At 39.1% G+C, this 144,179-nt stretch overlaps 2 protein-coding genes across 3 annotated transcripts; one reads left to right on the top strand and one right to left on the bottom strand.

Moving 5' to 3' along the window:
• Nucleotides 1–26,180: 26,180 nt before the first annotated feature.
• Nucleotides 26,181–45,733, bottom strand: TGDS (TDP-glucose 4,6-dehydratase). The gene is made up of 12 exons (XM_084876730.1): nt 45,556–45,733; nt 43,208–43,274; nt 40,687–40,755; nt 38,881–38,971; nt 37,018–37,160; nt 35,823–35,921; nt 34,519–34,578; nt 32,252–32,295; nt 31,104–31,269; nt 29,622–29,680; nt 28,662–28,759; nt 26,181–28,191 (listed from the first exon to the last, which is right to left on the bottom strand). The coding sequence occupies exons 1-12, from the start codon at nt 45,639–45,641 to the stop codon at nt 28,106–28,108; spliced, it is 1,068 nt and encodes a 355-aa protein (XP_084732856.1). The 5' UTR covers nt 45,642–45,733; the 3' UTR covers nt 26,181–28,105.
• Nucleotides 45,734–47,470: 1,737 nt separating this feature from the next.
• GPR180 (G protein-coupled receptor 180) lies at nt 47,471–79,975 on the top strand. Of its 2 annotated transcripts, XM_084876728.1 has the most exons (9): nt 47,471–47,744; nt 50,831–50,989; nt 60,968–61,168; nt 68,575–68,755; nt 68,897–68,946; nt 71,685–71,842; nt 74,896–75,087; nt 77,416–77,493; nt 78,777–79,975. In XM_084876728.1, exons 1-9 carry the CDS (start codon nt 47,597–47,599, stop codon nt 78,933–78,935), a joined length of 1,326 nt encoding a protein of 441 aa, XP_084732854.1. In that variant the 5' UTR covers nt 47,471–47,596; the 3' UTR covers nt 78,936–79,975. The 2 variants fall into 2 exon arrangements, with proteins under 2 accessions (XP_084732854.1, XP_084732855.1); XM_084876729.1 differs by lacking the exon at nt 60,968–61,168 and having other exon boundaries at nt 47,498–47,744.
• Nucleotides 79,976–144,179: the final 64,204 nt, after the last annotated feature.

Raw genomic sequence — 144,179 nt, 5'->3', positions numbered from 1 at the left:
GTGCTCTGAACCACAATGCTAGATTACATCTGGCAAGCAGAATTAATAGCATTATTTTAGGTAGCAATCATCCCTGCCACCTAGGAGTCCAGCCCAGTGTCTGGGAAATGGTATGATGGCACACTTTCACTCACCCACAGTGGGTTATTTCATGCCACAGAACTATGAGAACTGGGAGTCCTGGGTATGGTTGTTCTAAAGCTGTGTGTATGCCTCGCTGCTCCCTACCAAGTGTCTCTGTTAGCCAGGCATCATTCTCAACCTGTGCACTTTTTTGTATAGCAGCCTCTTGGATGTCTTTTTTTTTTTCTTCCAGAACCTTCAAGCTTTGAATGGCCCCCTTTAGAAATGGGAAGACCCAACTTCTAAGATACTCTGGAATTATGGTGCCACAAATCCATCTACCAGGGAGCTTGTGTCTGCTCAGATGACCCTGAAAATGTTTCCTTTGCCTTTGTAAACTTATCATCTATGTAACTACTCTGAGTTGAGCCTACAGACCCTGATGCTTATAGCTATGAGAGGTTAAGCTCAGATTTGTTCTAAGTAAAATCTCATGTGGGCACTAAATTCTGGCCATATATGCTGTCTTCAAGGCTTGTGACTCACGAAGAGTGATTATTTCTTCACAACTTAACTAAACTATGGTGCATATGGCTTTGGGGTCCCAGCTGTGAGTACTGTCACGGCAAGAACTAAATTGGGCACACACTCCGTGCCCACACATTTAGTTAACACAAGTTTACTGAGGAAGTATGTGAGTCAGGCACTGTGGGAGGCCCTGGGAATGAAATGATGAATAACACACAATTCCTGGCCTCAAGGAATTGAAAATCCAAGTAAAGGACATTAAAAGTCAATTACAAAGAATTTTCTTAAGTGTGTCTGATATATTCAAAAGGCAATTCTTGAAAAGGGGCCTCCATAGCAAATTAAGTATTGAAAATGATAAACATGATGGCCCATCTCCCCAAACTCTTTTTCTTTTTCCCAATTATAACGCAAAAGGATATGAAAATGTAGCAGTAAAAAATAAACAAACAAAAAAGTATTTTATTTGTTTAACCCACTATTCCTTACATTACTAGATTATGAAATTACCTTTCATCAAAGTAAGTTTACTAGCATCTTACCTAAAATATTTATGGGGAATTTTTTTTAAATCTCAGGTGCAGGCAGCATTATAGGATGGGCTAAGTAGGCAGCATCGTGCCAATCCCTTGAGGCAGGCCAAACACCACAGGACAGGTAACCAGCTAGAACAAACTGTAATTACTGGATCTTATAGGAGAATATCCTAGTTGAAAGACATGAAGTAGATAGATGCTCTCTTAATGATTGAACTGGAGCTGTCAGTAGGCCTGGTAATTGAAAAAGTTGGTTAAAGCAGTGAATCATGAAAAAAGGATATTGGCACCTTAAACACTTTATTTTACCTCAAAACATTTAACAGTTCATCATTCACAAATCTTTTGATGCATGTATGCCTTGTTTGAGTGTAAGCTGGCTAATTAACAGCATTACATTTATTATATCATGATGCGTGTTCCATGATTTCCACTAGAGCAAAGTCATAATAATTCTTATGAAACAAGTTGAACATACCTCTTTATACATTCACAATTCCCCCCTATATTTTCATTTATCCCTCTTCATCAATTACCCAATCATGTCTAATCCTCCAACAAAGACAAAATAATCAAATAAATTTCCCTTCAAAGCTGGTATCACCTCAAGGGAAGAACTGTTAAGTTCTCAGGTCATGCTAAGTGGAAAGTACAACAGGTCAATGGCCTGAGCCCCCCTTACAGGCATATAATATCTATAGCTGGCAACTCTATTTTATTATCTTTCAAAATAATCCAATTTCATTTTCCTAGAAACTCCAGTTATTTCTTTGTCTTTTGCTTTTCACACTTATACAATAACTAGAGGCCTGATGCACAAAATTCATGCAAGGGGCTCGGCCATGGTGGCCGCCTCTGCAGCCTCATCTGCCTCAGCCCTTATAGCCCCAGCTTCATCCGGAAGTTCATCCAGAAGGCCGTCCGGTCTAATTAGCATATTATGCTTTTATTATATAGAATAAGTACAACTGGCATGAATATGTTTGGAAACAAGAACAATAAAATGACTTTGGCATGGATACAACTCAACTGCTGGGAGCAGAGAGTGCTGGGAGAGCAGAGAGTGGCCAACTGGCAATGAGCTTTCTGTGAGTCCTGATCATCAGGTGATTTGTCTCAAAGCAATAGAAAGCATAGGCTAACTGGTCAAGTGGAAGTCTGTCAGGATGGTTTCTACTGCATTGCAATAGCTGCTCTGGGTTGGGGGAGTGAGCTCTTCAAAAGACATTCTCAAACAACATCTGAAAGTTGCTGAAGTACCTTCTAAGCAGGGTGAGTAGAGGTCATTTAAACACTCTCAGTTGAGTGAAGTAGGAAAATCTGAAGGCAGTAGATCATCTGTCAACATCAAAGCTGAGAGTTGCCACTTGCTATCACATCCTTCACCCTTCAACTGTGCCATCCAAATAAAGGTTGAATCAGTATTTTAAAACAGCATTTTTAAGGACCCACAACCTTCTCACATGATTAGACTGCCTGAAATGTCCAAATATCTAATTCTACTTGAAGGATTTGGTTTCAGCTTGTCGATATATACAAATGCATTCTATGTACCCATTTTTATGCAGACAATTTTAGTTATATCTATTACTGAGGTTTAGGATGTTTGATTGAATGGTGTAACAGACCCAAGACAAGTCATTTCCATGAGATGAACTCCAAAGATACTTTAGGTTTTTGGCTTAAATAAGGATGAAGCATTATAGCTATGATGTCATGGAAATATAGGGAACGAAATGGAAATGGTGCCTGTCACTCCATTAAGCCCAATGGAAAGGAACTTGCAGAAATTGAAGGAGATCTGTCATAAAGATCTATCAGACAAGGGTTTTTCCAGACCTACCAGCAGCTCTTTTATGCAGGACGCAGTAGCACTCAGCCCTGGAAGACGCTAATGTATCTATGTCAGTGCCCCTGAGGCCAAGTAGGAAATGAAAGAAACCTGGTAGACCAGAAGTCCGATGGTGGTGCCTAGCAATCTGAGATTTGTTTGTGAAAATATATGAATTAACCTCAACAGGTATAGGTGACAGTCTTTCTGGTTGCTGAGGTCTTGAGTAAAGACTTGGGACAAAAAAGTCAGAAAACTCGAGTTTTACCAATACCAAGACCCCATCTGTACCCTCAAGTTGGTAGGCCATGGGGAATTGCAAATACACACTAATAATCAGTACTTTGAGATAGTATAGCCCAGCATTGGATGCCCTCTTAAAAGAAAAACACTTCCTGTCACCCCATAGAGGCTCCATGGAAACTGGTAAACCCCGCTCCTCCTCAGGCATTCAAAGAGGTGTTAGCTGGAGATAGTATAAACCTGAACTCCAGGGGAAAATTGGGCTATGCTTCTAAAATGGTCTAGAGAACAACCCAGAAGCTAGTGAGTGACACAAAACCCTTTCACATCGAGAGAAAGTTAGCGTTTATTTAAGGGCTAGCGGACCCAACTATGTGCACACATGTGTGGCAGCTACCAAGAGCCAGTGGCAGATACATCCTAGGATGCAGGGTTGACAGGTCCAACCCTTAAGAATGCCATGCACCAAAAGGCATGGACCTGATGATTTAACATTCCAATTGGACAGCACAATGTTTCATGATGTCCAGCAGCGGCTCTTCAAAGGGGATCTCCCAGGCACACCTCCTGAAGATCCACAAATAATGGCCTGATAATTGATTACTAGTAATTAAGTAAAACGTTTGCACTAGTAAGACATGCTTCTGTTTGTGTAGGACTGTTTGTTTTCTTTATCTCCCTTTGAACACAAAACCTTTATTTAGCTTTTAATCTCTGTTACATCTGAAAGGTTTTTTTTAAACCTTGCATTTAAAAATAGCAGAGCAGCTGAAACTGGTTTGGCTCAGTGGATAGAGCATCGGCCTGTGGACTGAAGGGTCCCAGACTAGATTCCGGTCAAGGGCATGTGCCTTGGTTGCGGGCACATCCCTGGTAGAGAGTGTGCAAGAGGCAGCTGATCGATGATTCTCTCTCATGGATGTTTCTAACTCTCTATCCCTCTCTCTTCCTCTCTGTAAAAAAATCAATAAAATATATATTTTTAAAAAATAAATAAAAATAGCAGAGCATTTTAAGTAACTTGAAAGATGGAGAGAAGGTTTTGATTGTTGTTATTAAGACCTTTATTGAATCTCGACATGTGTGACTATGATCCTAGCTCGTGGGTTTATGACCCAAATTCACCTGGGCTCGTGCTCTGGCAGGTTCCGATTCCCCAAATGGCTCAACTATTAAGACAAACCCATGCTCTTTTTGGAGCCAGAAGGAAGAGATCCGACTTTCTGCTGTCCTGTCCTGCTGTGTTGAAGAAGGTTCAGAGCCCTCTTTTTTTCCCTCCCTTTTAAATTATGCAAATAAGAAAAATTTGTAAATACAGATTAACCCACACACACACAAAAAAAACAACAACACTGAAAGTCATCCACAATCATAAATTAACCACACTGCCTCTTTAGTCCTTCTAAAAGAGTCAAATCGATAGATGTCAACAAGATTTCCTGAGAACCTAACAAATTTCTGGCACAGGGCTATGTGGTATAAGGCATAGAAAGGAATTAAATCTCTTGCTAGGGAATATAATAAAAATAAGTGCAGCCAGAGGCTGTGACATGGTGGTGAGCAACCATTGACAGAGTGAAAGGGGAGAAGATGTGTTAATAGGCCTTCAGCACCAGACTTTGTGCCCTCTTCTATGCATTTGAATTGTGATCTTAAGCAGATCATAGCAGAAAAGACTAGTGCAATGCAATAAGATACTAGCTAGATGGAGATGTGAGTGAAGTGTGGGAGGCACAGAGTAGAACAACGAAGCTTTCCTGGGGAGCCACAAGGAGCTGGAACTTAAACTGCTTCCGAAGGAAGAGAGCAGTGTGCAGGGCGAGCCTCCCGAGCACACACGACGCTACTTGCTGGGCATGTTGCATAGATCCTCTCACTCAATTCTCCCAATAGCCCTGTACAATAGGTGTTTCTCCTTTTCTCTCTTTTACAGTGGGGAAAGAGAAACTGGGAAGGTTTAGAGAAATTAGGAACATTACCCAGCCAATAGGTGGAGTCAGAGCTCAGCTCCAGCAGACCTGCCTTCAGGGCTGTGCCTTTGGCCACTCCCCATTCGACTGCACAGGGCTGTGGCACCTTGGCTTCAGCCTTCTCTGCCTCCTGGGGGACTGCGTTTCATCCTCTGCATCCACTGCAGCCCAAAAAGCACATGGATTTGGTGCACCACCTACCTCTCCTCTCCCCCCCACCCCCACCCCCTTCCCCCAATGTGAGAGTTCAAAGCTATAAGCTATTCTTCACCTCCTATTCTTCAGTCAGGCTGGCTGAGGGGGACAGGCTCTCCATGCCTATCATGAATTTTTAAGTCTTTATTGTTGAGAACAGTAACATTTCTCCCCCCATGTCCCCTCTGCACCCAGTTCCCACCCTGCCCCAAACCTTCACCACCCTATTGTCTGTGTCCATAGGTCATGCATATATGCATATAAGTTCTTTGGTTAATTTCTTCCTACCTCCCCCTCTCCCCTTCCCTCAGATCTTCAGTCTGTTCCATGTTTCCATGCCTCCGGTTTTATTTTATTCATCATTTTATTTTGATCATTAGATTCCTTGTTCATTTAGATTTTTAGATTAAATTCAATTGTTGATAGATGTGTATTTACTGACATTTTATTGTTCACTTTCTCCTCCTCCTCCTCCCCCTCCTTTTCCTCCTCCTCCTCCTTCTTATTCTTCACTGCTTTTCTCTTGCTGCTTTTAAGATTCTACCATGATCAAGCCACAACCGAAGCATGTGCCCTGATTGGAATCGAACCAATACCTTTTAGTGCACAGGAAGATGGCCAACCAACTGAGCCACACTGGTCAGAGCAAGGAAGAGAGTTTGACTGCCCCTATGCCTGCCTGCCTGGTTTCATTTACTTTACTGTTTTCGCCTTTTTCTTTTGTTCTGAGAGCCCAAGCCCTACTCCTAGGGGTATTCAGCCCACACCCCTCCAGCTACTCCAGGTCACATGACCTCTTTCAGAGCACCTCTACTGGATAACACTGGCATTTCCTTGCTAGAACATGGAAACTCTGAAGTACCTCTTCCTAACGTCAAGGCCACCTTTTTTGAGGAGGTAGCATTTTGTCTCAGGAAGTGAGCACCCATTCAAAAGTGAAAATGAAAGATGCCACAGAAATATATGTCCAATGAATAGCATTGAGCTCTTTGGGAAGTCAAAACGGGGAGAAAGCAATATTAGCTTGAGCTATGGGAAAGGTTTCATGAGGAGACAAAACTTGAGAGAACCTGAAAAAACGGTTTGAACCGAGAAGACATTCAAGAAATAAGATGGGAAATGAACTGGTAACTGATTATTTTTATCTGAGCAACTTACCAACTTGACATGAGAAAATACTTAAAAGGGAAATGTTTTTATGCTGCTGTATATCTGTATCTCATTCTTATTTAATCAATAGCTGAAACGACTTAACAAATCAGGCCTTCATTATTTCAAAAGGAATAAAACCAAGCATTTGTTAGTAATTGTTCCTAGAATAAAAGATCAGACCATTCAAATTTAGATCCAGTTTATAGATTTAATATTAAAACCATTTACAATCATATCTTTAGAATCCAATTCAATTAAGGAATGTAATCATTGATATTGGGTGAGTTTATCTCTGAATACTTTATAGGATACTAAATATGGTTTAAAAGTTCAGCTCAGGTTTACAATCAGTTAAGAAGAAAAGAAAGAAAAAAAACGCAAGTATGGTGCTGTGTGAAAAGAATGTACAATTTTAGAAAAAAAGCTTTAGAACAGTGTGCATAAAATGACACTATTTGTATAAAATGTCATATGTGCTTGCATATACAAAAACTCTTGAAACAAGGATAGTTTAGAAGTTACTAACAATGGTCCCTGCAGAGGGGAGCTAGGCACAGAGCTAAAATGGAAATGTGCTTTTCATTGTACATGCCTTTCTATCTTTAAACTTCTCACTGTGTGTTTCAATGATCAATTCTAAAAGAAGAAATTAAAAAATCTAAAACATTTTCTCAAATTCCCAACTCTTAAATAGGAGACTAGACTCTGTGAGTTGAGAGGGGGAGGTTGGAAGAGAAGAGAGGATGGGAAGAAAGAAAGGAAGTAGATGTTATTAATTGGATGCTGCACTCTGGGAACTAAGGGATGCGAACAGAGAGCAAACCTCTTTTCACATTGTCCGCGTATTTAAGAGGCATTTCCCCTGGAGCTGGTCTCCAGTTAGGAGACCACTGGAAAAATCGAATCAGTAATAATCTGAACAATAAAGATTTATTTTTTTAAAAAATCGAATCAGCAACTGCACAGACTTTGTGAAGGTGAAAAAGACCATGGGCGGACTCAGATTTCAAAGGGAACCTCACTAATGTGGAAAGAAGGAGGCTCTGCAGTGATTCCACACACAGCTCATTGCACTGGAAGGTACTCCAGAGGTTCCACTCCAGATTTTAGGAAATAACCTGCCCCCACATCTGCCTTCACAGAAGTAAATGTATATAACTATATAGATATTCATTCCCTAGTTAACTAACTTTATGGACTACTGCTTTCCTGTCAAATTTTCCTTCAGATAATTGTGAAACTTATATAAAACAGACCGGCAGGATGCATGCTTCCCCTGTAACAGGACACATCAATGTCATTTAAGTGTGTGCATTACTATTGAAAGCACGTTAGGGAGCATACGTGGGGAGGGGTTTGGGGTGAGAATGGGGGGATGAGGACAATTATATGATATTATAATCAATAAAAAATAAAAAATAAAGCACTTTAAACATTAAGTTAGGTCTTCATACTGACCAGGAACTCTTGGGTGTTCCATCTTTTCATGCTTATTCCCTTCTTCCAAGGCCCTCAAGAATGGAATGGCCATTTTCTTTGCTGAATTCTCACCAGATACTGCTCTGTGCTTCAGGTGTTTTGTTTGCCTGAAACTCTACTGAGTTTTATTTTTCCAAAACTGAGTCCATCTTTAAGCAGACATTTGTTCTGAGAAAAGCACTTTGAAAAATAAAACAGATTACTTGCAAACAAACTAGCTTTAAAAACAAACAAACAAGAAACTCTTAAATAAACACCCCCCCCCCCAAATGATCCAACATACCTACCTCTATACACAAGATGACCAATGTTATCAAGTTTACACTCAGCTCATTCATGGGAAAACAGCGATTCTGCCACAAGATTCTATCTACACATGTCACCACGCATCTTCAGACATCAACGTTGAAATTGTCGTGATAAAATTATCTTTGACGCAGAGTCAATGACTTTCAGGAAAGGCTCAAACCTCATTTATTATTAGGACTCTTATTAGAGACATGGGATCTTCTGGGGGCTGCTTGGTTTCTCTCAGGACACAGGGTGCTTTTGAAATTTTTTTCTGACTAGAGTACATGATTGTGATATGCACACTATCTCATCATAGAGGAAAGATAGACCTATGGCTCCTAGACCTATTTAATGTTGAAATATTAGGATCCATTCCAACTACCCCTTTTTTAAATATTTTTTTTATTGATTTCAGAGAGAAGGGAGAGGGAAAGAAAAAGATAGATAGAAACATCAATGATGAGAGAGAAGTATTGATTGGCTGCCTCCTGCATGTCCCCTACTGAGGACCAAGCTTGTAATCTGTGCATGTGCCCCAACTGGGAATCAAACTGTGACCTTCTGGTTCATAGGTTGATCCTCAACCACTGAGACACACTGGTGGAACATCAACTACCCTTTTTATGGTCTCTGCCAGCAATGCCCACACTCCATGCTACCCCATCCTCTTCCTTCCAGACTGTCAGCAGAACAACCACAAAGAAACCACAAATCGGTAGATTTTTTGGAGGTGTCTGAGGGTGGCAGAATAAGCCAACCCAAACATACCACTTTGGCATAAGGATTATTTTGAGCTGAATGCAATTGGGAACACACAAATACAAGAAATGCTCGCATCATTTGTAAAGACGTCCCCTCTCTACCAGGAAGGACAGAAATTAATCACCAGAGAGAACTCTAGACCCTAATCAGCTCAGAGGTGGCACCAAAGAATCAACATAATAAACTTTATATCTAACCCTCATTTTCTATTAGCTTCCCCATATATCTGCCTTTCCATAATTGGCCACCTTGGAAACTCCAAGTCCTTTTCCTTTGTCATGTCATTTCTCTATAAATGTAGTAGAGGCCCGGTGCATGAAATTCATGCACTGGGAAAGGTCCCTCAGCCTGACCTGCGTCCTCTCGCAGTCCAGGACCCCTCGGGCGATTGGGCCTAAGCCGGCAGTCAGACAGCCCTCTCACAGTTTGGGAGGGTGCACAAATATTTGACTATTCACTAGGTAAATATGTTCTACAGTGCACTTTGAGCAATCCTTTCCCCTCCATACCTCATTGACTCTAGTATAAAGTATCAAGACTAACCAGAGTCACCATGTATGGGGTATTGTCTGTGTGCCAGGCAGTCTGGCACACACACAATACCCCATACTCACGCTTTACCTCCTGCCTGCTTGCTGCTCCTTACTGCTCAGCTCACTGCCCCTTAGCGCTGCTGCTCAGTCAGGTGAGATTCCTGCCACCACTGCTATGCTTCGCTGGCCCTGCGCCTGGCTTCAGGCTGAGCAGTGTTCCCCCTGTGGGAGTGCACTGACCATCAGGGGGCAGCTCCTGCATTGAGTGTCTGTTCCCTGGTGCTCAGTGCACATCATAGCCAGTGGTTCCACAGGTTGTTCAGTAGGACATATTTGTATATTAGGGTTTTGTTATATGGGATTTTTTTTTTTTTGTTAAGATGCTATAAGCCCAAGTTCTAACCACCCTTTAGAGTTACTTATCACTGAATAGTACTCTCATGTGCAAGCATGCTGCACATAGTAACCATGTTTGTTTTTCTCTTGTCAGTCTACTGTTATTTACAAGGCCCTAGCCAAGAACCTCAGAGAGTAGTGGGGGAAAGTTTTCTTCTGCCCCTACATACCAAAGTTGGCTAAACACAGACAAATCTATTCAACGGCAATTCTCTGGATTACCCAATTAGTTCAGCTGCTTTTTTAAATCACAAATCTAGACCAAATATTTTATAATAATTTGTCTCTTTAACTAACAGAAATCTCTCACACCTTCATATAAACCCATTTTTTCTTGTGGCATTTTCCTAAAAATTACATAATCTTGAGAAACAATAATTTGAAGACAATAATCAAGTTACCCTTGATTTTCTTTTATCTTAGCAAGTCTATTTCATCTCTTTTTTGTTATTTTATAAAATAATTCTCCTTTTCCTTAATCATGTTTTTTTTCTTTGTTAACCCTTTCCTCTTAAGTTGAGTTAATTAAAACTGAACAAAGTGTTCTGACATGGATCTCACTAACAACATATAAAAGAACTGCTACTTTATTGTTATGGCTAATGCTCCATTTTAATACATCTCAGAATTATGCTGGCTTTTTACATTAGCACACCTATGAAGCATTTTAAAATTTATATTCATCTATGCCTCCTACCTCAAAGGGTTATTAACAGGTTTGATGGGTAAAGTACTCATTAGGCTGCCTGGCACATGGACAACACCCCATACATGGTGACACTGGTTAAGCTTGATACTTTATACTAGAGTTAATGAGGTACAGAGGAGGATGGGTTGCTCAAAGTGCACTGTAGAACATTTTAGCTATTGAATAGTCAACTGTTTGTGCACCCTGCTTTAAAACAACTCATTATATGAAAATTTTAATTTATGGAGCTGGCATGTGACTCAGAAGTCTGTTATGAAGAACGCCCTTGCCTTTGCTCCAACTGTCCTCTTTGCTTCCCTGGGTGTCTGCTGGCCCTCTCCCGAACATTACATCCAGCAGCTGGACTACAATCAATCCTTCACGATTTTCAGTTAGATATGTGAACTACATTTAAACAAGGTAATCCACATGTGAAGGGTGATTGAGCAGGATCCATATATTTCTGGAGTTGAAGGCAAATCCAAACAGGAGTTGTACTAGTATTTCTGACCAAGGTGCAACATCAGATAAATCGAAGATATCAATAATACAAATAATATAACGTGAAACTGAGCAACTACAAATCACACGCATTTAAAAGAGTAGAAGTATGATCCAAGACTAATAAAATGGGCATTAATGTATGTACACATCGATTACACAAGAGGCCCCAATGAGTTATTAAATGCTCATCTAGTTTTATTGTATATAACAATTATAACAGCTTCCCTGTATCATAAACGTGGCCTAACATGAAAATAGTATCCAGAATAATTAAGAAGTAAGCCTTCACTTAGCAGCATGCTTCCCAATCACCTTAGAAATTTGTCAGATGAGCCAGATGTCCCAGGTTTCTTTCTAAAATCACGTGGGGTTATTGCATCGGCCCCACAGGGTAGTCAGCCCTCAGATTGTCTGAAATGACTCTCATTTCCAACATCTACACCATTCCCCTCCCGTTTAAACACATGGACAACTGGTTGTTCCTGTTTAGTCTTTTCCTGCTCAAGAAACCTCCCTCTGAAGGCCCAGTCAACACCTACTTCCCCATAGAGCCTTTTCAGATTAACCAGCAAAAGCTTTTACTTTCCTCCAATTACCTCCACTTTCATGCACACATCTTAACCAAATACCTAACACAAACTGTATTCATATATACTGACATTTAGGAGGTGATAGATGTTAGATGGCTGACATATTTAGTCCTTGCAATCATACAACAACTGTTACATGTTATGTACTTCATAAGGTACATATGAAGATCAAATAATACCTGACACATAGTGGGAGGCCTATTGATTAATGTACAATTGATGAATGAATTAATAATGGGAGAGCACATACCGGTAGTACTTCACAAATATGAGTTGCCTTCCCCTCTCAGACCAATAGAAGCAAAAGATACACCAGACCAAATGTGTAAATCCAACAGGTGACTCTTTCACCTGAAGGCCAGCAGCTCAGCACCCCACTTAACTATACATCCCATTTTCTGGTGATGCCAATAGATTAAGATTCCTTCCTCCTGAATTCAGATCTATATTCCTGAACCTTCAACCCTGAAGTCCTGGCTCAGCTAAAGGTGCCATACAAGCTATATAATCTATATAATAAAAGTCTAAGTGACCAGAATGACCAGAATGACTGGTGCCAATGATGCGCACTGATCACCAGGGGCAGACGCTCAGTGTAGGAGCTGCCCCATAGTGGTCAGTGCGTTCCCACAGGGGGAGTGCTGCTCAGCCAGAATCCGGGCTCAGAGCTGGCCAGCACAGCAGCAGTGGCGGAAGCCTCTCCCACCTCCACAGCAGCGCTAAGGAGCAGGAGCGAGCAGGCAGTCAGTAAGGAACAAGTGGTCCTGGACTGCAAGAGAGTGCAGGCGGGGCTAAGAGCTGTCCCCTCACCAGTGCATGAATTTCTGTTATAGAACTAGAGGCCTGGTGCACAAAATTCATTGGGGGGGGGGGGGAGGGTTTGTCCCTCGGCCCAGCCTGCACCCCCTCCAATCTGGGACATCCCTCTCACAATCCGGGACTGCTGGCTCCTAACCGCTTGCCTGCCAGGCTGATTGCCCTCTAGCTGCTCTCCTGCTGGCCAGATTGACACCTAACTGCTCCTCTGTGGGCCTGATGGTCCCTAACTGCCCTCCCCTGCCGGCCATCTTGTGGTGGCCATCTTTTGCGGTGGGCATCTTGTGACTACGTGAGGGTGGCCATCTTGTGGGGAGGTCATCTTGTGACTGCTATCTTGTGATGACGTCGAACAAGGATGTTGCGCCACCTAGGCTTTTATTATATAGGATTAGGTGCCTGGGGCCTCTTCCTAACTTAGCCTTGGGGTGGACCCCCACATAGCGAGGAAAGGGGATACCCCTGCACATTCCACCCCCAACACACCTTCTCATTGCGAAAGCAAAATTTCTTTAAGAAAAAATGATTTCGAGCAAATGTCAACATTTTATTTCAGACTTGCAGAACAAAAGACAGCAAGCAGGAAACGTGTGTTCCCAGAAAGTCTTGGTAAAGGGCTCTTTCAGAAATAGAAAGGAAAAGCTAGATAAATGGATGTCAGCTTTAGTTCCTTCAGAACCTCACTGGGAGGGCTTGTTAAAACGGTGCTGGGAACAAGAGTTTCTGATTCCTAAGGTGTGAGGCGGGGCCCCACATAGGCATTTCTAACCAGTTCCCAGGTGAACCTGCGGATGCTGGGCCGGCGACCACACTTCGAGAATCCCTGGTCTAGATTCCAAATAAAACTGTTTAGCTGCAGACCTGGCTCATGTCACAGAGCTGCAAGGCTGCCCCGCCTCTACCCACTGGGCCACGCGAGCCTCCCTGCCTGCGCCTCTAACCAGAGACACCGACCCGCCCCGGTTCCATTCACCGACAAGGCCAGACGGGAGAGCCATCTGACTCAACAGTTGCGTTTTGCCTTTCCAATTGGAACGCTTTGAGGAATGAACTTGGGGATGAAGTTCCCTCGCTCCCCGGAGACAGAACCCCTCCTTCCTCGCTGGACTCCCTACACTGCGCCCTAAACAAGGACAGCGCCGAGGACCGGGAGGAACCCGGACAGCCGAGAACCCAGACCAGGCTCCCAACGCGCACGCGCAACAGCGCCTCCCACCGCAGCGGAGGCCTCTGTCCCAGGCTCCCATCGCGCATGCGCAACAGCGCCTCCCACAGCTTCTGAGGCCTCTGTCCCAGGCCCCCACTGCGCACGCGCAACAGCGCCTCCCACCGCAGCGGAGGCCTCTGTGCCAGGCCCCCACCGCGCACGCGCAGCCGCGCCTCCCACTAGCCCCCGGAATGGCCTCGCCGAGTGGCTGCTCCTCTAGGAGGGACTGGGGACGGACACTTTCACTCCTCCCTTAGCCTCCAAGTCCCAGTTCCTAGCTGCGCCGGCATTCATGCGTCAGGTTACTCCTCGGAGAGGATCCTACGAAATTTGAGGCCCTTCACGTTAAAAAAAAAAAAGAAAAGAAAAGAAAACGGAAGGCGGTCCTGCCGAAACCCGGGATCGAACCAGGGACCTTTAGATCTTCAGTCTAACGCTCTCCCAACTGAGCTATTTCGGCTCCTCTCACGCTCGCCTTGCAGCGAGATATTACTGAATTCTTCGCGTCTTCCCCGCTAGGTCTTCCACAATCGCAGCGTCTCTCCTTTGTCTCGTTAAATTGTCATTACAATGAAATTGTCAGGATTCTTTCGTCTTGCTTTTTTACAAGCCACGATGAGCTGCCCTGCGCACGTAACGAACTTTCTTTAACACGACCCGAACTTCTGACTTCATTTTTTGCAGGGATCGCGACCGAGCCCGTGGGCGGCTGTGGGCTTCGGCGGTCGCTGGGCCCGGCGCCCGCCCCGGGTGGAGCGGGGCCGGGGACGGCGTTGGCCGCCGCGCCGCGGGGAGGCCGCCCCCTGGGGCCCCTCGGAGCTGGGCTGCTCCCCGGGACCCCGCTCGGCCAACCCCCGGCCCTTCCCTCCAACCCGCCCCTGGGGTCAGGGAGTGGACACGGTCTTGGAGGCAGGGCTGGGTCCTCGAGGTCCCCCTTCCTCTTACCGGGCTTTGTGCGGAGGGGCCCGGCACGGTGCAGGCGCTCAGACAGCCCTGCGTGCTCTTTGGGGCAATTGTCCATCAGCAATCCTGCACCCTCCGCCAGCAGATTGTGTTTCTGAAACATCCTCCACGTGCCAGGCAGACTTTCTGCAATGCCTCAACATCCTATTTCCTTCCCCCGCTTCTCCAATTAAATTGTCATTCGCTGAAGGCAGGGATGATTATCGTACCGCACTTTTAGCCGGCTTCTTGGAGCATTGCATTAAAGCGGGGCCTTCACAGCCAACATTTAGGGATGGAGGGATGGATGCATGCATTCCAATGGGGAGAGTGGAAGGAGGGGAATATTTGGAGTCTCTTGTGTCAAATCCAAATAAAAGAAGAGCTTGGGATTTAAAAGAAGGCAGCGTCCCAAGGATGTGCCCATGAAGCACTGCAGCACGCCATGGCACCTGGGAATTATGACACCACGCCTGGATGGGAAGGAGACCAGAGAACCTGGGAAGGACAGTGATCTGTGAAGGCTTTGATGGGCTGGGAGTGAAAGATGGAGAAATTTGAAGCATCTGCCTTGTGCGTGTCATACATAAAAAAGGTGATAAAAGATGACTTTTACAGGCCTTGTGCGACATGAATGTAGCTACCTTTCCCATTCTCTTCAAAACAGTGCCCGAAAGACTTAACTTGGGTGGCTAGGCTAGGTACGTTTGGGGGTGTGGGTTGGAGAGGGTAAGAAAAGGTCCAGGGTCTGAGGGGAAACGGAGGAAAAAGGATCGGGGAGGTAAGAAAAGGAAGAACACAACCAATAACTTCATATTTTACACTTTAATGTGGTAGCATCCTTTGGCCAATGACAAGATAATAGAAACTAGATTGTAATGGTGATCACTTGTAAAGGTGGATTTCAGAATGTAAGTGTTGTGATGTATGTCATGGATTAGCTGGGTGGCCACACTACTGGTTTGCCCTGAACAGTCCTTGTTTGCATGTGTTGTCTCTGAATCTCGGCATGTACTCTTGAACATATCCTAGAATGACTGGAAAATAACGATGTGATCACCCAGTTTACAAACTGTGAAAACGAGCCACCGCTTGTTCTACATAATGAACTCTACTGTGCCACCATTAATGAAAAGATTTTTTAGCATCAGCACAATATTTGTTGCTGTTTTATAAAGGAGATTTTCCCCCCCAGGCCTGGTGTCATAATTCCCAGGTGCCATGGCGTGCTGCAGTGCTGCATGGGTACATTTTTGAGGGGAACACTGTGATATTGGACATCTGTGGGACGCTGCACAACCTACTAGGCTCATAGCCCCATAGATAACGCTGCATTTCTTTCAGTGACATTATCTCTTTGGGAAACTAGGTTTCCAGCCGATATGATAAAAAGCAATTGCCTGTGAAAATAAATGTGTAAAGGAAATAAGAGTGGCGGTGTCTACTCTGCTTCCATGGCTGGAGGAGTTGTGCACCAGCTACAGGGTGCACACATCCCATTGCTAAATCATGATGTTTATAAATAAAATAAAAAATAGAACACAAATAGAAATTATGTGTATAATTTTTTCCAAACAATTACAAAATTGTTGAACATAAATACTTGAGTTGTTTGAGCCAGAGCACTTAATAAAAGGAATTGTTTTTGCCCTGGCCAATGTGACTCAGTAGATTGGAGTGTCTCCCCCCTACCTGGGTTACGGGTTCAATCCCCGGTCAAGGCATGTACCGATGGATGTGGATGTATAATATTTCCCTTCCCCTCTTTCTAAAATCAATAAGCATAAAAAAATAAAATGAAATCAATAAGCATGTCCTGGAGTGAGGATTTTAAATTTTTTAAAATAAACATGAAAGGAAGTTTGGTATTTCTTTTGTCCTGGGGCATTGGAAAAGATTATTAAGACACTGAGCATTAGGAACAAAGAAAGTTGGAAAACCTCTAGCTTAGGGCCTTAGTGTTGATAGTAAGAAAATTATTATTGACCCCTAACCGGTTTGGCTCAGTGGATAGAGCGTAGGCCTGCAGACTGTAAGGGTCCCGGGTTTGATTCTCGTCAAGGGCAAGTACCGTGGTTGCGGGTACATCCCGGTGGAGAGTGTGTAGGAGGCAGTTGATCAATCTGCAGGAGGCAGCTGATCAATGATTCTCCCATTGATGTTTCTAGCTCTCTCTCTCTCTCCCTTCCTCTCTAAAAATCAATAAAATATATTTGGGGGAAAAGAAAATCATTACTGAGCTTGGGAGAAAATCTGGCTTTGCTCAGCAAGACTTTAGAGGCAAGAAGAGCCTCCAGAACCTCCACAGAGACCATGTGCGAAAGGCTCCAGTAAAGTGAAAACCTGCACGTACGTCACAGAGAGAGACAGACGAGAAAGAAGTTGGCACTCAGATGAGAAGGACATTGAAGAAGACTCCATGGTGAAAGCAGTTTTACATAGGCCGCAAATTAGCCCCTGGCTTCCAGCCAACTCCAGTCCAATTACCTGTGATGACTATGAACACTAATTATGGGAAGACCCGAGACTAAAACCACTAAAGAGAATATGTTGTATATAGTTATAACATCTAATACATTTTTTAGTTGCTGTCAACTGATAATTTGTCCTTAACTTTGCCTCCAGGACCCCACAGCACACAAAAATAGCACTTACTTTGATTTGCCTCTGATTTTAATCAGTATTTCTCAAGTGTTTAAAAATAATAAAACATTGGAATGTATAAAAATGCATAGGAGCCAGCTTGAAGGGAATCCCAGTGGCCAAATTTAGAACAATTTAAGCAACAAAATAAATAAGGCAAGTAATAGATTACTTACCTATTAAATAAAACAAATATTTATGAGCACAATAACAGAGGGAGAGGGACACTGAGAATTCTGGCTTATGGGTGAATGACTTGCATCTACTGATAAATGTGAAGGGTGTAGTGACATTGGAAATCACCATTTTCCAAGCATCATAGTAAAGGCTGGTTCAGTCAAAAATCATCAATGGATGCAAAGTATGAGGGGAAAGTTATATGATGAGCAGGATCATTGCATGGTCTCAAAGCATTTCTCCACATGTTGCTTCATACTTGCACGGGGAAATAGAACCTATACTGTGAAGAAACTGGGCAGTGCCTTCATCTGGTCATCAAGATTAACATCACCAATGAAGGACATTCAGATACCATGTGCCTCCTAATGTGATTGCTTGGAGAGGACACAATTTTGTCACTTATGTAACAGTCCAGCCAGGGATGTGTAACCTGAATTTAATCTAGAGGCAACACAAACAATCCAAAATAAGGGCATTTTGGTAAATGACTGGCTTGTATTGCTAAAGCTGTTAAATTCATAAAAGCAAAGAGCTGAGGAAAGCAAAGAACGGTTTTCAGATCAAAAGAGGCTAAAATACATAATCACTAAATGTAATATGTGATCCGGGGCTGGTTCCCATTGCAAGGAGGTATAAAGGCCTTAAAGAATATTATTGGGGCAATTGAAGAATTTGGAATATGGGCTGTAGACTACATAAAAGTTTCATGTCTTTGTTTAATTTCCTAAAACTGGCAACCATCGTTAGGTAAGAAAATATTCTTGTTTTTAGGAAATACATACTGAAGTATCCAGGAACAGAGATATCAAATCTGCCATCTACTCTCAACTGATTCAGAAAAATAAAATAGTATGCATACAAATACACAGAGAGAAAAAGAAAAGAAGAGAATATTAGAAAGTAAATGGAGGGAAATATTACCAGTTGCTGAATCTGGATAAAAGAAAGATGGAACTTCTTTGTACCATTTTGTAATTTTTATAAAAATTAGAAAGTCAGGATTTAAAAACAAAACAAAACAAAACACTTAACTGAGGCCCTTCTGGAGCCAGACAATTTCAGTCTAAAGCAAAGTAATGTTAGAGACAGAGAAGAACTTAGAGTTTATTTAGTCTGACCCACAACTTTTTAAAAAATTTCTTTATTGATTAAGGTGTTACATATGTGTCCTTATTCCCCCATTTTACTCCCCATCCCCTCCACTCATGCCCTTTCCCCCATGTTGTCTGTGTCCATTCTGAACCACAACTTTTACATACCAGAAAACTGAGGCCCAGAGATGCTATGAACAACGTGATTACGGTTATTGTCTTGCTTAAGATTGGTTTGGGCTGCCATAGCAAACCACCATAGACATCTGGGGGAGAGGAGGACAGTGCTTAACGAACAGAAATTTGTTTTCTCACAGTCCGAGGTCTGGGAAGTCCAAGATCGAGGTGCCTGCCAATTAGGTTCCTTGTGAGAGAGCTTTTCCTGCCTTGCGGGTGGCTATCTTATCACTGTGTGCTCACAGGCACCTTTCCCCTGATGCTGTGCAGAGAGAAAGAGATTAGAACCCTATCCTTATGAGCTCCTTAACCTTAATCACCTGCTAAAGGCCCTATCTCCAAATACAATCACTTTGGGGGTTAGGGCTTTGGCATATGAATTGAGGGGAGGCAGTGTCACAATTCCAACCACAGTAGTTTCACAGTTAGTTTAGTGCAGAACTGACTGCTGACCTATAGAACATTCTTTAGCTTGCACCAAATGCTCCTAATATGTTGTTGTTGTTGTTGTTGTTGTTGTTGTGTGTGTGTGTTAAAGAAAGACCTTATTTCAATTAAAAATTGGCTTGAGAGTCTAAATCCTCAACTGGAATCAGGTATTGAGGGCTCAGCTTTTATATGGGCATGTCCACACATTTGAAATTCTCTGTGTACAAAAAAATACCTTTGCTTGATGGATATAAAGTGATTTCTTCAAAGTTATATGTTAATGTTGTAACTTAGGGGGAGAAGTATAAAAATGTTAATAGATTGCAAAATCATCAGTGTTCTGCATTGATCCAAAAGAAGTCCATTTATTTAAAGCCATTAAACCACAAGTCAACAAAGACCTTATTGTTTTTTGTTTTTGTTGAATCGCATACATCGATATAAAGCCTCTAGATATATTTACCAGAAACAATTAAGTAAATTATAGTCAAGAACAGCCTGCCGAGTTTTTCATATGTCCTAATCCAGTCCTCCCACATCCATCAAGCAAACGCCTAACTAGTCACGTGGACCCCGCACAATGGCCTCAAGGCCCAAAAACTTGGATTCCAGAGCTTGGGTTTCAGCAGCTTGCACACTCTTTAAGTACTCATCAACTTAATTGCTTCTCTCTCTTTTTTAATGAAGTGGGCCAGGATCCCAACTGCATCCTTGCCCAACTCCCTTCCCCGCCCCTCTCCAGCAATGAAAGGATAAGGCCTGACTATTCACCCAAAGAAATAAGACAAAATAAATGTTATGCAGGAGCTTCCTAAAGCCTCGATAATTTTTTAAAAATATATATTTTATTGATTTTTTTACAGAGAGGAAGGGAAAAAGATAGAGAGTTAAAAACATCGATGAGTGAGAAACATCAATTAACTGCCTCCTGCACACCTCCCATTGGGGATGTGCCTGCAACCAAGGTACATGCCCTTGACGGGAATCTAACCTGGGACCTTTCAGTCCGCAGGCTGACTCTCCATCCACTAAGCCAAACCGGTTTCTGCTCAATAATTTTTTTAAATTCCAGAAACAAGAAAGAATTAGTTTTTGTTTGTTTGTTTGTTTGTTTTTTCCTTAGTGAAGATGCACAAGGTAGGGTTAAATGATCAGAGGCTCAGAATAGGAAGCCAAGACAGAGAGGTGCCTGTGCTATTTGGCCCTGAGTCCCCTCCAACCTCCCAAGAACCTCAGTCTTGACTGTCACTGCTTTCACCCACTTCTCTAGTCCTGTTCTTTCATCCCTTCCCACACCTTCATGTCTCACCATTGGCCAACTCCTGATCCACATCACACTTACCCAGGAGTCTTCACAACAGTCAGCTCTTCTCCACCATCCTTCCCCGTCTTCCTAGCACAGCCCGGCCAGTTTTTCTGGAGGACTACAGTAAATGGGTGGGATGGGTGAGAGAAAAGAGTAGAGCTTTGCTGCTTCCTGTGGTCAGAAAATGACTTCCAGCTTTCTTATGTATGAAAATGACATAATAATTATATAGGAAAATGTTATGAATTTTTAGGCTATCTATGCTGAAGTGTCATGGTGTCTACAGCTTACTTTAAAATGTCTCAAACATAAACACACACACACTCACATGAATAAAATTAATACAGCAAAATGTTAACAATTGGTCAACCTAGGTGGAGAAATGTATCTTTTAATTTTTGTTTTAATTTTTTTATAATGACATTTGAGAAAAGATAAATAGGAGCTTATGTTACAGATACGAGGAATTTCTGAATTGTAATGCTATGTTCACTACATAGTGAAAACATGTTTCTTATTGATGGGTTTTTAGGCATCAGAATGTGAATAGGAATATATTTTGTGAGAATAGAGAGGTCTTCACCAAATCCACAATCAGTCCTAATAGCCCATTTGTCCATCTGTTGCTAAAGTTTGTACTGTCTGTACCAGGACCATATTTTTGGAATCACCAAATCAGGACATGGGGGGCTGACAAAGGATTTTTTCCCCTTACTTCTGTTCTTACTCACATGAAAGCCTTACAGAGGTATAACATCAAAATATGCAGAAGTATGATTTTTTTGTTTAATATATCATGAAGCACCTTTACTGAAAAATAACACAATTAAATGAAACGATACTGTTTCAAAGACTGGGACACAATTTCCCAGAAAGTATGTTCAAGGAAGAAAGGATGTTTTATGTGGTCGTTGGTGTGTGAAGTGGTTGTAGTCAATTCCAATGTGATTTACAGAAAAACCTTTCTTTAACTTAACAAGGTCAACTCAATCTATCATGACATATGTTCGGGATAAAAATGTCTTCCTTTGTCTTTTATTCTTAACTTTTAATTTCCTTCTTGAATCAGGCTTTCAGTTTTGACCTTCACAATTACTAAGGAAAATCAGATTGCAGTAATTAGAATATTGCAGAAACACCCTACAAAACTATGGTCTGATTAGTCCATTAACTTAAGCAACCACACTTTCAACTCCTGAGAATTTTAAACTGATTTGATCTTAGCCGTGTGATACACTATTTTTTTTTTTTATGATAGCTGAAATATTTGCAGAGTAAGTCAGAGGTAGCATACTTCTTTAGAATGTTATGAGAGCAAAAGGATGGCCTGCAGGGTAGCAGATGAATTTTAGGGAAATGAGTGTTTTCTAAATATTAACACATGGAATTTGCATTTGATATGTAACATCCCAATAAGTTATAATGTACATTTCACTGTGGAGGCTTTTCCTGAGCAAAGAAAAATTGCTTTATATTTTCACCTAAGTTGATTCGATTAAAAAATGTGAAGGGCAGAACTGCAGAACCATTCATCAAAGTTTTTAAATTTGCTAGAAATAGATGTTTCTCAAGGGCTTATTTGGCCTATTTCATGTAATATTTCTCACCTCTGTGATTTTAATGCAGCATTTTAACCTGAAAATGTGCTTTCCCTCCTCTCTTACCCGTATCACTGTGTCTCACCACAATCTTCATTAAGTGTTCCAAGTCAAGTCAGTATTAAGGGATTAAGCAAAGCACAGAACTGTTATTAGAACAGACTTTTCATTGCAAGATTTTTCCAGCAGTTTAAAGCCAAGAGAGGAAAACTGTGAATTATAATTGCTTTTTTGCTTCTTAAAATTGACCTAATTAAGTCAAAATGATAAAAAGGGGCTTCCTACTTTCGGGTTGTTGTTTTTTTTTATTGAATTACATTGGTTAATAAAATTATATAGGTTTCAGGTGTACAATTCTTTAATACATCATCTGTATATTCTATTGTGTTCACCACCCCATGTATCATTCCATCACCATTAAGCCCCTTCCCCCACTTTACTTTCTCCTACCTTCCCCCCACCCCCATCTACTTTCCCAATGTAAGATAGAAAGATTATATTGGTAAAACAGAATATTTTCCACCACTGGGTAAAGCTTGTCTAAGAGTGTGTCAATTAAAGCATGGTGAGTTTAGCTATAAACATAATATTAGAAACACTGACTATTAAAGCTAAGCAAAGATCAAAGAACTATTCAAAAAAGTTTCCACAAAAGAAACACCAAAGTGAGGATTAAAGATCAGTCCTTCTAAACAACAAAACGTAAGTGAAATCAATAACAAGCTTAAGACTTGTGAAACTGGTTTACCTTTTTCTTCAAGTGTGAAGTTCAAGGAAGAAAGTATGTTTTATGTGGTCAGTGGTGTGTGAAGAAGCATGGGGTTCTGCGTGGAATGGGGTGGAAAGCAGATGTGTTTGTGTGGAAAGAGGGGCAGAGAGAAACTGAGAGAGACAAAGAGACAGTGACAGATAATCTGCTCCTTTAAAACCCCATGAGCGAATAGAGATGCTGAGTGTCTGGGTCCTGGGATACAGAGATGATTATACTCCCAGGAGCAAAAGTCTAGTGGGGGCACACAAACCTATAAACAGATGAATTTCCGAGTAAAATCTAATGGTAATATAAAGGGCAGAATGTCAACAGCTGCAGGTGAGGCCAACTTTGGTGAGTAGGTGACATTTGGGTTGAGTTTTGAAGATTGACTAGGAGTTATTCAGACAAAGAGGAAGGTGCATTTCTGAATGGACAGATAACTGTGCAGAGGAATAGGGCCTTCAAAGGGCTTGGGAGATCCCAGCATCCTGAGGAGGCCAGGGTGCCCATGTGTGAGGGCAGCTGTGGATGGAGCTAGAAGGAAGCAGGGAGCCCAGGTATGGTAACCCTTTAGAGTTTGAAGCATTAGACAAAAGGGATCCAAAATGTATTTTCTATGTCAGGGAGTGGTTTGATTTATAAAAATACAAGTCTGGGTGGGCTAGAAAAGGTCAATGGCAGGGAGGGGAGAAGGGAGAGGGACATATGTAATACTTTCAACAATAGAATATTAAAAATTTTAAAAATAAAGACAAGTCTGGGGAAGTATAAAGGAAAGGTCTGAGTGGAGAGGGTCTGGAGGCAGGGAACCAGCTGGAGGGTGTCACAGTTAAGTACTAAGGCAGTGGCAGTGAGCGAGAGCTGAAGAGGAGACACCAGAATTCAGAGATGGTTAAGGAGGAATTGTAGGATTTGTAATTAAACATGGGCAGAAAAAGAAGAAAGAGTCAAGGGTGGCCTCAAAGCTACTGGCTTTGGAGTGGGGGGAAAGTTGCTGAGTGGAGAGCACAGGAACAAAATGTAGGTGCTAGGAAAAGGAAGTGTGGGCATCACAGTCATTAGGAGAATGAGGATTGAGGATATCCAGAGAGAGCATGTGAGTGAGGAGTTCAGAAAGGAATGCTGGGGACATCATCACACAGGGCAATGATTCTTAACAAAACAAGGGAGGCAGCAGAGAGGAAAGAAAAGGAGTTCCCCTGCCTGTCTCGGGGCTGGCTCTGCTTGGCTGCTTTTGTTGAGCTGGGGACAAGGTGGTTTTTGTGAAAGGGCATACTCTCTAGGAAAGGCAGGCTTTCGGAATTTTCCTTTTCCATCTGCATGGCCCGGTAACTATATTTGTGCCTTTGCTGTGGGGACAAGATGGCAGATGGGTCATTACTGCCACCCTAGCAAGGTGTTGCTGTCAAACCTTGATCAATTGTGCAGGCAGGCCAGTGGCTTCAACATGCGCAGTTAGGAGAGAAAACCAGCTATCTCTGTGTTTCTGAGTAACATTCTTGAGGTCAGCCTATCTGGCATTATTTCTGGCCATGTGGTCTTAACTTGGCTTTCTGGTCACCTGGTGTTTTCTATTCCCTGCCCCAAATTACTAAGCTGTCTCAGAATCACTACTCAATTTTTATTATCTAGATTCTCTCCTCTCCTACACTCCAATAAATAGACTCTGGATATTTTGCCTGTGTTGCCAAAAGGAACAGATGATTTTTGTCTTTACCTTATTAAACTTTAGCTAGCCATCTACTTGTTACTGAATGTCTATCCCTTTGGGTTCTGTGGTATTATTTCTTCCTGTTCTCTGTTGCTCCTCTATTATTTTTTTTAACCATTCCTTCTTAATCTTTTTTGCTTCTCTGCCTGAAACTTATACCTTGGTGTTTCTCATGGTTTGTTTGTGAATCATGACACCCATAATCATTTGTGTGACCTCCTTGGTGAAATTTTAATCCTTTCTCAGGGTTTTAATAGCCATTTAATTTCTAAATACGTACAGTTGTTTGTGTGGAAAAGCTTGCAATTTGTGATGATTATAATAGCTTTAACTCAAAAGAATGTCACAACTATAAACCTACTTTGGCCCACAGGGTTTAGATCTGTAGATCTTGAGACCTGCCCACCAATTTGAGCTTCAGTCATGTCTGATTGTTTGTTAGATGTCTCCCACAGATCTCTAAAAATCTGCTTAATGTAATAGACCATTCTCCACTCTTAACAGTACTACACTTAAAAATCTTAAAGTACCTCACAACTCAAATTCACCTCCTGCATGTAATGTTAAGTTTTTTAATCTCATGTGTTCTCACATCTGTCCTCCATACTACCCCTTTCTTACAATGCTGTGCTTTAGGCCTTCTCATTGCTAGCCTGATTTACTGCAGTAGCTTCATAACTTGAATCTCTTCAGGAGCTCAATATTGCTTTCCTTAAACTCATCTTCCATACTGCTACCAGAATAAGCTATCAAAAATGTAATTCTGCCTGACCACTGTGGCTCAGTGGTTGAGAGTTGACCTGTGAATCAGGAGGTCATGGTTTGATTCCTGGTCAAGGCACATGCCCAGGTTGCAGGCTTGATCCCCAGTGGGGGACATGCAGGAGGCAGCCAATCAATGATTCTCTCTCATCATTGATGTTTCTTTCCCTCTTTCCGTCTCCCTTCCTCTCTTTGAAATCAATTTTATATTTTTTTTAAAGAAATGTAGTTCCGCTATCAATAAAAATGGCAAAAGATCTCATAACATGTAAAAATACTCATGATATATTCTAAGCTAAAAAAAAAAAAAAAAGGCATACTCTAAAACAGTACATCCATAATAAACGCATATTTGGTTTTTAGAAACATATATATATATCAATAAATGAAATGAAGACCATCCATCTAAACAATAACAGGGGTTATCTTCCAGTGGTAGATCATGGGTGATTTTCTTTTTTTACTTAGTTTTACAAGCTTTCTGCAATGAACGGATATTCTTTTAGAAATCAGAAAATCGATAAATCCCACAAATCTAACAATTTCAATTTCTACGGTAAATGTTGAGTTAGCTCTCTGCTGGCAGAATAAAGTCCAAGAATGTTTTCACGGCAGACAAGGCCTCCAAGAGCTGGCCACCACCCTTCTCCAGCCTGATTTCCCCATAATGCAATGGTTCTCAAATGTTAGGGTGCACCAGGATCAGAAGGCCCCACTCACAGAGCTTCTGATTCTAATCAAGTTTGAGATGAGGCCCAAGAATGTGCATTTCAAACAAATGATTCCAAGGCAGTTGGTCTGGGGACACATATTTTTTAAATTATTGTGATAAAATATACATAACAAAAATTTTATCTTAACTATTTTTAAACGTATAATTCAATGGTGTTAGCAATTTACAATGTTGTGCAATTATCACATTTAGAACTCTTTCATCTTCCCAAATAAACTCTGCACCCATTAAACACTAACTTTTTCTTCCCCTCTCCACCTAGCCCCTAGCCCCTGGTTCACCTCTACTCTACCTTCTATGTCCCTGAATTTGCCTACTCTATATACCTCATATAAGTGGAATCATTTGTCAGCATCTGCTGGTGTCAGTGTTCCAGATTTTGGGTTAATAGGTGTGCAGTGGTATCTCATTGCTATGTTAATTTGCATTTCCCTTGTGACATATGACATGGAGCATTAATTTTTTTTTTAACACTTTGTTACATGAAAAACAAACAAACTGGTTTTTCATGCTATGTTCCTGATGTCTGTCAAGGTCATCTTCTGAGATTAGACAAACAATAAAGTGAGTCTATTAAAATTGAAAACAAAAGTAGACACAAAAATATATGTAATAACAAATGATACAGCAAGTATTTTATTTTATTTTATTTTATCATCTGCCCTCAATGAGCAACTCCACCACAGACCATTGCTCAGTTGGTCCCATTTGTGCCTGTAACTTCCTCGCCTCCCTGAACTTTCACTTCAGCCTCCCTTACACTGGCTCCTGATCTCCATCTTCTACAGGCCACCTCCAAGAGGCATTTCTTCCCTTTACAACTAAGACCTGTGGAGCATCATTTCAGTTAATCTCACTCCTTGGTACTTCCGCCCGACCTGATTCATACTATTCCCAATTATGGCTCAATCTAACTATTTTTACATATCTCAGAATTTTGAAGTTACAAGTGTTCAGCTTCAGTTTGTGTTTGATTTCTGTTTGGCAAATCTTCTTACTAATTTTGGATATGCTTACTCTTTTCCCATCTCCACATTCTCAAGGTCCTCATTCCATTTCTCTCCCCATCCCTCACAACCTCTGGGTTAATGAAACTTCACGGAGACAACAACCATCAATCATGCACCAAAGTCAGAAAGCTGGGCACACTCTTGGATTCTTTTCTCTTTCTCAATACAATGTCCAATCAGTTACATTTTCAAATAATCTTAAAGTCTTTAGAGGAGAAAGGAATTAAAAATACATTATTAAGTATTTAAAAATTCTTCTATAGGAAAATAAAAACATTCATTACTAAAAAAAATGTTCTATATTAAATACATTAAAATATAGGTCATTTTATAAATAAAATTATTTTAAACATGATAAAATTTCTGATACAAGGTTACTTATACATAGTTCAATGACTTGACTTTGAAAATATAAAAACTATGTCCTTTTAAAAAAGGTTTAACTTCTTGTTACAAAATTATCAAAAGTTAAAAAGTGCTTCCATTTTGTTCCATTTTTAAAGCAATTGTAGCACAATATCATACCTTAAAAAAAAACAAACAAACAAAAAAAACCGATGAGCTGGGGCATAAGTCTCATCCTGCTTGCCTAAAAATGAGAACTTCAGATACTTTCGAGGCAGGAAAAGCCTGGGAGGCTGGCTGAGTTCAGTGCCAGCAGGGCGTCATCGGCCGAGCCAATACTGTCCTTGTTCCCAGAACCGGGCAATGCCTCCTTTTGCCCTTTCCTATGAAGGACTCTTTCTGTGCCTACTGGTTCCTAATTCAGAAAAGTTCCCTGAAAGAATCTTGATATTTATATCCTATGCCAATACTGAAACTCTTCTAAAGACTGAGGAATTTTGCATTTGGATTTTCTACAAAGTCATGAATCTAATTCCAAATAAAAAATTTTTAAAAATAAAAAAGACACTTCATTTGGTCACTTAATTTTGTATCTTGTCGAGGTAGGATAACTTCCTTCTTCTTCCAAAAATTGTCCTGACTACACAAACGGTGGCTGTACTGGGAAGGGTTCTAATGCCTTCTCCGCATTCTTCCAGTTGTGAAAATTTTCTTTGTACCACTCAACTGATGGGAGGGAAAAAAAGACAAAAATAAAAATTAAAAAACTAAACATCAGTTAATCAAAATATACTGAGTTCTGCTAAGTAAGAAAAGTCTTGCACAACACCTATGAGCAGGCAAGGACTGCCTAATGACAATTTGATTTTGAACTGACATTTATCAGAAGACATTTCATCAACAAAAATTCAGATTTAAAAATCAATTTTTTTTCTTTTTAACTTCAAAAGTGTTTCAATATTTAATTTGCTGGTGAAAGTGTTTAAGACATCTGATTTTAAGAAATTCAGGCTATGAAATTCAAGATATTTAGGCAATACAGTACTATTGCTAGAAATATATTAACTGTAACAATTTGAAAAGTAAAACTGATTCATCGCAATATTCTACTCAATTTGTAGTGTTCTAAAAATAAACCATTTTTTCTTTAAATTTTTCTTAACCCTCATCCCTCAAATGACCAATTGATAACATACTTGTTTTCTTTATTCCTTCTTTCCAAGGCACTTTAGGTCTCCATCCTAAGCCATGTATTTTTTCTGATTTCATTGGATATCTCATGTCATTGATCGGTCTTGGAAAACAAAACAGATTTAAAATGACACTATGGAAATATATTTACAAATTTAAATACCAAGAGAAATAATGGGTGTCCATGCATCTTCATCATAATTCAAATTTTTTTCTTAAAAAAATTTTCCCTAATGACATGACCATAGAAAATTTATAAAATAAAAAATATTATTTTTAAACTCATCTATAATCCCAGATACCTAACACTCACTGTGGCTTATCTTCTCATTTCAATACAGTCTAAGTATGCATGCAGTGGGTCATACCTAAATGTTTGAATAAATAAATGCATATAAACTTATTAGGACTTTGGTGTTCCATATCCTGAGTTGGGTAATTCATATTATAATTGAAGCTAAAAATACATTTTAAAAAGCAAGATAAGCCCTAGCTGGTTTGGCTCAGTGGATAGAGCATTATTCTGTGGACTGAAGGGTCCTAGGTTTGATTCTGATCAAGGGCACATGCCTGGGTTGCAGGTTCAATCGCCAGCAGGGGGCATGCAGGAGACAGCCAATCAATGATTATCTCTTATCATTGATGTTTCTATCTCTCTCTCCCTTCCTTTCTGAAATCAATAAAAACAAATAAAAACATTTTTTTTTTAAAAGCAAGACAATATTTTCTCTATTTCACACTCAAGGAAACCTCAGTCTTGGAAAAAGTCAGTAACTTTCTTTAAATCACAGTTAGTTAATAATAATGCTACACTTTATTCATATGACATTTACAATTAGAAAAAAATATTTTGGTAGAAAACTCAAAATGGACGAACTAGTTTCTTGTTAATTCCACATATTTCATAATTTTATGAGAAACTTAAGATGCCAAATCTTACCCCAACGTTTTAACTTGTTACTCACCTATCATTAACATAATCAACCCAGTTTTCCATTTCGGACTCTGAATTGGTCTCTTTGATCTGTCAAAATGGAAAGGGCTTTTAGGTCAAATTATAAAATGAGACCAGAGAACAACAATGGTTTTCAACAGAGGAGTCAAAACATAAGGATAACAACTTCCTCAAAGCAGGAGAGACAACTAAGATGCACAGCATTTTAGTAACTTTCTAACCCATACTCTACCTGAAGCTCAGGAAGAATACATATTGTATACTATGGCAAAAAATTAAAAAAATCGGCTTTTGGTTATTACTCATTGTGATATTGTGATTTATAAAAAGACCTTAGAATTTCCTAAATGATGAGAGATAAAGGTGTCTTCTGCTATTTATAATAAACCCCTCTCAACTGCACCAGCGTTCATGTTAGTAACTGATCTTGGGGAAGCCCCTAGGATGGGGGCTGGCTGCCAGGAGAACCAACCAGGTGATCAGAGGGATAGAACTCAGCCCCCGCTCCCCACACACCTGGGAGAGGAAGGGGAAGAAGTGCTTGAGGTTGAATTAATCACCAATGGCCAACGTGTTAATCATGCCTACTTAATGAAGCCTCCATAAAAATAAAAATTAAAAATAAACTGCTTCCTGAGTTCTGTGAGCCACTCTAGCAAATTACCTCCAACTTATAGCTAGTTGGTCAGAAGCACAGGTGACAGCCAGGTCTTACAAACGGCATCTGAACTGAGAGATCTGATACTATCTCCAAATAGGTAACAAGAACATCCAGACCATAATGACAATTGTTTGGTAGGGGAAACCCACACGTAAGGAGTACAGAGAATTCTGAGAATAGTGCAGAGAAAAACAAGTTTTTCAATACACTCTGTCCTCCTTTCTACTGAATTCTGAGACTTATCATTGATGCTCACAAATACATACAAATACTCATAATCACAATTATTTACATATCATTGTTCCTTTATTCTAAGACTTACAGCTTTATGTCTCTAAAATTGAGGTATATTTTTTATTGGGCTTTCCCCGCTGAAAAACTATTACTAAATGAATAATATAATTTCAAATTACATATCTTAGTGTATGGATAGTATACATTAGTAATTGTCAACCTTTTACATCTCATGGCACATAAACTAATTACTAAAATCTATTGCATACCAAAAAATATATTTCTTGCTGATCTAACAAAAAAATATATATATTATTCTTATTCATTCACACCAGATGGCCATTGTTATGTTGGCTGTTGTCTTTTTTTTTTACAATCTAATGCTCTGAAAAGAGGTCAGTGCCCCTGACTAAATACTACATGTTTTAAAAATTCTTGCAGCACTCTGGACAAAATTTGCTGGTATATATAATTATAAATTTTATTTATTATTTATTAACCTTTCAATTGAATAAACTGTAATTTGTTGATTTTGACTAAATTAGTCATTGTATCACTAAATTTTGAAAACACTACTCTTTCACAATATATACGTACCAGTTGTATTAATTCTTTGGCAAGTTGGAGAACGGACATTTCAAAATTGGTTCCAATGTTATAAATTTCACCTGGTTTCCCCTTTTTGAGGACAGTGAGAAATGCTTCTACTACATCAGTAGCATAAAGAAAATTTCTTGTTTGGAGCCCTGATCCATGAATGCAGCTAAAATTAAATAAAAGGAAATCATAAAGTTTAAAAAAAGTAAGCTACCCGAGCCAGAGTAAGGCAACAATTGGGCACAACTCCAGAAAAGCCAATTCCCAAAGTGATCCTAGAAGTCTTACTGAAAACACAAAATTTCACAACTTTTCTAAATTTTATCCATAGTTCTTAAATGATCCTCAAACCTCCTGAGGTTCTCAGTAGGAAAGTGGCAAATATCTGTGATCTTCTGAGAAATATTTATTCATCAATTGTATACCATAAATTTATTTTGAAGAACTATCTACAGTTTAATGAATTAAATAAATCCTTTCAAAAAGTAAAATTATATATAGATGTCAAATTTTATGTGATAACTGAAAGTCCAGGATAAATCATTTAAGAACTGAATTTTTTTCCTTCTGTCACTATTTATCCCCCTCCCCCTCTTTCTACCTCCCCACAGCTCCCTTTCCCTCTAGTAACAACCATATTGTTGTGTGTCTATGAGTTCTTTTTTTTTTTTTGTATTTTGCTTAGTCCAGTGTTTTTCAACCTTTTTTGGGCAAAGGCACACTTGTTTCATGAAAAAAATCACGAGGCACACCACCATTAGAAAATGTTAAAAAATTTAACTCTGTGCCTATATTGACTATATATAAAGTAATTCTCTTGAATAGGAATCAAATAAACACAAAGAAAGTATTTTATAATTACTTTATTATGAAATATTAAGTAAACAAAATAGTGAAAAATTATAAAATTCTTGTCTTGTCTGCACCTACGGCACACCAGGCAACATCTCTAGTGTGCCGCGGAACAGCGGTTGAAAAACGCTGGCTTAGTCCCTTCACTTAAAAACGGAAATGATTTTAGTAAATAAATTATAAAGATGAATTACAAATTATAGTTATTTTTTTAAAAAAACCTATTGACTAAATTTAGAAGCAATCCCACAACATTTCAGAAAAACATATGGGTACAAAGGTAAATAATAACATACCATTTCCTGTTGTGTTGTAGTAAGGAAATAAATTTTGGAATAACCTAAAAGAATATTTAAATATCACTTTAGACTTTAGAAATTTACTCATTAATATGAATCTAAGCTCATTATAAGATTAAAACATTATTACTGTTAAGAAATATACATACATCAGAGTTCAAGAAAAACCTATTACAATTTCGATAAGTAAAAGAGCTCTAAGACAGCTTCCTATTTCACAAAAATAAGTTATCTCTTAGAAAAATATGAAAATAAGATAACATTATAACATGGAACTTTTCAGAAAGTCTTCATGAATAATTTGCTTTTTCATCACAAAACTCACTACTCTGTTGACTGTATAAGATACTCTAAAACTTAAGCAAAGTAGATATTAATACCAGCAGATCATGATAAGGACCCTTTCCTTTGGACAAATGGATTAACGCAACCAGCTGGGAAGTGAAAAACTCACTCTAAATTTAAGTCTTGACCTTACATTCATTAGCTGGGAGGGAGCATAGTTGCTTAAAAGTGGGCTTAATGATACCGAACCAATCACACAGGCAATAACTATGTTTGACTACATTTCTTTTTTTTTTTTTTTTTTTAATATATTTTATTGATTTTTTACAGAGAGGAAGTGAGAGGGATAGAGAGTTAGAAACATCTATCAGCTGCCTCCTGCACACCCCCATTGGGATGTGCCTGCAACCAAGGTACACGCCCTTGAATGGAATGGAACCTGGGACCCTTGAGTCCGCAGGCTGACGCTCTATCCACTGAGCCAAACTGGTTTCAGCTACATTTCTTTTTTAAACATCAACTTGTTGTTCCACTTAGTTATACATTCATTGGTTGACTCGTGTATGTGTCCTGACTGGGGATTGAACCTAAAACCCCTAATGTATCAGGATGATGCTCTAACCAATTTAGCTACCCAGCTAGGGTCGAATACATTTCCTTTTATATATATTTTTTTTCTTTACTGATTTCAGAGAGAAAGGAAGAGTGAGAGAGAGAGAAACATCGATGAGAGAGAATTGGCTACCTCCTACATGTGCCCTACTGGGGATCAAACCCACAACTGGATATGTGCCCTGACTGAGATTTAAACCTTGATCTCCTGGTTCATAGGTCAACACTCAGCCATTGAGCCACACCAGCAGGGTCTGAATACATTTCTTTATTCACTACTTGTACTACTTTCTGGAAGACATTCAGGCCTGCAATAATAAACAGGAGTTGGAGAACAGTTAACCAGACTATTAACTGTGATGTTAACAAGATAAATTTATTTTTCCCCTTTTGTTTATTTTTTATCCAGTCTCTTCGCTCCCTCCAGCCCTTATCTCAGTTCACTCCAATTATTACTCTAAATGAAGACAGGGACTAAACCTTAGTTGTCCTATCCCCCAGCCACCGTCAGGGGCCACACACTGCACTCTCTAGAAGTGCTGTAGAGAGAACTGAGTCAAAAGACAAAGACACTAATGTGACCTATCTGGGGATTTCATACAGTAGCAGGAAAAAAACAACGTTCTTCGAAGGCCTTAAGTGCACAGTCTCTCCGGGGCACACTTAAGCACAGAGAGGTTACCTAAAACTTGAATAAGACATTTGAGGATCAAACAGATTTGCCAAAGCCCTACCACACACAAAGTACTCCCTCTTGCCTTTACTGAGCAAACATCAATGTACAACACCATCTGTCTCTCTAACTCTCCCTGACTTTGGACTCCTGCTTTCCAAAATGCACTTTGAAGTCAGTATTTCCAGTTCAGGATTCTTGGGACGAGCATGGCTGATTTCGTACAGCGTTTCTGCCCACTTGGAAATGCTTTTATTCCACGCTAAAGTCCCATCACTGTGGAGTCTCAGATAAAATTTCTGTACCAGCTTCCCACATTCCTGCATAGCCAGACGTACTGGTCTTACTGCAAACCAGGAGTCTAAACTGCCGCGTGGTAGCAGTGCTTGGGAATCCTGCAAAGTGCAAGGCATTTTCATGTGTATCATCTCACTGGATTCCTCAAAATCCTTTCTAATGTTATCCTTACTCCTCATTCTAAGGATGATGCTCAAAGGGCCCAAGGTCATGCCAGCTGATGAATGTAAGGTCAAGATTTAAGCTTAAGTCTTGCAACTCTAAACCAGAGATCTGCATGCGGCCTATATCGCATCTATAAATTACGTATAATTACAACATAAATGTTGAATAACTGAAGAGAGATTATTATAAGTTACAATCACTAAAACACTCTGAATTTAGAAATACAATGTACCTTTTCTGGATATTGATGTGGTCCATAAACATTACTGCTTCTTGTGATGACAACTGGAAACTTAAAGAGTATTCGACAGTAAGATAATGGAAAGGTCCAAAATAATGATTATCTAAAGTTAAGCAGTTTTAAAATATGGCACCTTTGGCTAAATAATTCCACACACCTTAAGGACAGAGCGAAGGGATTTTTTTTTCTAATGTAAGACTCCTGAAAAGACAGGAGAGGATGGGATTCAGATAAAGGCGGAGGTTTCAAGAGGAATTTTTTCTTTATTGGGACAAGCGGAGGACAAGTATTGATGAAGGCAGATTTGTAAGTGTGATAGAAGAACACTAAGGAAATTTCCACCTGATTATTTCAGAGACCATCTCCAGGACTCTAGGTTTGGTTAGATGTTACACTTCAAATTGGCTTCCTCTCTTGTACCAACGCTTACAAATAAAAAACCTACCAGGAGAAAGAAAAGGACCAATGCTACTGGAACACAAAAGGCAAGAGGACCTTAAGTCGTTCCTGGGCTTGCCTTTCTGACCCAGGCCCTAATTACTCCCAAAGATCAGTTGGAAGCTAAATGTAGGGGATTCAAGCGGATAATTCATACGGGTAAGGCTCCCCACTGACACTGTCAGAGCCATCCGGGAACTCTGCCTCCTATTCACGAGAAGCTACGAGAGGTGAATTGTGTAGAGAGGAGCACAGAGGCAGTCCTGGAACCTGCCCTCCCTCTGCCCTTCCTTCACTCCCAGGATTCCTGGGAGCAGGGCTTTTCACTTTATTTATATATATATATATATATATATATATATATATATATATTTTATTGATTTTTTACAGAGAGGAAGGGAGAGCGATAGAGAGCTAGAAACATCAATGAGAGAGAAACATCGATTAGCTGCCTTCTGCACAACCCCCACTGGGGATGTGCCTGCAACCAAGGTACATGCCCTTGACTGGAATCAAACCTGGAACCTTTCAGTCCGCAGGCTGATGCTCTATCCACTGAGCCAAACCGGTTTCGGCAGGGCTTTTCACTTTAGCTGTAACACTCTACCTATTACTGAGGTAGGAAAAAACACATACAAATCATTCCTTTAAAAGATGAACTAAACAAGAAGAAAGAAGTAGGTCCTGCTTTGTCTGCGTGCTATAGAAAATCAGTTTTTTTTTTTTAAATTCCTTAATATGTAACTTTTCTCAATACGTATCTTCTACTCTAGAAATGAAATATTGCTAATGCTAACTTGACATTTTAAGACCAAAGAAAAATGATTCAAGAGTTTTAAATTAAAATAAGTTCTTACTTTGTACTGTTCCCAGTAAGACTGTACAAAACACTCAGCCTCTGCCTTAGATGATGCATATGGATTTGTTGGTTGTTTGGGTGAAGATTCATCAAATTCCTAATTTTAAAAAGATAAATTTCTTTTAAAAGGTACTATGTATACTTTCTAAGTAGAGAAATCATAAAATATATTACAAACTTGAAATGTAAATCACGGCATTAAAAGACATTTATGAACCCCAACTATGTGCAAAGCATTTCTCTGTGCACTTTAATGCAGTAACCTATTTAAAGTTTACAACAGTCTAATGAGGCAAGAGGCAGAACAGCAAGTACAAAGCCCTGAGATAGAAGCGTGTTCAAGGGAACTGCAAGGAGCTTCATGAGAGGGGAGAGAAATGGGAAATGAGAGCTAGAGGGAGGTCAGACTATGTGGAACCTTGAAGGCCAACATTAACTGACCTTGAGCAGAGTAATGTTATGATCTTACATTTAAAAAATCATCTGGCTACTGTGTCACCTCAGCTGTAAGATGACAAGGTACAAGAAGGAAGAAGTTCAGCTTATAAAAAAATGCAAGGAGAAATGAAAATGGTTGCTTCTCAGAGGTGGGATTGTGGATTGAAAAGTGGTCAAGGTCTGCTTTTTCTCATTTTAAGTTTTTCCAAACTTCATGATTTTTTTCACTACACATGTGTTTTGGTAAAAACAAAACAAAACAAAGCAAAATGAGGTCATGAATGATTATGAAAAATATAGACTGGAAAATGGAGTCATTTTTTGTATTAAAATTATGAATTTACAAATTATTAAAAAGAGAGAGCAAATTCCATTTTCTACAATAATTTCGCACTTACTCCTTGACATCCCAGGGTGCTTTCCTGAGCAAACAGACAGCAGGCTGCAGCCTAATTTGCACAATGGCTAATGCAAATCACATTCATCATGCATGTAAGACTGAACAAAAGATGAAACCTGCTGTCTGTTCTCTTGTAAAATATTGTCAGTCGTATTACATTTAAATCTCTTCTGTATTGTTGTTGCCATTGGAGTGGCATTATTTGATCTGAACAGAAGCACAATGGAATGACAACTGAGAGTCCCACAAGTGATGTATAATCAGAGGATGAAAAAAGCCCAGAGAAGGTCTTAATATTTAAGGTTTGTTGCAAGATCCATGGTAAGTAGATGAAACATATATTTTCTAAGCTTACCTTATCAAGACTCCCTCCATATACTTCATCTGTGCTGACGTAAATAAATTTCTCCACTCTGGCTTCATGAGCGGCACTTACCAAGACGTGAGTGCCGTAAACATTAACATATGTAAACTCAAAGGCACGTACAAATGAAAGATCTAAAGAAAAGAGAGAAAGCTAGAACAATTCCATCCGAGGGATAAAACAAATACCAAATGGTAGACTTAGGTTTAAGGAAAACTCTATTCACTTCTCTTCATTCACTACAAATGCAATAGTTTTAAGAATAACATAAAACACATGGCTATTATGATTTCTTTAAGCCTAAATTACATCGTATGTGTACATTCTTAGAGCCTAGAAAACCATCAGTGCAAAATTTGCAGGAAACACTTTTAATTCCATAAGAAAAGAAAAAAAATGATACATTTAAATTTAAAATATTTTTAAATTTAAAAGTTTTTTGAAATTTCATGCTGAGGCTAGAGGACTGGGCTTTTCAGTTCAACATGTTATTGCTGAAAACAACTATTGGACAAATTATTTTATAATACGTAAACTAGAGGCCCGGTGCATGAAATCTGTGCACTCGGAGGGAGGGGGCTCTCAACCTGTTATACAAGAGAATGTATTTCGAGAGGGCACAGGCTAGGCCGAGGGACCCTAAATGGTGCATGATTGGGGCCAGGGAAGAATGTGGGAGGGACCACGGGAGGGCTCCAGGGTGTGTCTGGCCTATCTCACTCAGTCCAGATCAGCTAGACCCTAGCAGCAAGCTAATCTACCAGTCGGAGCATCTGACCTCTGGTGGTCAGTGGACATCATTGCAAGTGGTGGAGCAGCCTTAGCCTATCATTAGCATATTACACTTTGATTGGCTGAATGGCTGACCTGACGATTGGACACTTAGCATATTAGGCTTTTATTATATTAGATTCACTTCTAAAGAATCAATTCTCTATAATCTGGGAATGAGGGGAGCTTTCCTAACCATGGCTCACAATACAGAAGCAAAAGAAAAGAAACTGATAAATTTGACCACATAAAAATTCTTGCATGGTTAAAAAAAACAACAGAAAAATCTACAAATTAAAAAGACAAATGTCAAACTGGGAAAATATTTAAACTTATCAGAAATAAAGGGTTAATATACTCAATCTATAAAGAAGTTATAAAAAATAACAACCCTATGGTAAAATGGGGAAGAGACATAAATAAATAGGCCAATAAATACAAAGGTCCTGAAGCTTAATATGCTCAACCTAATTACAAGAAAAATACAAATTAAAAATTCATAGATCCCTGGCCAGTGTGGCTCAGTTGGCTGAGCACTGTCCTGTGCACCGAAAGGTCGCCAGTTCAATTCCTGGTGAGGGCACAGACCCAGGTTTCCGGTTTGATCCCCAGTCGGGGTGTGTGCTAGAGGCAGCTAGTTGATGTTTCTATCTTATATCGATATTTCTTTCTCTCTTTTTAAAAAATCAATGCAAATATATATATATATATATTATATATATATATATATATATATATATATATATATATATAATTTTTTTTTTTTTTTTAAATACAGTTTAAATGTTCATCTCCCCAGAAGTAATCCCTATGCTGACTTTGGTTAAACTTGTATTTTTAAGGTAACATTCAAGGTTACATTTCTATCTACAATAAAAAAAATGTGACTTGAAAAGCACCAATTACCTTGATAACATAGTGACTCCTGGTTTGTTTTTCTAGAAAAGCATGTCTTTATGCTTGCTCAAAGACACATACTAAATACCTACTCGCACAGCCCCATTACTGGACTTTGATTTAGGCTAAACAGCCACTGGAATAGATAATTTGCCCCTCATAAATGTAATATAAAATAATGCTTACCTACATGTGTTTGTGCAGCAAAATGTAGTACTATATCTATTTTCTCTGTTTCAAAAAGCAGCTTCACAAAGTGAGAATCACATATGTCACCCTATATAAAAGCGAACATGAAAAAACTAAGTTTCATTTAGCATTCTCATTTGTAAAAACCATTTTACTATATGAACAACAACAACAAAAAGATAAGAGAATCCATTCTCCCCTCCCCAATTTAATAGAGAACAGCTTAAAATTAAACTGAGGGGTCAAGTAAGTACAGTAATGAATGATGTATTTTTTCCCCCAGCATCCTAGGATATAAAATATTCAATTCAAAACTATTTTTGCAAATAAATGTCTAAAATAATATTTTATTGAGTACCAACTACTATTGAGGGCTGTACTAGGTTTTTTCCATAACATTCTTGCCAACCTAAGGTTGCTATGTTAACAGGACAAATTTTATACATATTTTCAAAAGTTCAAGATAACCATTATTGAAATATATTTAAAGTAATTATTACAATTGGAATGACATTTTGAAAAATGTATCTTATCACAACTAAGTAAACGTAAGAGTACTTCTGATGTGTAGTTAGTTCTAAAAATATGTATTCTTGCACTACATGGTTTGGCTCAGTAGATAAGCATGGGCCTGTGGACTGAAGGGTCTGGAGTTCGATTCCAGTCAAGGGCACATGCCCATGTTTGTAGGCTGGATCTCATCATTGATGTTTCTATCTCTCTCTTCCCTTCCCTTTCTCTCTGAAATCAATCCTACATAGTAAAGGGCTAATATGCAAATCAACTGAACAGCAGAACAACTGGTTGCTATGACATGCACTGACCACCAGGGGGCAGATGCTGCTCCCATAGGCAGATGCTGCTCCTCTGGTGGTCAATGAGCTCCCATAGGAGGAGCGCCACTCAGCCAGAGACCAGGCTCAGGGCTGAAGAGCGCAGCAGTGGTGGTGGGAGCCTCTCCCACCTTGCAGTAGCACTAAGGATGTCCAACTGACAGCTTAGGCCCAGTTGGAAATCCTACAAGAGATTCCAGACTGCAAGAGGGTGCAGGCCGGGCTGAGGGACCCCTCCCCCACAAAGCGCATGAATTTCATGCACTGGGCCTCTGGTAAAAAGATTTTTTTTAAATAATAAAATAAAATAAAAATATGTACTCTCAATAATTCTTTGGTGACTAAAGAAAACACTTTCATACAGAAGAACAGAATAATGAAATGTGGTTAAAAATAGAGTTTTTAGAATCACAAAAAAAAAACCCACATAAACCATAGGATAAAGAGTTGCATTTGACATTAAAATTTGCCTTTGCAAATTAATGACCTGGCTCTGTGGTTTATACTTTGGACTCCTTTAAAAGCAGCTAGTAAGAATCAGTCTTCCAGAGCCAATCAACCAAGTTTCATGGGAGAAGACTATCCAACTGGCTATATGGTGGGCTTTTTGGCTATTGCCTGGCTAAAGTCTGGTAACACCCCACTTTATACCAATCTTCTTAAATCCCAGCAAGGCCTTATTAAGAAAGATAGTAAGGACCTAAAAGTCACAAACCATATAAGTTAAATCATCTACTCACAGATGTACCAAAGTACCAAAAATCACATGTAACTTTATATATGGTGTCAGTCTAAAAGTAGTATTCTCTATAGCATGTGGTACTTCTGGAAACTAAAGGTCTTTAATTAGCATGCTTTCTAAGCCCATATTATATAAGTTTGTAAAGAAGGAAGATATAATGTCTGAACAGGGAAATGTATAATAATAGGCAATGTATAATAATTATATAATTATAAGAAACTTTCATACCTGAATAAATTTGTAGTTTTGTTTGTTAGAAATGGTTTCAAGATTCTTCAAACTTGCACAGTAATCCAGCTTATAATAAATAAGAGGAAAGAAGGGTAGAGAAACAATACAAAAAGTGATAACAGCTTTTCCTATAAAATATCAATTTATTTTAAAGACTATAGATGTTCTGACTGTAATACAAGAACATATCTTCTTAAAGTTTCTACTTTTTGTATTTTTAAGTATCTAATTTCTTAAAAGTAAAAAACAAAAACGTAATTTTGTTATTGTTTCAAAACACACACTTGTTATAAACCTCTCCTTTTAAAAATTTTCCTGCCCAGATTTGTCTCCAGCCCCTGATGGCTAGAAAAGTTTATCATTCCTTACTGAAAAGGACTTAGTGATTGAGAACAATTACACCTGTGCTACACATATTATAGCTCATTACACTTTTTCTGAGTTAACTGCTGGTAAATTGGTATAGAGATGGGGGGAAAATTACTATGAAAGGCAGGTAAAAATTTCTGGATTGTTCTTTGACTATGTATTTTTCCTATTACATTTTGTGAAATGAAGGTAACTAACTGCATCTTGCGTTTAAAGTAAAAAATTCAGTAATCATGGTATCTCCTCTGCCAAGCTGGTTGGCTCAGTGGTTGAGTGTCGACCTATGAAACAGGTGATCAGGGCTCGGTTCCCGGGTGGGGCAGGCAGGATGCTGCCAATCAGTGATTCTCTTTCATCACTGACGTTTCTATCTCTTTCTCCCCCCCTTCCTCTCTGAAATCAATTTTTTTTTAAATTAGTAATTACTAATCATGGTTTCAGATTATCTAGGGAGAGTCCGACTATTATATAAAAATTCTCAAAATTAAATTAATTACATTTTAATTTTAAAAATAAATATTGGGTCGGCAACTAGGTAATTGCGGGTTTCACACATATGGCTTCAGTTGAATTTTTAGGTTTGCAGACGTAGTACAAATGTAAAACACATTTTGTTATTTGATAGTTGGCTATTCAGCTGTTAATCAGTAAAAAAAAGTTTTTTGATCTGTTTTGTAGTTTTCGTTTGGCGTTCGTTGAAAAATGGAAAATCAAAAGGAACATTTTCGTCATATTTTGCTTTTTTATTTCCGCAAAGGGAAAAACGCATCGCAAGCTCATAAAAAGTTATGTGCTGTTTATGGTGACGAAGCCTTAAAAGAACGGCAGTGTCAAAATTGGTTTGCCAAATTTCGTTTTGGTGATTTTTCACTCAAAGATGAAAAACGCTCTGGTCGTCCAGTTGAAGTTGATGACGCCCTAATCAAAGCAATAATCAATTCGGACTGTCACAGTACAACACGTGAGATTGCAGAGAAGCTTCATGTATCACATACATGCATTGAAAATCACTTAAAACAACTTGGCTATGTTCAAAAACTCGATACATGGGTTCCTCACGAACTGAAAGAATCACAGTTAACGCAACGCATTAGCAGCTGCGATTTGCTAAAGAAATGTAATGAAAATGATCCATTTTTAAAACGACTGATAACTGGCGATGAAAAATGGGTTGTTTACAATAATATCAAGCGGAAAAGATCGTGGAGCAGGCCAGGTGAACCAACTCAAACAACATCAAAAGCTGATATTCATCAAAAGAAGGTTTTGTTATCAGTTTGGTGGGATTACAAAGGAATTGTCTACTTTGAACTCTTACCACCCAACCGAACAATCAATTCTGATGTCTACATTGAACAACTAACGAAATTAAACAATGCAGTTGAAGAAAAGCGGCCCGAATTGACAAATCGAAAAGGTGTTGTATTCCATCATGACAATGCAAGGCCACACACATCTTTGGTCACTCGGCAAAAATTAATGGAGCTTGGTTGGGATGTTTTGCCACATCCACCATATAGTCCTGACCTTGCACCGTCTGATTACTTTTTGTTTCGATCTTTACAAAACTCCTTGAATGGTAAAAATTTCAATAATGATGATGATGTCAAATCGTACCTGATTCAGTTTTTTGCTAATAAAAACCAGAAGTTTTTTGAACGTGGGATTATGATGCTGCCTGAAAGATGGCAAAAGGTCATTGATCAAAATGGGCAATACATTACAGAATAAAGTTATTTAGTTCCATGAAAAAATTGTCTTTGATTTTCTTTTAAAAATCCGCAATTACTTAGTTGCCGACCCAATATATAGTTTTCCATGAGATGACAGTTATAAAATCAAATAATCAAAATATTCCAATTCAGAAAAAGATTAATAATCACAAGAATACACTAAATATTGAGTTTAGGGTGAAGATTTATTGGGGGGGTAAAAATACTGCTCTTAAAACCTGTACTTTATAGGCTATCATAATAAATGAAAAAGTTTCAAAGGACTTTACTACTAAGATTAAATATAGCATGAACACATAACTACAGGCCTCTAAGTTACTGAAATGATAAAAAAAAAATTATGAGCATCCAAAATTTCAATACTTTAAAAAATATAAATAAATTTCAGTGCATGAACGCATTTTTATAAAACTCACCTTGTCTAAATTTACGATCATATAGTTTGGATAATCTTCCACTAAAGATACAATCACATGTGATGCACTGTAAGAAAAAAGTATATGCCGTTAGCAGAAAATTTCACCTTTTCCATAAAATCTTTAATGTTATTCTAAGCTATCAGGTATTATGCAACGAATGAAAGATACCTTTAAATTTTTACAAGAAATATAATTACACTGAATATACATCCACCCACTCTTTTCACTAACCTTGTCAATAGTATCAATATATAAAGCCTTACAATCCCTTTACACTATGGAGAAGACAATTTACTGGTCCTGAGTGTAAGAAAAAATTAGTTTAAACTAATGATCTTTGAGAATGGGAGTAAAGCAGGATGATAAATACAACGGTTGGCGGTCAGTGCAAATGGACTATCATGAGCCTTTTCAGAGACTGTAGGTATAATTATGTAAAAATTAAGTTAGTGTGAGCATAGGAGTTATCTATACTCAATGTAATCCTACTGCAATTGCTATCTCTTAGCACAAGAATGTGATGGCCTAAGTCAGGGGATCCTAGACTAAACCTCGGTTTCCAAGGCTAGCTGAAACCATCTGAGTTTCCCTTCCTGGACCAGCACTCTCACACCAGTACCATCCCTTCATGCCCACCATGCTCCTGGGTTTCAGAGGACCCTGAAGTGGAACCAGAGGCACATCTCAGTGAGATGATCCTCCAGATTTTATCATATGCACCAAACACGGGCGGGAACAAGGGCAGCCTGTGACCTAATGCTGCATTCAGTTTGTACTTAACAGCCCTTTCACAGCATTTTCTAGAAATACCCTTCCTGGACCAGCACTCTCACACCAGTACCATCCCTTCATGCCCACCATGCTCCTGTTCTCATTAAGGGAACCCTGCCTGCGGGTACCCTTCTCCAAGCCACTTTCAGATCAGAAGAGGAGACTTAATGTGCTAATGAGCTTGGGAGAGAGAGTCCCAAGTTCCTTTTTTTCCACTAGGCATTTGGAGTGTTTAAGTTTGTACTGATGCACTCATCCATTCAACAATGACTAAAGACCTTCATACAATGAGCATTCTTCCGGGTGCTAAGAGAGCAGCACTTTCTGCCCTCATTCTGTTTACATTCTAAAGAGGGGATGCAAGCGATAAACAATACATAACAATACAATATGGAACACCATTTCAGGCAGTGGTAAGTGTGTTAGTAGGGAGTGGGTATTTTAGTTTGAGGGGAGGGAGGAGGTGTCAGGTAAGGCCTGAAGAGGTGGTGTCTGAGTAAACGCCTGAACTGAGTGATGCAAACAGCTTAAGCAAAGGGGAAGCAAGGGCAGAGGCCTCAAGAAAGGAGGAAGGGGCCTCCTGTGTTCCAGGGAAGGCAAGAGGAGAGTGTGGCGGGCACAGAAAAGCTAGGGGGTGTAGACTGGCAGATCAGATTGGCAAAGTCGCTTGGGCGTGCGAGAGTCTTCTAGACACGGTAGAGAGCCTGGCTTTTATTCTAAATACGATAGGAATCATTGGAGTAAACGTTATGCACGCTTGCTGAATCAACACTGACTTGTGAGAAACAGACTCGGAAGCATTATGACCCATCAGGAGGCTACGGGCAGTCTCACTAGGGCAAAAGAAGAAAATAGCATGGGCTAGGGTGGAAGGGGAAGGGATGAGAAGAGGCCCAGAGGGTATACGTGCAAGTAGGGAGAGAGGACTTGTTGATTGTGGGTGTGCGGGAAAGAGGCAGCAAACCGTTTAGTACCAACAGTAAGTCAGTTGACTAAATACATGCCCTATCCCATTACAAAAATTTATTTTTTGGGTGACTGCACGTACAAGACCTGCGTATTGGAGGGGAGGGGACGGGTCACGAAGCCATTGGTGAGAAGCTTATTGCCAATTACGGGCGCACCCAGGAGAGCGACAGGTGCATCGCAGGCCAGGGAGGGAGGAAGGCGGGGGGCACCCAGCACCTCCGCTTTGGACGGGAGGCGTTTGAAAGAAGTCGCAGTTTCCAAGGAGCCAGGTCCTCGCAGGCCGGGAGAGGGAAGAAGAGAGGAAGATACGGGTCATGCATTAAGAGTAAAGTGACCAAGCGTCCCGCTTTGGGCGGGACAGTCCCGATTTTTAACAATTTGTCCCGCGTCTCGGTTTCTTTCCAAAAATCGGGACTTTTTTTTAAAACGCCGCCGGACAAATTGTTAAAAATCGGGACTGTCCCGCCCAAAGCGGGACGCCTGGTCACCTTAATTATCAGACAGACAACCCAGAGCTGGTCCCAAGCTGCCAAGAGCGAGCAGCGGCGCAGGGAAAGGCTGGGGTTTCGGGGAAGCCGCCCTCGGCCGGCGGCACCATTACCTACATGAAGCCGGCGCCCCCGGTCACCAGCACCCGCTTGGCGAAGCTGCCGGGAGGGCCCGCGGGATCCACCCAGCCCGCAGCCGACATCTCCGGGGCCAGCAGCGCCCGGCGCCGTAAAGTGCCAGGTCTCCAGCCTGGAGGAAAGTTCCATCGCGACCTTTTACGACTTTCCTCGTTTCTCTTCCTCCTCCCCCCTTCCCCCCATCACCCTTGGTTACTGGGGCGACTTCCGGAACAAAGCTGAGTCCCGGACCATCGGGTGCGCAGGCGGGCGCAGCTGGTCTGTGCGGCCGCCTGGGTTGCTAGCATCTAAGGGTCGGGTGTCTGGGAAAATGCTGGTGATATGATAGGAAGTGTTCCCCAAGGTTTCTTTTCAAAAATTGAGGTCTGTTGTGAGAACTTGCTTATATGTAATATGTAATATGTAATAAAGTTGGTTGTCGAGTGAAAATAATTTATATACATTTTTTCATTAAATAATTTTACTATAAACATTTATACCTTATGGTAAGTGCCTGGGCAGGGAAGTAGGGGATTCCTGTTCTAGGGGCACCTAACACAGAGCTGACATTTTTAGAAAGGTTTCAAAAAGTGCCGTGGGGAAGAAGAGTAAAGTAGAAAAAGGAAGGTGATGTGGAAGTTGAATAATAACCCAGCCAGAAGGATCAGCAAATGCTCTAGGCCCAGAAGTGAGAATTTAAGAGTATTCAGTGAACTGACCATGGCTTGGTAAGGATGGAGATAAAAGAGACCAGAAATAGACATTTAAGAGACTCGAAAACCATATTCTAAAGAGTGGGTTGTGTACCAAGAGCAATTTAGAACTGTTGAAGGAAAGTAATTGCATTTCCCAAAACTTCCTGTGGTTCTAGAGATGGGCTATGTGTAGCCACTTGGAGAAAATTACCATACTTTCGGACGTATAAGACGACCCCCTAATTTTACAGTTAAAACATAGGTTTAGGCCTATATTCGCTGTATAAGACTACCCCCCCACTTCCGAGGCAACACCAGTTCTTTTTTTAATAGACCGCCTCTCTAACTCAGCCAATCCAAGCAGGCTTTTTATGCATGCAAATTATACATCTTCTGTACCCAAAGCTACACTGTGTTCTAGTAAAAAGCCTGCTCAGATTGGCCAGAGTCAGAGAGGCGGTCTATTAAAAAAGAACTGGTGTTGCCTCGGAAGTGGGGGGTAGTCTTATACAGCGAATATAGGCCTAAACCTATGTTTTATTATAACTGTAAAAAAAAAAAAAAAAAAAAATTAGAGAGTCGTCTTATACGCCGGAAAATACGGTTATACTGGTGCAGCAGGTCAGTTGCCATAGGCCCAGTAAAAAGATATTATGACGGCCTGGAGAGGATAGGGACTGCTGCTTCCAACCATCACCACCGGGAAGACTCACTAGTAAACAAACATCTGTTGAATTGAGTTGACTGGGTGGAGGGTCAAAGTAATTCCCAGCTGTCTGGCATGCTGGATGATGATGCAATTCAGGAAGACAGAAGACTTTGGAGGAAAAAACAAAGTCGACTGGACTGTAAAGTTAAGTATCTTTGAGACATCCAAGTGGAAATGTCCCAATAAGCTGCACTGGCACCGAGGGCTTTGTGGGAGTTTCCCTCTCTTCCCCAGGAACGGTGCTGCCTGGGTTTGCCGTCCCCCAGATCTCTGCAAAAACCTCCAGCCCCAGCCCGCAGCCCCACGCATGCGCAGTGGACAACCGGGGCAATCATTTTTCCGTAACCTGAAGCGACGTCCTCCTCACTCTCCATAGAAAAAGGCGGGAACTAGCCCACAGGCTGGGAAGTGGTGGGGCGCCCTCCTCCGCACGTCCCGCCCACCACAGCCTCTGATTGGTGGATGTCCCCGGCTCGTGGCGGAGGCGCTCTCCTCATTGGCTGTCAGTCTCCTGGGCTGGTCGGCGGCGCCTGTCCGGCTCTCTATCCTCCCCTTCCCCCGCAGCCGACGTGGGACCGGGAGCCGCGGGTGGTTAGCGGCCGCGGGTGGGTGGGTGGGCGCCGGGCAGCGGGCCGGGATGCGGGCGCTGCGGCTGCTGGCGGTGGCCCTCGCCTGCTGCTGCTGGTGGCCGCCCGGCAGCCAGGGGAAGACGCTGCGGGGCAGCTTCAGCAGCGCCGCGGCCCGAGACGCTCAGGGCCAGAGCATCGGCCGCTTCGAGTTCCACGGTAGGTGCGGGGGCGGGGAGCGGGATGGAGGCGGCGGGCGGACATCCCGCGGGCCGCGCCCCCGGCTGGCGCGGGCATCCATCCCGGCCCCAGGGGGCCAGGCCGGGAACTTCCCCCCAGCGCTCACCTGCACTCGCAGCGTCGCCCCCAGCCCTCCTCCTCCTACCGCAGCTCAGCGGCCTCGGGGGAGGCGTCTGTTGCGGCCCCTACTATTCATGCTCCCTACGCCCCCGTGAGCATTCTCTCCCCGCTGGGTGATTGCATTCTGCACCTAAAAGATCGGTTCTCCGACCTTCCCACTCAAACGTAGTAAGATGACACGCCTGCTGCATTTTTTTTTTTCGAGATCACTTCCCTCCAAGAAGCATCAGTTGCTCACTTCTGGCTCAACTTGATGGTAGACACGAAGGCCATGTAATTGCGTGTGAGTGTAAGCCCCAGAACGTAGATGTCTTGGGTTTGTTATTAAGATCAATTCGATAAAAAAGCTACTTAACAACAAAGAGGTTTTGGAAACCAAATGAAACACCTGGTCATCTAGTTGTCACTCTTGCTAGAACAGTTTAGTTACTCCGCTGCTAAAGGAGTAGGTTAGTTATGAATCGTAAGGCCTACAATTACGTTGACAGAAATGCATGTGAGTGTGTCCTGGGAGCTTCATAATTTGTATCCTTTGTGGCCCTTCTGAAATCGGAACTGCATTCATTCTTATCCTCTGGTCTCCTTCAAAACCCAGTAAGTCAACAATGAATGAATTTACAATTTATCCTAATTTTTACCATATTCATTTGTACCCACAGGTTTTTTTTCTTGGTACACGCTCTTGATACTCTTAATTTGACTACTACTATGTTTTAAATAATTATTTGCCTTGATGGGGCTAGCATCCTTGGTTTACATAATCTGTAGAGTTAAAAATAAGAATATTATCCTAGAGATGATTCTCAAGAAAAGACAATAGAAATGAGAAGCTATTTTGTGTGGGAGAGCAATTTAAAGTATTGAAAAGTTACAGAATTGTTAGTTAAAAGGAGGGAATTTTTTATTTTTTAACCCAAAGTTTTCAAAATAGCTGAGAAAAGGAGATGCAACCCAGTTTTCCAAAATCCAATGTGGAATAGATCTTGGGTGAATAAAATAGAAACTCTAGAAACAGAGTTTTATTTTATTTATTTTTGTTGTTAATCCTCACCTGAGAATATTTTTCCATTGATTTTTAGGGAAAGTGGAAGAGAGGGGTAAAACAGAGAAACATCGATGTGAGAGAAGCACATTGATTGGTTGCCTCCTGCATGAGCCATGACCAGGGCCCCTGCAGGGGAGGAGCCTACAACCAAGGTATGTGCCCTTGACCGGAATCGAACCCAGGACTCTTTCCTCCACAGGCTGACACTCTATCCACTGAGCCAAACTTGCTAAGGCCAGAATTTTACTTTTTAGATAACATTTTAAGTTTCTTATTCAACTTTGAGTTTGACAATGATAGCAATATCACTACAATAAATGGCACAATCTGGGCAGTGCTGGAAGGTATAGAATGTATGGAAGCTATAACATGGATTATTACCTATGTCTAGAAGCAAGACAGTCATGATGATTACCTGGTAAACAGGAGAAATATATGTAGTAAGTCCAGATTTCTCAAGAAAGCTTGCAGAATAGAATTGTCTAAGTATTTTAACACTCTCCTTCTCTCCTTCTGCCTCTCTTTGTGTGTGTGTGTGTAATTACAATTTTCATTTAATGGGAGTTTAATAAAAGAATACCACAACTATACTGAAATAATAAACTCTGATTCAGAATGCAATTTAAAGTGTTAATAGGACCTTAAAGTCATTTGTAACTTTGTATAATTTGTAATGTAATCTAATTTATATAGACTTACACATTCTTTGATACATACTATATATTGAAATTTACTTAAAATGTTTAATCAAAATGATAATTAAAAAAGTAAAAACAATAAGATAATTTTAAAATGAAAAATCACTTTCCTGCTTTATTTCTCAGCTAGAGTCCATTTCCATAGGAGCATCTATTTTTTTTTTTTTACATTTATTTTTGGGCTTTAAATGTAGCTGATGTGTGCAACCAGACTCATTCTATAGTAGTCTTACAACATATTCTGAAAGTTCAATTGTAAAAGTCACATGTCAAATTTTGTCAGGTATAAAATGTCTACCCCAAAACTCATTTATTTAAACTTTCTTGCTATTAGTTATGCTTACTTTTTTACATTAAAAGTATAATTCAGTTGCCTGTCCAGCACAGCTCAGTGGTTGAATATTGACTAGGAGGTCAGGGTTCGATTCCCCACCAGGGCACATGCCCAGGTTGATGGTGTGATCCCAAATAGGGGGTGTGCAGGAGGCAGCTGATCAGTGATTCTCATCATTGATGTTTCTATAGTATATCTTCCTCACTGGGGGGAAAAAAATCTTTTTTAAGTGTAATTCAATATTGCACAGCCATGTTATATTGAAAAACAAAAGAAACTTAAGAAATTTCTATAGATAATTTATGAACAAATGTTAAAGATGTGGAGTGGTTGTAAAATGAGACCAAACTATTACAGTGAAGATTCACATACAGCAAATGTTGTTTATTCAATGAAATGTCATCAGTGACCAAAACCGGTTTGGCTGAGTGGATAGAGCGTCAGCCTGCGGACTGAAAGGTCCCGAGTTTGATTCCGGTCAAGGGCATGTACCTTGGTTGCGGGCACATCCCCAGTAGGGGGTATGCAAGAGGCAGCTGATCGATGATTCTATCTCATCGATGTTTCTAACTCTCTATCCCTCTCTCTTCCTCTCTGTAAAAAAATCAATAAAATATATTTAAAAAAAAAAAAAGAAATGTAATCAATTAGCTGAAGTATAAGAAAAGGCCACACATTGGTTTGGATAATTAATGTGCATAAACTCTTGACTTGCGTCTGAATGGGATGTTCATTCTTATGGTATCTATCTAGTTAAGTGAGGTTTAAGAAAAATTGTGTTCTTTAAATTTCCACTTTGATAAGTAGAAGTGAGTTGTCCTATTTTGTCAAGACCAAACTAGTTGATAACTTTTGTTTCAATGTCCAGGTGATCATGCTCTTCTGTGTGTCAGAGTCAGCAATATAGCAGTAGCTGTTGGAAAAGAAGCTAAACTCCACCTGTTCCAAGCCCAGGAATGGCTAAAGCTGCAGGAAAACAGTGATGGTTATAGTTGTAGTGAAAAATTATCCAAAGCTCAGTTGACAAGTGAGTATATCCTTTTTTATTTGATTATTGGGTATGTTGTTTTCCTCCTTAATGTTAAACGTAGTGTTTGCATACCAGGATGTTTCATGACACAGCACACATTGCATTGTGGTGATACGTTGGTAAGTTTCAAACTGAAGTTTAAAGAAACTGACCTTTTCCTTGATTGAAAGATAGAATGCCTTTTTCCCCCTTTATCATTCAACGTTTTTGAAAATATCAAAATAACTTATAAGGACATATTTTTTCCTTCATTCAGACTTCTTTTTAAAAAAAAAAAATATTTTATTGATATTTTAGAGAGAGGAGGAAGGGAGAGAGATAAGAGAGCTAGAAACATAGATGAGAGGAAAAACATCGACCAGCTGCCTCTTGTACATCCCCTACTGGGGATGTGCCCGCAACCAAGGTACATGCCCTTGACTGGAATCGAACCTGGGACCTTTCAGTCTGCAGACCAATGCTCTACCACTGAGCCAAACTGGTTCGGCCATTCAGACTTCTTACAGGTCACATTGTTTATACTAATGTTGCAGATATATTTTCTTTTTTTAAATCATTTTTTTAATTGTTTGAAGGATTACAAATAGTAGTACATATGTCTCCTTTTTTTCTCCCTTGACCTCCCCCCAGCCGCCCCCCCCCCCATATGCGTTTACCTCCCCCCCCCCCCCCTCCGCTGTGTCTTGTATCCTTTGGTTATGGTTATATGCATATGCATGCATACAAGTCCTTCGGTTGATCTCTACCCCCCCCCCCCCGGCCCCCCCCAACCTCCCTTGCCTTCCCGCTATAGTTTGATAGTCTTTTCAATGGTTCTTTATAACTGTTTTTTCCCCATTTCTCTTCTTTGAAAAATCTTGCAACTGCTGACTAGAAAAAAACATATAATAACAAAAAACGTTTGAGTCCCAATTTTAGTGTCCAACAGTTCTGAGACCCAGTTTCATTGTCAAATAGTTCCTTATGTATACATGTCAGCAATGATGTCTGGATGATGGACAGATGGTGGCAATGTGGGTCCGACCCTCTCTGGTTTGGTCCTGGGCAACCTGCAGCAACACACAGCTGCTGACTGCTAGCATGGCCAGGCGTCGTTAGTGTCTTCCATCTCTGGGCTGTTTCTCCTCTTCTCTTCATGCTCGGAGCAGACCTGACAACTCTTCTCTGTTGCAGGAATCCCCCTGGTCTTGGAGTAGTTTTCTGGAAATATACAAGCATATTCTCGATCAAAAGTTAATAAAGGAATCTTTTCTATAAAATTGACTTGGGATCCTTTTTATTTTTGCCCAAACGATTTTCCTTTGGCTTATTTTGACACCATGTGTGATTTTCATGGGTGTCTTGCTGTTAGCATTACAAATGAAAATTAATTTTCTACAGTAAAAATTTTCTAGATGTAATTTACAGGGTATTTTCCCTTACATGATATTATCCTACTCTTCCTCCCTCCCTTTTTTTTAATGGATGCTTTTGTAAATTTTGTAATGCAGTCTTAATAACTTTAAATTTTAAGTTTTTGCACAAAAATAAGACTGCTTTATATTCATTTCATGTTAAGCAAATTTTATTGTGAGATGCACTACCAACAGAAATTTTAGTTAATACTTTAGGAATAGCTTTCTGTCCAGTACACTTAAATTTTCTTGGATGTTCACTTATTTCTATTAACCAATTTAAATTAACATGAAAACTTTATTACTATTTTACTGTCAAATTTAATACTCTAACAACAATCTTAGTTTACCCTGTAAGTATTAGTGGAAAGGATTATTTTCATTCTTGAGTAGGCCCTGAATATTCCTGGTGCTATGCCGGATTTAGATATGGGGCAGCTGCTGTTGGCAAGTCTCCGTCTGTTACCTGGGTCTCTATCTGAGCTGGGCCAAGTCTCTGTCTGTTACCCGAGTCTCGATCTGAGTTGAGCATGGGAAACAAAGCAGCCATGGAAGCAGGAGACCTCCCTCCGAAGGGGTGAGGGTTCAGGTCCCTGCAAGATTGGTGGGGAAGGAGGGGTGTGAGGGTCTGTGCCCCACCTCTGTTGATCTCCACGTTCTCTCCTGATGGCCCCTCTGCGACTGTGCCTGTCTTAGGTTGTTCCTTCCCTGAGGAATCTTACCCGTCTCTGGCTAACCAGTCAACCTCTGGGGCCAAGCAGGGTGATTTGAGATTCAGTTCTGTTTCCTTGGTAGCTATGCCCCCATGGCCTCCTCGCCCAGCTCCTGTCTTGGGATTCCCTCGCCTGTTGGTGGGCCCAGCACTGATCACATATCTCGGAGGACTCAGCTCCAGGGAGGGCCCAGCTCACGCCATTGGGCGACAGACAGATCCATGGTATCAGCCACCACGAGGTTTCAACGTCAGCATGAACAGAAAGCTCAGGCAACAACTGTGGACAGTTGGATTGTAAAAGGAGGGTCCCTCTTAGCCAAATGGGCAAGAGGGGACAATATAGAATGCTCTAGTGCAGTGATTCCCAAAGTGGTCTATATCGACCCCCAGGGGTCTATGACAACCTGCCAGGGGTCTACGTCAGCGAAAAAAAAATTTGGGGGTCCATGAAATGAAAATGGAGGTCCACGATAGTGGATCTCAACATACACTGATAGTACCTATTTACTTACATCATATTATCTTATAATATAAAAACATATAAATTATTTATAAAAGTACCTATGAAGTAAAAAATTTATTATATATGTTTATAAAATTGTGTAAGTTGTAGGATAAAAACCTGCACATAATGATATACCAGTATCATCTTGTTACAAGCATACGCGCAGTAAACATTCTTGCCAATTTTTGTCTCAAAGCTTCGCGAACTTGCACCGACTTGTTCAATTCGTCACTCTATAAATATGAATGTGAGAAAAATACGTTCATTCGTTTCCTGAATCTTGAATAGGAAAGTGCTGAGAAAATATTTAAAAAAATATAAACTGGTAGTTTATCATACAAATTATAGTGAATCAGTGTTATTTTGTTTGAGAATGCCGGAGAAAAGTAGGTACATTATTTTTTATTAAATTTTAACACTAAACTTCACTACAGTTAGAAATTTACAAAAAAATCAATATCAGGTAAGTAGGGGGTCTACCCAAAACCGAAAAACATGGCAAGGGGTCTACGGCACAAACAAGTTTGGGAACCTCTGCTCTAGTGCCTTCCCAGTGCCTTAATTCCTTCTGAAAGGGATTAAATCCTTTCATGTCCTTTTTAAAATTGCTGCCAAACATTCAGAGAATTGGTTTGTAAGTTTTTTTTTTTGGGGGGGGGGGGGGCGGTAATAATAACTTGGCCAACAGCTGTTGTGAAATATCAAAAATTATAACGGCATTGTAGGATAATATCATGTAAGGATATTCTTTGCTCTGGGCCCTGGCAATTCAATTTCAAATTGGCTGTCAGTTTCTCTTTGTAACTTTATATAAACTGCAGATATATTTTCATCCAGTAGCAGCACAGAGTGAATTATAACATTTGTTGAATACTTATTATATGCCAGCACTGAGCTAAGCACTAAACAGGTATTATCTCAGTTAATTGTATTAATTTGGCCCAAGTGATGCTGTTTTGCAACATGTTATTGGAACATAGGACCTCGTCATGTGGTGACACAGTATGTCATTTTAGGATGTACCAGCACCACATCATTTGTAAACCTTTAGGTTTGCCTCTAGAGAGGGACTGCTTTTATTCTAGTTACCTGTATCCTTGAGCTCTTTCATTCTCATCAACTCTATCTCATGCATTAGGGTGTTAGCCATCCAGAGTGCGTACAAACTTTTTAATTTAGAAATGACAAACATGTCTCATTCTACCCACTTCATTAGGAATATGAAGCATCCATGAGAAAAAATGGAAATTATCTCTCTTCCCTTTTCTCCCCTATGTGTTCTCTATCCTGTTTTCCATATTGATGGATCTCTGAATCTTCTTTTATTCTAGTTAAGTAAAAACACTGCCATTTCTAAACACCCAGTCTTCCTAGCCTTAGCAGCTCTCCGGTTCCCTCACAAGGCAGTGAGCCAGAATAGGGATAAGAGTAGAAGTCTCTAGTCCTTGACACTCTTTGTGGGGATCTTTTATTTAGATTTGTCAGATGACATTGACAGTATGCTGAAGAAGTCTGAATGACTTAAGGAGAGATAGTTATATAAAGTTAGATACTTCAACCTTGAATTTTAGGACTTACCTGAGAAAATCATGCAAATGCTCATTATCAGTAGTCTTTTTTTTTAATATATTTATATATACCAGTTTGCTCCACATTTGTATAAATAGTCCTTGCCCATCCAAACCGGGTCCTCTTCCAGTATTCCCAGTTGTAGGAACTGGCACCACCATCCATCTCAGACACAAGCTGGAAACCAGGGAGTTTTCCAGTACTCCCCTCTCCGAATATCTCTTGAATTCATCTAATTTCCTTCATCTCCACCTCTACCATATTATTCCAGATTGTCATAATCTCTTGGCTATACTGTTGCAGTAGCTTCCTGCCTGGTCACTGCAGCCATGCCGATCCTTCTCTGTCTGGCCATTGCTTACCGGCCCCTCCCCACCAGCTTCCTTTCACAGTAATGCCTCCTCCTGCCTCATTTTATTTGTAGTGCTTGTTTAATTTTAATGTTATTCTGGACTTTTGTACAGGCTTTCCTCTTATTATTCCCTCCCTTCTTTGGCTCCTCCCTTTTCTAAGTTAACACTTGAGGTTTTTGTGTGTGTGTGTTTTTTAAATATATTTTATTGATTTTTTACAGAGAGGAAGGGAGAGGGATAGAGAGCTAGAAACATCAATGAGAGAGAAACATCGACCAGCTGCCTCTTGCACACTCCCTACTGGGGATGTGCCCTCAACTAATATACATGCCCTTAACCGGAATTGAACCTGGGACCTTTCAGTTCACAGACCGACACTCTATCCACTGAGCCAAACCGATTTCAGCAACACTTGAGTTTTTATACCCTCTTGTTTTCCCTACGGCACTTAATATAGTTACCACCTTTCATTTTATTTATTTGTTATAAAAGCTATCAGTAAGAGTACCTGTGCTCTTTTGGTCTATTCATTCATTCACTGAGCACTTCTATTGTTTCATGTATTATGCTAGGCACTAGTGATAAATCATGGACCAAAATACTGACACACTTGAGTCCATAAGGCTAGGGGGTGACAGGAAAGAATCTCATCACTGTAAATGTTATATTGCAACTGTGATAAGTATTATGGATGTTAGTTATGTGGTTAACTATGAGAATGAGAATTCAGGATTAATAAGCGTTTAGTAAATATTTGTAGGATGAATTATCATAGAGCTTAGTGCTTGAGGGTTTTTTTGGTTGGCAGGTGGTTTACTTTGTATTGGATACCTCAAAGTCTTTTTCTTTCTCCAATAAAAATTTACTAGGTAGTTTAAAGTTTTGAGCTGTAGGAAGGAGTTGTTTCTTTATATCATTTGGCCAGAATTATACCAAATACTATATATACTTGCAAAAGCATAATTTTTGTATCAGTCATAATATGCCTTCAGTCACAGAACTTAGGTATACAGGAAGACAGCATAGTACAATGGAAAGACTGCTAAACTGAGAATCACTGCTAGTGACTTGCACTTTTACTTTGAGCCACACTTATCTGTTCAACAAGGAAGCTGGACTAATTTTTTCTAAGGTTTCTGAAACTCCTAAAATACTATGATTCTAATTATAATTCTTTAGGATGGAGTTACATATACATAGGGCTGTAACATATAAAACCTCTTGCTGTTGTTTCTTTTTTTATTTTCCTTTTCAATTTTCCACTCTCTTGAGTAAAAGAGTATTCTTTGGAATTATTGGAACAGAAGATCTCAAGAAACAGGAATTTTTGAGGAAGAACATTTGTTAAATTTTGAGTCCTGAAGTAAATTAAGTACTAGTGAGACATAAATCACTTTCTACTTATTTCATCAGTTCTTTTTCCAATAACAAAAGCCAAGTTTTAAGAAAATGTATATTCCCTAACATATATATATATATATATATATATATATATATATATATATATATGTGTGTGTGTGTGTGTGTGTGTGTGTGTATGTGTGTGTGTGTTAGTTGTTATTGTTTAGGAGCACTGGTGCACTGAAACAAAAAGTATACCCTTAAATTCATGTCAGTGTAATAGTACTACATTTTAAAATAATTTATTGTAAAATTAATTTTTATTTTTTGGACATTAATGAGATTTTAAGAATTAATAGTCTTTCACCTACTTAGTAATGAGTTCATTAACTATTCCTAATGCCTGTGTAAAACCTTACTGCTGCTATGAACAATGAAAAGACTAGCAGATTTGAAAAATCCCCTATTGTCAAATGTGGCTTGTCAGTTGAGTATACATACATTTGCCCAAATGAATGTTTGAAAAATTAGTTTTTAGTCGTCCTTTGTTCTCTTTTAGTAATGTCATAAAGCATCAGCTTTAAAAATGATAAAATATTTTGTAGGTCTTAAAGCAAGCACTGAAAATAAGTTTATGTAAAAAAATTTAGCAAGGAGGTTAAGAATAATTTACTATCAGATTAGAAGAGCTAAATATAATTTTGCATATAAAACATATTCAATAATGTCTTTGTACATCATGTGCATATATTTTCTTTTGTACATTTGTTATGTTTATAATTCCTTTAAAAGTTTTAGTATATTCTGTGTATTTCTGTTAACAGTATTAATTTCCTTTTATGATATTCATGCATTCGGTGGCTGGGGGGTCCCTCAGCCTGGCCTGTGCCCTCTCGCAGTCCGTGCTGCCACAGAGGCAAGTGGTGAGCCAGCTTCTGGCTGAGTGGTGCTTTCCCTGTGGGAGCCCACTGACCACCAGGGGGCAGCTCCTGCATTGAGCGTCTGCCCCCTGGTGGTCACTGCACATCATAGCAACCAGGCGTTCCTCCATTCGGTCAATTTGTGTATTAGCCTTTTATTATAATTAGCCATGTAACATTATTCTCTGCAATTCAAGTGTGTTTTTTTTAAAAAATATTTGAGGTACTAATTACATCGGCATAGAACATGTGTGCTGTGCTGTGCTGTAGTCTTTTGTCTCAAAAACAGTGAATATACAGTTTTGTCAAAAGGCTTGTTTCCCAGGCTTGCTGAAAAAGGCAGCAAGACAAAAAGTTGAGGCTGTAACACTTTCTGAAGCACACTCTTATTTTAATATGATGTAAGTCTGCATAACTGAAAATGATACATTAAAAAGTGTATTGGTTAAAATAATAATGGCTAGTTTTTATATTGTTTTATCTAAGAGGAAATTACAAAAAGGTAAGCTACTCACGTTGTTTTGAACACAAATTAACCTAAAGGTAGTGTGTAAGACACTACTTTCCTTTTTATAAAATGATAAATAGAACAGCAACATTGCAGAGCTGGTATATAATGAGGTCCAAATTATGTAACTGCAAGCTGTATATTTCTAAAACCTTATTTCTGAGTCATGTATGTATGTATGTATGTATGTATTTTTTAATGTGTTTTTGTTGATTTCAGAGAGGAAGGAAGAGGGAGAGAGATATAGAAACATCAGTGATGAGAGAGAATCATTAATCAGCTGCCTGCTGCATGCCCCACATTGGAGATGTGCCCTGACCAGAATTGAACTGTTCATAGATCAATGCTCAACCACTGAGCCACATGGGCTGGCGAGCCACGTATTGATTATATATTGAATTCTTACTAAAGGTCTTTAAATATTTAACAGAAATCAGAGTCTTTGTTACATTTTCCAGCAGCTATACAGTCAAAAAACAATAGTATAAATGTCAGCTAAATTTAGATAGTCAGAAAAATAATGCTGTAGTATTGTTGATAAAATCATCTTGTCCATTTTAACTGCTATTAATGAAATTCCCAGTTAAAAAGTCCAAGTCTTTAAAATTTGAATCCTGACTAGATGCATCAGTATTTCACTTATAAAGACAACCTTATATGAATAACGTTTTTCCAATTTTTTATTAGGAACATTTTCAGTCATACAGAAAAGTTGAAAGTAAGTACAACCACCACTTGTACATCCTTTGCTTAGATTCAGTAATTGTTAATACTTTGTTACATTTGCTTTGTAGTTGGCATGCTGTGCAGGAAGTCTAGAGTTAGGAATCAGGCCTATAATAATTCTAAATTTTAAGAATACTTGACTTCGTATAGAATCAGACTCTTTACATAGCATTTTCATATACTGTCTCATTTGTTCCTCTCAAGAATCTGTGCTAGCTAGGGCAGGTATCTTAATTGTACTACTGAAAAACAAATTTAGAGAGGTTAAGTAATTTATTTGCTGAGTCATATGTTGTTAAGTATTAGGGCTAAGACTTGCTCTTTACATAGTGTGTGAGACACTACTCTCCTTTAACTTGGTGATGGTGTTAGTAAGTACATCTTAGGTCAGAATCATAGATTTGAATTGAGAAGGTATCTTAAACATCATTTAATGTTTCTCAAAGGAAGTTCTATTGGTATTTTGGGAGGAACAGGTCTTTTTTTGTGAGACTTTACTTTTGGATTGCATGAGGCTTAGCATAGCCCCCTCCAAGTATCTTCTCAACTATTATGACAATAAAACTGTCTCTACACATTTTCAGATTCCCTGGAAGGAAACAGGATTACCCTGAATTGAGAAATAAAATATTTTTTTAGTGTAACCATCCTGTTTTAAAGAAAGGAAAAGGAGAATAAACCTTTATTCAGCAACAATCATATGACAGATACCACACCAAGTGACATATAATTTGGTCCTCATCAATTCTTTGCTCTAAGTATTACCTTCATTTTACAGCTGAGGAAAGTGAGGCATTGCTTATGTAAGTTGCCCAAGGTCACATGGAGGGTAAGTATTGGAGCCAGGATCAAGTACAGCTTTGTGTGATGCCAACATTCATGAGTCCCCTCTCTCCCACCATTATATAGACCTGACCCAGTGTAATAACTCTGAATCACTGCTAGTGACTTATAATCCTCCTCCTCCTCCTTCTCCTGTTTTTTTTGTTTTGTTTTGTGTGGGTTTTTTTGGTTTTGTTTTTGTTTTTGTTTTTTTGCTTTTAATGCCTTTTTAAAGAATTGACAATTAGAAAAAGATTTTGGAAAATCTTTTGAAGGTATTTGTCAGTCATAATTATTAGATATGATTTTCTAAGTTGAATGTTTCCTTTTAAATTTAACTCAAATCAGTAGTTTTCAAAAATGTCATTGTGTTGGTTACACAGCATTTTGAATGTATTTAATGCCACATAATTGAACACTTAAAAATCATTCAAATGGTAACTTGCTTTTGGTATATTTTACCACAATGCAATATACAGATCATGTATCATAGAAACCTATATAATCTTATTAATCAATGTTAAGATCATGTGCACGTGAAACCTATGTAATCTTATTATCCGATGTCACCCCAGTAAATTTAATTTAAAAATTTTAATGTCACTAACCAACTTGAAAATTTTGAAACATTTAAAATTAAAAATCAGAGTTTCAGCAAAACCATTCTACTCATTTGTGGTGTTATATACAATAGTACTATCATAGTGCTTCCTTTGGTTAAGATACATTATTTCATTATTTTTCTCTGTTTCATAATATACAGACCATATACCAATACTGCAACAAGGTTTGAATTTCTAAGGCTATAAGAATTAAACAAGAGGTCTGGCTGGTGTGGCTCAGTGATTGAGCTTCAACCTATGAACTGGGAGATTGTGGTTCAATTCCAGGTCAGGGCGCATGCCCAGATTTGGGGCTTGATCCCTAGGAGGGGGCATGCAGGAGGCAGTGATTCTCTCTCATCATTGATATTTCTATCTCTTTCTATTTCTCCCATCCTCTTTGAATTCAAATCAATAAAAATAAAAATAAAAACCTTTAAAGAAAAAGAGAAAGTTTTAACTTCAATCAAATACATGTGAGAGTTTTGCTTTAAAAGTGCTATCTTCTTTCTCTTTAAAGTGACCATGAATCAGACTGAACATAATCTGACAATATCCCAGATTCCGTATCCACAAACATGGCACGTATTTTACGCAGACAAGTATACATGCAAAGATGACAATGAGAATTCTCAAGTGGAAGATATACCATTTGAAATGATGTTACTAAACCCAGATGCTGAAGGGAATCCACTTGATCATTTTAGTGCTGGAGAATCTGGTAAGAATATACATTTAAATATATATTCTAAATAAAGAAAGAGATTAGTAGTATGCACAAATTTCTTTAATGTTCTTATATATTAAAAATTAAAAACTTATGTGTCTAATAGAAAAATGATTAAATGAATCTTATAGCATTTTAATAGCTATATTATTAAGTGAAAAAAGCAAAACACTAAATTTTATATGACTTGAAGTATGTTAGGAAATGTAGAAAAGAAGTACATCATATTAACAGATTGTTAACATATGTTAAGTAGTAGAAATTTAGAATTTTATTGTATACTATATATTCTAAATCTTTTAAAAGTGATTACCTAGCATTATTTTTTTGATGTTGCAAATATTTTATTATTATTTATTTAATCTATATTGTTCAGATTATTACAGTTGTTTCTCTTTTATCCCCCCATAGCTCCCCTCCACCTGGTTCTGACCCCATCCCTTACCCTTAACCTCACATCCCCCCGCCACTGTCCTCATCCTTAGGAGTATGATTTTTGTCCAATCTCTTCCTGCATTCCCCACACCCCTTTCCGCAGATTGTCAGTCCACTCCCTTTCTATGCCCCTGATTCTATTATATTCACCAGTTTATTCTGTTCATCAGATTTTTTTATTCACTTGATTTTTAGATTCACTTGTTGATAGATATGTATTTGTTGTTCATAATTTTTATCTTTGACTTTTTCTTCTTCCTCTTAAAGAATACCTTTCATCCCTGGACGGTTTGGCTCAGTAGATAGAGTGTTAACCTGTGGATTTAAGTGCCCCAAGTTCTATCCCAGTCAAGGACATGTACCTTGGTTGTGGGCACATATCCAGTAGAGGGTGTGCAGGAGGCAGCTGATCGATGTTTCTCTTTGATGTTTCTAACTCTCTATCCCTCTCCCTTCCTATCTGTAAAAAAATCAATAAAATATACTTTTAAAAAAAGAAATACCATTCAGCATTTCATATAATATTGGTTTGTCGGTGATGAACCCCTTTAGTTGTTTCTTACCTGTGAAGCTCTTTATCTGACCTTCAATTCTGAATGATAGCTTTGCTGGGTAGAGTAATCTTGGTTGTAGGTTCTTGCTATTCATCACTTTGAATATTTCTTGACACTCCCGTCTGGCCTGCATAGTTTCTGTTGAGAAATCAGCTGACAATCGTATGGGTGCTCCCTTGTAGGTAACTGTTTTTCTCTTGCTGCTTTTAATATTCTCTTTTTGTCTTTTGCTCTTGGCATTTTAATTATGATGTGTCTTGGTATGGTCCTCTTTGGATTCCTTTTGTTTGGGATTCTTTGTGCTTTCTGGACTTGTAAGTCTATTTCTTTCACCAGGTGAGGGAAGTTTTCAGTCATTATTTCCTCAAATAGGTTTTCAGTATCAAATAGGTTTTCAGTATCTTGCTCTCTCTCTTCTTGGCACCCCCATAATTTGTTTGTTGGTACCTTTGAAGTTGTCCCAGAGGCTTCTTACACTATCTTCAACTTTTTGGATTCTTTTTACTTTTTTCTATCTGGGTTGAGTGTTTTTTGCTTCTTTGTATTTCAAATCTTTGACTTGATTCTTATGATCCTTTAGTCTGCTATTGGATCTCTGTATATTATTCTTTATTTCAGTCAGTGTATGCTTAATTTCTAGTTGATCCTTTTTAATATCCTCGAGGGTCTCACTAAATTTATCGGCAGTTTCTAGAAAATTCTTGAAAACCCTATAACCATAATTTTGAGCTCTAAATTCTCCATTTCTTTCATATGTGACCTGCTTCTTTGTCCTCATTTTGGCTGCTTCTCTGTGTAGATAGTGGCTTTGTGTGCTAGGTGTCCTGTAGGACCCAGTGGGTCAGCTTCCCCAGTTATCTGAGGTGGATACTCTTGGTTGAACCCCTTTGTGGGCTGTGTGAACAGTTTTGTTGTAGTTAAGCCTTAATTGTTGTTGGTATCACTGGGAGGAATTGACCTCCAGGCCAATTGGCTGTGAAGGTCAGCTGTATCTACGAAGGGAGAACTGTGCTGGGGACACCCTTATGAGGCAAGAACTTGCTTTAGTGGGGCTTCGGTGCTCACTGAGTCTACCACCTTAGTGTGTCCCTTATGGATCTGAGGAGTTGTAATCTGGATTGTCCCATTCTGGCCACTAGGTACACTGGGTCTTGGAAATCTAAGTAGGTGCTAATTTAGCCTCTGCCTGAGGCCACCCAGCAGGAGGTACAGAGAAATCTGCAGATTTCTCTTCTTTGTTTGTATTTTGGAGGTGCCCAGATGAGGTCCAGCTGTGAAGCAATGCAAGCTGCTGTGGGGCCTTGGGCCTTCTTTTGGATGTTCTGGGTCTCTCTGACTCAGCTGTAGTTTGTTAGGTAACTTTAGATTTCAAAGGACCAGGCCATTCATATGAAAAACCTCTGCACACAGCTTGAGTGGGGCATGATCTCAGGGCAGAGCAAACAGCAATGGCTTCCTGTCAGCCCTGCCTTAAGAGGCCCTCCAGTTTCTCTCAGTATGAGTCTGGGTGCCCAGAGTCTCGCCCAGAACTGGAGTTGGAGCTTATTTCTTCCTCCTGATTAAAAAAGACATCTGGGTACTCAGTTGCCAGCCCTTTCCATGTGTGCACACCTCCATTCCTCTGCACTTTACTTCCGCAGCTCCTCTTAGTCTCAGTATGCTTTTCTCTTTCCTTCTAGTTGTAGAATTTCCACTCAGCCAGCCTTCCTTTGGTTTTGAATGATGTCAACTTTGTCTTTTAGTTGTAGTTTTGAAGTTGTTGTATGAGGTGACAAGTTCAGGTTTTTACCTGTGCCATCATCTTGGTTTCTCAGCCTTATTTTTATAAACAGAAAAATATTAGTAAGTTAAATAAATGAAATTGGAAACTTATGACTATCCTTTTAATAGGTTGCTTGAGCAGATTTAAGGATTTTATTTAGTGGAGCTTTCAACTATTTTAAGAATGATCAAAGTTTATAATGCTTTCCAAAATTAGGTGTACTCCCATGAAGTTTTTCATAAAATTCTTAGGTTGATTGCATGGCACTACTGAAGTGAGATACTTAGCCCAAACAGAAATGAATGATTTCTTGTGATTCATGTTAGACATGCCAGAATGTATCCTAATATATTTGCAAATTAACATGTCAGAATGAAAACTAAGACCTGTAGGCCATCTGTGAAAGAAAATAAGATTAATGAGTTCATTAGCCATTCGGAAGCATCAGTCTGCTTAGAGAAAAATTTAATCCCGTTACATCTCATTGGCCATCAAGGTGGATGGGTGGAGGTAGAATAGGAGCTGAGGCAACATTATACAAAACTGATTGTTTAGTTCAAAATATAAATGCCACAGAAAAGCAACTCAAGGAGCATGTGTTAAGAACAACAGGTTACAAGTAAATGTATGAAGAGACCAATTTTTAAAAAAATATCTTTTGGTCTGAAAAATATATATCTATATAGTGACAAAATGAAATGCTAAATGTTTTTCAATAGTTAATTCCGAAAGTTTTTTGTGTAAAGGAAATTATACAAGGGTAAGCTACTCAAGAACATTTTAAGGCAAATTAACCTAAAGGTTAAACTTTACTTAATGGTAGTTCGGATCATTGTATAGTATTATTGGAAGTTATATCAGTCCTACTAATGGTAGTTTGGATCATAGTGTTGCCAGTAGAAATAAGAAAAGCTTTTTTATGGATCCACCATGGGAGGTTGAGGTGGAGGTATAAGATTTATTGGGGTTGAAATGAAAAACACCCCCCAGGTTCCTGGAGTATCATCTCTACCTGACCTACTGTAGAATATGAACAGCCTTGTTTCCATCAAGCCCAGAACAAAGGCCAGTGTCCAAAAATTTTGCCATGCTGCAGCTTATTCCAGTTTAGCCTCTGACCTTATCTAGATAGCTTAGTCTGTTCCTGGCTGCACTTGGGCTGGCTCGGTGGCAGGCCATTGTTTGGAGTTCCACAACTTCAGGCTTCTGGCTGCTAGGGCCGCCTGACTGCTATTGAGACTCATGTGTGAGAGAAACCATGGGGCAAGAGTGTGTGTGTGTGTGTGTGTGTGTGTGTGTGTGTGTGAGAGAGAGAGAGAGAGGGGAAGAGAGAGAGAGAGAGAGAGAGAGAGAGAGAGAGAGAGAGAGAGAGAGAGAGAGAGAGATTATCTTTTTAGATGTTAGACTGAAAGTGGAGGGACCTCTCTCTGTGTGCCATCTTGGCTTCTACTGCACATGTGCCCAGTAGAGGTATTTCTCCTGCTATTTTATCTCTTCCTCAGTAATCTGACTAAAAGATCCTTCCTGCCTGTTAGGTCCTGAGGACAGAGGAAGCAGTGGATCCCTGGAGAGTGTATGAAGCTGTAGCTCCCTAATGAAGCTGGTTTATTGTCTGATTCAGCTCTCTAGTTTATTAGAGTTTATGTCTGATTCCCTTTACTTCCTTTATTAGTATCTAGCTATCTACACTAACATTTGTAGAGTACTATTAAGTCAATGCTATCATTTCTTTTATCTTTCTAAAAGATGTTGTCATTTATTTTTCACTAGAGGTCCAGTGCACTAATTTGTGTACCAGTGCTTCTTCCTATTAAGCTTGTCTTAAAATCTATACATTTCCTAATAACATAAGAGTTTGTCACTTGTTGCATGCTCATTTAAGTGCATTTTTCTTCTTTTGTGTATAGGTAAAATTTAATACCTAGCACCCATTTGTTTTAAAATTAGATTTTAATTTCAAAGTGAACATAGATTGCTTTCTTGTGAAGGATGGTAGCAGAACAAAAGTTAAAATTGATGGCTGAAGAGAGAAAAAAGATTTTTTTCTCTAAAGGTGATTTATTTAAAAGAACACTGAGGGCAGAATTCATGTTTTATCTTTAAAGTGTCTTGGGGACAGGATCATGGTAAAAATAATTTATGCAAAATTCAATGAAATAAGTATAGGACAAATGACCTAGTTCAAGGTATTTAATATATTACCTCAATGAAGTAATTTGTTGGTTATAATTGTTAGCTTTTCAAAGGATACACTTAATCTTGAATAATCCTAAAACACTTTTTTGCTGGTGACATGTCTTATTTTCAAAATTTCCTCCCTCGAGGAAATTTTGAAAATAAGACATTATTTTATTCTGATTACTCAGTAAATCATCTGAGGATTTTCTTTTCATACTGGATTTGTAACCTAATGAAGTCTAAAACTTTACCTTGTAATGGATATTCTGTACAGAATTATAAGTAAGTAAAACTTTAAATAGAATGCCATGTTTAATTCTTTAAACTAAGAAGGAAATATAAAAACCAGGATTTAAAACACAAGCTAGCAAAAAGAATTTTACTGAGTTATAATATAATCAGCATATTTTCCATCTTGTTCCATTACTGTTACAATCCCAGGTTTATTGTCCCATTATTTCTAAAGCTGAATACTTTTTCTATGTAGGGAATTTTATAATCAAATATGCCTTTTCTGTTATTTGATTTTCTCTTCCTGAAAACTAAATATAAACATGCCTTTTCACCTGGACTAGAGAGTGGACTGTTGCCATTTGTATACATAGAGCAGGAGAGACACCCAGTGGTTGAAATACTCCTTATCTCTCTATTTTTTTTTTCTCCTAACCCTGCCAAAAACATGATTGAGATTAAACTGTTTATTGGCTACTTTTCCTATTAGTATCTGGATTGCTTTTCTAAAATTATTTGTCATATAGTGGAAATATTCCCTTCTCTGCCTTTTGGCTGGAGTTTGCCACAAATGAGAATTGGAGTAGGTTCGGTATTCACAATTGGAATGAAAGTGATTGCAATTCAAACTGTTCCTCCACAGGGTCAATAGAGACAGGTCTATCCATATCCACTGTCACTAGACTCTCGTGTTATTTACAGAGGACATAAATGCCCTAATATTGAAGACCAACTTTAGATGTAACCAAGTAAATCTAATTCATTAAACTCAAAGCTAGCCTTCTGGTTTATTATAAAATTTTTCTGAAATTTCTGAAAAATTAAGACAGTCAAAATATTCCAGATAATTCAGGAAAGGGGTGTGAGGGATTTATCATGAAGATGCAGGAAATCTGAACTGAAAGCTGCTGGTAGGAAGGAGCGAGAGGCCGCTTAATGACTGGCACCATTTTTTTTTTTTTTAAGATATTTTTATCTATTTCTTACAGAGAGGAAGGGAGAGAGATAGTCAGAAACATCGATGAGAGAGAAACATCGATCAGCTGCCTCCTGCACATTCCCTACTGGGGATGTGCCTGCAATCAAGGTACATGCCCTTGACTGGAATTGAACCTGGGACCCTTGAGTCTGCAGGCCGATGCTCTATCCACTGAGCCAAACCAGTCAGGGTGACTGGCACCATTTTTAATATGAAGTCTGCACATTTACTTTGTTTTTGTCTTTGCTCACCAGCTCCCTTTGATCATTCAAAATTTCAGTGTACTCAAAATTTTTATTTTATCATGGTCTGGATTGACTCCTTTGGCCTATCCCCAAATTAGCCCTTTTTAGCTTCAATTTCTGTTGCCTAATCCTTTACATGTTTTGTGGTTTGACTTCCCAAAAGAATGATTAGCCTAATTTATTTTTGAGAACTAAGTTATGCTGGTTTTTGGCCAATGGCCAGTCTTTGGACTGGTGGCCATTTAGTCAGGTGGTACAATATAATATAAGTTAACTGAAGTGGAGTCACATGGTACCACAGGGTTTCCTCGTTGACCAGAGATGAAGTTATCTTCAGAAGGGGGCTCTGGTCAGGACAGGTATTTTGAAGCTTTGTCCAAATGGAAATTTAAGGTAATGATACATTCCAGAGCTGTGGCTCTGGCACTTAGCTGCAATCAGAGTCACCTGAAGGGTTTATTAAAGCACATATTGCTGGGCCCTGCACCCAGAGTTTTTGATTCAGTAGGTCTGGGGTGAGACTTGGGAATTTTCATTTCTAACAAGTTCCCTAGTAATACTGCTGATACGGACCCTTGGGTCTCACTTGAGACTTGTTGTCAGGGTATATTTTACTATTGTTGATTAACTAAACCTGTTTCTAAGTGTCTTACGAAAGAAATCCACTTTGAGGTTAAAAAGTATACCTAACAATGCTGAAATCATTGTTTTAATTTACTATTTTTGAATGAAATTTTTACCTTATGGGTAGTCTTTGGGCTTATGCCTTGACCACTATGCTTTTTAATAGATTAACTATTATAGTTTAATCTGTCTTCCTATAGTTAGAACTGTCCAAAAGTATAAAATTTTTAAATTTCAATTATCTTCTTTTTCCCCCCACTTACAAAAGTGAATTCTATGACTTCAGTTAAAAAACAAGTTCTAGAAATATGTATTGATAGAAAGATTTGAAAGCAACCCAATACTGTAACTGGCTTGTTTTACTGAAGCAAACTCCTTTCTTCTCTTTACAGGGTTACATGAGTTCTTTTTCCTCCTAGTCCTAGTGTACTTTGTGATTGCTTGCATTTATGCTCAATCATTGTGGCAGGCTATTAATAAAGGAGGACCCATGCACATGATTTTAAAGGTTCTGACAACTGCATTGCTGTTACAAGCTGGTTCAGCTTTAGCTAATTACATTCATTTCTCCAGGTAACTTACAACCACTAAAACTGTGTTCATCATTACGTCTAATTAATCCTAATTAGTCCACCAAAATTATGCTTGATTTGATTATAAACAATTTTTTCACACTTGTAATTTATACTGATACTCTCCTCTTCAATTCCTCAGTTACTCCAAAGATGGAATAGGGTTACCTTTTATGGGAAGTTTGGCAGAATGTGAGTATCTTTCTGAGCCTTTTATTTATTTATTCTTTTAATGTAAACTTGCTATCTGCTGCTTCTTGTTTGCTTTTCTTCTATGTATATTATTTCTGTCCTACTACAATTTTTTCTATTCAAGGTTGATCCCCAGTTGGGGGCATGTGGGAAGCAGCCAATCAATGATTCCCTCTCACCATTGATGTTTCAATCTCTCTCCCTCTCCCTTCCTCTCTGAAATCAATGAAAATATATTTAAAAATAATTAAATAAATCAACACTTGACTGCTGAGCCATGTTGGCCAGGCAAAGCAAAAGTCTTTTTTTAATAAAATTGCAGTAAATCAATATTATTCGTTTTGGTAGTTTTTGACAACAGGTTTGGTTAGTTAAATGGTTAAAATTTTAAGATTTTTAATCAAATCCCACAAAATAGAATTTTGGTGTAGTCTGTGTATTTTTCCTACAATTAATTATTTTTTAACAACAAAATAAACATTGTTCTACCTATCCTCAAAGTTACAGTATTATATCTAGAAGCCCAGCACACCCACGTGTCCCTTGCCGTGATCACAGCCCCGCCCACCCATGCCGGTCTTCGGTTGTTACGGCGTTAGGGCCACTGGGTTTTTATAATATAGATGGCCAGTGCATGTTATGGCAGCCCCTGCGTTGAGCATTGGTCAGTGCACATCATAGCTACCTGCTGGAGGGACATTTAACCTTTTATATAAATACAATAGACTAGAGGCCCGATGCACAAAATACATGCAAGAGTAGGCCTTTCTTCCCCTGGCTGCCAGCAGCAGCTTCCCTCTGGCACCCGGGACCCGGGCTTCCCTCACAGCCCTGGCTTCATCCAGAATGTTGTCCAGAAGGACATTCAGTCTAATTAGCATATTATGCTTTTATTTTTATAAGTGTGTTTTACTTAGTATATAAAGAAATGAACCAGCCAGGACTGGTTTGGCTCAGTGGATAGAGCGTGGGCCTGCGGACTAAAAGGTCCCGGGTTCAATTCTGGTCAAGGGCATGTACCATGGTTGCAGGCACATCTCCAGTGGGGGGTGTGCAAGAGGCAGCTGGTCAATGTTTCTCATCGACGTTTCTAACTCTCTGTCCCTCTCAATTCCTCTCTGTGTAAAATCAATAAAGTATATTTTTAAAAAAAAAGAAAAAAAAAGAAATGAACCAGAAAAGTTGGATGTTTCCGCGCCCTCCCCTCCGCCCCATGTATTTGTTTTTGCAGATTAGCAACTTATGTAGGAATATTTCTTTGGCTATGACTTTTTTAAGTAACTGAATATGTACTTGTGAATCCTTAATAAAAATAATTAGCATTAGAGTCATTTAAAATTTTTGAAAGAAAACTGTGCTTGATCTGAAAGGCTGTGATATTTTATCTCATTCAAATGTAGTGACATTAATTATCAGAATTCATTATTACAAATACATAAGCCAATGTAGAGTATCCAGTTTTAATTTGGATGGCAGAGCAGGGGGAAAACATGTCAAAATGTATCTGAAAAAATATACTAATAGGTTTTTTGCTTATAACTTTAAATATAAGTATTAGACTATAATTAGTTTTATCTGTTTCTCCAAGAATTTCTTTATGTAAAAGAAGTTAAAAGTTGTAGACCTAAACGTTATGGATGGCAATTAGAAAAAAAGTTTTATTTTGTTAAATTGTGATCACATGTTCATTCTAAAATCCGGAGTAAAGTACACTATGAAAAGTGATAATCTCCTTAAAATCAGTAAATACTCTCTTCTAAAATTAATAGGCCTTGAAGTATTTATTGGTTATCTTTTTCTTGTGGCCCTGAACAGGGTGCATGCAGGTGCTTTTGTTGCATCCTCTTTAACGTAGCAGGCTTTCCCTGCAGTGTAGATGATGGCCACCTGGTGGCACATCACGCTAAAGTGTGGAGTATTTTCTTTCTCGGGACTCTGACACTTGAAGCCAACATAATTGGATGTTACTGCAGCTATGTGTTTTATTGTCATACTATTTCTTATGAATAGTTTTAGAAAATACTCTTCAAATTGTAGTTAACCCATCAAAAAAAAAAATTAGCAACTGAGAAATGAAGGCACCAGTATTCTTTACATGGCAAAAATCATATTTAAAATGTGTTCCTTTTAATAAGCAGTGAGATATAAACAGGATTATGTACTTTTAAAAAGCTAAGAAAAATGGGAAACTGAGATTTAAAGTTTATCTCTTTTTTAAAAATGTATTTTTATTGATTTCAGAGACTAAGGGAGAGGGAAAGAGAGCCAGAAACATCAATGATGAGAGAGAATCATTGATTGGCTGCCTCCTGCACACCCCCAACTGGGGATGTGTCCTTAACCAGAATTTAATCTGGCCAGGCATGTGCCCTTAACCAGAATTTAATCTGGGACCCTTCAGTCTGAAGGCCAACACTCCATCCACTGAGCCAAACTATCTAGGGCTAAAGTTTATCTTAATAAAGTGGGTTATTGGCATATGCATGTTCCATGTACTAAAACAGGAGCATTGCACTTGTTTTAACTATTCTCATAAATGTTTACAAATTTAATGACAACATTTTGCTTTTTTAAGAATTGTAACACATGAATACATCTTATTATTGAATTTCACCAGTTCTCTTTGAAAATGCCCATCTGTTTGTAGTTTAAAAATTAATTATATTCTCAACTCAAAAGGGACCGCATTCTTTGTATTATGAAAACTTGGTTGTCCTTGGTTTTTTATTTCCCATTAGTTTTTGACATCACTTCCCAAATTCACATGTTATTCCTACTTCTGAGTCTATGCATGGGCTGGACAATAGTCAGAATGAAGAAGTCTCAAAGCAGACCTCTGCAGTGGGATTCTACTCCTGCATCCACTGGCATTGCTGTGTTCATTGTCATAACACAGGTGAGTATTGGCATTCAGTGTATCTGCTTTTCAATATTCAGAAATGCAAATCTAGACCTATCTCATATCAAAATTGGGATCCATAAGTAATTTGCGTTCTTTTAAAGTGTGAATTTAAAGAGTGATAGATCAAATAACCTGTTAATCTTCTTAGTACTAAATTTAATTGTAATTTACCTGAATTTGTGCTTCCTATTGCTTATTCAAATACAATATGTTTAATACTAGATTAGATTCTTATTTCCTACTTAATAGTTTTCTTTTCATATTTTCTAGCACATAGTAAGTATTCAATATTGAAGGAGTGAATTTGAGATTCATTCACTGGCAAGGATCTTGAGATTCAATTTTTCTATATATGAAATAATTCAAATTAATATCTGAGATCAATGAAAAAGCGAAATGTAGTATAAAATAGAATGGGATCTTGTTTTTAAAAACAATTACAAAAACAAATATGGGATTTTAGAAAGGTTCTCTGTGCCTTTCCCCCCTCTATAGTGATAGTATAGATGTTATTTTACAGTCTCCATATGCCTGTGTGCAATGGCTTTATAAAAATTAAGGAGAAAGGTACAAACATAAAAATTTGTACTGAGTTTGTAACCATCATTGACTATAGATAAAAATGAAATATACATCTGGGGTCTGACAATGACATAATCTAAATTTTAATGCATTAAATAGCTGCAAAATTCATTAAGGAATGATAAGGTCTGTGTTTCATTCTTCCCTGTACTTCTAGTATTTAGTAAGTACAGTAGGTGCCGAATTAAGTAGGTGTCTTGAATTTACATGATTGAATTTAGAAAGAGACTATCACAGATAGTGGTATTTAGAAAGAATATAATGCCACGAAGGGAAGGCTAATGAGAAAGAAAGTGGGGATGGGTGGGTGGGAAGAGATTAGCCCAAGAACTTGTATGCATATATGCATAATCCATGAACACATTCAATTGTGTGGTGAAGGTTGGAGGGTGGGAGACTAGAAGCGGTCAGTGGGGGGAAAATGGAAACATATGTAACACTTTCAACAATAAAGATTAAAAGTTGAATTAAAAGTAATTAAAACAAAGACAAGATTCTACAACTTAATGTGTTTGACTCAGTATTTGTGGAGTAGAGTGTTAATATCAGGTTAAATTCTCATTTCTCAATGAATAACTTTTTTAAAATTTATATATATATTTATTGATTTTTTACAGAGAGGAAGGGAGAGAGATAGAGAGCTAGAAACATCGATGAGAGAGAAACATCGACCAGCTGCCTCCTGCACACCCCCCACTGGGGATGTGCCCGCAACCCAGGTATATGCCCAGGTATATGCCCTTGACCAGAATCGAACCTGGGACCTTTCAGTACGCAGACCGACGCTCTACCACTGAGCCAAACTGGTTTCAGCTAAAAATTTAAATTTTATTATTTTATTGTGATTTAACTTGACTATCCTGGACAAATACAAATTAAGAATTGAGATTATAACACTACCTTAGATTGTATGTGAGCATTTGTGAAGAATACATTAGAGCTAGCCCTGGTACTCAACAACTCAGACAAGGTGAATGATACAGGCAACCAGAGACTATATGAATACTTATGTATATTCCATAAGTCATGTATTCACATGCATATATGAAAATATGGGAGTTTGAATTGTAAACATGTGAATCATGGGAATTGGTAGGGTTTTTTTTTCTGCTTTATTGCAGTTTAATTGACAAGTAGAAATTATATATATTTAAGATGCACAACTTGATGTTTTGCTATATTTATATATATATACACACACGCACACACACTGTGAGACGATTATAAACATATTCATTACCTCACATAGATAGCAGAAAATGGTAATTCTATAATAGCACTTTTTGTTGTAAAAGTTAATTTTAGAAATGGAGGATGAGAGGATAAGGGGTGAGTGGGTTGCAATATATCGTGACAGATGATTTGACTTTGGATGGTTGGCACATAGAGCAATATACACATCTTATAACAGAAACCCACACCTGAAACCTGTTTGATCCTATTAACCAATGTCACCCCAATAAATGTAATAATAATAAAAAGAAATGTGAGTAAAAAATCAGATGGGTACAATTAGGTGGAGTGGAGGAGTAACATTTTTAGTAATACAGAGCAAATACTTAGTCCAAGAAGGAAATTCGTGTGTGCCAGATAACAAAGGAGATCACCTATCAAGAAGAGTAGCAAGATTTGAGAATGAGAAAAAGAAGAGGTTGCTGGTTAATAAAGTCTAAGAATTGGAATTAATACTTGAGTTTTGATAAGAATATTTTGGAAACCACGGAAGACGCGATTCTGAGATCTGGGTTGGCAAGTGAGGAAGCACAGAGGCTTACTGATTATTATAGTAATTTATTTAAGTAATTGATGTTTGGTAAAGATGGAAGAAATATGAACACAGATTTCTACTGAGTAGCAATAAATAGAACAGCTTGATAAGAAACTAGCTGAGCTTTTTACTTTCACAGTAACAATATGGGAGAAAAAGAAGGATAAGTAACTGCTCTTGGTGGCTTATAATGAATATTAAAAATATAGTCTCCTTTACCCAGGAAGGTTACCATGGAAAAAGAGTAAAATCTTAATCAGCAATTCTAACTTGTTTATTTCTGGATTACAAAAAATACTGAGATATTTGAAAGTTATTTTGAAATAGTCTTGAATGCAAGACAGTTTGATTTCAAATATGGTGTTGAAGAAAAAGATGGATTTGGAAAAAAGTTTATATTTATTCTCTTAATCATTTCAACTTATTTTTATCCTTACAGGTATCTTACTTGAGTCATGATAGCAGTAGCATTTTTTATCTTTTGTATGTGGTCTCATTTGGTAATCCATTTTCTCTAGCTTAGGGTATCAGTAAGGAAAAGACTGCTTGTGCTTTATTAACTGGCAACTTTATAGTCTGATAAATCTTAGAACCCCTTAGGAATGTTGGTGAGTTTAAATGGATGTTTAAAATTGTTGAAAAGTACTTTATTGTAAGCAGATATGATTTTTTTTTCAAAAAAAATTTTTTTTTTCAGAGTATTTTGCTACTTTGGGAACAGTTTGGAGAGACCAGTCCTCACAGCTATTATTCACACCACAACTTAGCAGGGATCCTGCTAATCATTTTAAGAATTTGCCTGGCATTGTCATTAGGCTGTGGACTCTACCAAATCATCACAGTGGAGAGAAGTACCCTGAAAAGAGAGTTCTACATCACTTTCGCCAAAGTATGGGTTTGGTTAGAAAATGGCTTCTAATTATCAGCTTTGTTCTGCTTACTTTTTCTTTTTTAAAAAAATGTATTTTATTGATTTTTTTAAAGAAAGGAAGGGAGAAGGATAGAGAAAAGCATCGATGAGAGAGAAACATCGATCAGCTGCCTCCTGCCCACAACCAGGTACATGCCCTTGACCGGAATCGAACCTGGGACCTTTCAGTCCGCGGGCCGACGCTCTATCCATTGAGCCAAACAGGTTAGGGCTGTTCTGCTTTCTTTTAGAAAGTATATAGGCAACTATTGTACATGCCAACACTCCTTAAACTTTTATTATGTGCCAGGCACTCCTGTAAGCCCTTCATATGCTTCAACTCATTTAATCTTCACAACCTATGACATGTGGATGATACTATCCTCATTTTATAGAACCCGTAGAACAGTGGTTTCCATGTAATTTTTGGCAGGTCATTTTTGTCTGGTTCATGATTTATTTACCAGTAGGGAGTTGATATTTTTCTGTAGTATCCGAATTTTAAGATTTTTTAAAAATTAGAATACAGTTTACATTTCTCAAAAAACACTAATTGACTATTACTAGATACTGTTACTCAGAATTGTGCAGTGATTTAAAACAAAGTGTGAGGAGCTATCCATTGCATAAGCAGATGGAACAGGAAGCTGAGTCCATATTATGTTTTAGCCATTTCACTACCTCCATATGAGATGTTCACTTTATTCCCGCCACACTGCCCTTCATATGATAGTGAGATCTAAAAGCTAAGTTAATTTTTTTTTTCTATATGCATCTAATAAAAGGGAAGACCAGGAGAGAGGTTGGGCAGTGACTCTGCAAGCCTTCCTCTGTAGAAGGTTATGTTTTCCTGTCAGATTGAAAGAATCCATTTTCCTTCATTTTGGCAACTTTAATAGCACTCTGATGAGTTGTTCCTCAGCCCACCCTGCTCCATAGAAACCTCTGAGGAGCCCGAGGCCGCGGGGGAAGAAGGGCCAGACTCCTTTATTTTATTTCTGGTGCACAGTTTAAAGTGGCTGCAGCCCAAAAACACCTTCAGGCTCTGAGCACCAAACAGGCAAGAAAAGGCCATTTACCTTCCAAATTTTTACAGGGAAAGCAGTGCTTATTGTTTGAAAAGTGTTTACGTATTTAAGATGTTTAAAAACTAAATTTCTTCTTTGTTTTATGTTTAAAACAATATCAAAGTCTTTCATTGAACTTAAACATTTATTTTTATATATTATAATTTAACTTTTTGAATGGGTTCAAACGTTCAAAAGTATTTAAAGATTAGCAAAACATGTTTCTTCGCTGTCTTTCATCCACTCAATTATCACCTCATATAATCACTGCTGTTTTAATTTATCCTCCCAGAGAATTTTTAAATATATAATTGTATGTTTTTCCCTCTATTTTATATAAATGGTAGCATAGTAATCACATTTTTCTACATCTTTATTTTTCTTATTTTCAATATACTAAGCATCTCAACAATTATTATTTATTAACTTATTTTATTTCAAATTTAATTTTGGAAAAGAGAATATGTTGCCGAGGTTTTAAGAAAAATAGAAAAAAGATCTTTGAAAAGTATAATGTTAAAAAGTTTTCCATTCTTACCTGCCTAGTTCGACTCTCTTTTGTACTAACACTCTCAAACAGGTAACCACCATCAGTCACTTTTTTGTGTATTCTTTCACAATTTCTTTTTCTTTGTGTGTGTGTGTGTGTGTGTGTGTGTGTGTTTGTGTGTGTGTTTATAACACACACAAATATGACTATACAGCCTGGCCGGTGTGGCTCAGTATTTGAGCATCGATCTATAAACCTGGAGGTCACAGTTCAATTTCTGGTCAAGTCACATGCCTGGGTTGTGAGCTCGATCCCTCAGTGTGGGAAATGTTAAGAGGCAGATAATCAGTGATTCTCTCTCATTGTTGATGTTTCTATCTCTCTCTCCTCCCTTACTCTCTGAAATCAATAGAAATATATTTTTAAAAATATGAATATACATTCTTTTTTTTTTTACAGAAATATCCATTTGTACATTGATTTTTCTCAATTACTATCAATAATTTGTTACTTAATGTATTCATAGTGTATCAGAATGTCCAAATGTAGATTTAAGATTTTAAATACTGTAGAAAATTTGATTAGGAACAAAGTAGCAACAGCAAATTTATTTCTACCTTTTTATTGCAAATTCTCTAAAGTCTAGTTGATTTCAATTAAGATCTCTTAAATATGCGAACTGTGTTTTATCTGGTACATTCTGAAAATAAAGACATAGCTTCACTTAACTTGACTTTTCTTTTGTTTCAGGGCTGTGTCTTGTGGTTTTTATGCCACCCAGTTCTTGCATGCATATCTTTAATGTTTAATGACTACCAAAGAGATAAGGTAAGTAGTATATATGAGCAAGATAGTTTTTGGTAATTTTTATTGGGCCTGTTTATCCTTTCAGAGGCTTCTTGAGCTCTTCAAAATAAAACTTTGAAACAAAATGCCGAACTGGGGAGGGTATAATTTAAAAGTTTAAAATATAAAAGACAAATTTTTAAATTTAGTTTATAAGCAAAATGATGGAAAATAGCTTTGTTATGCATATTGTAACCTATTTCATAGAGCCATGCATAAATTAGAGGATTCATAGCACATCTTTGTTAAGAAATATGACAAACTTTTTTGCTGTGTAATAGTAAAAATCAAGATAGATTTATAAAAATCAGCCTAGTTGCTTTAACAGACTGGACTGGAGTGCCACTTTCGGGTATGCCACATTTTTTTTTTTTAAATATATTTTATTGATTTTCTACAGAGAGGAAGAGAGAGAGATAGAGTTAGAAACATCGATGAGAGATAGACATCGATCAGCTGCCTCTTGAACACCCCCTACTAGATATGTGCCCGCAACCAAGGTACATGCCCTTGACTGGGATCGAACCCGGGACCTTTCAGTCCCCAAGCCGACGCTCTATCCATTGAGCCAAACCGGTCTTGGCTCGGGTATGCCGCATTTTGATTGTGTTGATACCTACCTTGTTGGTGAACAGCTCATCATTTCAAAGTGGAGTTCTGCAAAAGCCCTTCAAAGTAGTGCAATATTTGCTTGAACTCACAAATGTGTCTTGAGCCTAAGGTATTTACAAAGAGTAAGTAGACAGGAAGGGGGTCTACAAAAATAGAGAAGCAACTTGAGGATTTTTTAAAGGACTCCGGGGCATGTTTTATTCCCATTGCTAAACTAGCCAGGAGCCTGGTTTTTCTCATTACTTTCCGTAGTGTATGCACCGTAAGGAGAGAATGGCATAGCATATTATTCTTTTCTGTCTTATTTTAGTGTCTATAAAATGTTAAAGGAATTTAACCTTTGAACAATCACAGGTCTGAACATTAGTCATATTTTCCTATTGAAAATGAATTTGATAAAATGTACCCATGGCGAGATGGAGGATAGTGTGTGTACATATACAGGGTGGGGCAAAGTAGGTTTACAGTTGTGAGTACACAAAGCCCAGGGTTTATTATATTATTTATTAATGATGATGCTATTTTCCATATGAACAACTGTAAGCCTACTTTGGCAATATCCTATATGTATGTATAAAGTACGTACAGGTTTGTGATTAATTGAATTCTCTGTTTTGCATGCAATAAAAACATTCTCTTTCTGTTTTTTTCAGATTATTACGATAGGTGTTATCCTTTGCCAGTCTATTTCCATGGTTATTCTCTACAGACTCTTTCTGTCCCACAGTCTGTACTGGGAAGTTTCTTCACTCTCCTCAGTAACACTACCACTGACCATATCCTCTGGACACAAAAGTCGGCCTCACTTCTGATACTTGATTTTCTTAAAGGAAAAGTGAATTGATTAATCAGAGTGCAATAAGGATCCAAATACACTGACTTTTTTTTTTCATACTTTTGGTATGAAAAATTGAACATAGAAAACAGAGCATGTTATTTATACAACTGCATTTAAGCAGTACCAAAACTGAAAAGGGAAATAAATGAAATGTTTTGAAAAATACTTAAACTTTGAAGAGTATTGTTATAAGGTGATTTATGTGATTTCACATGGAAATAAAGATGGAAAAGAATTATATTTTGGTAAGAGATTCACTGCTTATAATGCCTTATTTTATGTCAATAGTTAACTCAGGTTTGATAGTCTTATAAAAAGTAATCAGTTAAATGATTACTTTCTTATGCATATCTGAACTAAGTCCAGTTATGAAATCAGTGTAGTATACTGATTAAAAACTGCTTTTTTATGCTTTAAAGAAAATGCATTTCATATTGGAGTTTAAAGGAATTGAAAGTAAAATTCAGAAAATAAATATAAAATATATTCATAGTTAAATGAATAAGCTTTTATTTATTCGTGGGTGGGGTTTTCTCCATTTTCTTCTAACATTTTGCTCTAATTACAGTTTTAGTTTGATTAGCAAAGAGTTTTGAACAGTTTATGAAAAATAAAATTAGATACATTACATGTGTTTTAAGGATAAAGGGTTTTAAAACCTGAGCATTTAGGTAAAGGGACAAGTAGTTTTACAAGTTAAAAAACAAGGAAAAAATACTGTGCCATATGGTACTAATTTTAATCCTGATATAATTCATTTCTCTTACATTGAATCCCCAATCATAATTAAGCCATATACACGAGATTAAATTAATAGAAGCATTTCACATAAATGTTGGTTTCAGTCATCAACTACCTATGAATTCCTGCCCAAGGATACTTAATCAGGATTAAATTTTCTATGAATAATTGAAAAACAAAATACTCACTGGATTTGTTATAATCCATATTGGCAATGGAATCTAAGTAGTTGCCATCTTGAATCCTTAATAATAAAGAAATACTTTTTGTGTCTGTGATGCCTCTCTATTGAATATGATAGCTAAAAAGTACTCTATCAAGTGCCTGTTTAAAGAATTGTTAAATGGATGTTAAAACCTGCTATATTAAATGAGTATGCCCATTAATGGTCACTGATTGGAAATTATTCCATTTCTGTCCAGCTGTTCAGGTCTATTCATTTTTACCTCTGGCTTATTTTTTAAGATTATTTTAATCTATTATACTTTCAAAGGTATTACATATTTAAGCAAGAACTGGTGCACTTGCCATGGCCAGGTGGCTCAGCTGGTTGGAGTGTCGTCCAGTATTGCCAAAAAGGTTTTGGTTTTGATCCCCAGTTGATGTTTCTCTCTCTCTGCCCCCTCTCACTTCCTCTCTCTCTAAAACATAAGCAAACAAACAAACATATCCTCCAGTGAGGATAAAAAAAAAAAAAAATGGTGCACTGATCTGGTAATTAAACTTTTTATTTTTATTTATTTATTTTTTTAATATATTTTATTGATTTTTTACAGAGAGAAAGGGAGAAAGATAGAGAGCTAGAAACATCGATGAGAGAGAAACATCCACCAGTTGCCTCTTGCACACCCCCTACCGGGGATGTGCCCGCAACCAAGGTACATGCCCTTGACCGGAATCGAACCCGGGACCTTTCAGTTCGCAGACCGACGCTCTACCACTGAGCCAAACCGGTTTCGGCTGGTAATTAAACTTTTTTAAATTAAATAGTTAAAATAATATAGCGCAACTTAAAAATATTCATGGCTTGCTCTAGCTGGTTTGGACCAGTGGATAGAGCATGGGACTATGGACTGAAGGGTCTCAGGTTCAATTCCAGTCAAGGGCATGTACCTCGGTTGTAGGCTTAATCCCTAGCCCTGGTCAGAGTGCATGCAGGAGGCAATCAATTAATGTGTCTCTCTCACATCAATGTTTCTATCCTTCCTTCCACTCCCTAAAAAAATCAGTGGAAAAAAATACCCTCATGTGAGGATTAACAACAACAACAAAATCCATGGCTTTATTTTTGTTTTTCCCTTACACCTAGTCTCATTGGAAATGAATAGTATTGTTTCTTTTTATTTATTTATTTATTTTTTCTTTTTAAAGGCAAAAATATATGCGTTTGTGACTGGCAAAGTGGCAAAGTTCAGCCTGCTCATGAAGTCATCTTTAATAGTTCTTTCTAAATTATTTAATAATGAGATCTACAGGTTGAGACTGGAAGGTCTGGGGCATATTTTAGGTTTACATGATCTGCTGAGTGGTCATGACCATTTATTTTACCACAGCTCACTAATAATACCATTATTGTCTGTTGTGTTCAACTGAAGTGCACGTTAATTAAGCTGGGGAAAATAGTAAAACCTTTCATAAAGTTTACAAACTTGCAACAATGGCAAGGGAATAATCTTATTTTACCTTACACAAAGAACATACACTGTAATCAGTATATATACAAATAGATTACTACACTTGCGTTTATGAAACTTCAAGAGTATTTTTCACTTAATTTTTTAATTTATGGTTGAATTTGCTGACAATTTATTTTGTTATTCAAGAGCTATTGTTAAAGGAAGTAAGATAGCCGAAACCGGTTTGGCTCAGTGGTAGAGCGTCGGTCTGTGGACTGAAAGGTCCCAGGTTCGATTCCGGTCAAGGACATGTGCATTGGTTGCGGGCTCATCCCAGGTAGGGGGTGCGCAGGAGGCGGCTGGTCGATGTTTCTCTCTCGTTGGCGTTTCTGGCTCTCTATCTCTCTCCCTTCCTCTCTGTAAAAAATCAATAAAATATATTTTAAAAAATAAATAAATAAAGGAAGTAAGATAATTGTTAACTAATGTATAAAAGAGTTGTAAATAAAATTCAGTAACCAGAGCCCAAATTTATTATTTCATAAGTCATGACAAAGCATTCCCCTTTTCCTGAATGTTTACATGGAGTTATGTCGCTACAGATTACCGAAAGATAAGTATATACTGTAAACTTTTTTTTAAATATATTTTTATTGATTTTTTACAGAGAGGAAGGGAGAGAGAGAGAGAGCTAGAAACGTCAATGAGAGAGAAACACTGACCAGCTGCCTCTTACACACCCCCTACCGGGGATGTAAACTATTTAAAAGATCAAAACTTTTCTATTTTCTTTCTCTGTTAATAATGATTTTTTTTAAATTTATTTTTATTTTATTTCTTAATGATGGTTTGTCCAGAGCCATCCTTGGGGGGCGGGGGGGGGGGGGGGAAGATTTTGGTTTTTCTTCCTATTAGAAATGTATAAAAGATGTTTATTTGTATTGATATGTATAATAATGTTAATTCCTACTTAATTAAGTGGGCACCTCGGCACACTTCAATATTTGAACCTTGGCTTTCAGCAAGAAAGCATTGCTAACAGGGAAAGAGAATCCAGGCAGAAGAGCTTGCTTTAGGGAAGTTTTTCATGATCTCAAGTAAAGTAAGCCAAGTCTGATGAAAATAGAAGATATGCAAGTCTAAGGCCAATTTGAACTAATGTGAGTAGGATTTACACATTAGCATGAACATTGCACCCTTCAATCTGTTTCCCTTAGAAGGCTGTGCATTTACCTGGAAATTCTTAGAAAACCTGAAATTATTATTATTATTTTAGATCTTTATTGTTGAAAGTATTACATAGGTCTTCCTATTCCTCCATTAACCTCTTCCATCTCTTTCCCCACTCCCACCCCAGGCCCTCAACACCCCATTGACTGTGACCACAGGTTATGCATATATGCATACAAGTTCATTGGTAGATCTCTTCCCACCCACTCTCCCCTACCTTCCCTCTGAGGTTCAACAGTCTATTCATGCTTCTAAGTCTCTGAAAAACACAAAATGATTTGTGAAACATTCTCTGGATAATTTAGTGGCAACAAATCTTTGAGGTTTTTTCTGTTTGGGGAAATTTTGATAATCAATTTGAGACCAAATCTACAGTAATAACTACAAAACAAAACAAAATATGCAAATGTTTTGTAAGAAATACAATAGGAAAATTAAAGTGAAGTACAAAAATATGTTCAAATAGCCCAAAAGAAAAAAAGGAAGGAAAAACAGGGATTAAAAACAGACAAAAACAAGCAGAAGACAAAAAAAGATAGACCTAAATTCAAACACAACAATAATTTCAATACGTGTAAATGTTTTAAATACCCAAATTAAACGACAGATATACTCAGAACATATTTTTTTTAATATATTTTATTGATTTTTTACAGAGAAGAAGGGAGAGGGATAGAGAGATAGAAACATTGATGAGAGAGAAACATCGACCAGCTGCCTCCTGCGCACCCCCCACTGAGATGTGCCCGCAACCAATGTTCATGCCCTTGTCCTGAATCGAACCCGGGACCTTTCAGTCCGCAGGCCGATGCTCTATCCACTGAGCCAAACCGGTTTCGGCCAGGACATATTTTTTAAACATTTCCAACTATATGCTCTCTACAAGAAACTCACTTCAAATATAATGATATAGGTAAATTAAAATAAAATGATGGGTCTAAAAGTATATATATATATACCCGTGCAAATAATAACCAAACAAAAGCTGGAATGACTATATTAATATCAAAGTAGACTTCAAAGTTATGAAAATTACTGGGGATAAAGAAAGCATGGAAACAGAAAAGGTTCAATTTACTAAGAACACATGCAATCCTAAATATATATACCAAGCAGCAGATCTTAAAAAAAAAAAAAAAAAAAAAAAAAGCAGCGAAAACAAAACCAAAAGGAGAAATAGACAAACCCCTAATTATAGTTGTAGACCTCAACATTCTTCTCTCAGTAATCAATGGAACTAGTAGAAAATCAGCTAATATAGAACAACTGAACAACAGCTTTAACTGGAGTAGTTGGCATTTTTAGATCACTTGACCCAGCAACAGAATATATACTCTTTCAAGTTGCACGTACACCATCAAGATAGAGCGTATCCTGGGTCAAAAACCATAACAAATCACGAAGAATTGAAATTATACAAAGTATGCTCTCTAATCATAACCAGCAATGGAAAAATAACTGGAAAAAATCTATAAGCACATGAAAATCAATTTCAAACTAACCATAACTTACCAAATATTTTGAATTGACTATAAATAAAAATATAAGCATACCAAAATTTGTGAGAGGAAACAGAAGTATTTCTTAGGAGGAAACTTACAGCATTAAATGTTTATACAGAAGAGAAGTCTTGAATCAATAATTTAAGCTTCCAACTTAAGAATTTTTTAAAAAGTGAAAAATAACCCCAAAGCAGCAGGAGGAAGGAAATAGTAATGATGAACTTGATCACACAAAAAAAAACCATAAATAAAAGTCAATGAAACCAAAACTGTTTTCTCTGAAAAGATCATTAACATTGGATAATTCTCTAGCAAAATTAAAGGGCAAAATGGACAACACAAATTAACAATATCAGAAATGAAAAAAGAGATACCAGACTCTGCAGACATTAGCAGGACAACAGTAAGGAAATACTATGTAGGGGGTTGAGGGGATGAATACTAATATAAATATGACAATTTGTAGATTAACCAATTTCCTGCGAACAATATTGTGGGGAAGCATGAGACTTGGTTGGAAAGTTTGTAAGGAGGACATTCTGATAAAAGGGAAGTGTTCGAAGGCCATCTGCCCTGTTAATCGGAATTCTGGTTTAGGGGAGTGACCTTTCCAAACAAGTCTGTGCATAGCAGACCTACAGGTGTCTACTGGAATCCTTATGCTTAAATCTTTGAGTGTCTTTGCTTAAAAGACACTACAAACACTTGTGTCCTCCCAGATTACTTACCCTACTGATTGTATCTAAAAGATAAACTTTATCTCAAACTGCTGCTATAATAAAAGGCTAAAGAGTCAGGCAATCAAGGCTGTCTGGTTGCTATAGCCAGGCAGTCCCTTAGCCTCCCTTTCACAGCAAACACTGTGTCAGAGTAATCCATTCATCCGTCAATCGGGGTCTGCTGGTCAGTCTTGGCACTGTATGTCAAGAACTATGAAGGGTCTGAGATTTTACCCTACCTACAAGCTAACTAGTTAACCTATTAATGCTTGATGGAGGCTGCAGAGGACACAAGACTCCTAGGTCAGAGATGAAGGAGTTTATTATTCACAGCACAGCAAGCATCATGAGCTTTGTGTTGATTTGCATGGCAAGTACATAACTCCTAAGGCCATAGGGGCAATAGAACTAAGACTAGATGGATGTTACACATGTAATGTATTTGTATAGCCCCAAAGAGCACTGAATTCAGGGAATTTATCTCTTTTAAAACTGGCTCTGTATTGAGAGGGAGATGTTAGCTCAGTGATGCTCACAGCAAAACAGTCCTGAGAAAGGGCCCAGATAAAGAATCATCAGAGCTTTACATTTTGGGCATACCTAGAGCATGCAGGAGTGCCTAGAGCCCATGGTGGGTTTCCTATCCCAACACCCCAAACTACCAAAACCCCCTCAAGGTGAACTAAGTGTCCAAATAGTACTCTATTTGGACAACTAAAGAATTCTTGTTTAAAAGCCTTCTGAAGTAGAAATTGCCACGGTTTCACTGGTGAATTCTACCAAACATTTAAAGAAGAAATAATACCAATTCTACACAATCTCTTTCAGAAAAATGTAAGAGAAGCGAGAGAAAATTCCAAAGGCAATTCAGTGGAGAAATGAAACTATTGGACTTCGATATGCAAAATAAATGAACCTCAATCTAAGCCTCACATCTTATACAAAATTAATTTAAAATGAATCATTGATGTAAATGTAAAACATAAAACTATAAAGTCTTTAGAACACATAAAATGAAGTTTTTGTGACTTAAGGTTAGGCACCAATGATTTTTTCTCTTTTGTTTTATTAATATGATGAGTTGTAGTAATAGATTTTCTGATGTAGAATGAATATTCACTACATTTTTGAAAGTTTTATCTTCTCAAACTGATGAGATTTTTTTAAAAAAAATCTGGAATATTTAATAGGATATAAACCTTAGTAGGTTAGAGAATGAAAATATTCAAATTCTCTCATTTCTTGAGGATATCTTAGAAAGACAAGACCCATAAGTTCTGAAAAAAATTTTATTTTAATCCTTACCCAAGGACGTGTTTATTGATTTTTAGATGAGAGAGAGAGAGAGAGAGAGAGAGAGAAAGAGAGAAAGAGAGAGAATCAATCAGCAGCCTCCTGAACACCCTGAACAGGGATCCAACCCACAACTTAGGTATGTGCCCTGATCAGGAATCAAACCCACAACCTTTTGGTATATGGGACCGGCATTCCAATCAACTAAGCGACCCAGCCAGGGCCTTAAAAGATGTATGTAAAATAAGTTGTATTAAAGGAGGCAAGAGCCGAGACTGGTTTGGCTCAGTGGTAGAGCGTCGGTCTGTGGACTGAAAGGTCCCAGGTTCGATTCCAGTCAGGGGCATGTACATTGGTTGCGGGCACATCCCCGGTAAGGGGTGTGCAAGAGGCAGCTGGTCGATGTTTCTCTCTCATCGATGTTTCTAGCTCTCTATCTCTCTCCCTTCCTCTCTGTAAAAAATCAATAAAATATATTAAAAAAATAAAAAATAAAGGAGGCAAGAGTAGACAATGGAATCAAGATAGTCTCTTCAATAAATGGTATTGGGAAATTGGACAGCTACATGCAAAAATAATGAAACTAGACCACTAACTTACACTATACACAAGAATAAACTTAAAATAGATAAAATACTTAAATGTAAGTTGTGAAACCATAAAAATACTAGAAGAAACCATAGACAGCAAAATCTCAGACATCCCTCATAGCAATATATTTGCAGATACATCTCCTAGGGCAAAGGAAACTAAGGGCAAAGGAAACAAATGAGACTACATCAAAATAAAAAGCTTCTGTGCAACAAAGAAACCATCAACACAATGAAAAGGGAGCCCACTGTATAGGAGAACATATTTGGCAATGAAACATCTGATAAAGAGTTAATATCCGAAATATATAAGGAACTCATACAACTTAACAGAAGGAAGACAAACAATCCAATTAAAAAATAGGCAAAGGACCTGAATAGACATTTCTCCAAAGTGGACATACAGATGGCCAAGAGACACATGAAAAAAAAATGCTCAGTCACTAATCATCAGAGAAATGCAAATTAAAACCACAATGAAATATCACTTCACAACTGTCAGAATGGCTATCATCAAAAAATCAACAAACAAGTGCTGGTGAGGATGTGGAGAAAAGTGAACCCTAGTGCCCTGCTGGTGGGAATGCAGATTGGTGCCTTTATGGAAAACAGTATGGAATTTCCTCAAAAAATTAAAAATGGAACTTCCATTTGATCCAGTGATTCCATTTTGAGGAATATATCCCAACCCCCCCCCCCATCCCCACAGAAAGAAACAATCAGAAGAATATATGCATCCCTATGTTCATGCAGCATTATTTACAATAGCTAAGATTTGGAAATAGCCCAAGTGCCCATCAGTAGATGAGTGGATAAAAAAGCTGTGGGACATTTATATTATGGAATACCATGCAGCTATAAAACCAAGGGATCTCTAACCCTTTGGGACAGCATTGGTGGAGCTGAAAAATATTATACTAAGTGAAATAATCCAAACTAAGAAAGACAAATATCACATGATCTTATTTATTTGTGGAATCTAATGAACAAAATGAGTTGACCAACAAAATAAGACCTGAAGCAGGGAGGCATGGGACAGAGTGACATACCTCAATGTGGGGTTGGGGGGACGAGAAAAGATAAACCAAAGAATTTATATACTTACGAGAGGCCCAGTGCACAAATTCATACACAGGTGGAGTCTTGCCAGCTGGGTCCCAATTGGCGGATTGGGGCTGGGCCTGTCAGGATGAGATGGTGGGAGATTGGCTCCATCAGGACCAGGTCAGCTTGGGGAAGGAGCTGCAAACAATTGGTTAGCAGGCCCGGCCCCTGATTGGGGTGGGGGGGCAAGTGGCCTGGGGGAGGGGCCATGGGTGGTTGACTGGCAGGCCCTGCCCCTAATCAGAGTGTGTGTGTGTGTGGGGGGGCTAATCGAGGGTGGAGCTGGCTGGGGGAGGGGCTGGGGGACAATTGGGGTGATGAGGACCCATCAGGGATTGGGCTGGCTGGGAGAAGGGGTTGCAGGAAGTTGGCCAGCTGGCCCTGACGCCTATTGGGATGAGGGGTGGCAATCAAGGCTGAGGCCATTCAGAGAGAGGGGCTGCAGGCTGATGGAGTCGGGGGACCAATCGGGGGTGGGGCTGGCTGAGGGGAGGGTCCTCGAGAGTTTGGCTGGCTGGCTCCACCCCCCAATTGGGCCAGTTTGCTTGTCACAATGGGCGTCATAGCCACTGGTTGTTCTGGTTGTTACGACATTCTGGTCCCTACATACATACATACATACACACACACACTAGAGGCCTGGTGCACAAAATTTGGGCATGGGAGGGGGTGTCTCTCAGCCATACCTGCACCCTCTGCAATCTGAGACCCCTTGGGGGATGTCCAATTGCCAATCCCCTGTGGGATCAGGCCTACACCAGCAGTCAGACATCTCACAATCTGGGACTGCTGGCTCCTAACCACTTCTTCCTGCCAACCTAATCACCCCCTAACTGCTCCCCTGCCAGCCTGATCGCTCCCAACTGCCCTCCCCTGCCAGCCTGATTGCCCCCTACTGCCCTCCCCTGCCAACCTGATGGCCTGCCCTTTTCTGCCAGCCTGGTCACCCCCAACTTTCATTCCCTGCCTCCCCGTCGCCCCCAACTGCCCTCCCCTGCTAGCCATCTTGTGACTGCCATCTGTGGTGGCCATCTTGTGATGATGTCACACAAGGGCATGACACCACCTAGGCTTTTATTATATAGAATATGCATAGCCCATGGACATGGGCAATAGAGTAGTGGGGAGTGGGCAAGGGCTGGGAGAGAAGGAAGGAGGGAAAGAGGGAGAAAGGAAGGAAGGGAGGGAAGGAGAGAGGGAAGGAAGGTGGGGGGGAGGGAGGGAAGGGGAGAAATGGGAAATGTCTGTAATTCTATCAACAATAAAAAGTATATTTTTTTAAAAATGACAATGAGGTATCACACCTGTCAGAATGGCTACCATCAACAAATGAACAAATCAACAATTGACAAGTGCTGGTGAGGATGCGGAGAAAAGGGAACCCTAGTATATTCCTGATGAGAATGTAGATGGGTGCAGCCATTATGGAAAACAGTATGGAATTTCCTCAAAAAATTAAATATGAAACTGGCATTTGGCCCAGTGATTCCATTTCTAGGAATAGATCCTAAGAAATCAGAAATACCAATCAGAAAGAATGTATGCACCCCTATGCTCATAGCAGTGCAATTTATAATAGCTAAGAATTGGAAAGAGCCCAAGTGCCCATTAGTAGATGAAAGGATAAAAAAAAAAAAAGCTGTGGCTGAGTCCGGTTTGGCTCAGTGGATAGAGGTCGGCCTGTGGAGGGAAGGGTCCCAGGTTCGATCTCGGTCAAGGGCATGCACCTTGGTTGCGGGCACATCCCCAGTAGAGGGTGTGCAAGAGGCAGCTGGTCAATGTTTCTCTTTCATTGATGTTTCTAGCTCTCTATCCCTTTCTCTTCCTCTCTGTAAAAAATCAATAAAATATATTTTTTAAAAATAAAATAAAAAAGCTGTGGTACATTCACACATGGAATACTATGCAGCAGTAAAAATAGAGGGATCTCTTATTCTTTGAAACAGCATGAAGGGACCTGGAGAGTATTATGCTAAGAGTAAAATAAGCCAGTCAGAGAAAGACAAGTATCATATGATCTCACACATATGTAGAATTTAATGAACAAAATAAACTGATGAACAAAATAGATCCAGAGACACAGATGCATGGAACAAACTGTGGAATCTCAGAGATAAGGCAGGGGTGGGTGATCGATGGAAAGAGATCAACCAAAGAACTTGTATGCATATATGCATAACCTATGGACACAAACTATAGGGTGGAGAAAGCATGGGGTAGGGGGTGGGAGAGGGCCAGAAGGGATCAGTTGTGGGGGGGGAAGGGAACATATGTAATACTTATATGTTCTTAAATAACAATAATGATTTTAAAATAAAATAAGTTGAATTATTTTGAAATTTTGCTTTATGCATCACTCATATTTCAGGTTTATTATCACCAGATGCTTTAGAGTTCAGCTGGTTAGGTATAAAGATACCCAAATCTTCCATATAGAGAAGGCATTATATTTTGCAGGAAACAGCATGGACTTTTTGGCAAGATAGATCAATTTCAAATTCTGCCCTGCCACTTTCCAATGATTTTCTCATGGAGCAAATGGTGATTCTTTTAGCACAGAGAAGGGGTCTTACTCAAAAGAGTGAGGAGTGGCCAGATGTAAGAGATGACCTCTAATATTACTAAGTCATGCAAATGTTTTAAAGATTATGTATAACGCTCATGCCTAACCAACACAATGGTCTTTATTTATAGATCTGAAGGTTGTGTGCAACTTTCAGTGAACCTGAGTTTCTTCCTAATCTTTCATTTCTAAAGATAATATTTAAATCGCAAAGAGAGGAAAGTGTTTGCTTTAAAAGATCATACATATGTGGTTAGAGCAGAAAGTAGGTGTGATTGGAATATCTTCAAGATTCTATCTCCTCCACACACGACTACATTCCAACTTACACCCACACAAAATAAGCTTTTAAATCTCGTGCCTAGCCTGTGAGCCTTTCAGATCTTTCAGATTAGTTTTTAAGACGTACCCAGAAGTTAGTGTTTGTAAAAGATGGTTGTTTGTTTGTTTTGTGTGGTGTGTTGTTGTTTTTTTATTTGTGTGGTTTTTTTTCTTGGGGGGGTGGATTTTTTTTAACTGGAAATTGTGTTTTTTTCTCTCAGATCCACCCATTGCTTATAACTGAAGTTTATGTCAAATTAGTAAACTATAATATCCTTTATTACCTTTTGCAAAGAAATCTGGTTTTGTAAAAATAAAGGATATTCGGTAATTGTTAAAATTTAATAGTTCTAAACTAGCACTCTTTTTAAAGGCCCTGGTGATTCCAGCTTTGCCTGCTCCTCAAAGCATATAGAGTATGTTGTAAAGTTAACCTGAGAATTCAAGATGGAAAGCATTCCTGACATAGGAAGGCCTAATTTTAAACACACAGCAAAAATGTCAAGTGACAGCTCCTATCTGGATTTCAAAGTCAGAGATTTCCCTGTAGAGATCAACGTCTCACTGGCCGCTCACGTTTCTCACATCTGGCCACTGCTCACTTTACCCAGGGGCCCTTCACTGTTTTTCTCTGAGCCAGATGTTTTCTCCCAGAGCTATGCTTGAAGTGGGGAAGGCAATATTTTTTGCCCTTTGCCTTCTTATTTTTCATACTTCGACGCTTTATCATGCTGTTGTTTTGGTGTTTCTAGTTCTCGATGATACACCACTGTCAGTTCAAGCTCATGCTATGAGTTTCAACAGCTATGGCATGTCTAAACTGCATTATCTTGAAAGTGTTGGCACCAGTGGGAAAAAAAGCAAAGAGCCAAATTAAAAAAAAAAAAAAAAAAAAAAAAGCATTTCAAAGGGTTCCTATGGATACATCCTGAAACCAGGAAGTAGACACTGGGTTGAGTTGACTCCACCTGTCTCTAATAGCCTCTGAATCATTTGTGTACACACCACACCATACGTGCCTGGGGAGAATGAGAACGTCTGATGACTGTGATCACATCACTGACACTGTGCCCTTTGCCTATAGAATCTATTCTTAAACGGATTGCTGCGTTTGAAGTGAGTTATCACAATCATCAAGAATAAAATAGGAGTACTGTCCAAGGGGCGTGGAAACCAAGGTACAAAATGGTGTGTTTTATGTGGAGAAGTAATCAGAAAATAACGAGTATGCATCCTAATGAGACTGAAAAGACTTCCTTTTTATTGCAAGTGGAATCTGTGCAGAGCGGGGCTAGGGCAGTAATCAAGTGGTGCTATGTTCTTGTGCATCTGATTTTATGAGACCTTTATGTGTCAGTGTGACTCTCCTCTTTATGTATTCATATTTTAGTTTTAATATATTTGCCTAGAGTTTGATTTTTAATGAGATAAAGCTTTCATGGTATAAATGTAAATGCTACTGGATAGCCCCTGAGTTTAAGAGGCGGAGGAAGACTCAGAAAAAGAGGAATATATTCTGAAGTGAAGATCAGCTTATTTTTCATTTAAAAAGAAAATACTTTTTATCTCTATATATTTACAGTAGTGAGCTTTTTTTCTGGGTAATTTTCCTATTCCTACCCTTTTCTATTTAGTCCTAAGTGGTTTTCTTAATAATTTCTTAAGATCTTTGCCTATAATGTATATTGGAAATACTTTTCCTAGTTTGTGATTTGTTTTTTAGTTTTGTTTGTGGTTATTGTTGTTGTTATTTGACATTCGGAAAACGAAAGTTCTCATGTAATTAAATATATGAATATTTTCCTTTGTGTTTCTGTCTATAGTATTCTTTAATACTCTAAAATTACATATAAAGTTATATTTTTATTCAGTAATTCCACAGTTTCTTTTTTTAACAATCAATTTTTAAATCTATTTGGAATTTATCTTGATGTCAAACAACAGTTCTCATCCAGGGCTATGTATTAGAATTACTGAGTGAAAAAATTGTGCCACTGTATTTTTAAATTTTTTCTGCAGTTGATTTGTGCTGTGCAACCAGAATCAGAAACTACTATGTAAAGAGTCAAGCATAGATCCAATATTTTCTTTTTCCAAAATGTTTCGATCCACCTTGCAAAGGTTTTTTGAAGAATGCTTTCTGTATGAAAATGATCCTGATATGATACTGCCCCTAGGGCAATGGAAGCTAAAGAGAAAATAAACAAATGGGACTACATCAAAATAAAAAGCTTTTTTATAGCAAAAGAAACCATCAACAAAACAACAAGAAAGCCCACTGTATGGGAGAACATAGGTTTAATCTCCAACATCTACAGACAGCTTATACAACTTAATAAAAAAGGAAGATAGCCGGGTCCAGTTTGGCTCAATGGATAGAGCGCCGGCTTGGGGACTGAAAGGCCCCGGGTTCGATTCCAGTCAAGGGTATGTACCTTGGTTGCGGGCATATCCCCTGTGGGGGGTGTGCAAGAGGCAGCTGATCGATGACTCTCTCTCATCGATGTTTCTAACTCTCTATCTCTCTCCCTTCCTCTCTGTATAAAGTCAATAAAATATATTTTTTTTAAAAAAAGGAAGATAAATGATCCAATTGAAAAATGGGCAATGGACCTAAATAGAATCTTTTCAAAAGAAGACAGAAGGAAGGCCAAGAGACACATAAAAACATGCTTAAAGTCACTAATTTTCCGAAAGATGCAAATCAAAATGACAATGTGGTACCATCTCACACCTGTTAGAATGGCCAACATCAACAAATCAACAAATGACAAGTGTTGGCAAGGTTGTGGAGAAAAAGGAACCCTCGTGCACTGCTGATGGGAATGCAGACTGGTGCAACCACTGTGGAGAACAGTATGGAGTTTCCTCAAAAAACTGAAAATGGAACTCCCATTTGACCCAGTAATCCCACTCCTAGGAATATATTCTAAGAAACTAGAAACACCAATAAAAAAGGATATGTGCTCCCCTATGTTCATAGCAGGACAATTTACAATAGCTAAGATTTGGAAACAGCCTAGGTGCCCATCAGTAGATGATTGGATCAAAAAACGTTGGTACATTTACACAATGGAATACTATGCTGCCGTAAAAAAGAAGGAAGTCTTATCATTTGCAGCAACCTGGATGGAACTGGAGAACATTATGCTGAGTGAAATAAGCCAGTCAATGAAAGAAAAACACCACATGATCTCACTCATTTATGGATAATAAAGAACATTATAAACTGATGAACAATAAGATAGATACAGAGACAGTAAAGCAACAAACAGACTGTCAAATTACGGGGAGGGTAAGGAGATATGGGGGAGATAAGAGGTCAACCGAAGGACGTGTATACATGCATATAAGAGTAACCAATGGACGCAAAGCTCTGGGGAGGAAGGGCATGTATGGGGGGACAATGATAAGATATGTACACATATAATACCTTAATAAAAAAAGAAAAAGAAAAAGGAAATGATCTTGATAAAATGAGTATAAGTAAAACATATTGATATAAACTATATATATATATATATGTGTGTGTGTATATATATATATATATATATATATATATATATATATATATATATGGCAGTAGTCTCTGATTCCAACTTTACATGCATGTATACAGTGCTATATAAAAGACTGGAAAAATACATCCAAATATTACAAATAGTACTGAGGGTTATTTCAAAGTGGTGAAATTTGAACTAATATCCGGATTGCTGTACACCATCCAAACGATTAAGTTGTAGATGTTTTAACTGAGCTTAGTGAAGAGAGGTGTCATGTGATAATTTGTTAGGAGACATAGTTCAAGTGACAAAGGTGTTACACTGGGAGGTCGACCTGAGAAGTTACCAGAGGCCACCATCTTCCTACCAACCCAAGTGACACTCAGGTTACCTATTTGGAGACATTTCTGCCATATTAAGTGTAATGTCTTACAGATTAGTAAGAGTTTGCTAAAGCTTTCAGATCAATTGGTTAAATGACTCAGGCACCCAATTTGCCACAGTTTTGGCACCTTCCCTAAGTGCTAGCATGGAGTGAGGGGATGTGAAACATTTTATCCTAAATATTTGCCTTCTTCGATCTGAGCATTGTGGCAGTTACTATATATTACTTAGTCAAATCTTAAAATCATAGATTTGAAAAGGAGTCTTGGAGTTTCTCTTAAAGCAATCCCCGCATCTTATGGATAAAGGATCTAGAGCCTCTGGGAGTAAACAATTTGCTGCAGACCCCATGTCACACAGAGACAGAGCCAAGACTAGAATCCAAGCCCACAGTGAAATATGCCCTTTCTACTGTTTCATACTCTTGGCATTCAGGGATCCAATGAAGATTATGATTATTAAGTAATTTTAAATGCACTCAATTTGAAAACCATGAGCTTACTTTCGCATATTTGTTTTGTGTTTGCTTCACCTACCTTGGGGAAAATCCAAAAAAAGAAACTAGCAGTGACAACTTGTTACTTACAGAGTTCAAGGCAGTGGCCAAGTACACATTATTTAATGTAATCCTCTCAACAACCTTGGGAGGAAATGAGTTGAAATAGATTAATTAATTTACCCACTGTTACACAGTTAAGTGACAGGACTGAGCCTGTCAAGCTCTAAAGCTAATTAGCTGCTACACTCTTCTCCCTTCTTTTCATTAAAACTATGCAGTATTTTATACTGTATAGAAGACGGACATCCTGGGCCTCTCTCACGTTTGCAAAAAAGACTTTGACAGACTTTCCAGAACATTCATAGCCCCTTTGGAAGAAGAGTAGAAGGGAAAACACTTTTTGGGAGGGATCCTGCACTGGTTCTGCTTGCACTGTGTTTCTAAAGCTGGGAAGAAAAAGGCATTCGATTTTTTCTAGGTCACTATACAGCCTTTTTATTATTATTATTATTATTATTTTTTTTTTTTTTTTATTGGTAGCATAGCCTCTTTCTCATCAACCAGATTATCATTCATTTTTATTAAATATTATACGTTGTGCCTGGCCATTGTAGCTCAGTGGTTGAGTGTAGGACCATGAATCAGGAGGTCACAGTTTGATTCCCGGTCAGGGCACATGCCTGGGTTGCGGGCTCAATCCCCAGTGGTTGGTGTGCAGGAGGCAGCTGATCAACAATTCTCTCTCATCATTGAGGTTTCTATCTCTCTATCCTTCTCCCTTCCTCTCTGAAATCAATAAAAATGTATATATTTTTGAAAGTATACTTTTCTTGAGGTATGTTAAAGAAACTAAGATTCATTGCTTACATTTTGTTATATGATTTTAGTTGTATATTTATTCATTCCATTATTAACAAGTGTACTTTTTCAGCATTTTTTGGTCCCTTTATAAATATTTAGCCTTGTGTTTTGTAAAACATGTTAACAATGACCTACAATAGAGGTGTGTCATTGGTAAGAGTCATAAAATGCTCTCTTCAGGAATAGTGTATAGCATTAACTTACAGCTCTCTTGTTACAATTTTTTTTTCTTTAAAATTTAAAAAAATGAAATTCTAATATTTGAATCAATGTTTGTTATGTTCCACATATACCTAATGGTTTTATATACAAATTTAATATAAGACGCTAATTCATATACAAACTGGGCAGACCTTCATGACAAAGAAGGATTGCATTGGTTATTGTTTTGTTCGCCCAACGAACCATCATGAAATTACTCATTTAATAAAATTGACTTTTTTTTCAAATATTACATTAGTATTGAACAGTGTATGATTTAAAAATATATATACTTTTTATTGATTTCTAAAAGGAAGGGAGAGGGATAGAGAAATAGAAACATCAATGATGAAAGAAAAACATTAATCAGTTGCCTCCTATATGCCCCCTACTGGAGATAGAGCCCATAACCCAGGCATGTGCCCTGACTGGTAATCAAACCATGACTTCCTGGTTCATAGGTCTGCATTCACCCACTAAGCCACACCAGCCAGGCTAACTGTGTATGATTTTAAAGATGCAGCCAAAATAATACTAAAAGAGAAAAAAATTAGACTCATATGACTTGATTTTAAGACTTACTATCTGTGTTGTTGTTTTTTATTAGAAATGGAACTGCCATTTGACCAAGTGATCCCACTTCTAGAAATAGATCCTAAGAAACCAGATATACCAATCAGAAAGAATATATGCACCCCTATGCTCAGAGCAGTGCAATTTACAATAGCTAAGAATTGGAAACAGCTCAAGTGCTCGTTGGTAGATGAGTGGATTAGAAAACTATGGTACATCTACACAATGGAATACTATGCAGCTATAAAAAAGAAGGAAGTCTTACCATTTGCAGCAGCATGGATGGAACTGGAGAGTATTATGCTAAGTGAAATAAACCAGTCAGTGAAAGAAAAATACCACATGATCTCACTCATTTATGGATAATAATGAACATTATCACCCGGTGAACGAAAAGATAGATACAGAGGCAGAGAAGCATTGAATAGATTGTCAAATTACAGCAAGGAGGCTGGGGAGGGTTGTGGGGGGGAGGTAAGAGATCACATGAAGGACTTGTATGCATGCATATAAGTATAACCAGTGGACACAAGACACTGTGGGGGAAGAGAGGGTAGTGGAGGCTGGGGGAAGGTCAATGGGGGGAAGGGAGGAGACATATGTACTACTATTTGTAATACTTGAAACAAAAATAAACATTGCCTTTATAACTAAAAAATAATAATAATAAAGAGTATGGGTCATTGTAGGATTCTGCCTACCACAGAGAATGTATTGTGAATCAAACTAGAAAATAAATGGAAACAATTTTGTTGGGGTTAAATATTGAGTTTAATTTTCAAGGTATTGAATTTGAAATTCCTCTGTGTCATCTGGGTGTAGAGTGCTGTATTTGATTACTTTCTACACAATACCTATGTGCTGTGCACACATTCCACTTTTCCATTTCAGCACAAATACTGAAAACTCATCTAAAAAAAAATAACCATTCTCATCCAACTAATCAAAAGTAATTGCATGAATAGTAAGAGCATCTTAAAATTTATTTGCATTATTACATTACAATCTTAATGTAAAATTTCAATTTTATGTACTCTAATTTTACTTATGGTTTTGTGTATATGTGTGCTTACACACACACACACACACACACACACACACACACACATATCTTGAAATAATGCAAAGTGCTTTCCTAAGATATATTTGCTTCTAAGTAGTATGGGATAGTCCTATGAAAGATGCAACCCTAACTACTTGTTTTACATATTTCATCAACAGTATACACTTCCCCCCCAATATTTTCTGTGCTCTCTGGCTTCAGAACAGAAATGAAAACACATTCTTTCTTATGCTTTGAATTCTAAGAAGAATTATCACTATAATGACATGTTATCATGTCTTTCTACAGAGTGTAATCTCATGCAGGAAAATGCAATGCCCAATCTTATATAGTTGGTGTCCATGAAAATGTTTGCATTTTACATTCACAGTGGGTGGGTTGGCATTTTATAGGAAGGGTCTGTGTTATAGCTACACAACTGCCACCAAGTTTAAAACTGTGGCCGGATGGCAGTAGACACTGTCTGAAACCTGTCAGAACACTCTTTGCAGGAACTTCAAACAAGGTGGTGGATTTCTTCCATTCAAATGCCTGTTTGAATAGCATTTTCTCCCTTTGAGATAAAAATATTCTAAGAGTTTGTTTAGGTCTACTAATGAATATTCCATCCCAGTTGGGAAAAGCACACGGGGGCATGCTACACAAACAAGCCTTGCAGAAACTCACCACCCTGCGTGCTAAGCGGTGGATCAGGCTGGAGAGGATGCGGCTGCATATTCTGAGAGCACTGACTCTTTCCAACGTGGTTTCCTTGTTTTTGTTTGGTTTGTTTGCTGGGTGAGACACCTGAATTCTCACTGCTTGCCTGAGTTCCGTACATGTGAGAAATTAAATTAGATCAGTATTTATTTAGTAAACAACTATCTTAAGTGCTGTCAAACCCTCCCTCCTAAAAACTTTTATGATGCTGAAACTTTATATGGAATAAAAAATTAAAAGGTTTACATATAAGTATGTTTTGCTGTGTCGTACAATGATTTTAGTTTATGAGCTTTAAAAAAAAAAAAAATCTTTGAAGTGAATCAGCCCTTACAAATTCACAAGATCTGGAGGATTAGGTCCTTCATTTGCATTTTTGTTTTTCCCCTTAGCTCAAAATAGATTTGATTAAAAAACAAAACTTGGCACAAGATTAATCCATAATAGTATTTTATTGCTTTAAAAACACTAACCAACCAACAATGATATGCTTCAAGGTATGATTAGCATGTAAGTATACAACAGCTACATTTCATAAATGTCTCATTTCATTTTATTCTATATTCACCCATGGGGTTCCACATTTATGGACTAGTGTGTTGAAATTTACAGTTTCTCCTTGCATTTACCAAAAAAAAAAAAAAAAAAAACCCAAAAAACATAAATTTACTTTTGGTGTTGGATTTTTTTTTTTTTTTTGTATTTTTTTTGTTTGTTTTTTTGTTTGTTTTTAGCCAGATTGCAACAAATGAGTTCTTTTTTTTCCCTTTCTTTAAATTAAATTATTATTTGTGTACATATTTTACCATTACCCCCTACTCCTAAACATTATTATTTGTGTACATATTTTACCATTACCCCTCCCCAGAGTTTTGTGTCCATTGGTTGTACTTATATGCCTGCATACAAGTCCTTCGGTTGATCTTTTATCTCCCCCAGATCTCCTTATCCTCCCCGCTGTAATTTGACAGTCTGCTTGTTGCTTTACTGTCTCTAAATCTGTCTTTTGGTTCATCAGTTTATAATGTTCTTTATTATCCATAAATGAGTGAGGTAATGTGGTGTTTCTCTTTCATTGACCGGCTTATTTCACTCAGCATGATGTTCTCCAATTCCATCCAGGATAAGAATTCCTTCTTTTTCGTGGCAGCATAGTATTCCAATGTGTAGCTGTACCAACGTTTTTTGATACAATCATCTGCTGACAGGCACCTAGAATGTTTCCAAATCCTAGCTATTGTAGATTGTACTGCTATGAACATAGGGGTGCATATATCCTTTCTGATTGGTGTTTCTAGTTTCTTGGGATATAATCCTAGGAGTGGGATTACTGGGTCAAATAGGAGTTCCATTTTCAGTTTTCTGAGGAAACTCCACACTGTTCTCCACAGTGGTTACACCAGTCTGCATTCCCACCAGCAGTGCATGAGGGTTCCTTTTTCTCCGCAACCTCGCCAACACTTGTCGTTTGTTGATGATAGCCATTCTGACAGGTGTGAGATGGTACAGCATTGTCATTTTGATTTGCATCTCTCTGATAATTAGTGACTTTGAGCATGTTTTCATGTGCCTCTTGGCCTTCCTTCTGTCTTCTTTTGAAAAGATTCTATTTAGGTCCATTCCCCATTTTTCAATTGGATCATTTAGGTTCCTTTTATTAAGTTGTATAAGCTGTCTATAGATGTTGGAGATTAAACCTTTAACAGTGATAACATTTGCAAATATGTTCTCTCATACAGTGGGCTTTCTTGTTGTTTTGTTGATGGTTTCTTTTGCTATAAAAAAGCTTTTTATTTTAAAGTAGTTCCGTTTGTTTATTTCTCTTTAGCTTCCATTGCCCTAGGGCACATGTGTCAAACACAAGGCCCGCGGGCCAAATCCAGCCCGCCAGGCCTTGCAATGTGGCCCGCACCGCGCTGTCATCACTGTACTCCGCTGTCAGTTTATGACATTGTCAGTTTATGACTGTTCAGTAAAACATTCGGCCCGTGATTTAGGCTGGATTTTAGATTTTGGCCCCTTCTCTGATTGAGTTCGACACCCCTACCCTAGGGGCAATATCAGTGAAGAAGTTCTTTTAACATATGTCTGAGATTTTGCTGCCTGTGGATGCCTCTAGTATTTTTATGGTTTCCCATCTTATGTTTCAGTCCTGTATCCATTTTGAGTTTATTTTTGTGTATGGTGTAAGTTGGTGATCTAATTTCATTCTTTTGCATGTATCTGTCCAATTTTCCCAACATCATTTATTGAAGAGACTGTCTTGACTCCATTGTATGTTCATGCCTCCTTTGTCAAATATTAATTGAGCAAAGTGATTTGGGTTGATATCTGGAGTCTCTATTCTATTCCATTGATCTATATATATGTCTGTTCTTGTGCCAGTACCAGGCTGTTTTGAGAACAGTGGCTTTGTAATACAGTTTAAAATCTGGTATTGAGAACCCTCCTACTTTACTCTTCTTTCTCAGGATTGCTGTGGCTGTTCAGGGTCTTTTTTTGTTGCAGATGAATTTTTGGAGAGTTCTTTCTAGGTCAATGAAATATGCCGTTGGTATTTTAATGGGGAGTGCATTGAACCTATAAATTGCTTTGGGAAGTATGGACATTTTGATGATGTTGATTCTACCAATCCATGAACATGGTATGTTCTTCCATCTGTTTACATCTTCATCTACTCTTTTTTCAGTGTCGTGTAGTTTTCTGCATATAGGTCTTTTACCTCCTTAGTTAAGTTTATTCCTAGGTATCTTAATTTTTTTTGGTGCAGTGGTAAATGGGATTGCTTTTTTAGTCTGTTTCTGTAAGTTCACTATTGGTATATAGAAATGCCATAGATTTCTTGGTGTTAATTTTGTATTCTGCTAATTGCTGAATTCATTTATTGTATTAAATAATTTTTAATGGAGTCTTTAGGGTTTTCTATGTACAGTATCATGTCATCTGCGAATAAGGACAATTTCACTTCTACTTTCCAATTTGGATGCCTTTTGTTTCTTCTTCTTGTCTAATCGCAATGGCTAGTACTTCCAGTATTATGTCAAACAGGAATGGTGAGAGTGGGCATTCCTGTCTTATTCCTATTCTTAGGGCAAGTGGTTTTAGTTTTTGCCAATTTAGTATGATGTTGGCTGTGAGTTTGTCATATATGGCTTTTCTTATGTAGAGGTATGATCCTTCTATTCCCACCTTGCTGAGAGGTTTTTGTTTTTGTTTTTTATTAAGGAAGGGTGTTCAATTTTGTCAAATGCTTTTTCTGCATCAATTGATATGACTATGTAATTGTTATCTCTCAATTTGTTTATGTGATGTATCACGTTTATTGATTTGTGGATATTGTATCATCCTTGCATTCCCAGGATAAATTCTACTTGGTCATGGTGTATCATCTTTCTGATGTACTGCTGGATCCAATTTGCTAGAATTTTGTTGAGAATTTTAAAAAGAAAGAAAGAAAGAAAGAAAGAAAGAAAGAAAGAAAGGAAGGAAGGAAGGAAGGAAGGAAGGAAGGAAGGAAGGAAGGAAGGAAGGAAGGAAGAATGAGTATGGAGAATTAGCCATGTGTATAGTTCAGATATTTTAAATCACAAGTTTACCTTAGTAGAAAGAACATGTATGAACATTGGCCTCATATCATTCAAAGATCCACTGCAGGATCTTTACATAAGGATGTAAATTCAAACATGTTATTTTAATTCCTACACTTTTGTGAAGAGCCTGGTTGGGAATACCCCTTAGGCATTTAATCTTAGACTGGGTCTAACTCCCCACTAACCTGCTAGGTAGGGTTGATAAAGTCTATATCTTACTGATGAGGACCTGCAAAGCTGGGCCTATCTTTTATTTTTTTTATGTTGATGCCATTGTAAGCCATTCCCAGGCTCTCTCACAAAACATCCTTTCATGCAAGACTAAATAATCACTGCTCTGACTTAGCATCATGTGTTTTATATGGACAAAAATGTTAAATGTGTGAAAAGAATACTTGTCTGACTAAATTTGACTGTCCAAAAGTCAAAAGTCATGTTTTTCAGACTTTATAGCCCAAACTGGAAAATAGTAGCATTGCCAAAATTACACATTACTTGAAGAGGAATAGAATATCCCAATAATGTTTTAAACCAGTTAAATATAAAATACTTCAACTTAAAATTTTCTTTAGGATATTTTTAAGATAATTTTTAAGGAGCTTAACTGTATAAACAATAAAAATTATTGCCAGTTAACTGATCAATTAATAAAAAATGATAACTATTAAAAGCAATTTTTAAAATCAAATATTAAGTGCTTTGAGAACTCAGCATTCTCAATGTGGGAAAAGAGAGATACAATGTGATCCAAAAGTTTAAGAAAAACCCTGTCACCCTGAATTTAAATTAGATATATCACTATGAATCCTCAATGTATCAATAGTTTATCTTTAATAAGATAAACTTTCCTAGTGCTGTCCACTGGAAAAAACAAGAAACAATGGTGAGCTCACTAACAACAAGCACCTCTAGTACCATCCCCATCTATTATTTTTCACTCAAAGGAACTAGGGCTCCTTGAAGAAATTGCTGCCTCAGAGTTGGGGCAGAGAATGTATAAGGATAATAGAGCAGAAAGAAGGGAAACTATCGAAGATTACTAGGCTCTAGTCTAATGGATTTAGAAGCTAACTTGAAAAGGTTACTACTAGCCAAAGATGGAACAGGTTGAGCAGCAATTAGAATAGTAATGTACTGAAATGTATCAAAATTGTTTAAACACATGAGTTCATGCAGATACCAAATAATTGGTTACCATAGAAGGAAACTAAATCATGATTTTAAAAATTGAAAGCCATAGGAATAAACTTAACTAAGGAGGTAAAAGACCTATATGCAGAAAACTATAGGACACTGAAAAAAGAGATAGAGGAAGATGTAAACAGATGGAAGAACATACCATGTTTGTGGATTGGTAGAATCAACATCATTAAAATGTCCATACTTCCCAAAGCAATCTATAGATTCAATGCACTCCCCATTAAAATACCAACATATTAGGAAATAGGCATATTTCACAGACCTAGAAAAAGCTGTCCAAAAATTCATCTGGAACAAAAAAAGAATAGCCACAGCAATCCTGAGAAAGAAGAATAAGGTAGGAGGGTTCTCAATATCAGATTTCAAGCTGTATTACAAAACCACTGTTCTCAAAACAGCCTAGTATTGGCACAAGAACAGACATATAGATAGAATAGAATAGAGAAACTGGATATCGACCCAAACCTCTATACTCAATTAATATTTGACAAAGGAGGCATGAACATACAATGGAGTCAAGACAGTCTCTTCAATAAATGGTGTTGGAAAAATTGGACAGCTACATGCAAAAAAATGAATTAGACCACCAATTTACACCATACACAAAAACAAACTCAAAATGGATAAAGAACTTAAACATAAGATGGGAAACCATAAAAATACTAGAGGCATCCACAGGCAGAAAAATCTCAGACAAATGCCTAAAGAACTTCTTCACTGATATTGCCCCTAGGGCAATGGAAACTAAAGAGAAAATAAACAAATGGAACTACATCAAAATAAAAAGCTTTTTACAGCAAAAGAAACCATCAACAAAACAACAAGAAAGCCCACTGTATGGGAGAACATATTTGCAAATGTTATCACGGTTAAAGGTTTAATCTCCAACATCTATAGACAGCTTATACAACTTAATAAAAGGAACCTAAATGATCCAATTGAAAAATGGGGAATGGACCTAAATAGAATCTTTTCAAAAGAAGACAGAAGGAAGGCCAAGAGGCACATGAAAACATGCTCAAAGTAACTAATTATCAGAGAGATGCAAATCAAAACAACAATGCGGTACCATCTCACATCTGTCAGAATGGCCAACATCAACAAATCAACAAAGTGTTGGCGAGGTTGCGGAGAAAAAGGAACCCTCATGCACTGCTGGTGGGAATGCAGATTGGTGCAACCACTGTGGAGAACAGTATGGAGTTTCCTCAAAAAACTGAAAATGGAACTCCCATTTGACCCAGTAATCCCACTCCTAGGAATATATCCTAAGAAACTAGAAGCACCAATCAAAAAGGATATATGCATCCCTATGTTCATAGCATCATAATTTACAATAGCTAAGATTTGGAAACATTCTAGATGCCCATCAGCAGATGATTGGATCAAAAAACGTTGGTACATTTACACAATGGAAAACTATGCTGCCTTAAAAAAGAAAGAATTCTTATCATTTGCAGTAACCTGAATGGAATTGGAGAACATTATGCTGAGTGAAATAAGCCGGTCAATGAAAGAAAAACACCACATGATCTCACTCATTTATGGATAAAAAAGAACATGAACAAAAAGATAGATACAGAGACAGTAAAGAAACAAACAGACTGTCAAATTACAGCGGGGAGGGTAGGGATATATGGGGGAGATAAGAGATCAATCAAAGGACTTGTATGCATGCATATAAGCATAACCAATGGACCCAAAACTCTGGGGAAGGGGGACATGTATGGGAGTGGCGTGGCAATGGTAAGATATGTACACATATAATAACTTAATTTAAAAATGGAAAAAAAATTGAAAGCTAAATATTTACGCTGACTTTCCTATATCTACTGTATTAGTAAATGAGGGGATCTTTCTCTTTATACAAGTATTCCAGCTCATTCATGAAGAAAGGTTTGGATGATAGACTATCACCACTTGTAACTCCAAATAACTAACAGATAATCTGAATAAGTTGTCATGGACATCCCTGTGCATGTGTGAAAGCATTTCTGTGGGACACACTCAAGGAGTGAGACTGCCAGTTACAGAAAACACAAATGTTCAACTTCACAAGATGATCTCAACCTATTTGTTACTGTAGGTCTACCAAATTATACTCCAACCAGCAGTTTATAAAGATTTCCATTGGTCTGTACTTATTCTTCACATTTTCTATGAAGAAATGGAAGTGGCCTTCTCAATTTTCTATGAGAAAACCACCTCCTACTGTGTTCCCAATCCACATGGTTTCAGTGGGGTTAGCCTATTCCCCAAATGTACGCCCATCCCAGCTCTGGCCCATTTCCCAGGTCAAGAGGGAAAGAAGATTCAGATTGTGCCTCCAGTTGGCCTAATGAGACTTGATTTTACAATTTTTGTTGCAAAATTTGAGGAAAAGGGACCTAATTTTTTTTTTTTTTTTTTTACTTTGGGGCTTCTGAGCTAATAGAATGAATGCTTAGAGGTGCTGACTGTCATGCGAATGTATGGATCAGAGCTGCCTGAAAGTAAATCCAATACAGGAAAAAGTAGAACCCAATGAGAGAGAGATGGGTTTCTGGATCCAGCCCATCTCAGAAGCCAGTTAATGTTCCCTGGTTTCTTTAGGGAGACAAGCCAGGAAGTACCACTCCCCACTCTGCACTACTAGTCCTAACTCACCTATGATTTATTCTGGAAGTATTTATAACCAACACATGCTGGGTTTAAATGCACAACAATGATCATGCTTCATAAATGTTCACTTATTTTGATTTTTATTCAAATGATCTTGGTGTTGGAAAATTTTGGCTTTATCCTATATAATAAAGAGGAAATATGCAAATTGACCATCACTCCACCACAAAGATGGCGGCGCCCACAGCAGAGACTGAGTTTCCCTAATGAGCCTTAATAAGCTATCAGCAGGGACCTGAGGCTGCAACACCTCCACCCCACCCCCGCCCCCGTGGGACTTGACAGTGGACCTCAGGCCGTGCCCCCCGCCCTGCACCCCAGCAAGAGGCCAGGGAACCTCAGGCTGTTCTCCCCCCCCTCACCCTCCCCCAGGTGCCAGGCTGGGGGACCTCAGGCTGTATGCCCCGCCCCACAGGGCTTGACAGGGACCTCAAGGTACACCCCCCTCCCGCCCCAGTGCTGTGCTGGGGTACCTCAGGCAACTCCCCTTGCCCCAAGTTGGGAGATCTCAGGCCATGCCCCCTGCCAATCAGAACTTGACAGGGGACCTGAGCTTGACAAGGGTGTGACCGGCTGGGTCTGGATCTAGCCCAATCAGGGAGGGGGCAGCAGGGTCTGGGTCTTGCACAATTTTGAGGTGCATGTGGGCGAGGTCTTGACTCTAGGTCCTGTGGTGTGCCCCAGACTGACCGGAGGAAGATTTTCATATACATTTTACTAAATTTCTTTCATCTCTGACACTTCTATTATACAGAAAGGGCAAATAGCACTATTAAAATATTTTCTCTAATTAATCCCCTTTTAATGTGCTTTAATTTTATGCACTGGGCCACTAGTTCTTTAATGTAGACACTTATAAACAAACCAACAGTTTCCTCAAAAGCAGTTGATCAAATTGTTTGTTCAGTACATTAAAAATATTAAACAAAAACTTACATATTCTGGTACAAAATGTAAAAAAGAGATAATGCCTATTGTGGAGTCATTTATTATATTACCTAATGAAAAAGATAATACAATTGCAGAGGGGACACCTTTGAGCTCCTAAAACTAACAATACACACAAGCACAACATGTAAGAGAGAGCAAGCAGGCGTGTGCGCAAGTCCTAAGAGGAGATGCCCACATGTAGGAGAAATAATAAAGGGTGAAGCCTGGGGCAGGTCCTGATTATGTGGGGGTTGAAGCTTATGCAATTTGGAGAGCTCTATGCAAGCAATGGGCCCTACATATTAAGCTTCATTAGCTTTATTATGAATATGCCTCTATAGGCAAGGTACGTGTAGGTATAAAAACCCAAGTTTTGGTTCAAGGCACAGCAAGAAGTTTTTGTGGTTTTTTTTTTTTTTTTTTTTTTTTTTTTTTAAACATCTAGAACAGGGGTCTTCAAACTACGGCCCGCGGGCCACATGCAGCCCCCAGGGGAGTCTGATCCTGCCCGCCAGGTTTTTTGGGCAGTGAGCGCAGCCGAGGTGTTACAGTAGGAATTAGTAGTTCATATAGTCCAGCCCTCCAGCTCTCTGAGGGACCGTGATCTGGCCACCACTTTAAAAAGTTTGAAGACCCCTGATCTAGAACTTGGTTTGTTTATTTATTTATTTGTTTGTTTGTTTGTTTATTTATTTATTTATTTTTTCAGAGAGGGACAGAGAGTTAGACACATCGATGAGAGAGAATCATCGATCAGCTGCCTCTTGCAACACCCCTTACTGGGGATGTGCCCGCAACCAAGGTACATGCCCTTGACCGGAACCCAGGACCTTTCAGTCCGCAGACCGACGCTCTATCCACTGAGCCAAACCGGTTTCAGCACAGCAAGAAGTTTTAACTAACTACAGTCTATTGTAGTTAACTAAATCGTTAACTAAAAAGACCAGTCCTGTTAGGGGGCCTCCAAACTAAGGAGATAAAGTTTCATGGTGATGTAGTTGGGAGCCTGAGCACGTTTCTGAGAAGGAAAGTTGCATTATTAGGTAAATATATATATTTGCCACTGGAGTTAGGATGAATTAATTAATAAATAAAAGGAGGCACTGGGGCTCCTAGAAATATTCCTAGCAAGAAATGATAATTTCATGGACCAGGAGGGAGACTACAGAAACTGAAAGGAAGGAAATGAAGCAAGCTTAAATGTTATTGAAGGAAATAGTCTAAATACTTGGGAGAAAACTGGATGTAAAGTTCTGCAGGCTGAAGGCCAAGGAGGTTTGCAATGGATTTATGTCCAGATGTTACTCTTTCCTAAAGTTGTAAGCTTCTTGTAGGTCAGGGCTTAAGGACTTAGAATAATTTTGCACATTTTCTTTTTTTGGTAGATGCACACTTAGTAAATATCTAATATTATTCTCTTCCCGTATTCCAGTGCTGTAGTCTGAACGTTTGTATCTACCCCAAATGTTCACGGTGAATTCCCAACCCCAATGGGATGGTATTAGGAGTGGGGTCTTTGGGATGTGATTAGAGCCCTCATGAATGGGAATAGTGTTCTTATAAAAGAAACCTCAGAGGGAATCCCTTGCCCCTCCTACCACATGAGGAAGGGTACATGGAGAAGTCAGCAGTCTCCAGAGGCTCTTCACCAGCGCCTGGCCATGCCCGAACCTGGACCTCCATCTCCAGAACCATGAGCAATGAGTTTCTGCTGTTTGTAAGCCACCAGATCAGTGGTGTTCTGTTCTAGGAGCTCAAACAGACTAAGATGTCCAGGAATATAGGGAATCTTGGTACTGTCCCCCGCTGAGCTATTAAGGGGTAACACTGGGTAGCATCTACCATGATAAGTAGATGAGATGGGTTCCACAGCTACGTAGTCCAGAAAAGGAGCAAGACGACTGCGAACATGGCCAAGGGAAACGAATGAAGCCAGCTTTCAGGTGCGGGATATCTCCTTGTCTCCATGTCCAAAGCTTGAAAGATGTAGGTCACCTCATTTCAGTGATAGCCCGCCCGTGAGGAAGTGGCGGCCTGGAAGAAGCAGAGGAGATGGGTAGGCAGTTCATCTCACCTGCATCCGTGAAGGAAATGAGACCGCCCACCTTTGTGTGCAGAGTAAAGAAAAGAATTGGACACTGGATGGCAAGGATGGCCAGGCATGTTCTCCATGGCTATTCTTTTTTTTTTTTTTTCCTTTTTTTAAATTAATTTATTTGTTGTTGTTAATCCTCACCTGAGGGTATTTTTTCCATTGATCTTTAGAGAGAATGGAAGAAAGGGGGAGAGATAGAGAGAGGGAAACATCGACGTGAAAGAGACACATCAGTTGGTTGCCTAACACCAGAGCCTGCAACCAAGGTATGTGCCCTTGACTGGAATCGAACCCGGGACCCTTAAGTCCGCAGGCCCAATGCTCTATCCCTTAACCCAAACTGGCTAGGGCTCCATGGCTATTTTTGAAAAACATATAGGATTTTAAAACTCATTTAAAGGATTGAAATAATCTAGTTTGGGCCAAGCCTTCCTTAAAAAAAAAAAAAAAAGGCTCAGACCATTTCTATGATTTATTTTTTTCCTTTCAGAAACCCAAATCCACCCTTGGAAATATTAAAAAGACTGAGTGTGTCCTACCCTAGTCTAGTCTCTAATTTCAGTGGTGGAAATGTGAGCACAGAAATATGAGGTTACTGAACAGTTTTGAGAAAACATTTGAGATATAAAGCTGCTTCCTGGTAGGATTTAGTCTAGTCACTATGAGAGATCGGGCACTATCTAGGAATAGGGCAGCAGGAAATCAGTGAAAACTCATTTCAACTCTCGATAGTCTGATTTTGGGCTTTTGTTTTGTTGTGTTGTGTTTTTGCCGTTTCTCAGCTCTGAACCCGTACACTAACGAAGCAGGCAGTTTCATAAAGCAGACTGTACATAAATCTCGGTAACAGGAAACAGACCACTAGGGGGGATTGTTAAGCCATTTGTGCAAAAAAGAATGACTCTTAACTTTGGGAAATGACTGCAGTTTCATTCCTTTAAATTGTCATTAGTCAACGTTAAGCGGGCGCAAGCACACCAGACCTGGAATTCAATCTTTGTAAGCGAACTCCTATCTCCACCAGAAGCTATCAAATGCCCTTAAACATCCCCTTTCTTGTTTTAATTGTGAAAGGATTAATGCAGGCTTTGAAGAAATAGCTGGTCCCACTCACTACCTGCTTCCAGAGGCATCTGTTCCCACAGCCTCTGGCAGGTGCAGCCCAGAAGCTGGGCCCTGCCCTGTCTAGGGAGCGGGCGGTGTATTTGCAGAGTCCAGTGTGTACTCAGCCCTGAATTAGTCAACGTGGTTATCTAAATTCTCCCAAACCCAAAGCCTAACAAGAAAACAGCAGAGTAATTCCCCCACAATGATTACAGAGGGACGGGGATCAGAAGGGAATGCAAGAGGCCAGACTGAATGAAGCATTTTTTCAGACAAAGAGGCAGAACTCTGGGGGGGGGGGGGGGGGGAGAAAAGAGAGAGAGAGAGAGGCTAAAATGCCCATGTGGGGATTGTTTAAACAAAATGCCAGTATTTTTTTTTTAATTGCTTCTCCAGTGGTGAATATATCTTGCATGTCAATAATCATTTTCAAATCAATGACTAGAATTCTCTCCCACCACACCCCAGGCTTGGTGTCTTGAAGGATGTGTTTGGGAAACTCAAGAGAAGAGGGGGCTGGGGGTGGGGTGGGGTGGGAAGGAGGGAATAGGACAGTACATCCAAAAGGCTCTCAATTGTTTCAGTCATTAAACACCGATATTTAATTTGAGTTTAGTCATCCCGGGTATAATTATGTGGGCCAAAGCAAAAAAAGAGAATTATATAAGTATAATAAAAGAGTGAGGAGGAGCCAAGCTGCTTTGGGCAAAGAAGGGCAATAATGGAGTGTTTATAACCGCTGGATGGTGGAATATACTCCCCACCCCACACCTCCCGCAGAGCAGAATGTCAAATTCTGTCCCCCCTTTTCCCTCCTAAAAGCATGCTAAAAGGAAAATTCTTCACAGAATCTTAAAGAACTTTCTTTTTTGACACAACAGCTGCAAAATCTATTTTCTAAACAAAGATTTATACATATTTATATGAGCTTAATCCAGATTTTTTTTTTAATAAATCATCCTCAGAACTGCAGAGGTAAACTATATGTAAATACCTCAAGTAATAGGCTTGTAGTGCAAATCACATCATTTTATCTTCAATTTTGCATTCGTTTTTCTGGCTTAAAGGTGCATCAGAGATATGCATTTTAGCATATTCAGAACACGGGGCGTGAAATTAAATGTTTGACAGAGTGAGAAAAATATACAGACTTTGGAGATGCCTTAAAAATAGTAATTTATGCAGATCTAGAGGAGTGAAATCATTTGCAATGGAGTGACCCTCTCTCCAGGAATTTTGTGCTCAGTGTTCTTCCCTAATCTCCTGCTGTATCTTCATTTTTCATTGAACTAGCCAGTTTTCTGCGGAGCCGTCTTGTAGATAAGGGGGAGTGCTAAAGAAGAAGAAAGAGGACGCTCGGTGGGTCCGTTTCCATTGCACTTTTACCCAAGGCAATGGGCAGAATTTAACGGATTCCTTCCAACATATGTTTTTGCCAGATAAGTAAACAGTGTGTGTCGGAAATGAAAAAGCATTTGCAATTTAATGACATTACAGCTCTCAGCTTAGGCTGGCGTGCTGCGAGGCGAAAAGCAGAAAGAGAGAGGAGAGTAGAAAGAGAAAAAGAACAAAGTTCATCTTCCCTTTTGTGCATTTTTATCAGGGGAAAATATTACTTCTTCCCCCCCTCCCCTCTTGTTCTCTTTTTTCTTTCTCGTCTTTTGGCTTTTTTTTTTGTCTCACTCATTTACATTTTTCTTCTTCTCTGCCTCTCTGTCCTCTGTTCCCTTTCGACTTCTCCTTATATTGCCACCGACTCACTTCTTTTTTCTCTCTCTCTCCCCATTGTGTGTCCTTATTCATCTATGGGGGCCATTCAGTTTTACCTTAGAAGAAGCTGTTTATCCCACAATGTATCCTTTTTCCTGCGTTGTACTCCTAGTGCTATAGCTCATAGTCAACAGGATTGTCGGGGTGGGATTATAACGTTTCATTTCAAAGCACCACAAATCTGCTCTCTTGCCTTCGGTCCCCGCTCCTGTTTCATCTGATACTTGTCGTTTTATTTCACATCCATTGCAGCCTTTGGTTTCACACCCAGACTTCACAGCACCCGGATGTCTAACCACTGACACTCCCTGTCTCTGCATTGCATGCTGTTTCCTTCCGCAAGGCTCTGGAAACTTAACCTTGAGAAGAAAGCGCCATCCTCTCACGCCCTTGGTCAGGCTCGGACTGGCGTGGACAGTGACCATGGGGTCAGACTCGATTCTTCCAATGCCTGATGGCCAGCGCAAGGTGTCCTGTCGTGGTGGCTTACAACGGGCCATCTTGCAATAGAAAATGAGACCCTCTCACGGCAGCTGCATTCGCTGCTATTTTCCCTTTGTGTCAAGGGAATGCACGTATATTTGACTCTGTGATTGTGCGACTGAGTGTGCATGTGGGCATGAACTGGACTACCTGACAGGTGTGCACAGGAGGTCACGTGGGGTAGTTCAGGGAGGCGTTACAATAGGTCTCTGAACACAGGTGTATAGGAAGACATGGCTGTCTTTCAGCTTGGATTCTACCTTCGATTCCAGGAGGAAAAGTTGAATGAAAAACTATTCTTTTCCTCCCCACTGAGGTCCAGAGCACTTAGATGTCTAGGATTATTTTGACTGCAGCTTTTATAAGTAAGAATAAGATTTTCCACCCTGTCTCTCTTTTGTGACAGGCTAGTTATAGGACCACGACCATGGGGCCCCATTTAGGAGTAAAGAATGTCCCTGAGTCTTTTTTGCTGCCTTCCGTTGTCAGTCTGTCGATCTAAGCAGTTCCTGAAAGAAACAACTTTTAACAGGAAGATTAGAATTCATCTTTGCCTTTTTACTTCTGCAAAGCCGGGCTCCCATTACTCTTGATCCTGTTATCATGAACATTTGAATATTAGTGCTCCCGATGTTTGACATAAATTCCATTCCAAGAATACACTTGAAAGTTACTTGTTAACCTGCAGGTTGAGCATAATTGAGAGGCCCAGCAATCAAACTGCGAGTCCTATCGCAGACATTCTGCACAGACCTTAAAAAGATGCTTAAAGAAAATGCTCCTGTCTAAAGACATGTGCATGTTTTTACCATAAAATTACATCTTCCCCATCTTCCAGATCCGGCACTTGGTAAGTAAGAAGAAAATCTATTTGGACATAAGGATGTAAAGTAGCTGGAGGTGGTAATTTAATCAACCGAGGATATATTTCAATGTTTTCCTGCTCTTCTAGGCATTAGCACTTTAAATTCATTATGGCGGATTGACAGATATATGCAGCCTTAAGGATCTAAAAATGAAATCCTAGAAGTATAGCCTGCTAGAGGATATATATTGAACTTAAGAGATTAAAATGGTATAACCATTGCAACAGAATGGAACATATCACTTTTCTCATTTCTCCCCCCACTAAGCATGAGTATTTTGCAGATGTAAAATACAGTCTTGTCTAATTATGAAACCCGGCTCAAGAGCCAGAGCTTCCTAAATTTTATACTGATAAAGTGGATATTAGAAAGAAAATGTCGGCTTCACAGACAGCCTGAAGATAGAGAAATATTCCATTTGTGATTTTCTATATCAATACTTTATTAAGGAAAATGACACAAGTAGTTACACGAAGCCTACTGTTAGCAGGCAAGCATCATGCATGCTTTTCCTTATTCAAGGCAAATAACAAAAGAGCCAAATTATAAAGCAGGTCTTAACACAACTGGGACGTTCAATCTACTATATCATTATGCCAATTTAGTAACATTAATGATCTGTCGTATTAATTCATCATCCTGGAAAATGGGGAAGAGTTGCCATAATTAACTACATTAAGCCACAATTAAAAAGTCATCCAAGCTGTTGTAAAGATTCTGATGATGATTAGAGCGTTCGTTATATTACAAACCTTCCTGGCCACGTGAATTTTGTCTGTAAGACTTGGTTACAAACAGCCCCTCACTCCAAATCCAGATATGTCAAAGGAGCAGCCACCCACGGAGGCAGTGGCACTGAGTCGACAACTTATCGCCGTTTCCATCGCGGACTGCCGTTAAACACGTTCTTACAGGGGGAATCAGCTTGGAAAGAGGTACAACCTTTTAGCATATCTACTTTCGTTCCTTATGGGGAAGCTAAGACAGGCTGTCTCGTGAAATCCACATATGTCAGGCAGACTATCGACTCCCCTGGGATGAGGGTCACCGCGGAAAGTCACATTTCAAACTGCACAAAATGATCGTTTTGATGTTTTAAAATGGAGATCCTATAATGTCTAAGCCTAAAGCCTGTCTATCACCAGATGTCTCTAAGCTCTTAATGCTCTCCCCCACCTATTTGATATCTCTGTTGTGGATGGGAATCTTTAAGGCACAGACAATCTCAGGTGGAAAGATAAACGGGACCGCGAAAGGGTGAGATGCCAATTAGATGACGGCTGATTTAACCGTCCGGTCCAAAGGACGCCCTTGATCTTCGATGGGGAAAACCAGCTGGTGATAAAGGACTGTTTCCTCTTTCCCCCAATTTCTCTTTACACCCCTGCCATTAATGATCATGAGGTCTTTCTTCCCAAAGCAACGTTTGGTAGGCTGCTATCTCTCTGAATTAAGCATCCCCTAAGTGCATTTATAAACCAGGGACTGCCAGGGCTGTAGTAAGCTGAATGAGTGGGGAAGAGTAGGTGGTAGCTTGCATACACGTGTAGCTGAAAGTAATTTCTGACAACTAAAAGAGAAAGCACATCACCCAATTGTCCTGAATAAGGGGCTAGGGATTTATAGTTTCAGATTCATAAAGGACTACTATATGTATTGCCGTGGCTGGGTTTCTTGCCTATTATTTCAAGCCCCACTGCAAATCCAAAATTCTACCCGACAATATTGTTCAGCATTTGACCAATAATTTCAGTGAGAAGAAACTGTAGTGGGTCCTCCTCAGCAGACTTTCCCCCCATGTCAAATGCCTTTCTATCAACATTATGGTATGTGTGTTTTTATTTTTAAAATATATTTTTATTCTCTATGATTAGAAAATAATTTTTATGTAGTTAATATATGTGCTCTTGTTTATAAATGCCTGATTTAAAAAGAGAATATATATATATATATATATATATATATATATATATACACACACACACACACACACACACACACTATAGGCAAAGCATGGTGCGCGAAATTCGTGAATGAGGCTGGGGGGTGGGGAGGGGAGGGGTGGTCCCTCAGCCAATCTGGGACCACTTGAGGGATGTCCGATTGCCCTCTCATAATCCAGGACTGCTGGGTCCCAATTGCTCACCTGCCTGCCTTCCTGATTGCCCCTAACCGCTTCTGCCTGCCAGCCTGATCACCCCTAACCATTCCCATGCCAGCCTGACTGATGTCTAACTGCTCCCCTGCCAGCCTGTTTGCCCCCAACTTCCCTCCTCTGCCAGCCTGATCACCCCTAACTGCCCTCCCCTGCTGGCCATCTTGTGGTGGCCCTCTTGTGTCCACATGGGGGCAGCCATATTGTGTGTTGGAGTGATGGTCAATCTGCATATTACTCTTTTATTAGATAGGATAGAGGCCTGATGCATGGGTAGAGGCTGGCTGGTTTGCCCTGAAGGGTGTCCCAGATCAGGGTGGAGGTTCTTTTGGGGCGTGGGGTGGCCTGGGAGAGGGGCCTGTGGTGATTTGCAGGCCAGCCACACCCCCTGGCAACCCAAGCAGAGGCCCTGGTATCTGGAATTTATTTACCTTCTACAATTGAAACTTTGTAGCCTGGAGCGGAGCCAAGCCTCCTGCTCACTCAGTGGCTGCCGCCATTTCTGTTTGGATTTGTTTACCTTCTATAATTGAAACTTTGTAGCCTTAAGTGGAGGGTGTGTGGAAAGCTTGGCTTCCTCCGTTGCAGGGAAACCCAAGCCTCCCTCCTGGTAGCTATCTTGGTTGGGTTTATTTGCATACTCGCTCTGATTAGCTGGTGGGCGTGGCTTGTGGGCATGGTGTGTGAGTATAGCAGAGTGATGGTTAATTTGCATATTACTCTTTTATTAGGTAGGATATATATATATATATATATATATATATATATATATAAACTTATTTCAATTTATTTGAATATTTCTTGCCACTCCCTTCTGGCCTGCATAGTTTCTGTTGAGAAATCAGCTGGCATTCCTATGGGTACTCCCTTGTAGGTAACTAACTGTTTTTCTCTTGCTGCTTTTAATATTGAGAATCATTGATTGGCTGCCACCTGCATACCCTTCACTGGGGATGAAGCCCACAACCTGGGCGTGTGTCCTGACTGGGAACTGAACCGTGACCTCCTGGTTTATAGGTCAATGCTCAACCACTGAGCCATGCTGGCTGGGAGGTATGTGTCTTTTAAAATTGTACGTATATGCAGTACTCTGATTTTGGCAGTGTGCCCACTTGGAAAAGTCTTGACTGCAGCATTAATGGAAATCGTTGATGATCTTAGCCTTCCTGATTTGAGTGATACTCAATTCCAACCTTGCCCCTCAAATGGACCCAACAACAACTTGTCCTCAGAGAAAAAGCTCTGTTCCGTTCTTGTACCCAAGCAGCCAGTCTAAATATTCATCAAAAGATGAGTCATTTCCTTTCATTGATTGCTGGAGGCTTTTTGATGGCCAGAAAGAAACCCCATGGAAAGGAGGGCCTGGTTAGGAAAATAGCAGTTACCCCATCTGATAGGAGGAGGCTCCCCAGGAGCCTTTCTTCCCATAAACAGCATCAGGAGGAAGGCATATCTCTCATATAACCCATCTGGAAATGTGGGCACACCTACCAAACCAAACCCACCTCCACGCTGCCTCTCCAGCAATTCCCACCAGGAAGCCCGATTGACCCTCCTTAGCAAATGACATGTGGGTTAGAGATGGAAAGACACAGTTTTGTAGACGAGTTTGCAAAGATCCTAGCATGAACCTGGCCAAGATCTTCGGAAGGAAAGGGTCTTGCCAAGTCTTTATCCGTCGATGTACATGGGCCCATTTCTGTGCTGTGTATTTTGAGGATGTATTTAAGGATTCAAAAGGATGCCTGAATTGGGGTACTTTTTCTAAGGCTCTCAAAATACTTTCCACTCTATATGAGTTGGGATCCTTGTGAAAACCTGCTAAAACAGTACTTCATCTAATGACTGCCATTAGTGTGTATACACAGACACACACACACACACACACACACACACACAGAAACGAAGGCATTTTTTTTTTTTACTAATAAATCTTTATTGTTTAGATTATTACAGTTGTCTCTTTTTTTCCCCCATGGCTCCCCTACACCTGGTTCCCACTCCACCCTCTCCCCCTTCCCCACCTTACTGTCCTCATCCATAGGTGTATGATTTTTGTTCAGTCTCATCCCATACTCCACACACCTTTATAATTTTACTGTTATTTCTAAATATAATTTTAATAAGTATCCCCAAAATTTGTTTTTGCACTTAATTCTTAACCCTCAATGAATATTTGGTGAATTGCACTTAATTCTTAACCCTCAATGAATATTTGGTGAATTTTATAAGACTGTATTTGACCTTTTGTTTGAAAGTGCTGAAAAATACTCTGTGTAGCACATAGTAGGAGATTTATCAATATTTAGTTGAATTAACAGAAGGAGCACATATGCGCATATAGACAAGCCAAGAGACTTTGTAGTATTATTTAATTGTATATTAATCAAAAGCTACTAGCTAAGTGTTAATGATTTTGGAATATATGGTCAACAAAATTTTTGACACTTGTACTCATGTTTTTTGAGGCATGTAGTGGGGATATGTGTACAATGATTGATTAAAAAATTTTTTTATTGTCTTAAGTTTTACATATGTCTCCTTTCCCCCCAATTTATACCCCCACCCAACCATTCCCACCCCAGGCAAGTCCCCACCGCCCAGTGTCTGTGTCCATTGGTTTGCTAATATGCATGTACACAAGTCCTTTGGTTGCTCTCTAACTCCCACTCTCCTCCCTCCCCTGCCATTAGTCTCTGGATCTATTTTTGTTCATTACAATGATATGATTTTTAACACCAAGTCAAAAATTGTAAAATAGAATCTAGTGTCTTTACTTGACTCCAAGGTCTGCAAAGGCTAAATTATATGTTCTACTCAGAGAGGTTTATGTGAGAATACCTATTGGGGCTGAAATGTACAACTTTTAATAGGTGAGAGCTGAGTCACACCTCTCTGCAGGGCACCTCAGCCTGCAGGACAATATGTTCCTCCAGACAACAGGCGTCTTTCAGGCCCCTGCACATACCGTGACGGACTCAGCCCATTCAGGATGAAATAGTCAAGTGGAAAGCAGAGATTGAACATATACAAGCTTTATCCACTAACGCTTTCTTTAAGCTTGTCTTTCAAGAAAATAAGCACATCTTTCTGGAGTTTGCTGTCCATAGGCTGGCTGAGAATGTTTCTCAGATTTTTATATTAATTGAAAACTTATCATATTAAATTGAAACTAGCCTCTGACTGATATGCTGTAAAGCTTTCACTTTAGGCAAAATCAAAGATATGAAAGAATGATACCTACAAATCATGAAGAAATCTTGGGCTTCTGGCTGTCCAACCTCAACTCACCCATGCTCCCTTCCATTACTTCAGGACAGCCACCTCACCTTCTCCACAGTGGCCACACCTTCTCACCTGCTTTGGGCTCAGGTGCCCACCAGGGATTGCTGGATAAAATGCAGGATGCCTAGTTAAATTCAAATTTCAGAGAAACAACAGAACTCCTATGTGCAGAAACCACATAAGTAGTTGCCAGAGGCAATAGGTGGCAGTTGGGAGAAATGGGTGAAGTTGGTTAAAGGGTATAGGCTTCCAGTTATAAAATAAGTAACTCCTTATTTGTACTGTACAGCAAGGTGGCTATAGTTCATAATACTCTGTTGCATATTTAAAAGTTGCTAAGGGATTATATCCCAAGAGGAGAAAAAATTTTAAATATGTCCAATGATGGTTTTGAGCTAGACTTGTGTGGTGATCATTTTGCAATTCTACAAATATCGAATCTTTATGTTGTACATATGAAACTAATATAATGTTATATGCCAAGTATACCTCAATTAAAAAAATTTTAAGAGAAACAACAAATACTTCTTTAGTGGGAGCCTGTTCCAAAGGTTGTAAACTTATGCTAAAAAATTATTCGTTGTTTATCTGCCACTCCTCCCCCATCTTATTCATCACCTGGCCGCCTCAGGTTCAGTCTGCAGGTGACTTACATGTCACTTCCCCAAAGATGCCTCCTGAAGGCCCAATCTAAACTAGGTTATTATTATTCTCCTTCAGACCACCCCAACTCATCCACATTAACTTGAAACTATTTTTATATTTGATTCAAGGCTATCTTCCCTATGAAGGCAAGGGCCATGTCTCTTTTGGTTGCTGTTATATTACCCAGTGTCTGGCACTTATTAGACACTCAATAAATATTAATTTATTGAATGGATGAATGGGGAATGGAAAGTCATTTTCTTTTTAAAATAAAAAAATGTATATTGTTTTTAATTTGTAAAGTGAAAGTATATTTTTATTTGGTAGAACATTTGATTATTTAAGCAAGTTTACCAAGAAAATGAGGTTCCTTAGGAAGTTAATGAAATGTTCACAGAATAGTTGGGAGTGGTATTAAAGTACTTGAGATCATGTAATATGTAGTTACATGTTATAAAGTAGATGATCAAAGAATTATATCTCAATCATAGCTTACTGTAATTCAAATGCTTTTGCTGATAGAGCTGCTGTTTTCTTTTCCTAAGGTGGAATTCTGAATAGAAAGGTTATTATCTCCAAGTTAGTTATTAAAATGGTCAAATTAAAATAATTGGCATTCCTAGCCATTAACTCAGCTGGACATTTAAACCCATCTATTACATAGTAAAATATCTTCTAACACACAGGAATTTTAGAGGAAAAAAATAGTTGTAATATTTCATGGAGGATGTTAGTTCTCCTCAACTATAAAGAACTAAGTGGCCAAATGGATTATACTTTTAGAAAAACAATAACTTTATAAATACCAAATATTTTTACATACTGCTTATAGCTCTGACAAGATGAATATTTTCTAATTGAGAATCAAATATCAAATTCTGACTGACTGATGCATGGGGGTTTTCTCCTATTTAATGATCCATTACTAAATGTCGGATCACAGCTGTCACTCTAAGAACAATTTCAGCACAGACAGGTTAGGGTTGGATCAACTCAGGTGAAATGAAGAGAATGGTTGGACCAACAGTTTAGATGGGATATAGGCATGAGTTTAATTTACTGGAGGATGGTTCAATTTCACTTCTTTTTAGCTTTGTAGCCATGTGACTAGACTTATAAATTGGATATCATTCAACAGTTAAAATTGTACATATTTTCCTTTTTTTAATAATGCCCAAACCAACTGCCAGATAAATTAAAACTTCTTATTTTTATCTGATAATGGCCTCGTCATTGATTCTACCATGTTTTATAGGGGATATTTGTTAAAATCATAAACTCATACAGAAAAAGATAGGAATATATGTATTTAAAATTTTCAAACACGCTCACTTAAACTTTTTCATTTTAGCTGTCAGCCTCTATCCAATGTAATACTTTAATGAAATATAAGTAAGAAAAATTGTGAACATACGTCATATAGTAATTGTTGGCTATTTAATATTTTCTGTAGAATACATATAAAATAAAAGATAATGTTTGGTGTGAAGTATGCTAATACATGCTATTAAAGATAAGATTTGTTTTACCATAATCTGAGGTTCATAGAGAGTGGCAAAAGTAAACCTACAGTTGTAAGTACATGAAACAAAGTTTATTCTTGTAACATTATTTATTAACTAGAGTCCCAATGCACAAAATTCATGCAAGAGTAGGCCTTTGTGGCCCCCGCTGCTTTGCTGCCCCCGCTGCCTCATGGCCCCGATTCTCACCCAATGGTCATTCTGGAAGGTTGTTCTGCCATCCAGTCTAATTAACACATTAACTATTATATAGGATTATTGTATTATTTCCTTGCCAACAACTACAAATCTACTTTCTAACATATGCAAAATTCTTAATCTGTACTTTTAAATTTCTATTATTATGCTTCCATGGCACAAATGCATTTCAATATTCATGCAAAATGCAACACAGTAAAATATGGTGGTGGTGCAGTTCTTATTCACTGAGGATCTGTTTCAAAATTCCAAGGCGAACTTGAAAAAATTGCATCCACTTATTGAGCCAAAGCTGTCTCATTTGTTTGTATATTGCTTTGTTTCAATGTTGGGGAGATAATTGTGAAGTCTCCAGGGTATGTTACCATCATAAAGAGGTCTGTGGACAGGAAAAATTCAACCACAAATAAAGGCTGAAAAATATTTAAGACTACATGATATTTTTCACATTTTTTTAAGCAAGCAGTTTTGCTGTTTTATAAAATAACCTCAAAGCCAATGACCATACTTGTTAGGTGTGATGGGCTTCCCAGCCTGGACACATCAATGAGTGGCCTGGTCCCACAGGAGCATTGGGAAGGCCAGCATGGCTATTTTGGGTCGGCATCTTTGTCAGGACAGTAAGCTGCATTTGGTGCAAGACTCCATGAGTCTTTCTTTCCAAGTTGCAAAAGATAAACTGAAGTATTCTTTCAGCAGTTGCCACAACCTGAAGGATATCTTATAAGCTTTGCTTTGTAACTTTTAACATCTATTTGCTTTGTTTGTTGTTGTTAATTCTCACCTGAGGATATTTTCCCTATTTATTTATTTATTTATTTATTTATTTATTTATTTATTTATTTATTTATTGTTAGAATGAAAAAGGGAGAGAGGGAAAGAGAAACATGGATGTGAGAGAGACACATCCATTGGTTGCCTCTCACATAAGCCTGGATTGGGGCTGGGGACCCTGCAACCCAGGTACCTTGCTCTTGACTAGGAATTGGACCTGCCACCCTTTGGTGTGGGAGGCCAATGCTCTAACCATGAGTCATACCAGCCTTCTAGAATGAGCAGTGACTGGGGAGCGGGGCCAAGAGGCAGCCAGGGCAGAAAGGCAGCCGGGACCACAAAGGCCTACTCTTGCACAAATTTCGTACATTGGGCCTCTAGTTAATAAATAATGTCACAAGAATAAACTTTGTTTCATGTACTTATAACTGTAAATCTACTTTTGCCCATTCTCTATGAACTTCAGATTATTATGGTAAAACATTGTATATTGATTATTAAGTTCAAGGGTCAAATTAGGTAAAATACTTAGTAGAGTTTGTTCAAGAAAGTTAAATAGCAATTTGATGAGCGCGCACGTGTGTGTGTGTGTGTGTGTGTGTGTGTGTGTTTCAAATGAAGTTTATATGTGTACCAGGTTACATGTAGCAAGTACTTTACTTATAAAGCATTCTTTAACCTCATAAGAGGAGGCATTGTTTTTCTTTGCAAATTAGCAAATAAGTTTAATGTGACTGGTGTTGTTTTTGCTGAAACTAAATGGCTATTTGCAACACAAACATGTGCTCACTGCTCTTTTTTTAAATATAATTTTGATTAGCAATACATTTACATGGTTCAAAAATAAGCAATAGAACAGAGTATAAAGTGAATAGTCGTTTCTGTCTCCTTGCACAGCAGCACAGCATTCCCAATCCTTCATCCATACCTCTCTTGTTTTATTCCAGAATTTTGAACATGTTCTTTACATTTGAATCATAACACATCAGCATCACTGAAAACATACATAGGTGAAAAGAAATCAAATTGTGATTAAAAAGTAGTGGTTGAGCCCTAGCCAGTTTGGCTCAGTGGATAGAGCAGTTGGCCTGCAGACTGAAGAGTCCCAGGTTAGATTCTGGTCAAGGGCACATGCCTGGGTTGTGGGTTTGATCCCCAGTAGGGGGTGTGCAGGAGGCAGCCAATCAATGATTTTCTCTCATCATTGATGTTTCTATCGCTCCCTCTCCCTTCCTCTCTGAAATCAATAAAAATATATTTATTTTTTTAAAAGTAGCGGTTGAATGTTTGAATTTCCTGAGTCAGTTCACTTGACTAGTTCTAGTCTTTTGATTCCTAAGTTAGGATTCTTTGTTAAAATATTTAAAATTATATGTGTGTTTATATGAACTTTTATCATTTTTAGGGGAACGTTAAATGAACAGTTCGGGCTGTTTTTAAAAAGTTTTGAGGTGGGATTTTTCTCACTAGGTGGCGCTCGTGTGCTTGGAGGTCTTGGAGGAGTTGCAGGCTTTCTGCAGAAGCACAGTTCGCCAATTAGCACAAAGTTGCCATGGAGACCTGCAAGGTCACTAGGAGGGAAAGACCTCCATATTTTCTCTCCTCTAAAAAAAACAATTGTTCTACTCATAATTCTCTCCTGCGCTGTATATGTCCTTCCAAGTGAAGTAACTTGTAGTTTCCTCTTTAGACTGAGCGCTATGTTAGTTTTGAACCCAGGGAAGAAAAGGTCACGGAAACTTTGACTTTGACTTGGAAGGGATGGGGCAAGAGACAAGGAACCCTGGGAAAATTCAGCTGAATTTATTATAGAAAAGTACCCATTAGCATATAGGGATTTGGAAGATGTTCTCCCAATTTCTCTGAGGACCTTAATGTCCATCCAGCAACAGAGCTTTTAAACATGCTTTGTCAGTATTATCTTCCTTAGGCATTGACTTGTCCTCTCTAATATAAGGGGCCAAAGTGCTTTATCCTGTCTGATTCTCACCCCCACTCTCCCACGAGACAAAGAGAACAATACAAATGTGCATAGCATATTAACCTGGGTGTTTGCATTCACCACTCAACCTTGTCAGAAAGGCAAGAAGAGCAGCAGGCAATAGGGGAAGAGAAAAAATGTAACTAAGATAGAGCAAAGTTAGAAATATGCTAGTTTGTTTTTTATTTAATATATTTGATTCTGCAAGAATTAATTTTTTAAAATATATTTTGATTTTTTTTTTTTTTTTTTTTTTTACAAAGAGGAAGGGAGAGGGATAGAGTTAGAAACATCAATGAGAGAGAAACATCAATCAGCTGCCTGTTGCACACCCCTTACTGGGGATGTGCCCGCACCAGGGTACATGCCCTTGACCAGAATCGAACCTGGGACCTTTCAGTCCACAGGCCGATGCTCTATCCACTGAGCCAAACCGGTTTCGGCAAGAATTAATTTTTTATACTCTAATTCACCAGGCATTTTTTCACACTACTATGTGCTAGGCACTATGCTGTTTGCCCTAGATGCAAAAGTGGATTAGACTGTATTTCAAAACTGATGAGAAAATGAACTCTCATCTAGAATTCTGTCTTAATCAAGTTTCCACCATCCTCATGGGAATTACTCTGACTCAGCTCCATATCTTTTTATACACAACTCTCTTCCACATAAAAATCTCTCTCAAAATTACCTCTTGTAGGAGACCATTTAGTTCGGATTACTTCTTTAAGCCATGTACTCTGTTGGATTCTAAATGTGTAATTTGTAAATGTTTACATGTCACATTAACCTGGGGACAACTTCAAGTCACATGCATGTTGGTTCACTTCCCTGAATGATTTTGAGCTCTGAGAACAATGTCTCCTGGATCTTTTGTACACAAATTGTGACTTCGGGTCGCATTGACTGAAATACTATTTTTAATGTTTGATTGGGGACAACAAAGAAAAACCTATTGTCCTAGCTGGTTTGGCTCAGTGGGTAGAGTGTCGGCTTATGGACTGAAGGATCCTGGGATGGATTCCAGTCAAGGGGGCATGCAGGAAGCAGCCGATCAATGATTCTCACTCATCATTGATGTTTTTCTCTCCTTCTCCCTTCCTCTCTAAAATATACTGAGCAGCCAGGTTATTATGATCTCTGAAAGCATAATAATCTAGCCACTCAATGTGTGTATGTGTGTGTGTGTGTGTGTGTGTGTGTGTGTGTGTTATTAGAGGCCTGGTGCATGAAATTCGTGCATGGGGGGTCCCCTCAGCCCAGCCTGCAGCCTCTCCAATTTGGGACCCTTCAGGGGATGTTTAACGTCGTTTTAGACCCCTAACTGCCCCACACCCCCTGCCAGCCTGATCACCCCCAACTGCATCCCCTCCCAGCCTGGTTGCCCCACACAGCCTGCTGTTTGGTTGTTTGTGTTGTCCCTCACTAACCCCCCTGCTGGCCTAGTTGTCCCATGCAGCCTGCTGTTCAGTTGTTATTGTGATGGCGTTCTGGACAATTTGCATATTCCTCTGTTAAAATATATATATTTTAAAGTCTATTGCAGAAGACACTTTGGGGAAACAGGGTACAAGCAGTTCAATGGGCATCTTCTAATTTGGGAAGGGAGACTCCTTCAAGTGTCAGCTGTCCAGGAGGGGCACAGGTAACATGGGAAAGCCTCAGGCTTATGCCCAGGGTCATGCCAACTATTGTGATGATTGCACCTGTCACCTCCAGAAATAACGTTAATACACAAGTTGTGTTCCCCAGTAAATATTTTTTTAAAGAAGAGGGAAAAAAATACAGAAATGCCATCATCCTCAACTATCTGGTATAGTTTATCTTATGAAGATTTTTTTCCCCTTGGTTCTTCCCCCAAAGTGGAAAGAAAATGGGGGAGGAGGGAGAGGGGAAAGGAAGAAAGCATTTTCTACTCATGACCATAAGGAAGATTTTCATTCCTGTGATGATGGCATGTGAGATTATGGAGTGCCTGATCTGGGGACTCCACAGTGAGAAGGAGTACTTACCTTCTTCAAGGATGCAGTGAATTGAGGTGAAGTATAAGAGTGAAGGCCCTGGAGATGCAATGCCCTCCTGACTAGCGTAGAGCAGGGAGGACACTACCTCTTCAGGACAAGTTACCTTCATTCTAATTGGAACTAAGATCTAAAATTGAGTTGGGAGAATCACCTGATGCTTCTCCATGCCCTGTGTGCTGTGCCTTACTCCTATGTGAGTCTAGCATAAATGCAAAGAAGGGCAGAGCTGCACATTTCCGAACACTAAGGTGGAAATTACTGTATTATTCCGTGTGTAAGACGTCCAATGTATAAGACACCCCTAGTTTTCCAACCCAAAATTAAGAAATAAATATTTTAAATATAAAACAGAACACATTTTTATTTAGTAATTACCCCAGGTAATGTTTACATACCAGTACTATGATATTATGCAGCATATTACTTTATTTAGCCTATCTTGCATCTCTTCTTTTTTTCTTTTTTAAATATATTTTATTGATTTTTCACAGAGAGAAAGAAAGAGGGATAGAGAGTTAGAAATATCGATGAGAGAGAATCATTGATCAGCTGCCTCTTGCACACCCCCTATTGGGGATGTGCCTGCAACCAAGGTATATGCCCTTGACCGGAATCGAACCTGGGACCTTTCAGTCTGCAGACCGATGCTCTATCCACTGAGCCAAACCGGTTTCGGCTATTGTATCTCTTCTTCATCACTGCTCTCTTCTTCATCACTATTAGTTCCAGACATATCAATTTCTTCAACTTCTATTATACCACTGCTGTCTTCTGAGTCACAGTCTATATATGTGAGATCATCCTTATAAACTGGTGGCATTTTCTGAGTGAACTTTGTTCGTGTTCTCATGCTTTTTCTCCTCATGAAATTGAAGCACCATTTTGCCTTTTCTGTAAAATCAACAATGTTCATTTCTCTTGCAAACATTCTTGCCTGACATTGAATAAGCTTGGCTGACACACAGAAGCCACTCTGGTGCTGCTCCACAATCCAAGTCGTAAGCCTGTGCTCCAAGTTTGTCCATTTTGCTGGTTTTCCTCTTAAGGCCTTCTTCCTTTTTGGCATCTTAAGGAGTTGTTCTTCTTGTTTTCTCCACTGTCTGATCCTACACTCATGGGAGTAGTCCAAATAATCTCTCTGCAGCTCTATTTCCATAGTTGATTACATTCAGTTTGAATTTTGCAGAGTAAGACAATCGCTTACCATATTTATCTTCTTCTTTTTTTTTTTTTTTTTTTTTTTTTTTTTTTTTACATCTTTATGGGCTCAAAACGCTCAGGTTCCTGTTGGTTCTGCTCACTCTCCACCTTCATCTCCAATTATGGAATCAGCTGTGTCAGTAACAAAAAGGCTCATGATTGGAGGAAATCTGTTTGACAAGGTATAGCAGTAACGTACCCTCTTCAGCTGAGCTGACTTCCATATATAAGATGCCTTTCAATTTTCAGTCTAACAATTTTAGAAAAAATAGCATCTTATACACGGAAAACTAAAGTATAATTAGGCAATAACACAGTTGTGCCTGCTTTCCCTTCAGCCTATTCACCATTCCATAGCTGTCCACAAAGAGTTCCTCCATTGTATCTTTTAAGTCCTTAGGGATGGAGAATAATAGTTTTTCCCTACAAATGATTTCCCCCAGCATTTTTTTTAACTTTAACTTTTTAGAATGGTTGACTTAGAGCACCCAGTCACACCAAATAAATCTCCTTTATAATCTGGCATGCCAATCACACATATGAGTTGTCCCAAATTAAAAAAAAAAAAAAAAAAAAAAAAACCACAATGGACACACTGCAGCAGTTATTTCCAATGACCATCAAACTGCAAATATCTTATAATCAAATCATAGTTGGTATTTATTTATTGAGAATGGCAGGCAGCGAGCAGTGATGATTATAACAAGAGAAAGATGTATCTGGAACAATTTTTTTTTTTTTTTTTTTTTTTAATCTTAAGACACATATAGTTGAAGTAGAAAGCACAAGCACTTCAAAACTAAATGCAAAGAAGGGCAGAGCTACTAATAAGTAATGTTAGGCCATGATGTGGGGCATTTAATGTTCTAGGAGCTCCGAGGAGGTACAATTGTCCTGGGAAGAAGGCTCACAAGAGGCAGAAGATGTTGACATGGGTCTCCAAGAATGAACACAACTCTCAGTGAAAGGCTGGAAAAACAAACAAACAAACATTTCTGATGGATGAATGGTGTGATTTGACTGGTTTGAGTGGAGTCTACGAAAACTGTGGGGAAGGTGCGGGCAATTACCAGAAATGTGGATTGAAGCCAGATAGTAGAAGGAAACTAAGGCACTTGGATTTTATCCTTGTGGTAATGAAGAGATAATGAAGATTTTTAATTAAGGGTTTGGCGTGATTACATGGTGTTTTAGGGAGATTACGGTGGCAGCAGTGAATTGGAGAGGGAGAAAGAAGTAAGTGATTAGTTAGGAGGCTATTATAATCCGCCAGGCTGGAAGCAGCAGGGGGTCTGGGAGCAATGGGAATTGAAAGGAAGGGTGGAGTGTGAGAGATAATGCAAGGAACACCCAGCAAGCCTTAGGAAATGTGGGACAAAGAAAAGAAAGGTGTTAGTGAGCATTGGAACCACAGATGGTGATAGGAACCACTTGGAAACAAAAAAGGGAGATTGGAGCATTGATTAGAGTAATCACAAGGCATCCAAATCCAAATGTCCAGAAAGGTGGTGATGGGAAGCTGAGGCTCTGGAGGGCAGTCAGGCTAGGGAAGTGGACTTCTGTCTTTTACTAGTATAAGTCCACCTGGATTCTTCCTCCAGAAAGAACAGAAATTCAATGACTAAGTCATTATGATAGGATGTGCATAATTTGGGGATGTGTCCCTACGTATCAATAGGAGGGAAGAATCCAGGTCATTCTTTGAATATTTTAAACTTCTGTACAAGTACTTTTTAAATCAATCACCCAAATATTTTAAATGAATATATTTTTTTAAAAAACCTACATTTCCCAGATAATATTCCCAAATGTTCAAATTTCTTCCTTCAGGGAGGCTCAGGCTTAGTGTCTACTAGAGTTCAATTACCGAGTAATTTCCATGTTGAATGTGGTGGTGATTGTGCTATCTACACGGAGCTCTGTAACTGCTGTGTGACTTCAGATGAATGGTACCAGGGCCCTCCTAATCCTTGTAGGCCCTTTGCCTAATTCTCTCATGCAAATTAGAGGGAAGAGAGGCTTCCAGGTTTCATTTATCAGGGAAGTGCATCCTTCTAGCAAAAGGAATCGGCAAGAAGAGCCACACGTGTCCCGTAATGTGTGCCGCTTAACCGGTGGCACAGGGCCACTTGGAATTCCACCAGACCAAATGCCAACTGGCCCTTCAGAAAGTAGAACGGTATAGATCAAAATGTGGGCACGGTGGAAATAAAACAGCTTTGTCCTTCGCAGTCAGCGGCGTGGACTCAGCTGCCAGAATCAATCCTCCCCACAGGATGCAGATCTAGTGGTCATTGTCTGGGACTCGGAATGAAATTCAAGGGACCAAACGCATCACGGAAGTCAGCCATTATTTGAAAATCAAGGGGGAACATTTTTAAACCTGAAAACCAAGTACTTTGTAACCATTGGCTTCCAAATCTAGCAGAACGATTCCGCTTCATTCACAGATGTACTTGAGGCGTGCTTGCCCTCGCATGAGACTTACAATGGGGAATTTGGAGGCTCTACAGTCATGTGTGAATTTAGAAGCTCCGCCGCCGTGTTTTTAATGCAGGGAGTCTCAAGAGCAGGGTCCCTGGCTGTCAGGAGAGTTATAACCACCATGACTGGTTATCATCTGGCCACAAAGAACTTACAATCCTACCCGCTGATTCCATCAGCAGAACTTGTACTTGCCCTCCTCCAAAGGTGACCTCCACTAACTGCCCTAGGAGACTTTACCAGCACCTTGAGTCATTTCTTTTTTAAAAATATATTTTATTGATTTTTTACAGAGAGGAAGAGAGAGGGATAGAGAGTTAGAAACATCAATGAGAGAGAATTATTGATCAGCTGCCTCTTGCACACCCCCTACTGGGGATGTGCCAGCAACCAAGGTACATGCCCTTGACCAGAATTGAACCTGGGACCTTCCAGTTCGCAGACCGACACTCTATCCACTGAGCCAAACCGGTTTCGGTACCTTGAGTCATTTCTAATTGGACTGGGGAAGTGGGGATGTAAGATTCTCCCCCACAGAAAAAGAGCTTTTACCCAAAGCTGGACTCAACTCTCCACGATCCCCAGGATACTTGGAAGGGGAAATTGAGATCTCTCAGGCCTCACCATCTCCCCACCTCCAATCCTCCCTTATCCAAGAAGCATCTGAATTTAGCAAATTTTTCAATTTTTCAATCCTATGCATGAAATTACAGCAATGAACAAAGAATCCCATCTAGGAATTCTGCTTTATTTATGGCCAAACATTTCTCTTGGTAAATAGTAGATAATATTAAGTAATCAAGAAGTTACCCAGACAGACCGGATGAGGTTAGGGAGGAGCTCTGTCCTCCTCCAGGCCTCATAAGATAAGTTATCAGTAGAGCCTTTTCTCTGAATACAAGGTGATGGCATTAGATGACTTTTAAGGGCACTCCCAACTCTGTGATACAATGTCTTTTGATTAAGATGAATGTACTTGCACACTGTGCTCTGTTCCATTGGTCTCTATGCAACTGAAACACTGCCTGCCTTTGACCTCCTGGCAATGGCCTCTGCCCTTGATTTTGGGAATGTCTGCTAGATGCTCCAAGCCTCCAAAAAATAGGGGGAAACACATGTGCGCACAGACATTTATTTTAAATATTAACTGAGTTGATCCCCACTTTTCTGATGTACTTAGGATTTAACTTTCTTCCTACAAAAAATAACTTTTAATTCCTGGTGTTAAAGTGCATATACCCTTTTGCTTGCTAAAAATAATTCCAAAGCAACACATAAGAGGACGTTATATAAAGAAATTTAATCTTGGCTAATTCAAGATAGCCAAGGTCGATAGTTTGGTCTTAGTTCTCCTTCAGCAAAGAAAGACAAAGGTCAAAAATAATCTTTTTTCAGTTGTTCTCAGTTGAAAATAAATTCTGAATTTCTCTTTTATTAATATGTTGCCCTTTATTATGTGTCAGAAGTAGAAAGGGTAGAGGGCTGGAATGTGATCTTGATATATGACTTCACTGCTCTTTCTACTAACTGCTGAATTATTATCGTTTCACAGAAATTATATCTGAAAGGAAGAAATGTGTTTTTAAATCGCATGTTTCCAACTGAATAACCTTTGCTAAAGGGATTAGTAATTTCTCCAAGTGATGAGCTTGAAAATGCTCGATTCCAGGAATCTATATAACCCTTTCATTCTTCCTCTTCAATTGTCACCCACTGAACAGAAAACACAAGGAGAATGTCTACAACACAGGGAAAGCATTCTACGTTATAGATATCAAGAAAAAGAAGATATGAACAATAAAGATTGATTTAAAAAAAAAAAAAGCTCGTTTGTACAATTTTTAAATAATAAATTCCTATTTTGAAAATTAATTAATTAATTAATTAATTAATTAAAGGAAGAAAGAAAAAGAAAGAAAGAAAAAGAAAAGAAAGAAAGAAAGAAAGAAAAAGAAGAAGAAGAAAAACCCCATAAAACCAGCAAGTTACTCTGGGGAAAAACAGTAGGGGGTGGGATGCGATGAAAATACTGTTAAATACTTAAATTAACAAAAGTTAACTTTCTAGTGGTGCCTCTATACATTAATTGTATGAGAGTGCCACTCAATGGGCAAACTTAACCTCAGGAAGTGACTTAGACACTGGGAAGAATAGGCCACAATACCTCATCAAATTCAGCAAAACAAATTACCTCAGACCCAGGAACCCGGAGACGACTTGCTAAAAGCATATGCTGAGAGAAGGGAAAGAAAATTATTTTCTCAGGAATGATGGTATCAGGGAGCGGGCACTGGCTTCCCAGCCCAGCTACACTTACCTTGTGAGGGGACCTAATAAATACCAAATTGACAGCCTCTAGGTACACCCTACTTGCTCCTAAAGGTGGACTTTCATTTGCTTGGCAAGTCTGCTCAGAATCCCTGGGAAGGCTTTAGGAGCAGGATTGTCAAAGTCAGCTGCAGACTTGACTTGCAGATAGTTGACGGTTCCAGTAGGACCTGAGTGAATTTCAAATGGTTCTGGAAATCGGATGTGAGGACGATCTGGCTGCGACATCTGTCACCCCATTGATCACCAGAGTTGATTAGGCTGATCTGGCTGGCTAGGCGGATTTCCCACTCCTCCCTCACCCATCCATGTGTGCTGCACGCTGGGTCAAAGAGGATGACCTTCCCCCCTAGAAGAGAGGATAGGTCTTTGGTCAAAGGTATATGAGTAGCTGCACTCCCCTGCTAGAACCTTCAAATGGTTTGGGAAATCCATTTATATTCGATGTTCTAGTATTTAAAAATAGACCTGCCTCCCCCCCCACCCCCCGCTCCCCCCGGTTGTTGTATCTCCTCCTGTTCCAAGGAGGCTCTCCTTTGGATCCAAGATGGAAGAACTTGCTAGTCTTTCTCTTGCCCTTCTGGTCTTTAATTATAGCCAGGTCTGTTCCTATTGGGTGGAGAAAGCAGAATGTTATAGTGGTTAAGGTGATGGTCTCTGAAGACTGACTGCCTGGCTTCAAACCCTGACTTTACCATCTATGACTCCACTTCGTTCTAGGTTCTTATCTTTATGAGCTTCGGTTCTGCCATCTGTAAAACAGGGATTCACTCATTCACTTTGACAAGTGTTTATTGAGTACTGTAGGCAAAGAGATGAAAAAGAGAGTTGCTGTTCTTATGGAGTTTTCATTATGTAGGAAAAAAAGTCAATAAAATAAAGTTGAATCAGATAGTAATAAATGCAATGAAGAGAATTGAAATAGGTTTATGTGGTAGAGTGACAAGCTGGCTTTTGAGCCCTAGCTGGTTTGGCTCAGTGGATAGAGCATTGGCCTGTGGACTGCAAGGTCCCAGGTTCGAGTCTGGTCAAGGACACATGCCTGGGTTTCGAGCTTGATCCCCAATGTGGAGAGTGCAGGAGGCAGCTATGAATTATTCTCCCTGATCATTGGTGTTATCATATCTTTTTCCCTCTCCCTTTCTCTCTGAAATTAAATATATATATATATTTTAAAGATCACAGGCTCTGAATACTGACTGTGGATTCTGAAGTCTCTTGGGGGTTGTCTTCAAGAAATATAACACAGAATTAACACAAAATTATGTATACAAATAAATGTCTACTTAGAATGATAAATCATAAAATAAATTATGAAGTTAAAATGTCTGACAAATCCCATACACAACAAAATATAGAAAAAGTTTTTATTAACTAACAGCAAGTTGCACCTCTATAATATTTTTTTCTTTTTCTTTTTCTTTTTCTAGGTAACCTTCTTTGTATGACAATGATTTTTATCTATCATACACATACATATACATAAGTCAACCTCCTCACTTACCCTCTGGAGTCTAAAAATATTTATTTTATACATGGTTGGACTGCAGTCACAAGTGGGGTTTTCTTTTATTTTACTCACAGAATATTGAGTATTATTTTTTAATAAAAGTAGAGAAATCTGAACTACTCTCCGAGGTTCAGCTGAAGAGGTTGAAACAAACAGGTGTAAATAAAGCCTATGAAATACACTGAAAATTAAAGATATGAAAAGTCCTCCTTGATGTTTTATTATATCAGGGTTTCTCAACCTTATGCTGTTGACATTTATTGTCAGAAGTATCTTGTGCATTGTAGAAAGTTTAGCAGCATCCCTGTCCTCTACCCACTAGATGCCAGTAGACAACCAAAAATGTCTCCAGATATTGCCAAATGCTGGGGATGTAGGGGGTGGGGGTTGGGGGTGGCACACAAAATGCTCCCAGTTGAAAGCCACTGTGTTATACTGTTTGTGTAGTCCTTGGTTGACCTTTTCCTGCTGTGAATTTGTGGTCCAGGATTATTTATATTTATCCCAAAGTTCTTTTCAGTTTTTGGCCTTTGACCAAGGCTTGACTTTTATCTCTCTGAGAAGTTAAACAGGGATAAAAATGTGAAGGCACCTCTTGGCCCTCCTCACATCCCACTTCTGACTTAGAATTGCCACATGCAGTCAGAGCCTGCAGCAGGCTGCAAAACTAAAACTATCAGAAAACTAACCCTGGCAGGTGCATTATGACCACAAATCTGGAAGAGTGAGGAGGGGTTGAGTATGAAAGCTCTCAAACTAATAGATGATTAGGACTAAGAATTTGTCCTAATTTGTGAAATTTGAGTGAATTCACTTATTTTTTTAATGACAAAGGCAAGCATTATATAGGCAAAGAGTACATTTACCAAAGTTTTGCTCCAAGAAGTGGTTCAAGTTGAAAATATGCATCAATTTTAAGAATTCTTTAACAAACATAAGACCAACATCAAGACGAAAAGGGTGATATGAATGTTTGGAGGAACCATCTTTCAACTTTTTTAAAAAGATATTTTTATTAAATTATTATCTGTAGACATATTTTACCATTGCCCCTCCTCCCATACATACCCACCCTCCCCAGAGTTTTGTGTTCATTGTACTTACATGCATGTATACAAATCCTTCAGTTGATCTCTTATCTCCCCCAGATCTCCCTCCCCTCCCCGCTGTAATTTGACAGTCTGCTTGTTGCTTTACTGTCTCTATATCTATCTTCTGGTTCATCAGTTATAATGTTCTTTATTATCCATAAATGAGTGAGGTCATGTGGTGTTTCTCTTTCATTGACTGGTTTATTTCACTCAGCATGATGTTCTCCAATTCCATCCAGGATAAGAATTCCTTTTTTTCATGGCAGCATAGTATTCCATTGTGTAGCTGTACCAACGTTTTTTTGATCCAATCATCGACTGACGGGCACCTAGGCTGTTTCCAAATCCTAGCTATTGTGGATTGTGCTGCTATGAACATAGGGGTGCATATATCCTTTCTGATTGGTGTTTCTAGTTTCTTGGGATATAATCCTAGGAGTGGGATTACTGGGTCAAATGGGAGTTCCATTTTCAGTTTTTTGAGGAAACTCCATACTGTTCTCCACAGTGGTTGCACCAGTCTGCATTCCCACCAGCAGTGCACGAGGGTTCCTTTTTCTCCGCAACCTCGCCAACATTTGTCGTTTGTTGATTTGTTGATGTTGGCCATTCTGACAGGTGTGAGATGGTACTGCATTGTTGTTTTGATTTGCATCTCTCTCATCTTTCAACTTTTTAACATAAAATACAAGCAAATGCAAACCAAATGACACAGTGAGATACCAATTTATACTCACTAGGGATGACTAGAATAAAAAAAACAAAACTAAAAATAACAAGTGTTGACAAGGATGTGGAGAAATTGGAACCTTCAGGTATTGCTGGATGGTATAGCCACTGTGACAAAGCCTGGCAGTTCTTCAAAAAATTAAACATAGAGCTACCCTATCTCTCAACAATTCCATTCTTAGGTATATACCCAAGACAACTGAAAATATATAGCCATAAAAACACTTGTACACAAATGTTCATAAAAGTATTACTCATAACAGACCAAAAATATAAACAACCCAAATATCTATAACAGATAAATGGATAAATAAAATATTGTTTATCCTTACAATGAAATTATTTAGCAATAAAAAGGAATGCATGCTATATACATGGATGAACCTTGAAAGCATTATGCTAAGCCAGACACAAAGGGCCATACATTGTATGATTTCATTAACATATAATGGACACAATAAGCATATCCATAGAAATAAAGTAGATGAATGGTTGCCATGACACAATAACACAGACTGGGTGGCTTAAACAACAGAAATTTATTTTCTTATCATTCTGGAGGCTGGAAGTATGAGGTCAGGGTGCTCGCAGGGTCAGTTTCTGGGGCAAGCTCTCTCTCTTATAGATGGGCATTTTCTCTCTGTGTCACTGCATGGCAGGAGAGGGAGAGAGAGAGAGAGAGAGAGAGAGAGAGAGAGAGAGAGAGAGAGAGAGAGAGAGAGAGGGAGAACGCTCTATATCTATCTTCTGATTCATCAGTTATAATGTTCTTTATTATCCATAAATGAGTGAGGTAATGTGGCATCTATTATAAGTGTACCAATTCCATCATGAGGGCCCCTCCCACTGGGTTTAGGGTTTCAAGATATAAATTGGGGGTGAAGGGACAGATATAAACATTTAACTTATAATAGTTACTAATCAGGTGACTTTGAGTTAATTTGAATCAAATGGGCCTGACCTAATCCCATGACTCCTTTGAATCTTGATTGAGATGGAGAAGAGAGAATTTTGAAGCAAGATTGACAGCATGCATAAGAAATTCTCCATTGCTACCTTGCTAGTTTCAAAAGTTGGAGGCTGGGGCCATGTGGCAAGGAATATGGGCAGCCTCTATGAGTGAGACCAGCTTCCAGCTGACAAGTAGCAAGAAAATGGGGACCTCAGTCCTACAACCTCATGAAAGTGAATTCGGCCAACAACCTAACTGACCTTGGAAGCAGATTGTTTTCCAGAGCCTTCAAGTGATAACTCATCCCAGATATTCTTTAACTTCATTTTTGAGACCCTAAGCAGAGGACCCAAGGACACCATTCCTGAACTTCTGTCCTACAGAACTGTGAGCTGAAAATGGGTGTCATGATAAGCCATTTAGTTGGTGGTATCCATTTTATTTGTAGAAAATCAGTACAATCACCAAGGGGGTGAATGTAAATAAAGACAGAAGATTCCCAAGGGCTAAACCCTGGGGCATCCTAATCTTTAAAGCTAGCAAAAAGAGGAGAAACCAGAAAAAAGAAGCTAGGAAAGAGTGAGCAGGGAGATAGGAGTAAAGTCAAGAGTGAGCGGAGTCCTCGAGGCCAACTGAAGAAGGTGCTTCTAGGAGAAGACAGCATTCCAAACATCGGCGATAGGTCAGGATGTTGGCATTTTATATAGATAAGGAAACAAAAACTCTAAGAGGGCAAGTGACTTATTTAAGGCAACGGAATTGAAAAATTTACAGAACCCCATCTTCTGGCTTCTAGTTTTATGTTTTCACTCACACCATATTGTGTTCACCAACACAGTTTTTTACAAAATTGAATTGAGAGACAAAATATTTTTACTTTTGATTTTTTATTTACCTGACCAAGACACATTTATAAAAGTTTACTATAGCATAAAACACGGCCATTATCTGACTATTGGGGCCCAGTGCATGAATTCATGCACCTTGAAAGGAACTGTGGGCTGCAAGGCTGTGATGGACACAGGGGTAGGTGTAGGCACATCCTCTGCACCCCTGCCCAGCCCCTCCTGCCATGGCCCCTGGTCCCCTGTTTGCTGGCAGCCCTGCTCCTGCTGCTGTTTGTATCCACTGACGGCGTTGAGCAATTGGGCCAGTGCTGGGTGCCGGCACAGGTATGAGTGGCAGCTCTGGCAGCAGATGTGAGTGCCAGGTGGGACCACACTGTGTGGAAGCAAAGAATTTTTAGTAACTTGTAGAGGCCAGATGCAGTCGGGGCAAGATATGCTGGGGATCTTTCTTTTCCATGAACAGCATGGAGAGATGAATGAACCAATTCTAAGTGGAGGCAACCAGAAATTGAAAAATAATAGAAAGAAAGAAAGATAGAAAGAAATAAAGAAAGAAAGAAGCCGAAATAGATTTAAAAGCTGGGAACTAGGTGGGACGCCATTCTCTTTGATGGAGAGATAGGAAGATGACCCTGAGCCATGCAGCACATTTATTTTATATCCCCAAATACCAGGAAGTAACACCAAAACTTAGGATCAAAGGGGCTTATTTGCATTCTTAATAGGACCTAGTATGCCTGGATTTACATATCTAGTTCCACCCCTGCCAACACCTGGGCTGATATGAAGGCCAAGCTCATTACACTGTCCACCATCTTGGGGAAATGTGTATCCAAGATGCAGCTCTGCCAGTCGTCTCGGACTCAGCTGACAATTTAAAGAAATGCTTATGTGCCTTCCCAGGAAGCCCTCTATAGTAAACACCAGAGGCTCACTCCAGTGATAGCAACCCACACCCTGCTTTGGTCTGCCCTCCCCCCCCCCCCCCCCCCGCCCCTCACCTGTTCCACCATCCCACTTTGGGTGGCCAACGCCTGCCATGTTCTTTGCTCTGCCACCTGCTGCAGATGCCTGCCATGTTAACCACACCCTCTAGTGGTCAGCGCAGGTCATAGCGACTGGTTGTTCAGTCTATTTGCATATTAGCCTTTTATTATATAGGATGGGTCTACTGGACACTTCTTTCACAGGTCTGAACAACCTCTTTCAATCAATGCTGGGTGTGCACCAAAATTATCAGGAAAAAATTTTAGAAGGGGATGCCTGAGTTCTAGTCCTAGAAAATTCTACCTAAGTACATTTTCATAGTGGTTTGAGTACCTTTAGGTTCCAAAACTCACCTCGATCCCCATGCCCTGCTATGGTTGAGCAACACTTAGAACATTTCTTGTAACCTTGGTTCAGGGAGAGAAGAACAGTATCTGATGGAAGAAGCTCACTATTTAGTTCTTGATTTTTGTCTTTGATAATGAGTGGCTTTTAGGTTTTATAAAATACTAGAGGCCTGGTGCATAAAATATATGCACTGGGCAAGGAGGCTGTTCCCTAAGCCCGGCCTGTGCCCTCTCAAAGTTCAGGACCATCCGGCCTGGGTTCCACCATTCATCCCCCCACACAGGGAGGCCCTGCCCACCCTGCTGGGGCTCTGGGATTAATCACAAAGCAGAGGGAGGTCCTTCCCACCCGGCCTGGCCTCTGCCATTCATCGAGGCCCACAGCGAGGCCCTGCCCACCCTGCCCATCCTGCCAGAGTGCTGTGATCAATGCTGAGCAGAGGGACGTCCTGCCACTCAGCCAGGGCTCTGGGATGGGCCTTCCCAGCCATGGCAGCTTTGTTCAGAAGGATGTCTGGAAGACGTCTGGTCTATCCTGTCTAATTAGCATATTGCCCTTTTATTAATATAGATAGAGGGGAGGAGGAACTAATTGTTGTTATGGGGGAACTCCCATGCTCCCTTTATAAGGATTTGATCTCACTATTCAGTGAAGTGCTGGAGCACTGTTCTCAGTATTATAAAGTGACAAAGTAACTTCTTTAGTCCATTGGAAGAAACAAGTTAGATGTTCACCAATCCTCTTTTCTTTGTCTTGGCACATCAGTAAATTAAATTTCCCAACATTTCTTGCAATCAGGTTGGCATGTTTGTCAGGGGAATATGGGCTAAAGTAATTTCCCATTGTTCTCAGGCAAGGCCATAAAACCCTGTAAAAGCCATGGGCTGTCTTTGATTGTCAATCGGCTGAATTCAGAGAATCCAGAAGGCCCTTACTTGATGGCCTGGGAACAAAATGGAAGAAGTCTGAGTCACTTCTGAGAGAAAAGCCACATGTCCTGCCTTGGATTGTGATATGCATGAACAAGAAACTACCCCTGTTTCCCCGAAAATAAGACAGTGTCTTATATTAATTTTTGCTCCCAAAGATGCGCTAGGTCTTATTTTCAGGGGATGTCTTATTTTTCTGTGAAGAAGAATACGGTACACATTTATTGTTAAATGAAAATAAAGGAAATTTATTACCTGTATACGGTACGGTAGTACGGTAGTTGTCAACACAAACCAGACAAACTGTGAATCCTACGGTATCAAGAATTTACTCATTTATTCAATGACAATCATGCCATCATCTTCTGGAACATCATCATAACAATCTAATTCCTGAATTTCCTGGTGAATTTCTTGTGCTCCATTTCTTTCAGAATCAGTGGACCAAATGTCTCATGTTTAGCCTAGGGGGGCCTTATTTTTGGGGGATGCCTTATATTTCACTCAGAAGGAAACCTGTAAGTAGGTCTTATTTTTGGAGGATGTCTTATTTTCGGGGAAACACGGTATTGTGTTGTGCCACTGAAATTCTGAGGTTGTTTGTTAAAGCTGCACATGTTAATCACCTCAATTTATACAGGTTCTTCTTGTGTATTCAGTGATCTCCTTTCTTCAGCTCCTTATACCTGTTATGGCACAAATCAGCTCAGCAGGAAATGACAAACCATACCCACTTGGAGATTCAGAAAAGGACTGTTTATTCCAGTCCTGCAGTATGAGAGAGCAGAAGGTCATCCACAAAAATCTGCTCTGCTGCCCTCCATCAGCCAGCTGCTTATACAGGGTAGATCAAAGATTACACAAGGAAATTGGATTATAGATATGGGGAAGTGGGGATTACAGGCATAGGGAAGTTGAGGCTGGAGTGGGACTCCATTGTTTGGGCAACAAGGGTGTTAATCTTTCCATGAGAATGGACCACATTCCAAAGTTGACTTCCTGGTCCCTAGAGTGTACACCTCCCGGCCAAGTCAGAATGTCCTTTCTTTAACCACCACAAGGCAATCATGGTGGACAGAGCATGATCAATATTTCCCACAACCATAGCCAGTCCCCAATATTTCTTTCTGGCCCCTAACCTATCTACAGACAGGAAAGAAATGATATGATCCCAGAGGATTTTTTATTTAAGTCTTTAAGTGTTAAGATTTAGGCTTCTTTGAAGTAGATCTGGCATTTAGATTTGAGTTGACTGAGGAGTTCATAGTGAGACTACTTACACATTCTAAGATCAGAAGAGAAGAGAAAGCTGAGAATGATTAAAGCTAGAAGTGTTTCCAGTTGTTTGTAGGTCCAAAAAGGTTAGAAGATGCTCCAACACAAAATAGAGTAAATTATTCCAAATATGCTTTGGGTCAGGGTCTGAGCCAGGCACTGAGGGAAGGAGAGGGTACTGTACTGATATACCACCATAAGTAAGACATCTCTGCTTTTCACCCAATTGTGTCATACAGACACACACAGTTACTAAATTTAATTAAGCCAGTAAGTACCTAACAGAACAAAAACAAGAACTGCAAAAATACAATGAAAAACAGAAGAGAAAGAAAAGTTGCAAGTGGCATCAAAAGTTGGCAGGATATGAGATCTAGAAGATGCGATCTGGACAGATTTTTGAAAGATGTGTAGGACTTTGTAGGGAGGACAAAGGTGGAGGACTACAAGACAATTTCCTGAAAGAGGGTCAGTTAGTGAGACCTGTGTGTGCTGGGGGGTGGGAACGGCCTCCGGGGAGAGGTCAATGGGGGAGCGGGGGAGAGAAAGAGAGACATATGTAATATTTTAAACAATAAAGAATTTAAATTTAAAAAAATTTTAGAAAAAGTAAAGATATAAGATTGAAAAGAAGGAAAAGCTGGGGCTACAGTTTGGCTTTTCTTCCCTCCTGTTCCCCCTCCCCGCAACAAGCATGGGAAATAAAAATTATTTAAAGCCCCACAGAAGTATAGTTTCAAATCCTGTGGTGTGGTTATGGACCTTCCAGAAATCCCTAGCAGCAAGACTGCCTGGCAAGCTGTGAATTCAGAGAGGAGATGGACATATTTTATCAAAGGCTGAGATGAAAGGCAGGGCTGCGAGCATCGCAAGGCTTTCCCAAATTTGGCTGCACCTGCAAAGCACTGGGAAGTCTTTCCAATCATGGAAGGTAAAAAAGACCACTGGTTAAGTCAGGGGTGGCTTAGCCACATTTTCTTTCAGATAACATTGTCCCTTAATATAAAGAAGCCCAGTTGGAAATGTTTTCTTTTAAGATGGAGGATGTTTTACATAAAGTCTGTGGAGGTGGTCAGTAGTGCAGTCATCAAATAGTTCTTGCCCTCCAGCTTCTGGGCATGGGGTAGGATTGTTCGCCTATGTCCTCTTTGAGTTTTGGTTTGGCTATGAGACTTAGTTTGGCCAAAGAAATGTGAGAAGGGATTTGTATAATTTTTGGAGAGAAACTTTGAGAGCCAATGTGTGATTATGCTGTATTTGCTGCTGAGGCAGTCAGAGAAACTTAGGTCAAGATGGAATGAACACAGTCCCCCTGATAACCCATGTTGCAGTGAAAATAAATGTTGGTTGTGTTAAACCACTGAGATTAAGGGCTTATGTTATTCAGCTTACTCTTACTCATACTGACTGATAAATCTATATTGTCAGTTATGTAGCTACAATGGAGATTATAATGGTTTCCCTTCTGAAATGGTTATAGTACTATCAGAAGATAATTGAAGCTTGTTTGAAGACTGGAGAATGTGAGTCCATTTGGGCTGTTATAACAAAATACCATAGGCTGGGTGGTTTATAAACATGCTTATTTTTTTTTTTTAATATTTTTTTTTATTGATTTTGTACAGAGAAGAAGGGAGAGAGATAGAGAGTTAGAAACATCGATGAGAGAGAGTCATCGATCAGCTGCCTCTTGCACACCCCCTACTGGGGATATGCCCGCAACCAAGGTACATGCCCTTGACCGGAATCGAACCCGGGACCTTTCAGTCCCCAAGCCGACGCTCTATCCATTGAGCCAAACCGGTCTCTAAACATGCTTATTACTGACAGTTCTAAAGGCTGGAAAGTTCAAGGCACAAAAGATTCAGTATCTGATGAGGGCCTGCTTCCTTATTCTCAGATGGCTGTCTTCTTGCTGTATCCTCATAGGATGATGGAGGGGGCAAGGGAGCTGTCTGGAGTCTCTTTAATAGGGGCACTAATCCCATTCATGAGGGCTCCATCCTCATGACCTAATAATCTCCCAGAAACCTCAACTCTGAACACCATCACACTGGGCTTTAGGCTTTAACCTTTGAATTGGGGGTGGGGGACAAAAACATTCCGTTTATTGCAGAGGATGTTGAATGAATTCCTACCTCTCCAATAACACTTGATAAGAGGCTGGAGAGAAGTAGAACCAGGAAGGGAGAATGGTAAAGAGCATCCAATAGGAAGGCAGAAGAACCTGGTGAGTGTGGTAACCTGGCAGCCAAGGAGTTTTCATCAGGAGGGAGTAATCAATTCAGTCAAATGCTGTAGATTAGGGTAGGTAGGAACTGATCATTCAATTTAAGAAGTCATTGGTGACCTGGATCAGCGTAGACTTTGGTGGCGTGGTGTTTGGGGAGGAAACAACCTTGACTTGAGGGAGTTTAAGAGGAGGAGAAACAGGGAATTAGAGCTAGAGAATATAGATATCTTTAGTTACTTAGTGAATTCAGTGTAAACAGGAGCAGAGAAATGGAATGGTAGCTGGAAGGGGAAATGGGGTCATGAGAGCTGTTTTTTTAAAAAAAGAAAGAATAGCATGTTTTAAATGCTGACAATAATTATTTACTAAAGAAGAAAAATTTTTATATTGCAGAAAAAAGAGGAGAGATTTTTCTTGAGCCACATCCTTAAGTAGACCACATACTTAATTAGTTATCTCTTGCTGCATAACCAATCACCCCAAAAATTCATGACTGGAAACAACAAACATGGTTTCTGTGGGTTAGAAATCCAGGGGTGCCTTGCTGAGGTCCTCTGGCTCTCTCCCGCAAAGCTACCATCGAAGTATCAGCCAGGGCTGCCACCATCTCCAGGCTCAGCTGGGTGAGTATCCACTTCCATGGCACTCACTCTCCTGGTGGCAGGCATCAGGTCATCGCTGGCCTTTGGCTGGAGGAATCCGTGGTTTGCCATGAGAGTCTCCATGGAGCAGCTCACAAAGCAGCTGCTGGCTTCCCTGGGAGCAAGAGCTGAGAGAGAGAAAGAGGTCATGAAGTACCATCCTATCATCTTTCCATTCTATCTGTTATACGTAAGTCACTAGGTCTAGCCCAGTGGTCGGCAAACTCATTAGTCAACAGAGCCAAATGTCAACAGTACAATGATTGAAATTTCTTTTGAGAGTTAAATTTTTAAAACTTAAACCTCTTCTAATGCCACTTCTTCAAAATAGACTTACTCAGGCCATGATATTTTGTGGAAGAGCCACACTCAAGGGGCCAAAGAACTGCATGTGGCTTGCGCGCCGCAGTTTGTTGACCACGGGTCTAGCCCATACTCAAGGAGAGAATAGAGATATCTTGCATTATTCAATGAAGTTAGTGTGAATGGAAGCAGAGGAATGGAATGGTAGCTAGGTATGAATAGCAGGTGGGAATCTTGAGGGACCATCATGGAGGTTGCCTGCCAGAGAAGAGATGGGATCTAGTGCCCATGCAGAGGGACTGGCCCGGGCAGGGAGAATTGTCGGCCTGCAGTCACAGGAGAGAAGGCAGTGTTTGTGGGCACACAGAAGCCCGAAGTGTGCCCGGGCTGTGGGGTGGAGGTGAAGGTCTTTGCTCATTACCACTAAGTATGTTGGAGAATGAGATACCGTGAGAAGTAGGACACATCTTCCCCAGTTCCTCTGTCCTCTCCTTCAGCACAGCCAGCACAAGGCAGCTCTCTTCCCTCACCAATCCTGCACAGTGAAGCACATAAAGCATCACACCAGGTTTACTAACACTGTCACTTACCTGGGCTCAGAAAAATGTCAGAAG

Source organism: Pipistrellus hanaki, assembly GCF_964339955.1.
Source record: "Pipistrellus hanaki genome assembly, chromosome: 3".
Taxonomy (NCBI): Eukaryota; Metazoa; Chordata; class Mammalia; order Chiroptera; family Vespertilionidae; genus Pipistrellus; species Pipistrellus hanaki.
The sequence above is the reverse complement of the archived record's forward strand: the minus strand, read 5'-3'. Positions and strand labels throughout refer to the sequence as shown.

Coding starts and splice junctions, on each gene's coding strand:
- GPR180 (XM_084876728.1), top strand. CDS start 47,597: ATGCGGGCGCTGCGGCTGCTGGCGGTGGCCCTCGCCTGCTGCTGCTGG. Junction 61,169..68,574: donor TTTTAGTGCTGGAGAATCTG/GTAAGAATATAC, acceptor TTCTCTTTACAG/GGTTACATGAGTTCTTTTTC. Junction 77,494..78,776: donor ATGACTACCAAAGAGATAAG/GTAAGTAGTATA, acceptor TGTTTTTTTCAG/ATTATTACGATAGGTGTTAT.
- TGDS (XM_084876730.1), bottom strand. CDS start 45,641: ATGTCGGCTGCGGGCTGGGTGGATCCCGCGGGCCCTCCCGGCAGCTTC. Junction 29,681..31,103: donor CCAAAGAATTAATACAACTG/GTACGTATATAT, acceptor CCATTTTGACAG/ATCAAAGAGACCAATTCAGA. Junction 28,760..29,621: donor GTTGATTATGTTAATGATAG/GTGAGTAACAAG, acceptor TTGTTTTCCAAG/ACCGATCAATGACATGAGAT.